The following is a 144,179-nucleotide window of genomic DNA, read 5'->3' on the forward strand; positions in this document are numbered from 1 at the left end:
CTTCAACTTTCTCTAGGTCTTCGGTTTTTGGATTTTTTTTTTTTTGGGGGGGGGGGGGTGGTGCTTTAGGGTTTCTTTGATTTTTAATTTTTTTTTTTTTTTTAATGGCCAGGAATGAGATATATGGTGAAAATCAATTTCCTCTTGTCAAAGTAATTTCTAGCTGGGGATGATAATTTCTTTGTTTGGAGTAGATACAGAACTATTGTCTTGGCTTCCTAAATTGGTACGTCATACCCCATGCTGTCTGCAAGCATCAGTGTGGAGCCATGCACAGTAGATGCTGAATATCCAGAATAACGGTGGTGTGCCTGTCTAACAAAAACTAACTCCTTCTCCTTTTTTTTTATTTTATTTTTTTTTATGGAAGAGAAATAATGAGACAACCACACAGCATTTTAGTCCACATTTCTCTATTTCCTTCTCATAAAAGGTCTCAAAGAAATGCAAAGCACCATTGAAGAGTTCAAAGACATACCTCAGAATGTGACTGCACATTCAAGGCACACTGACATATTCAAGACTGGATAGTTCTATTGGAGGGGGGAAAAAGAAAAGGGAAAGAAAGAAAAAGAGAGAAAAGGAAGAAAAAGGCTCAGCATACAAAACACAATACACAATATCTACTTCTACTGTGTGAAACTCACTGCATTCATTTTGCTCACTGAGCAAACTAGGTCCCAGAGTATAACACACACAATAAATCGAGCCTTTTTTTTTTTTTCCATAGGAGCTGATTTCAAGAGAAGCTAAAAATTACCCAGTGTAAATGATGCAGAGGCTGATGCAGCTGAATTTATAAATTGGCTTGAAAAGTTTGACATGCTGAATTAGATTATACTATATAATGCATCACTAAGTAATTGATATGTACATTACGTGCAAAGAAAGCTCCGCTAACTCATGTGTAACTTTCTTTTTTTTTTCCCATATTATTGTGTAACTTGGCCATTGGCTCATTGTCAGTTGAACAAATTTTCAAAAGGAGATTTAGTCCCTTACAAGCTGAATAAAAATTTTGTTACTTTATGGTACTCTTAAAATAGAATACAGGATAAAGACCCATTTTTTTAAAAGTAAAAAATATATAGGAATACATCAGAGTATTTAAAGCCTCTTTTGTGGCCTTTTTTCCATTTTTAGGGAAGTTTTCCTTACATTTGCTCAAGAAATGTAAAAGTCCAGATGAAAGATGTGCAGTACCAGCACCAGCTGGAGAGGTCATCAGAAATTTAAGGGAATGGGGAATATACCATTTCCCCAGCTAAAACCAAACAATGTAACACAGATTTCTGTCTTCTGGGAGTGCGCTAGAATTTTTATTTTTTTTAAATCATACCAGAAAGAAATTTCAGTTTGATACTGGCTGTTCAGTATATTTACAGTCTTCTACTGATGATCTGCATTTATTTCAAGATGAGAGCATTTCCCTCTGCAATTACTAGCATATCTGCTCTGATCCAATGCTGATTGCAGCACAGGACCTTAAATCTCTGTAATCTGTCTGAAATGTTATTAAATATTAGATTTCACTGTGATTTGTTTTCTTATCACTTTACTTGTAACTTTACTGCCATTCACCACCAAGAGACCTTGAACTGGAAGCTATGGCTTTAATCTCAATTTGTTATACTAAAATGCAAAATTAAAGAAGAATGAAAAAAGTCAAATATTACCAAGGAATGTAATTGATAACACTGTGTCAGTTTTGAGGTTTAATATTATAAACTGAATTTTATGATACTCTACCCTAATAGTGACATATTTAACATTTTAAGACTGGATATAATAATTTTATGGGACAAAATGGGTATTGTTAGAAGGTTATACAGTAGTACTTTATCAAGTCCTTGTATATTAAATACCAAAACACTATGATAAAATAATAGTAAGTCTCACTTCTCCTTGGAGAAGAAAATCTGTCTTTAATGTCTCACTTCTGGTTGAAGACCTGGAGGTCTCTGGTCAGGAAGCAGTGTGGTGCAGTGCGTGCCACCAAAGCTCTGTGCACAGGGATATGGACAGACAGCATTTACAGAGTTCTGGCAGTTTTCATTTGAAAATGCAAACCAGGGACATTTTTATATCCTGACAAATTCTGCTTTGCTTCCAGGAAATCCTAGTTTGGTAGGGGCCCAAATGACATATACCAAAGGGAACAGGCACGAACGTGCTTTCAAACAGTACAGGAGCAGCCAGGAATGGATGATTTTGGTTTTCCTCCCCTGTTTGACCACTCCCCAAAACAGAGGTCCTCTCTTTCACAGCACCAGCCACACTCAAACTTCCTTACATCCAAATCCCTCTAATGTACCTCTGGCATGCTGCTGCTTATGATGCTTGTTGATTTGCATCACATTTTCCTTCCAATCTTCTCTTCCCCTGACCTCCTTCAACCTCCCTCTCAGCCCATCCTTAAACTGTGGAGAACTTGTGATATAAAAAAAAAAAAGAAAAGAAAAGAAAAGAAACATAGAAATCCAAATCTGTGTTTCAAGTGAGCTACCTTGCCAGAATGCGGCAGGATGTCATCATTTGTAACATTGGTTCACATCTGTCATGGTAAAGAAAGGCAATTTTCTGGACAGGGAAAAGGGAATAATTCCCTCTTGCCAAGAGTCTGAAATTCAGACAATGTCCAAATGCAAAATAAAACTAAAAAAAAAATAAATAAATAAAATTTGGCAGAAATATTAGATGTTATGACTGCAGTATGGCAGCAGCTCTGGAGATGAGGTATAGTATGTGAGGGTACAGATGTACAAGGAGGGAGAAAAGCACAGGACTTTCAACCATGGAAATATCCAGATCAGGATACTAATCCAGCAGCTCCTTTCTGCTTTGTCCATCTGAATCACCCAAGCAATGTTCCTCCTTAACAGTCTATCCTTAAAGTGCATATAATGAAATGAGGCCACTGAGACTCATACACGGCTGGCTCTCTCCACTGATTTTAATTCACTAACTAGAAATGCTGCACAAGGTCAGTTTATGTGGAAAAATCTGTATCAGCAGAGACTGACATTGACCCTTCTTTCAGAAGAAAACGATAGGATTTGAAATTGGGGTTTTGTATAGATTGGGAAAAGTGTCCACAGAAAAGAATGGCGACTGCGATTTTATAGACACAGGTAAAGGTTTTGAAGAGCTGTGCCGTGCTTTTGTAAATTACATAAGGCTCTCATGATCCACAAAGTTCAAAACAATTGAATAAAAGAGGTTTGGGGGAGTTTTTGGGAGGGAGGCAGGAAGGCAGGAAGGCAGGCAGGCAGGAAGGCAGGCAGGAAGGAAGGCAGGAAGGAAGGCAGGAAGGAAGGCAGGAAGGAAGGCAGGAAGGAAGGCAGGAAGGAAGGCAGGAAGGAAGGCAGGAAGGCAGGCAGGAAGGAAGGCAGGAAGGAAGGCAGGAAGGAAGGCAGGAAGGCTTATACTTTGGATATCACTAAATATGGAAAGACAATCTAGCTACATTTGATGTTCATGAAAAGGTTAATGCTGGAGTCGGCTGCTCTAGAAAGTTCTGTCCAACAAGCTCAGGTGTCCCTGATGTAGAGCCCCAAGCTCTAATAACACCTTATTGCTTATATTTGTCATCTCTTACTGTGATTCTGATTTAGGGACAGAGCTCTTTGCCCAGTTCATCCTCACAAAATATAGGTCAACAAAGGTCTTGTTAGCTGCTGTATTTTCATGGTTTGCTTTCAGATTCACATCACAGACGAATAAATACCCTGACACTTGCACTGTATTTGTCTCTCTCCTTCTTTGTGTGCATTTATACAAAAAGTGAAACATTCTTCATTTTAGTCCATCAGCAATTCATTATTATTTTTGACTTTATTTTTAATTCTAGAGTATCACAGGCTTGGAAAATGTTAAGAGTAAATTAGGGATGGCTATCTATAGCAGAGAAAGCCTATAAAGCCTTAAAAAATACAAAGGAAAACATTTACCCAAAACAGGATCCAGCTAGATTCTGCCTCCATCCATGGACAGTCCTGGAAAGAAAGGTCATGATTGTCTTCCTTTTGGAAGAGGATCACAAAATAATTTCTGAGATGTTAGTTTCAAACAGACATCAATCACTCTGCCTGCAACATTATCCCTGGGCTCAGTACAGAAGAGAAACATTTATTTAAACAGGCCAGCTGTGTTCAAAGTGAATGAAAATTCCCCTAAAAATACTTTCAAAACAGAAATGAACATCAATTAAAAAAAATAAAATAAAAATCAGGCCATATTTATGAAACAAGAAGAGAAAACCTATCTGATCACACTGCAGAAGTGTGTGCACATTTTGTAGCACAAAGAAAGGAAGTGAAGCTATAGCTAATTTTCTCTGAGTTTTATTTCTTTTTATTTCTTAGAAAAAAACAAGGACACAAAAAATGGTAAATAAAAAGTGGGTTCAAAAACACGCAGGGAGAAGGAAACAAGATGGTTCCACCTTTGGAGATGTCAGTGAACATAAAAAGCTGTGCCAGCAGCGGGACAAGTCTTTACAAATATGAGAAGCCACATTTTGCACCAGGCTGGAGTCCCAGGGGGACTGTCTTTAATGCTTTAACCCAAGCAGGAGCAGCTGGCAATCCCCCAAGGCTTTTGTGCCCAGAGCCAGGAGGGCAGAGCTGGCATGGTAAGAGGTTGGGGCCAGCACCAGGCTGGATTGACTGTCCCAGCATCAGGGCACTGCAGCAAAAGGAAGGGCACTCTGTGTGCTTGCACGCTGTGGGATGCTGTTCTAAAAATTACTCTTCCTGACACATGATTTGGCTTGCTGCTCTATCAGAATAAAAAACCAAAATAACCCCCCAAAACCCAATAAACAAACAAACAAAGAAAACAAATAATAATAAAAAAATTCTAAATCAATCTTCTTGAAAAATTCTGTTTCTGTTCTTTTATCTGGAGATAAAAGCTGAAACACCCAAGAAGTCCAACCCAGAGCCAAAGGACCCCAGCAATAATTAAAGGGAGCATTTTTGTATTATGGCACAATATAGTCATGGTGTTTGGACTTGTCAAAACAAACAAACCATATTCAGGGAAATCTGTGGTACAAAAGAGCTAAACAAATTATGGGGTAGAGGCAAACATGGCCACACCATCAGCATTCAAGACCTGAAGAAAAGAGTGGAAACTTTCAGGGTCTGAATGCGGGAGTGGAAAAGCTAATTGAGCACAAATGAAAGGATCTATTACGGCTGAAAGAATAAGTGAGAGTACAGGCAGGACAATACTCTCATTTATGATTCAAATATCCATGGATAGTGCAGTACAGCTTTAAATACAATTTACAGCCTTGATTACAAATGACTATGTGCATCAACTTGGAAGCAATGCAAAGACTGTGGGCAGGAGAAAGAGCCTGCCTTGTCAGAAAGGAAGGAGAAGGGGATAAGTGACGGCAGCGCTGGGCTGGACACTCAGAAGCAATTGGAATGTGCAGAATTATGAAATAGGGCTTTTAAAAACCTGAAGATGAACTGATTAGTGGGAAAGAAGGCTCACATTTAGAATAACCGAATTGCCCAGTGATAAGATTATAAAGGGAGATTTATGTTAGATAATCACAGTGAGATCAGGGGCAAAGGAGTATCATTCTGTCCCTGTGCCTTCCAAAAGCAAAATATAAATATATGAATGTGGTAAAAATAATAAGTACTGGAAATGAAGAGCAAGGACAGGCTCTTATTTTTATGGAAAGCAGCAGCAGCTTTTTTTCTCAGTCTGCATGAGACCCAAAACTGACCTGAAACCACCCAAGTTGTGAATTACTTTCTACCCAGAAACCGCCTGTATCCTCACGGCCTTTTTTTTTTTTAAAAAAAGCTATATTATATTTTATGAAACAAACATTACTTCTGTTAAATTTCCAAGAGTTCAAAAATTCTAAAAATCTTATGAAAAGCATAAAATTCTTCGGCCTGTGTAGCAACAAAATTAGCACTGGATGGACACTGGCACCAAAGACGGTGAACCCTGAGCTTCCACAGGCTGTATATTTTCATATTCTTTCCATTCCACATCCATTCTGAGCTCCAGCTGTTGTGTACCACGGCAACTAACAAAAGTCAGGAAAATGCCATCAACCCTCCACAGGTCCCACTTTCCCAATTCTCCCAGAGCCTGTCTGAAACCAGAAACCCACTAAAAACCTAATGGTGGAAGTAGACCTCAGTGACAAGGAGACAAGCACAAGCAGAAGCAAACAGCTGGGTGAAGGTGTGGCCTTCACACCTGCAGGAGGACATGAGTACCTGAGAACTCAGCCCTGCTACATTTTCACTAGGATTGGAAAAACAACACAGGCAATTACTTTGCATTTAATTATTCCAATAGGTGGCCCTGAGACCTCGTTTCTTCCTAGTGGAAATCACTCACTCAAAGTGATCTGTGTATCCAGGACTGTCAATCATAGGTAGTGCACCATGTTCTGAGGAGTGAAATCCAAATTTAAAAAGCCTCCATGCCTTGTGCAATATGGAGCAGTCCCTTGACTACACCAAATTAAGGGGTGGCTAAATGAAATTAAGGAGAGCTGTATACATATCCCTGCAACATTCCAAACCATTCCCACTGAACACTTGTCAGAATGAGTTTTCAAAATTTAGAAGTAGTGAGAACAACCAAACATCAGGAACTACCCCTCCTCTCGTAATCAAAAGCCGCAATCTCTGTAATTATGTGCACGGGTGACTGGAACTGTGTAATGAGGAGGAAAGAAAATGAGAGGCTTCTGATGGCTGATTCAAGACAATGGAGCCCTCACCTCTGAGCCCAAAGAGATAAACACAAAAGATAAACCCAAAGTCTCTTCTGTTTCCCTCATTATAACCATTCACTGCAGAGCACAATAATGCTGGGGCAACTGTGTGTATTTTACTTCTTTTGTAAGGGTTGAGGTGGCACCTTTCTTAAGCAAGGCAGTAGCCCAATGAGTAGCCCAACACAGCACCCTTTTCCCACAGTTATTCATTTTTTAAGGATGCTGTTTTTGAAACAGAAAGAGAATGAAACAACATGCACTCCCAGTCTCAGATCGGGAGTGGAAGAAAATAATAGCCACACACTGCAATACAATTAGGTCTGTCTTGGAAAGAAATTATACTGATGTTTTTCTAAGCAATGCCAGGTGGTTTATTCACCAAATAATGAGACACTAAATGGATCTAAAGATTCTTGGTGACTGGTAAATGCTTACCTTGGACTCTCTACTCCTCTCTTCAAGAAATGGTTTGCTTTTCCCAAGAGTTTTCTTAAGTAGCTCTTCAGCTGTGATTAAAAGTAAATAACTGTGGTCTGAAGGTTGGTTAACTTACACTTGTTTAATGATACAGCTCAGGGAACTGCAAGTGCACCTCAGATGCTTCAGTGATTTAGTAAACAGCTTCAGCCATCAGAAGACCTTGTTTTGAAAGTCCATAATTCCCTTCCAGAAAAAAAAAAAAAATATCCCAAACTGTTGTAGTTAACTTTTCTGTACTTGATCACTGCCCAAAATCCTATTAGAAAAAATAAAAAAAAAAAATAAAATAAAAAAATTAGATCTTAGCTTCATTATTTGCAAGAGCAACAAAAACATGGAATCTTTTCCCCGTAGAAGGAAGGAACAAGCTCTGGGAGCAGGAGGTGGCCACATGTGGGGAGCAGCACAGCAAGGACTGGTGGTGTCCACAGCCCAGCACGGAGCACCAAAGGAGCCAGGCTGCCTCCAGAGCTGAGCAAAGAAGGGAGACACCAGATGTCAACAGGCTTGTGCAGCCTCTGGGCTCCGCATCAGCTGTGGAGCAAATCTGTGGATGAAGAAGGACTTGAGTAGACCTGGCTCCAACACTTGCCAATTAAAAGCTGGTGGGGCAGCCAAGGACCTCAGAGCCAACATGGCAGTAACTCCCAGGGTCATCCTGTGCCCCTGGGGCCAGAAAAAGTTCAGCTGGATGATCCCACTGATCACTAGGAAACTCCATGTTCCAACAACAGCTCTGTTCCGTGATACAATCCCCACTGTGCTGCTCCATCTCTGAGAACTAGAGTGTGCTCCGACTCCAAACAAAACTTACCTAGTGACAGGACCACTCCTGTACAGGTACAAAGCAAATTAAATAAACCTGGGGCTGCTAAGGGCAGGCTTAGGTGCAGGCTGCTGACTTTTCCCCCTGCTGCACTGGCAGGGGTGGACACAGCCCTGTTGGGCTGTGGTGGACACCAAGACTGGCAGAAGCACCAGCACCCAACAGGTGACAGCGCTGGGATGTCACTCAGGAAAAAGGCTTTAAAGGAACAAGCCATTTCAGAACTATCAGCAGACAGCAAATAGAGCAGCCAATGGATTTTGCTTCCCTTTCTTTTTGTCAATTTAGGGAGAGAAGCACATTATAAAAACATTAATAATGAAAAAAAATGCTGTGAATAACTCTTCGCTTATGGTTTATCCTCCAAATATTTAGAATTAGTAATGCTTTGACCATCTTTGTCCGAAGATCGCTCCCATTTCAAAAGATGACTGTTCACAGCCAGATTCAGAATTTCGTTTATGTGAATACAAATTGATATTTATGAAGAATCCTACATCTAAAGTACATCTGCTAGAGTAATTTTCTAGAATATTCCACAAAACTCTAAACATACTGAACATTGCAAGGCTTCCCAAGAAGAACTAATTACAATGCCCAAATTAATATTTGAAAAAAAACCTTGAAGCAATGGCTCTGTTCTCATTTAAATATGTGACTACTCTCTTTATAATGTGCAAAGCATTATAACCATTTATATATGTTCCAAGTGATATATTACTGAGTTGAACCTAGATTCCCCTTTTTTTGTTCTGGGTTCATAACCTTGCTGTATTATCTTCCATAACTCTATAGCTTGCTAATGCATAATTCAAGCTTCTCTTATTGACAAAAGGCGGCAGAAAGAATATTTCAATGCTACTTTCCCACGTAGATAGTATTGCTTTCCCTTCAGCTGGTATCATTTCCATACTAAAGCCAAATCTTTTAAAGTACATTAAGTATAATTTTCATAGCTTATTCGCAATTGATTCACTGGGACAACTACATCTGTTTACCTCCATCTTCTGAAACTAGTTTATTTCAAGTTTTTTGTTGGGTTTTATTGTTTTGGGTTCTTTTTTAAGTGGTTTTCTTTCCAAAAGAAGAAACTTCAGTTAAAACATTATGCACTAATGTATGACATCAACTGCACACTAATCTCTTGGTTTAACTAGAGCTTTGCTTTAGCACAAGTGTCACAGTTTCCCCAGATGCAAGTGTGGAATAGAATCATTTTGCCATCATCCTACAAACTCTGTCCTAACCCCTTCCCTGTGTAAAGTAACTGTAAATAGGCAAGTATCATGTTCCCATGAATCTCTGACTGGAGATCAAACTTGTCCTCACCCTCAGCCATGCATCTATGCAAAAATCCCACTGATGTTAATGCAGTTCCTCCAACTACACGCAGGTGGGAAGAAGAAGACATCTTTCTCATTTTCCATGCTGGTGATGGATACAGAGAACTCCAGTGGTTTTCAGTCTCCTCTGAGAAACAGATTGCCTCCTTCCAATGGTACAGAACTGACACGGGCCCACAGATAGAATAATTAAAAACAATTAAATGCTCCAGGAAACAGCTGAATATCAACCTTCCCTCATCATTACCTGTGCGGGTTAAGACTGTCAAGTTCCTGTATCTCCACAGACGCTCAGTCCAACGTCCTCTGATTAGCCAGGCTGCCTACACATGGCACTAGATTGGCCGAATCCAGGAGTGCCAGACCCATCCCCACAGTAGGAAACACCTTTAGAGCACAGGGTGTGTGCCCTGTGCACTGCACCTCGATTGTCCCAGCTGCAACTCGTTTGCCTCACAGGCAGCTTAAAGGCTGTCAAGCAGGTAAGTGCCGTGGTCAGAGGGGGAATTTTCCCCCGAGGCTGGTGCAGCATCACTTCTGCATGGCAGCCCACATGCAGCTTTAGCATCAGGAAATGTCTCTTGCCATTCAGTGCCCAGCAGAGATGGACACCTACCTAAAAGGCCCCTTATATAATGAAGGAAACTGTAATCTTACAAATTATTCTGCCAAAAGTGGCATGAAAAATTATCAGAGGAAGCCCTACAAGGCACCTGGACTCCCTGGAAGCAAATTTACCAAACCAATCTCAGTAATAACAGCATCTAGCTAGGTTTAGAGCTCTGGTGCTTCTCTCTGTGCTACCTCAGCCACTCGTCTGTTTCTTGCAAGTTCAGCTTCCTGAAGCATTGCAATTCTGTCTACAGTCAAAATGATTTCTCTAAACTTAGGAGCTTGTTTATTTTTTTCCTAAAAGCTCTCAAAGACTCATTTTCTGCAAAATACTCAGAAAACACAGCTTGAGAAGCAAAATTCAGGTGGGTTTAATGGTGCCTCCAGCTGTGCCTCATTTTAAAGTCACTGTTTATTCAACAGAATCAATGCAAAGGAGAATTAACTCAAGTTACCAAATACTTTAAATGTCATGGTCTGAAAAATAGTTTAAGAGAGTAACACTGCTGCCACTTGGACTATTCCCCTTCTACTTGCCTCTCTCCTTAAAAGCCATGGGATTTCTCATATCATATGCTGTCAGAGGAGACAAAATGAATATAACGCTGTAGGGAATTCCATGTGTTTCTAACCCTGAAAGCACTTTAAGGTGTGGTGTAGGAAATGGTGTTGTGAAGTAAATCTGCAGCCTTGCCAGCAGCAAGTAAAATAAGGCCCATGTAATTTTTGACACTTGCTCACTGCCTGTCCTTTCAACTGGAATTTCACTAGGGTCTGCCTGCATTTAATTCTAGTACTTTCATTCAACCTAGCTCCGGAAGTTCCTGTGGTTCTCATTCCACCAGAGATGACCCCTGGCCAAATGCGAGGACAGCTTAACCTGCAGAGGATGAACACAGAATTGCAGTGAACCTTTTCAGAAGATACTGCCCAGACTCTCAGTTGTTCAACACATTCAGGCTCACCCAGAGGCCTGAAAAACCTCTCCAGCTAAAGGAGCACAGGGCTTCTGGATCCTGGGCTGCTCCCATTGCATGGCTGGTGCAAAAAAAATCCCAGAACACAGCTGTGCCAAGATACCCTCTTCAATGGCAGGGCTGAGACCAGCCCAAATTCCCTTCAGACCTCTGTCCTGGTGGATGTAGCTCTTGGGATGTGAGAGAGCAGAACTTGCCCATTTATGGCTGTGTGATGGGAAGCAAGGAGGTCAGGGGAGGGAGCCCAAGAAGAGCCATGCACTTGTGTCACTGCTGGGGAAACAGCAAGTACAGGTCCCAAGAGCCACCCAAGTACCAGCCCAGGGCCAGTGGCAGCAGGCAGCCTTGCCCTCTCAAGGCACAAGGATGGTGAGCAATTCCTCCTCCTCAGAGACTGAGGACATGAGCAAATTTCCACATAATTCCACCTTCTTGTTAGCTAATTTCCATAAATCTCTCTTTGTAAAGAGCCCCTAGAACCTGCCACTAGACCTACAGATCTAGAGATAAAAAATGTACTTCATGTTGCATCTACACTAAGCTTCCTCCTGTCCCTCTTAACAATGCAGCCAAACACTCCCTAAAAAAGACACTCTCTACTCTTGTCAGTATTTGAAAAAAAAAAAAAAAAAATCTTTGGAAAGCCCAGTCATTCCCATATCCACAGCAGGCTTTTGCACATTATCAGAAGAAATGGCCACACAGCTGATTTGCCATTTGTCAGGACAAGCAGGTAGGAAACCCCAGCAGAGGGGACAGGACTAGGCAAGCTCCTGATGTGGACTTCTTGTAAAGAGGAAACTCTTCCCAGGTGCTCGTCCCCGCTGCTGCTTTGGAGATGTCACCTCCTCTGTGGTGCAAGCAACCACCCACATCTGTGTTCTCTGAAGGAGGAACACAAGGAAGAAAAATTTGGGAAAGCAAACTGGCTACCATTTTATGTCCATGGTCCTCTGTGGGTGAGGTGACGGCAGTGACCTCCCACCGCTGGCTCCCACAGGGGAGACCAGACCCAGTGTCCCTGCAGCAGCAGAATGACTCTTGTGGAAACTCATGGTAAAAGCAAGAAATGCTTAGGACCTACCTTCGCTGAGGGAAGTCCCTCACAGAAGAACCAGACCTCAGAAACCACTAATGGCTCGTGAATTGTCCCAGGCTAAGCACAACACTGCCCTGTCCCAGAAAAATGCCCCCCTAAAAAAAAACAGAACCAAAAAAACCCGCTGAATTCTGGGAGTAAGATGAAATGGAGGGTCAGTGTCCCTTTTATGTCATATCATAACAAAGAATATTTAGAAGATAAATAAATCATTTTTCTCTGCTTAGAAAATCCTTCTGAGGTTCCTGTGGTGCTTTGGGTTGATGATGATGAGAGATGACATGCACAGCTTTTCACTTACAGAAAAGGAACATGGGTAACTCACATTTTCTAAACTCCTGACAAGTAACTCACCTGATGACACAGGAACAAACAAATCAAGCCATCTGCACCAATCTCACATGAACAACTTAAATTTGAGATACAAAGGATTTCACAAAGAAAAGAGCCAAGTGTCTGAAGCCATTTTAATATTGGACATTTTTTCTTAACAGCTTTAAGCACCTCCAGCTCTTTTATCCAACATACCACAAGGCATCTTAAAACATTCTGTATTATAGAATGCTATCTGAATGTACCCTCTAGCATCCTCAAAGGATTGCTCCAGTTCAGCATCTGCTTAAAACACTGAGCCTTTCTGCCTGTCTTCTTTTCCCCTTTCCTGCTTGGGGCTAATCGGTCCACTTGTTTTTCCAGAAGAGCAGCAATATGCTTCTCAGAATGCCTTAGATACCGAGAGACCCTTCAGTCCTCAACTACTCGTAATTATAGTTCTACCTCTGGTTCACTCATCAATCTAGAAAGCAGAGATCAAGAAAGGCATTCCCTTATTTTCTATCACATCATTCAGCCCAAGAATATTTTTGCAGAATGAGATGATTCATTGAGATTAAATTATGTGCTTATTTTCAGAAATTTCCAATCCATCTTCCCAGAAGCTGTCTGCACATTCCCCCTCTCTTTCATTTGAACAGAAGCCCCCTGCAACAGGCACACAACACTTCTGATTAGGTTTCAGAGTTTGTGCTCCATCTCCAAATTCTTTTTATCTCTCAAAGTGTTGACTCTGCCATTTTTGGCAACTTTTTAACTCAATGGTGATTCTCCTCTGAACTTCTTGCTCCACTCCTGGCCTCTCCTTGGTCCTGTTCTCAGCTTCAGCCTTCCTCAGACTACTTTCCATCTACTTCAGTTTCAGAGGGTCAAAACTTAGCCCCTTACTGACCTTTTCTGGGCTTTCTTATGGCCCTGTGAGCAACATCCACTGCAGTATTGCAACCCACAGAGCTGGGTGTTCACAAACCCCTGGTCTGTGCCTGCTTCCTACTCACAACATACCCCTTCCTCTCTCACTAGCAAAAGCTTCCCTTACTTTGACCAGTAACTGGTGGTCAGTTTGGAAATACTTGCTTATACCAATCCTGTATTGATATATTTGCCTATGCTTTCAATTATCTTGAACTGCTTTACACCACTTGCTGCTCCAGAAACAGTAATTTGTAATAAAATACTGAAGTTTTTTTATGTATCAATGCATAAAATTCCATTTCATTTGCATTACCCTCTAAACAGTGGGACCCGGCTGGTGTTCCTTACCTGTGAGCTCTCACTGAATCCACTTGTGCTTTGTCTCTGAACACTGAACTGCCCTGAAGTATGGGGTTCTCAAACACAGAGAAAGATAAAGGAGACAGCACAAGTGGAGAAGACTCTGCAATTCAGTGCTTTGCACAGAACTGCTGGCTTAAAAATTGTAGCTTGTACAGAGGCTGGGAAATTTGACTTGTCATAAAATGCAACCTTTCCCCCAATAATCCAACGCATTTTATGTAGTAAGAACCTAATGAAAAAGTTACCTCTTGCTTTGTTCCAGGTCTTCTGACAGGTAAGTTTTTCAAGGACAAATCCCCACCTATGACAGTTCTTGGTGGAGCTGCTGAGATACACCTGAGGTAGCCCAGCATGGGAATACAGCAAGGAAGAACAAAACCAAGCACAGGCCTCGTCAGAAACTCCTTGGGCATGAGAAGGAGTGAACAGGGGTGATGCACACCCACTGGAATAACAGGATTTTGTAAGATGGCTCCAAAACTTCATGCATGCTCTGATGCTTCCAGTAGGATAAACGAAGACACCACAAAGCTCCCCAACACATGAGAATGCAGCAACACATTTTTTGGGGGATTACCATGAAACCTGCAGGATATCAGTGCCTGAAAATCCCCCTAGTGAGAGATTTGTATCCTACAGTCAACAGCAAACCACTTTTTGCACCTACCAGCAGATGCTGTGTTTCTAAGGGATAATGCCCAGCTGTTTTCATAAAAGACTGGTCTTCAATAGGACAGAGGCAGCAATTTATGCTAAGGTTTATCAGTAAGGACTTTTAAGAGGTTTTAAAATACAAACCTAAAAACTGTCTTGGCTTTCCAACTGGCTTAGCTTTTTGCAGAATGCATGCATTTATACACAGCATTTCTGACAGAATGAATTTCGTGAATGCAGCATGGTAGCAATGTAGTAGCTGATTAGCCCTATGGAGAAAGTTTCTCCAAGTTGGACTTTCGGTCAGTGTACAACATTCAGGACACAAAAATACTCTGGTGGTCTTTTACTTCAGCCATAATGAAAGAGATCTTCTACACTTTAGCTAAAATAAACCACACACAAACCAGAGAGAGAGGGAAAGAGAGAGAGAGATGGCAGATACACTGAGAATCTGCAGCGTAGATTATCAAACCCTTTATTGTCTAAGTTACATTAGACTTGCAACACCATAAAAACCTGTTAAGAAGAAGAAACAGTAGATTGGTAGAGGTAGTAGAAAGTCCCTGTAACAGTCATAAAAGGGCTTTACAGGAGTGTGTCATGCCAAAAAAACTTATCACGTTGCTTAAAAGAGCTGATCAAAGCCCACTTGACTAAATAAATAAGAACACAACTCATTTTAAATACTATGGTCTAACTAAAATAACAAATCAATACAATACAATGATAAAGGAAAAAAACCAGAAATCGTGGGATTCACTTTCCAAAACAGATGGTCCTTAAGGTTGGTTTTCCCCCACCCACTCTTATTTCTTGTTTAATTAAGTGAAAATCTCACTTCTGTGCTATACACAGCATATAATTATTTAAACTAATTTCCCCTACTGTTGTTCTTCATGAAGCTAAATTATGATTGTAAACTTTGCTGATTAGTACCCTGGTAATGGCAGTGACAGCACTAGCTTCTCTGGCAAGGATTCGGGAAGAAAATTCCAGAAAGAAGGTTCTGGCTCTAAATATTAACTCAAATTTTCTAGTTCAGCTTGCCAAAAAAATACAATTAAAAAAAAAGAGAGAAATTACACTACACTTTTGTGCCATTTTGGGTATAGAAGAGTTTTTAATAACTAGACCACAAACAAATAGGTTAAGCAACTAGCTTTTGTGCATTCCTGAATTGTCACCATTGCTTTCTCTCATGGAAAATATGACTCGGAAAAGCAACAAAACAAAAGGAAAAAATAAAATAAAAAAAAAAGTAAATCAAAAACAAAGAGAAAGCTAGTGCAAACCCAAAATGATAATCGTTAAGAAACACAGCAAAATATTTAATTTTTTCTTTTCTTTTTCTTTTTTTTTTTGGTGTACAATGGAATGTGTCTATGCGACCTCCCTCAAAATAACTTCACAGAACAGTTAATTACAGTCACTTTTAAGTACTTGCACAGACATTCCTAACTACCCCGAGACTTACAGAGAATTCTGGTTTACATCTCGTGTAATAGCATAAGGAAAATCTAGTTTAAAAAAAATAGGTAAGAAAGTTAATTTGCATTGTTGCAAGTGTTGCAAAGTAACAAAACCTGTCAAGTAATTTTAAACAAGTAACAAGTAGTATCCAGCCCAAATTACTGACTAGATCTTTTTAAAAAAGCAACCCCCCACCCACCTGTTAGAACTGTTAGAACAGAAAGATCACGTTTTAAGGTTTTTTCTGCTTTTTTTTTTTTTTTAAACAAATCTTTTGTCAGAAGCCCATTTCTACAAAAACAGCACTATTCCATTACGGTATTAAGTAAACTGTGGTCTCACCTGTATTAAAGGTTAGCATCATTTCTGTACATGTAAAATTATTGCTTTTTTGAAAAATATATTTAGCATGCTAGATGTTTTTTTAACTTCATTTCCTGCCTTTACAAAATGTTACAATTAAAAAAAAAAAAAAACCAACAAAACTAGTAAAGCTTTTGCAAAAATTTTCACAGAACATTTTCTTTCAAGGCAGCAGTAACTTTTGATAATGCATAAAATTATATGTGCAAAATCTGAAACTTTCAGAAATATTACCATCACACATAGTGTCACAGCAATAAGAAAAGAAAATATTTATATCTGTGGAATACATTTTTAATTGCTTACACTGCATGGTTTAACAACCTGTTATGTGCCACAACCCCACCTTGAAAACTTGCAGTTAAAGATTTACTGTAGAAGAGGTATATAAAGCTTTTTTTTTTCTTTTTTTTTTTTTCTCTAACACCACCAGTGATCACCAAGTACAAGACATGACACATTTATATGGACATTAACCTGCCACCACAAAAGAAGTTCCTCATCTCTCCAGAACATCAGTTGGCCTAAGGAGGAGTGGCAGCTGGTCTGCTGAACCAAATGCAGGAGCAGAGAGCACTGACCCCAGGACTGCCTGAATCCGTTCAGTGACACCTTTTCTCTTCTAAACAGACAGATCAGCGGTGTTAGACAGCTGAATGTTTTATTTTTTCCTTTTTATTTCTCATTAAGTGAAGACTTCCTTTGTGACCAGGTTGAAGAAAGTAGCCCTGTTACAAAAAAAAAAAAAAAAGGTCCTGAGAGTAAAACACAGAAGCCTGGTTTTTTTCTTAGTGTTCAACTAGCTTTTGTTTTCCAAAGCAGAATAGAAGCTTTTCTCTGGAAGTGTTTCAATTTCCATATTCACATACTATTAATGGTGAGCAGTCAAGAGCAAGAGCACTAGAAATGCAAGTGGTCCCCAAACTGTAATGAAACAAACCATTGCAGAATGACGGTCTTTCTCTTTAGTCCCTTTAATCCTTCATCAAGCATTGCTTTCTCAGCACCGAATGCCACCTTTTCCCTGCACCCCCCCATTCTTCCTCTCTCTGTTGCTGTTTTTGTGGGTTTTTTTAATTTGCTTTTCAGCATGACAAGCAGTGGCAGTTTCATTAATTAATACTTCTCCAGCCCTCGAATCCACTGCTGTTTTTCAAATGTATCAAATAGTCATTGTGAGCATCAGGGAGGTTTTTGTTACAGTGCTTAACTTCTTCATGCTGTCCAAATCACATAAAGTTTAATTTTTCCAGTGTCTCAAACTTCTCTTGATTAATATAGATGCCTTGTGCCGCCACAGTGCTTGCCAACTCCACTGTTTATTATAAAGGAAATAAGGAACCATGGGACTGATTAGTACGTCAATTTATATATATCTTGTGTAGCATCTTCATTTATTTTAAGATGATTAACAGCGCGGAGGCACCCCCCTCCTGGCAGAGCTCTGCTCCCAGCCTGGCGCAGCGGCTCCGGGTGCGGCGATGGCTGGCAGGGAGATGCTCTGGAGCGCGGGGGGCTGCCGGGGCTCCTCCACCCGGGATCTAGGTTCCCTTCCGGAGATGCAGCGTGTGGGTGACCTCTGCGCTGCCGTGGTCTCTCCCCTGCAAGAAGCACAACACAGGGAAAAGCTCATTCCCCCAGGCATGACCCTCCAGCAAGTTCTGCCGGCCTTCGTTACGCTTTATTAGCATCATGTGCTTGATCATCTTGACCCACCACGTGAGAACACTTTGGGGGCTTTTTTTTTTTCTTTTTTTTTAACATCTCCACCAAGAGCAAAGAGTGTCAGGCCCATATAAAGCCCCTGATGGACTAGAATAAGAAGTAACAGCATCTGGTGGAGCAGTTTAGAGAAGGCTGAGAACAAGGAGGGAAATAAGAGGCTTCCAAAAAGTGGAAATTATGTGCTAGCCAAAAGGGATTCACAACTAGATCAGTGCTTTACAAAGGCTGAAGTTTGAGGTCACAGAGGCAGCTAAATGAAGAAAAACCGAATTCTTGTGCAGGTCTGTCAAACGCTAAGGCGGCTTTTTTTCCCCCCCTTGTCATCTTCCTTTTATTTTCTTAGACAATTTTCATGAATAATTACCACACTGAAAAAAAAAAAAAAATAGCAGGGATATTCTAAAATCAAGTGAAATTAAAGATAACATCATGAATAAGTGGGAGCCTGCAGCTCCCAAGAAAAGCTTTAAAATGACATTTAGAACATCACTGTCGGAACAATGCAGTTTACAATCCTGATCCTAAAACAACATGGCAAGATTAATCTTACATAAATGCATTATCCTTAAGCTAAAGTCTTGATGAAGTGAAACAGACCATTTTAAATTAATGCAACATAAAATACGGCACCCATGTAAAATCCAAGCAAGTTTCAAGCTGTGCCTATGGCAGCCCTCGGAATAGCTAAAGAAAGCCCAGCTCTGCTTGACATAATGTATTAAGTGCATCTCTTTTGTTAATAGATTTAGAAAATTCCTAATTAAACCTGGCCCGAGATTCATGACATTTACCAGTCAAAGTTTGGTTTTAAGTCGGAAAGATTTGCAACAAAATTAAAGAAAAAAAAAGCTGCTGTACAGACAGCAGTATATTTGAAATGTAGGAAACAGTAACTGAATGAGAGACGTGATAAAACTTCCTTAGTTGGATGCTGAATTTCCCGCAGTAAACTAAGAAAGATGCTTTACATTTTTGCGCGGCTGCATCATGCCTGAGAGACACAGCCACAATTCCAGGAGGAGGCATTCATCACTGGAACGCCTCGTATCGAACCGGCTCCACGTACACAAGGGAGCACGGCAGAGCATCGCAGGGCTGGGAGGAGGGAGGGGAGGAAGGGAAGGGAAAGGAAAGGGAGGGAAGGGGAGGGCAGGCACCTTGCCCCACTTTTCCTGGGCAGAAACTGAAAAAAGGGATGTAAGTAGGGGCACTTTTTTGGGATGGACGGCCTGCAAGACGGTGAAAGTGTGCCCACTGTCACAGACCACACAGCACAAGGGATCCAGGAAAAGGACAATCCATTCTCCCCACACTTGCAACAACAGCGCAGAGGGGATGGAGGTAGTGGGTGTCTGGGCCCCTCCCAGGCACATCTGTGCTCCCAGTTTCACTGGCAAACAGAACCTGAGCTTTGTGCGCCAAAACCCACCCCGGGGCTCACCCCGCTGTACTCACACCGTCCCAAGGTATGGTCGGATTTTGAACCAGCTGATAGAGAGTTGGACTGAATTCTTCCTGAAATAAAAATGTTTTCCCTTTTAAAAAGTAGCCTTTCTTCACTTTCAGAGAAAAACAGCAGATCTTTAAGTTAAACCTAAAGCTTCCATGCCAAAAGCTGCTCTCATAGCAACGTCCAGGGCTTTTCCCCAGTTAACAGGAAAAACCCAGTTTGTGTACATATTAATATGCTGGAGACAGGTAAATTGCACAACATTGAAGTAAACTGCAAGGAGCACAGATACCACTGCAGTTTCCTAGCAAGGAGCAAGTGTTGGGACAAGAACTACAGTTCCTAATCCTGTCTCTAATGTTCCTAAAGTAACAGACACACAGTACATGCATATTACTCAGATGCCAGTACAGCAGCCTCCATGGTTCCTTGATTGTTTGCATTATAATCTCCATATGTATGAACGAGACAAATTAGGTTGCCATTTATTTGTTCATTATCTATTATTTTGATTAATGGAATTCTTGTTCTCAGAATAACTATTTAAAAATAACATTTGCAATAATGAGGACTGAACTATTAATCATGATCTTTGGAAGCAACTCTGCAAGCAACTGGGGCAAGACATTTCATATGAACAAATGTCATAAACAGGACTTTTAACAGACAGTACTAGAATTCTGAGTGCAAGAAAACCCAAACCAGCCAAACTCAGAAACCAATAGTTTAAATAACTTTCTATTATAGTTTTTTGCCTTTTCCCCTTCTCTGTAAAGTTGCTTTAGGACAAGCAGAGATATAGTATTGCTGGACTATAAAAACATTACAGGTAACAGATGTCCCCAGCTTTTCCCCCAAGCTCCTTTACAACATTCACATACAGACACGTATATAGCATTTTCTTGATGGTTCTTTCCAGTCTTTCTATCCCCCAAGTTTGAGCTATTTACATTTATGCTATTTCAAGCATTGCATGCTGCAAGAAATATTTCAAAATACTTATAGTGGAGAAAAAAAGGGTTTATGGACCTCTTAATGAAGTGTCACACAGTACCCTTGTCACACAGTAGGTACAGGACCTACTGCACACCTGTCTTTTCAGTGAGTGAGGCCCAAAAACTGTGGTGTCCAGAGCTGCTTCACAAAAAAAAGGCTGATCACTGCCTTTTGACACAGGGAAAGCTTCAGCCAGAGAATTCAGGATACCGACAGTTTGGGTTTTTTCCCTGGGCTGCAGCTTTTAATTGATTTTCTGTAAATAAAAGGCTGTTTTTCTGAAGAGGGCAAAGGCTGGAGTTTTGGGGGTTTTCCTTGTTTCACTCACACAGAAGATGGAGAATTTGGTGTCTCTGGCTCCAGTGCTGCAAATATGGTTCATACATATAGACTCAATTAGAGAGAGCTCTCCTTCATTGCTAACCAGGAAATCGTGCCTTTTGAACACCCAATTTCTTGTCCCTTAAAATTTTTAGAGCTTATTGATTTGACACTGATAGAGAATAAACTATATTCCTGGAGTGGGTCGAGTTTCTATACGGCTTTAAAAACACAGAAGGAGAAGTCAAACGCACGGTGTACGCGTTAGAAACTGCTACCACTGCTGTCACCACCGTGAAAAAGCAGGCTCCAGACTGACTCCTGTACCGCTGGGAATTGGGCTTCTGGCTGCAGCATCAGGCAGTGCCTCTGAAATGACCCCACGCTTTAGGAGAGCCTTGCTTTGAGACACACGTGCTTGCAGGGCCCCTTCTGAAGGGGAGCCAGCTTTTTGTCTTGCCATGTATATGCAACTGGAGTGTGCTCCCCAAATCCATGCCTGCTAAACCGTGTCTCTGGCTGGCTGCTTAAGAGTGTTCCAAATTAAGATACATATTCATTGTGGATAAGCAAGTTTAATTATGTATATACTGGGATATTTAGCATTTATAAAAATATTCAGAATATTCAGTATGTTTAATATGGCAGCTTTTCAAGAGAATCTACATGACTTAGCACAGATTGTATTGACTTGGGGTATGTAATGAGCATTTTTTGTCCTTTAGATAAAGAAGAATAGGAAACATTCCAAAGTCCATGGGAAATTCATTTTATGTAAAAATGCCATTTTGTTGGTTTTTTTTTTTTAAAGCATTCAGGTAGAAATAAGAAACCATAATAAATATTGTTATGAATGAACATCTTATTTCCTACATTTTATTTATATCTCATTGGTGCCAATAACAAGGGACAAAACACAGCCCAATGCTAACAGCACTGTGTGTTCGATCGTTTTTACACACTCCTATAGGTGACCTCCTTTTCAGGGATGCTGAACACCTGCACCTCCTGTTGGTGGTTCACTATCCTAAAATAGGGCTCTTATTTAGACACCTAAATATAGATTTAAGCTGGTTCATTTTTGAAAAACCCTGGCTGTAGACCCTATTTTTAACATGCAGAATTAGAATTATTCTGTGATAAAACTGCTATTCAATGTAGCACTGTTGTGAGCTACCATGCCGGGGGATTTTAAAAGCCCTACCTAACATTATTTCCTAAAGGAAACCTTTAGAGATGATCTTCTGGCTGACTAGAGAAGGGAATGGGGGAACCGTGAAATACTAATGTTAATATTTTTACTCTTTAGCAGACTACTCAGGGGAAGATATTTTACCTGTGAGGTGGAAACATTATGTAAAGTGAATCATTTCCACCTGACATCAAAAAAACCCCCTCTTTCCTTCTCAAACTACCGTACATGATAACCATTGTTTCTTGCTCGGAGCATGTGCATGGCACTTCTGTGACTTTACACCATAAACTCTCATGAATAGATCTGTCCCCAATTAAGAAATGAAATGAAGACATGGAGTGACAACGTTTAAAGTGGGAAATGGTAATGTTAACGGAATGCTGCAGGCACCGTTCTCACCGAGAGCTCATTTCTGCGCTTCTAAAGGCCCCTACAGCTGCCTGTGGAAATGAGAGCGTTCCCTCTGTAACGCCCAGGGACTGTGCAGGTGGAGCCTTCTGGGGCAGCACAACGCCTGCCTGCGACCAGCACAGAACAGCAGACAACTGAATAATCCCATCCGACACAGACGCTGACAAATTGAGACAAAGGCTGGTACTGAGGAGCAAACAAGACAAAAGAAAGGGAACGATCTCCAGCAGAAGTGATCACACTGCTGCATCTTCTGTGGAAGAAATACGGACTGTCACGAGATGAAGCCATTCAAGAAGCTAACCCCTACTCAGTGTTCTGCTGTATTCAGAGATGCTGCAATGTAATCAAATGCTTCAAAGGCAGACTGGCAGACAGAACAAGAGAGAACAAGCTACCTTTGCCATGGATGAAGTTAGTCAATAAATTCTGTCATGACAGGAGTTTGCAAAGACAAGATTTTAAGCTGATTTATTGTGCAGTAATATAACCCAAATGACAAAAAGAGTCCAGATGTGGTCTGAGCTGCCACATTTCTTTCTGAATATAAACAGCCATTCCAGAATTATCTGGAAATGTATTTCCAGCTTTGACCTTATATTGTCTTCTAGAAGAAAGCCCAGATGCCTTCAGAATGTGATCTCAACTACACATAAGAGAAAACCATGAGCATGAAAAGATAAAGGAGTGCTTTAGAAGATGCTTAGGTTTACTAAATATGTGTTACTATGAGAACCAAAGAGTAGCTGAGCAAGCTGGCACAGCTGCAGTGTGTCACTCTGTCACATTGACTGTGTCTGTGTCTCTGTCATTCACTCTGTTACTCAGAGAGATGTTCTTGCACAATTGTATCAGATAAGCATCATAACGGGGACACTGCTGCGGAACTTTGTGGCGACTGTTCCACAAAAGCAAAGGAAACACTGCCCACAACAACAACAACTGAAGTGCTATGCCATCTTGGAACCTCCATGAAAATTGTCGGCCACTCCTATGGCTTGGTGTCAATTCAGATGCTCCTGTGACAGAGGCTGGGTTCTCCATGCAGCCTTTGGGCCAGAAAGATGCGAGGACACAGAGAAGGTGCCAGGAGTCTTCATGAAGGGTGCAACATATGAACTAGGCAGTGTAGTGGTGCCCAGTGAGAATGTTTACTGGACAAGCAAAATCTAATTCCCAAATTTCACAATGCTGAGAGTAGCATGGAGATGCATTCTCTAAGTATGGCTAGAAACATCTTCAGTAGTTTAGCAAGAGGACAGGATAACAGGGGCTGCTATAGTGAAAATTAAACTAAAAACGAGGATGAAAGGAAAAGTGAGTGATGCTGAAGGCAGTTTCACAATGGAAGAGATGCGCCCAAGTGTGCCCTGAAACAAACCTACTAAGCTGCAAATGGAATGGGAAGGTCCAGCCTTCTGGACACTATTCTCCAACGACTTAAGATACACAAAAACAAATTCAGTTTAATGATTTTCTATGTAACAGCTTTGTCATGTATAATTCAGAGCTCTGGGAAGTGTTTGTTAAGACAGGAAACTGTATACTAGAAGCAGGAAAGCACACTAACAGAGTCCATGGAAACAAGTGGATGAGAGCTTTTCAAAGGCCTGATACTGGGCATCAGGGTACAAATACTCTTCGGAAAAATACAGACTAAACGTTAGTTGTCTTGTGTCAGCAGAAAAGGTGTTGATTGTTAAAACAAATTTCCAGGAATTCTTTATGTACTACCTCACTATTATATTGTCAGTGCACATTAGAGTTACCAATCCCACCCAGTCCCCAGTAAGGCAGTAACATGTTTATTTAAACACTATCTACCTGCTTTACAATTCACTAACTCTCTATATATCAGATTCTGATAAAATACTCTAAAAATTTAAGAGCTAAAAATTCAGCAATACCCTTTTTATTTATACATGTTATAAAACAGTCAGAGCTTTACTGATGAGTATCACTGCACAATTTTTTCCCAGCTACCACATTAAAAACCAAACACCCAATTAATTGTAAAACATACTTGTTTTGGGGCATCTGCGGAGGTGGTGTGAACTTCAGTACCTCGGAGTCCATTAGACTCAAATACCACTGTGGGAACAAGGGGGCTTGTTAACAGATGAACATTCAAGCTTCGTTAGTGTGTGTACATTATTTGAGACCATTACAGATTAACCACGTTCAAAAAAAGACACCAGCTACTAGCCTGTGGCCGGAAAATACCAATTTACCGTAACACTTACTGTAAGAGAGTGTGCTAATGGCAGCCTAGGGCCACTGCCCTTTTTAATTCAGACTTCAGCACTGAAGAAAGCAATCACTGACAACATTAATTATCAGTGTATGTGTAAAGGGACCCTCTTCTTGCATTACTTACCATTTGGCTTCTGTCATTTTGCATCAGACTGGCTTATGTATGCATCATTCACACTTCTGAGGAGGAACCTGCTACTCTCACTGTCTCATGCAATGCTCAGGAGGTCTCATGACACTGGTGGCTTCAGCCTCCTCCAGCCTCAACTACAGACCGCATCAGGTTAAAAAAGGCTGGTAGGGATTTCCCATTTTAGGGCTGACCAGTCTGAGGAAAAATCTCGTTTCCCATAAAAATGTTCCTGTCACCAGCAACGACAAGGCAAAACAAAGCCTTATGTTGTGCTGAAAGGGGTACTTTGATTTCAATTTGTGCTGGTGGCAACAGAATTCATTAGCATATTCATTTCTGAGTACCCTACTCTCTAATTAAAATAAAACATTTGCAAACAGACTTATCTTAAATGCATTGCAATTTTATGGATTTCGGGCAGGGATCAGGTAAGCAATATTTGGAGAACAAGATCAATAGTCATAAAAATAAAAAATCTGTCTAATAGATTTAGGTACTGGAATTACTTAGGTTAACACGGTATGTGAAATGTAATTCTTGGCATTTTGTTAGCTGAATCTGGAAAGCAGGCAAGTGGGAAAGGGAGAAAGCAAGAGTGAGTGTGAAAAGATACCTGTGTGGGACCTCTGATGAGTCCTGAGGTGGCTGGGTTGGGTAAAGCATTTTCCACATTCTCTGCAGACACAGTCTCCTTGGCGTGTTTGTGTCCTGAGCATCCCTGTAGTCAGGAGAGAGGGAGGGGAGGTGGGGGGTGGGGTGGGGGGGGAGAGGAGAGAGGAAAGTTGAGAAGAAAACATTATGCCAGAAGAAAACATCATTAGTATGTCTAATGTGTCATTATGTGAGGCTACCTTCAGGCCCTGGATGACAACTGTCAGCCTTCATCTAGGCACTGGCTGACAGGCCAGGCACACACAGGACTGCAAGAATGCATAAATTACATTGAATTAAAAAATGCTCCCCGTGATGTGCCCGCACCAGGACTGGCATGTCAGGTGTGCGCTTTTCAGAGCAGCTGGATCCACTTCTCAGCCATCACCCAGCTTTGTCAAGCAGTACATCAGGCAAATCAAAGTGACTCCAGCGTGGCTGAGACAAGTCACATGGATAATAGGAAGTGAGTAGGACCAGAGCCCGACTGTCCCCCCCAGGCGGCAATACCTTAGAGACAAATGCAGAGCGAGCGGAGCCATCGCAGACTGATCAAACCTTTCGCCCCTGCCTACCTGCCTGCCGGTGCTGCTTTGACCCCGGACCTCTGAGGCACAGACGAAAGACATCTGTGAATGAAAGTGTCATTCCGGACATTTTGAGCTGGTAGCAGCACAGCAGCCTTCCCCCAGCCCTGGGTAAACATGTTTTCTAGGCCATTAGCATTTGTGGAAAACCGCTCAAACCTCTCCTTTTTCTCCAAAGGTCAGTTTACAGCATCTGACTTAAAGGGCTGGTCTTTGTCTTTTTGCTGCTGATCAAAAAAGACACATTTGACTTTTATTGGGCTTTTTTATTATTAAAAAAAAAAATGTTTGAACATCCTCTTTTCTATTTTGGTAGAACACCCTCTTTGAAAGAAGAGAGTTGATGTTTCCATTTGCCACTGGAGTACTTTGGCTTTTAAAGAAATTCTGAGAGGGATGTCAATGGCAGTGAAGTTTCAGCTTTTCATTCATATACTCCCTCCCTAGTTACAGCATTTAGAAAAAAAAAAAAATTGTGACCAAAAAAGTGGCAACAAAAACCTCCACACGACTGAAAAATCTATTGCAGGATGCCACAAAATTCATCCAAAATATGGATGCTGCATCTGAAAATGAATGGAGAAGAAAGAAGACAGCTGCCATCTACTCTGTTGGTATGACACTAAGCATCCTGGGATGGTTTTCACCAGACCACATACTGCAAAAAAATGTCTTGCTGCGAAACAAAAATCTCCCAACACCTCTACTCACAGATTCTTTTCTCCTTTCATAATAGCACCTCCTGCAGATGGCAGCACAGTCTGCATAATGCACCTGAACACTCATTTGCAAAATTAAGTTTCTGACAGTCAAATACAAGATCATGATTTGGGGAAAAATCCAGATCAGGTGTGCACACACCAAAAAAAACCAAAAGCCCACAAACAGACAAGAAAAAAAAACCAAAAAAAAAACCACCCTAAACAAACCAACCCTAACAAAATAAAATTTAAAAAATCATTTAAGTGTTCTAAATATCAGTGAGAACCTTACTGAACTGTAACAGGACAGGTTTGCATTGTAAGGCAGTCAAGATTAAAGCAGGATTTCTGAGCTGTTACGAGCATTTTCCCCCTCACTGCCCAGAACTGCAGCTGCAAGCTGGAAAGCACAGCTGAGAGAAGTGTGTGGAGGAACCAGTCGTGGCCTTGGCAGGGGTGCCATGCTGACTGCTGGACAGGCAGGGACTGGCAGAGCAGCTTTGTGAGGCCCAGGGGAGCTGGGTTCCTCAGACCACGGTTCTGACACCTCTGGAAACACATTTAATCCCTCTATAACCCACATCTCCTTCTGCTGAAGGGGAACACACTTATCTCAGCAGCCATCACCAATCTGATCCAACAGCCTTCATGGAAGCACCACTCCCACCCATGAGGATGCTGTTTGTAAACCAATATATAAACACCAAGGGTGAGTGGGTTAAGACTTCCACCTAACCTCTCCCTAGCACTCAGTTTACAGGAGTTATTCAAAAAGCAGTTGGAAAAAATGGATTGTTTCCGGTGAATTTGCCATTGTTGTATTTCCCAGGTAGCACCATAAGGCTTTTGATAGCTCAGAGCTTTGAGCCAGGGGCGTGCCTGCCACATGGCAAAACTCCGTGCCTGAGTCACCACTCAGGTTATCCTCGAGGTGAACAAAAGGGGGTGGATTACTACAGGTGCTTGAAAAGTAGGGTAAATGAACACCACTGCATGAAATCCACGCTCAAAGCTGCTCTCAAAGCAGCTCCGAAGAAAGAGTGCATCTGCTGCCATAACATACCCTTTCCTAATATAAATTGCATGAATAAAATAAATAATCTATATTAAATATAACAGTAAGATTCTCTCTACAGGCATTTAGGAAGACAGGACAGTGTGAAACAAACCTAGCCTAAGCACAGCAAGCTTCATGTCTGCAGCTGTAACACAAGAGTACATACAACAACTGTCTTCCAAGGACACACTGGAACAAACACAAATGTAGAAGAAAGGATCCCAAAAACAAATGCAGCCAATCAAAAGGAAGCTGAACACTGTACTACCACACACTAAAATAATGTAGCGTGATCCAAAATGACATCATATACCAAAAAACCCCAATGAAGTCTATTGAGAATATTCAACTGAGGGGAAAAAAACATGACAAATAGTATACCTAAGTGGGATTTTTGGATGTCCTTTATGTCATGATTCACCCTACAGTATTAAGTCTAAATGGGATGATGCATACTGACTCAGAGGACTCAGCCTATCTAGAGCCATATGTTATTTCAGATGAAGTTCAATTACCCTCCTCTGTTTGCAGTTGGTAGAATCTCATTCCTTTTGCCTGAAGCAGCTTTTTATTTGAGTGCTGTGAAAACCAGCCATCATGCCAATTGGTTTGGAGAAACATCAGCAACCTGAATTTGTATGTAAAACGAAAGCAAGCTATATTAAAAGAAAAGAGGTTTCAAATTCTGAAAACTTGATTGCTGTAAAACACTTAGAAAGAAGAAGTTTCAAAGTAGAGATGGGCACTAAGTAACTTCCAGTTGCCCTAGGATGACTTTATGATGCTTGTATCCCCAACTGTCTGTTCTGTTTATGCTGGATATTAAGCTCTTCACCTTTAAGACTGGCTCTGAGAGCGAAGGGAGGAAAGAAGAAGTGCACAGTTTGTTTTCAGAAGCCGCACTCAATCCCCCACATTCCTTCTCATGGACTGTGGTGTCTGCAGCATGGACAGACAGCAGGACAGAGCTCTCCTTTGCTTTTAGTTAGTTTTTAGCTAGCTGAGGCAGAGAAGTTCCCCAGACTGTGACTTTTCTTCTTCTTGGAACTGGCCAGCCTGCTCTGGACTGAAAACCCAGAAAACACCAGGAGCTCACGCCTGTGCCCCACCGGGGACCGGGACACGGCACTTTCCAGCCCTGGAGGGACTGGTAAGGGACTGAGTGAGCTGAGTTACACCCCATGGCAAGGACTTTCTGAATTTGCCATCTCTCCAGAACAGCAAGAGGTTTTATTGTTTAATATTATTCATTTTTTACGCTTGTGAATACTTTGCTTGTTAAATAAACAGTTTTTTCCACTTTTGTCCAAGGAAATCTTTTCCCAAAGCAGTAGGGGGAGAGGCCGCTTGAATCTGTTTTCTAGAGGGACCCCTTTGGAAGTTTTCCCACAAATCTGCCCTAGAACAGGACACCAGTTAAAGTGTCTCTAGAAATCACTGCCCAGAAAAAACATTTTGGCTATAAAACACCTTTTTTAAAAAGCAGGTAAATAGACACCTCTTTAAAAACCCTGCCCCTATTTTACTTTGTTCCTAAAGCCATCATGTATTTTCTAGTCCTTGCCTTCACTAAGTCATCTTCTATTTCCTAGGTTTTACTGTTTTTCTCTTATCCCTCCTAACATGGCTGTGAGCTCACTGGACCAGTAAGATTTCTCTTGAGCACGCTGGCACAATGTACTATTAAATAACATCAAGAAGGGCACCCACGTGAAGGCACCCCAAGTTGGGGGTGGAACGATTAACTGGTACTTAGAGCAGAAAGTGGGCAGGGAGAAACTTAAGACAACAATTCACTGGGATGGCCAAAACAAAGCTGGCTGGACAAAAAACCCCTAAGGAACATTGAAACTGTAGTTTTAGAAACTAAGCATGTCTTCTTCTGCCTCTTTAGTAAAACCCAGGAGCCTGATGTTGGTCGCTATCATGATGCAGCCCCTAAGCTCCTGCAAAACAATCTGCTCAATACATAGCAGGTCCCTACACAGCGCCACTTTTGAAGTGACTGACTGAGCAGCACTGACAATGAGATGGCTGAAAGTTGCAACTCACTGATGACTATGTCAGGCAGATTCTGCCTTCCTGTCTCCTCCGAAAGGCCCTTCCACCAAGACCTGATCTAACACTCTGGGCTCCTTCCTTGCCTCAACTTGTACACACCCTCTGGGCACTAGACCACAGCTGTCCTTAAGACTACCAGCTTCCAAGTGCCCTGGATTCACTTTCAAAAGCTCAAATTCACACATGATTTCAACAAAAAAAGAACTCATTATATCAAGTGAGGACACCAGAACACCAGCCTGGAATGTGCGCTCTTTTCATGTGGAGTTGATTTGTACGACTCCTACGAAGAGAAGAAGGGTACAAAAAATAGCATGGTTTACAAGTGGTGAGAGGTGAAACTACGGCTCCAATTCTCCTCACCTACAGACACACACACACATCTCATGTGTAATCAATCAGTGTGATTTTCAGTTTCCACTGAGACAAACTAATTCTGGCAGATCATCAGGAGTATGGTTTCAAATGCAAATACGCAGGTGTAATTTTATTTTTATGGACATTGACCTTTCTTACTCCCCGAACTTTTAAACTGGCTATTTGCACAACTGATTTTTCTGCTTATGTGAATTAGCAGGCACATCTTCAGCTCTACTTCTTTTTAATTATAAGCATATGAGCAGATCAAAAGACTCATTTGAAAAATACCTAGTAGCCTTTGATATGGACAAGGAAGATCTTAAAAGACTTTTGACAAGAAAGACAAAGGACACTGACAAGCGATTATCCCTCTGTGTTGTTGGAAGACTTGTTTGCAGACAAAATTGAACAAAACCTCCGAAATAACATCACAGATAAGCCCCAGAGGATGTTTATTTTGCCTGAAGCAAAAAGATGATGATGTGTGCCAGCACTAGCATATCAGGGGGATCTTCCTGTGACAGCACATCTGTGTAACTCTAGCCTGCTTGAAGCAAGAGGACAAAGGAACAGCAGTACTCCAGGTGGAACCAGATACATTTAACTTGCGACAGAAATGTCACACAGTGCACAAGAGGGGATGCTGCAATGTTAAGAGAGCAGTAAACAAACCTATTCAAGCCTATCCAGCAATGATAAAAACAGTGAACTTGTAATCCTAACTGTTAAAGGCAGAGAGAGAAAAAACTGGGAAACAGCATGTCATGGCTCTGAACAAAGAAGGAACAAACAAGCTACATCCTCAGCTATGGAAAAGCTTGTGAAAATCTTACCTGTGTGATCTAGGACGGGGCTGTTGGCACCACAGGTTTGGTACAGTGAAGCAAGGTCCTTTGGAATGTATGTTTTGAAGATATTTAAAATGTCCAAATGTTTCTCATGCCCATCTGATCCCGGATCCTGTTTGCTGGAGTGTAAAGCCGGAGGAACTCCCACGGTGCCAGGCTGAGGCTGCAGCACCGGACTGGCTCGTGCTACCGCTGTGCAGTTTGCCAATGTCCTCATCTCACTTCCAGCCTTCACGTGAGGCTCCCTCTGAGGCACCGACGGCTCTTCATGTTTAGGGTACTGCTCACTTTTACACAGAGGATGGTACTGCAGCGGGGGGGTGTATCTGGCCTTCACGGAGTCGGATGCACAGTGCTTACCTGGAGAGGCAAAACCAGAACTTCCCTGGGGAACCGCGTACTTTTCCGCTTGCTTGCTGTTGGTGAGCTGCGTGCTAGGCCTGGCTATGACTGTTTGAGTAGGCGTTACGCTTCTGCCATAGGTTCCCATTTGCATAAGTTTGGAATTTGCTTCGTATTTGCTTTTTTGTTGTGCTGCTATGCTGTATTGCTCCTGGGAATGGTTTAACTTGGGCTGTCTGTAGCCATCCAGACCTGACACGCGTGAAGCGCAGTGGCCGAGCGCGTGACTGTCCTTTGACGGATGCGTACTCGAGGACTTTGCAGCCATCCCAACAGAAATAGAGCTGGGTTTGGAACCTGGCAGCGCACTTGGCACTTGAGTACGCGTAAACCTGGCAATGGGCAAAGGCTGGCATTCCTTACCAGCCAGAACAGGAGGGGGGCCAGTGCGCCCACTCCTCGCCAGAAAGACCAGGTTGTTTTTAATACTCTTGAATCCGTTTTGTTGAACCCACGGGGGCACCATCAAGTTACAGCTGATTTTGTGCAAAATTCTTTTGTGCATCCACAGGACTTCAGGGTAGTAGGTCTTGTGACTGCAGAAAGGACACGGGTAGACAATTAAAGCAGCCTGCAAGGATGTATTCAGGTATTTATTGCATGAATTATCCCTAGTTGATTTTTCACTCAAATCGAGTGGAGCTACCTCTAGAGCTTCAGCACCTTTTTCTATCAGAGGATGCTCCCTGTGCAAGTCTAGCAAATTTTCTCTAGCACGACTAGCCTGCACTTCAAGTGACGTTTTCAAGTCCATGACCATGTCTGAAGATGTCTGGCCCATACCCGAAGCAAAGCTAGCAATGCGACTGGAACAAGGAAGCCCTTGGCTGTGATGAAATACTGGCATCTTTATGTCTGCAGAACCTTGGTATTTTGAAAAGGGTTCCTTGATGACACTCTCCAGTGCTGACACCAGAGCAGGAATCTCTGGTTTAGGCTCCCTGGCCTCATTTTCTCTGGCGTTGCGGCCTCCCAGCTTTGGGAGTTCATCCAACTGAGATGTTATCATCAGGGTTTCCTCTTCAGGGAAGTTGCAGTGGTATGGCTTTCCACCTGGATGGGACAAACAGAAAAACATCACTGTCATTTTACACAGAAAGGAGCCCAAAAGACAAAGCAGAATTCAAGATTAGAATAGGACAGCAGGAGAAAAAGGAAACTTTGGTATTACTATGGTAATGATGTGCTACAGACCAAATGTACTCTATGAGCAAGAAAATCTTGAAATAAGACACAACAGTTCAATTTACTTTTAAAGATGACTGTGGAGTCTGGATAAACTCTCTAATACTGCATGTTCATGACATTTTGAAGAAGAAACAATTCACTAACATACCCATGTTAAAATTCTGGGACGGCAAGAAAAATAAACAAATCTGCAACCATTTAATGGTTTAACAAAAGCAAAGATAATGGAGACAGATAAAACTGACCTAGTTAAAGGTCTGTCAGCACTTCCATTACAAGCCCCTATTTTCAAAGGGTTTATAACTCAGCAGTAAAAACTGGCTCCGCACAGAAACCAACCATATAAGCAGGTACAGCATACAGAATAAATTGCCCACTTAAGGGAGACTTTTTGCAGTGGCCAAGTATAAAAGATGAGTTATAGAGGGTGTAAATTTTGAATTTTCCGTCTTTTATTTTAAAGCAGTTATTTTTCTTTTAGTTTCTTTAATTTTTTTTTCTTTTTAACGTATGTTTATGTTTGAGTTAAAACTTCAGGAAAATTTTGTGACTGCTCAATCCATAGGAAGTAAGAATTCAACATTTCAGCCATTTAGATTACAGAGTTCAAAACACACTTTTAATTTTTCTCATTTTCTTTTTCACTTCTCAGCTCTCCAGAGTAAATTTATCCATCTAATATACGTCCTGGAAAGGGAACATACTGGCAATTAAAACTGTTCTGGGTGAAAGAGAAGAGCAGGATTTGTTTTGCTGGGAGCATGCCTGTTCTCCCGATGCTTACCTCTGAGAGCCACTGATGAAGCCAATGAATCCCTTTAAATCAGTTCATAGATCAATTCCACAGAGATTTTCATCACAGCAGTAATGCTTACTGCACTGAATCCATTTAGAATGTAACTGAATTGAATCATCTGACAAACTTTCAGTTTCAATTAACACGCAGTTAATGAGCCACTGCCAGGCAAGTGTAAGGAGACCGTGCTCCATCTAAAACGTCACCAGTCTGAAGTGATCACCACATCCACCGGAGGGGTGAGAAGGGGAAAGGAGTGAACTGCTCTAGAGCTGCATATCCTCCCACATCAGCTCACAACAGCCGGCCCTTCAGAAAATCGAGCGCCGTTCGTTAGCACAGGGCACTGCCACGGGCATTATTCTGCACGGTGCAATGGAAGAACCACGCAGTTGGCTGGAGCTGCTCTGCACATAAAGTCTACTTAGCCTCACCTTCAACTCAAGCAAAAACATTGTTAAGCTTTTGTTTAATTTGAGGTAATTAGTTTAAAAATAACCCATAGGTTTGCAGTCTCACAGGGGTGAATGCTCACTCTGCTAAGATAATTTTCCTTTCAAATTCTCTAAGGGGGTCTATTCAGGGGGAAAAAATTCCCCAGAACCCAGGAACTTGTTTTTCCCATGTTGCAGATGACAAGGTTTTGGGAATGCACATGCCCAGCTCTACTAGCCGAATTTATAGTTTGAAACAAAGACACTGCATACAGCAGTGAAATCTGACACTGCACATCTGTGTTGTTTTCAAAGCATATCTGTCAAAGCTCAAAATACTTGTGCTCTTAAATAAGATTTTAAGGCTTCTCTTTATGATCACAAGGAGTGGCTGCTTTGATCATTGTAGTAAATAATAAAGCAGAGCAAAAACAAATCCTTTGGTTGCAGCAGTACTCTGGAGAGAGAACCGACCTGCTGGCTGTACTGGGCAGAGAAGGGAGGTGGGAGACCACTGCCAGCCCCATTTCAAGGACTACAGAGCTGGGAGGCTCTTGGCCCACCTGTGCAGCTGTGAGGAAGGGGGGCATCAGCAGACACCTGCAACTCCCAGGTTGCTCTGTGTACCACAGACATTCTTGCATACTTTCTTGCTTAGTCAAAATCTATGCACGAAGCCGTTTCAGAAAGGAGGACAAGGTCAGACTGTGAGAGGTGGCACATGTCAGATCTGGGCTCAGTCTTTAGGTCAGGACTTTTCAGTTTAGGTCTGTACTTGGGATGGGGAGGAGGAGGAGGAGAAAGCACAGAGACAGCCCACAGACCCATGTGCCCCCATAAAGCCTGGGACTGCAAATTCTGAGGTGGTTGCAGTCCTTTTTGCCCTATTTCCTAGTGCATCCATCTATGAAAAAGGGATTTTTTTCAGGTGGAAAATGTAACACAGAGCAGGAAAATGATGAAGGCATTTCTGAGGTGTGTAAGCCTGCAGTTACCCCAATGCTGTCAGTGCATTAAATGAAAAGTTGTATGGCTATTAGAAAACACAACCATAAGCTTCTAACACCTCTTCATAGAGTCTTGCTAGATTCAATTCCTCTGATGCCTCACAAGAACAGTAATGAACACATTAGGAATAATTTTAAAGCTTAGATCAGGAGGCTCAATAGCAATATTTGTGCTAATTGCTCAAGCTGTACTAAAAACAAACAAACAAAAACACAAACAAAAAAAACCCCACATCCCTACCCCTCTTTCCCAAGATTAGACAGAAAAAAATTTCACCTGCAGGCCAACTCAGAGTTCTTTATCAGTACAAAGCACAGCCTATACTCTTCCCTAGTCCCATCCTGCCCTCCACCAGGGATCCAACACTGTAGATCTCAACATCTAGATGGCCCCAAGCCATCCTTCCCATCATGGCAGGTGGTCCAGGCTGGGCAGCGAGCAGATAACAAAAGCCAGGTGGAAGACAGGATGCAGGCAAGAACACGAGAACACGGTAAGCATACTCACAAATATAGGTGAAGTCTTTTTAGAAAAATAGATTAAATTTATTTCTGCCTGCTCCCAGCTACTTGCCCCAGCTGAAAAGGGGTACTAATAATCCCTTTAAATCACTGGTATAAAATATTGTTCTAACCAGCCCAGTGCATGCATTACTGTCACCAGAAACTCGAAATTTTATTATGGCCAGGTCAAAGCAAAAAGCCATGAATGAGACTCCTTCTGCTTCATCTCCAGAGACTGTAACTCATACTCCCCATTTGGCTAAGCATGCTCTCACTTTTATCCTATAGTCTCTATCATCTCCTTTTATTTTGTCTCGGTTCCTTTGTTTCTTACCCCAAACAGCTGTTTTTATCTGTTGTACTCTAGAGTGAGGAAGGTCCTTTTACTACAACCCTGAAGCGTTACATTTTTTCTGTATCACAGATACCTGGGCAACAGCTCAAGCAGAGGGATTTTCCAAGGCGCCTAGCTAGGAGGTGGCTGCTGATGCCACCTCAGGACTTCAGTTTGGCTGCAGCTTCAAGCATCAACAGCAACACAGGCCACAGGGAAAGCAAAGCAGGACAGTGCAGAACACACTTAACTATATGAAAAACATGGTCTAGAAACACAAGAATATTCAGGGATTTAAGCAGTTCCTCAGAAATACACCTAATGTCATCAACCACTTACACACACAGATAAAAGCAACTCCCCTTCTCCCCACACATCCCTCTTCTTTCTCCCCCTCACATCCATAAACTCCACTTGTTTTCTTCCTAGCACTGTTTCTCCACAAAATCAAATTTCAGAATGGGCTGCACAGCTGTTTTAATTCATGAGGCTTCCTATAAAGTAAACCAGGCTACAAGGCTGGAGACAATGAAATCGTGATTTCTATTCAGAAGAGCAGAACTGGCTAGAAATTGGCCCCTTTTCTGGCTAGTATTACAGCACTAGGAATCTAAGGAAAAGGAACAGATGTGGTGTGTTTGATTTTCAGTAAACATTTGATAGTGATTTGCACTTTGAGATGAATACTGTGGCTTGACTTGAAAACTGACTGCAAATAAATCATGATAAAAGCAAAGGATAACAAGGGAAGAAGGTGCAATATTGCAAAGACCTGTATTAGGTCCTATTTCACTTGGTATTTTCTTTAATGTTCCAGAAGAGACTCTAGACAGCATGCTAACTTAAATCTCCAGGAAATATCACATTTGGAGGAGCTGCAAAAATAATGGGGACAAGGAAATAATGCACAGGGACTCAGAGAGAACAGAAATGCAGTCTGAAAATAATCAAATGAGATTCATTCTGGGAAGAAAAGCAGGCTAAGACAAGTGAAGGGAAATTATCCAAAAAAATCCATGCAGTGGGAAGGCAAAATCTGGGAAGAAGCAATGCTGAAAATAACTGAGGTTACAATAGACAGTAAGTTATATATGAGTGTACTAGATAAAGTTGTTCAGCTTAGTTTTCAGAAATAAAAGCACACACTATATAAAAAAAAATAAAACTATCCCTCTGAAAAAAACAATGGCCATGCTGGTCATATTGGATTTTGAATATACAAAATATACGAAAAACATATATATATTAATATATATACATCATAATAATGGGCACTATGCAAAAGCCCACAGTAAGCACAATACAATGGGACCCAGCAGGGCAAAAAAGGCAAAAAGCAGTTCTGCAGCAGAAAATCAGGTCTTTTATTCTGTGAAAGGAAGGTTCAACAAAAACAGTCCATGTCCCTAGAATATCTGTGCAGATCTGCATTACAGGTAAGTCAGAAGGAGTTCAGAGAACTGCCACAGAAAAGTAACCCACCAGAAAACAAAGAGTTTCCCCACATGGCTGAGGGAAGACAGAAGGGTGACAGGCCAACGTCTGCAGCCTCCCCAGGAGTTCAAACTCCAGAAGAATTATGTGATCCTGAGCACTGGAGTTTATCAACAACAATCAGATACACTTGCACACAGAAAACCTCATGATTAACAGAAAGAAAAAAAAAAAGATAATATGTATTTGCAGCTTGAGTAATAAATGTCAAGGGAAAAGGCACCACCACACCACTTGGACTGTAAAACCTGTGTGGACAAAAAAATGGAGTATCAACACAAAAATCCATCTTTTTCATGGGGAAGCAGAAAGCATGAGTTACTCTTCCCCTTCGTTCTATCAGCACAGCAAAGCAAAACCCCACAGCCAGTATCCACACACTGTAACTGCTTCACAGACATATGCCAAAAACCTAGCCTTCCTTTCATATTAATTCCAGACACACTTAGCTTAAGAAACGACTCTTGGAGCCTTCAACAGTGAGCCCATGACACTCCTTAGCAGCAGCTTTATCCTCTGAACGTAGCTCAGGCTGTTCCAAGAGACCTGGTATCTGTTTTTCAGAGGATTTGTCTTAGCCGAGCCATGCCCCCTGTTCCAGCTGCCTGTGCATCACGCTTTCATACCACAACACTGTCCACCACTTTCCCTGCTTTCTGATCCAGTTTTGCCACTCAGAGGATCACACGTGGTGGCAACGTGGGCATGAGGTGAGAGACAACTCCCACAAACCCTCTTAGGTTTTCTCACAGCACAAGGCCACGTGCCACAACAGAGATACCGGGAAGAAATAGTTACGCTGTTTCGATAGGTGATGCAGCTTCTTATCTGCAAAGCTCCTTTTGCTTTACACATTATTGGCTGTTTTGAGGGGCTCCTACATGAGGTCCCCAATAATTCAGAGAAAGAGAAGATCAAGGACTAGACTGGAGAACTCAGCACCACAGGATGGGGAAGGTTAGCAGTAAGAAGGTGATACTGAGGGTAGAAAGCACACAATTCAACTAATATCCCTGCTTTCTCTCCGACTAATTTTAGAATCGACGGTGAGTGGTTTTGGCTGAGGTTTGAGGTTTTTAACAGGGCAGAAACCCAGCACAGCTCTTGATGCTGGCTGATACAGATGGCTTGTCAGTCAGACAGCACACCCTGTCCCACAGAGGTTTCCCTTCAGCTACACAATGGGGGGAAGGAGAGTAATGCTGTCCCACACCGCAGGCCAGGAGCACATGGAAAGTAAGACCCAGGTGCCTCAAGAAGTCCTGCCTTCATCTGGTCATGAGCAAGATACTTCTGGTTTGTATTGAGTATTTTTTTCTCTTATATTTATTGTGGCTAGTTGTGGGGGAGTTAGTTTTACACTTCCGTGCAATCAGCTATGCATTTCTAGCAACACTGTACATCCTTAGCAAATAAACCCAGGGCATGGGTTTGTCAATCAGAAGTAGCAGCCCTTTGGTACAGTCTGCACTCACTGTCTCCCCATTTCTGCATCTAAATTTTGAAAGTTCCTAAAATGATTTCCCACTGACTTTTTAAACTCGTGGCAAATAATTTCAAGCAAAGCATCCTGATAGGAGCTCTTTACTTTTGACCAAGTATTTATCGGGGAAGGATGATGACCATGGAAACCCATGATGTCACAAGTAGAGAGATAAGAATAGCTTCCTTGTTCTGGTTTTCTTGGGGTGGGGGGGTAGCAAATGGGCCCAGAGTGGAGAAACAATTATCTGATGAAAAAATTTTAACTTTTTTTAGGTACTGTCCTGGTTTTGACTGGGACAGGGTTAAGTTTTTGCAAAAACTGGGAGGGGGTATGGCCAGGACCCTAATGTTATTTGATACCGCTTCTAGTCATTGCTGGGTGGAGGGGAAAGGGACACTTTCTCACTGCTTAGAGGGGAGAAACCTGGAGACCAGACAAGTGCTGTATTTGTTTGTTACTGGTTTGTTTTGGGTTTTTTTTTCAGTTTAAATAGTTTCTCTTATACCTCTTAAGACTGTTTCTGTTTGGTTTGTTATCTCATTTCTGTTCCCAATAAATTGCTCATCTCAATCTGTGATTTTTGCTTTTTGTGTTTCCAATAGGAGGGGGAGGAGGAAGTGACCAGCAGCAGCATGGTGTCGGTGGGAGTTTCGAATTGGAGAATAATACCCCTAAAGCACAACAGGCACCCTAGAGTAACAAAATTTTACACTTTTTACACCATTTACTTCCCAAACAGTACTACTGCTGTTGCCACAATGATTATATAACTAATCATTGGTGTCTTTAATTCAATTTTTTTTTTTTGACCATGCTATTTTTCAGCTAATTTTCCTTTTTTTTTTTGCTTACCTTTATTCCTGGATCAACAATGTCCTGATTTATTTCAAAGTCCCATTTCCTTCATTTCACTAACTTTACCCTCTGCAATTTCTCACTTTACCTGCAAGTTACTTTTTACCCTTGCTGTCAAATGCATCGTCCTTCCAAACCCAGAGAGTGCAAAGAGCTGAAGGGCCCTGTCCCACTGTTCATCTCCTTTCCCCTGCAGAACTGGGTGACACTGAAGAGGACAAAAACGGGACAGGCCAGCCAAGCCCACCACTTCCAATGCCTCCCAGTCTCCATTTGACTAATCTCCCCAGCATTGTTCAGTAAGACACCAGCTGCTTATGAAAACAAAACCCACAGATCTCTTACCATCCAGACAAGCAAAAAACACGAATCGGTGACCATTAGACTTAATGAAGTTCAGTTCTGGACTGCACATGTTGAGATTTCTGAATTATTTTAGATTATTAGTGTTATTATCATCAGAGATACTGCATTAGTTTTGCATTTCAGAAAGAATCTGAAATGCCACCAAAGTGAGTGGAAAACAGCACAAAAGTTTTAGCTGATTACATCTAAAACTTAACCTTTTAAGATGACTGAAATCTGAGTCTGAGAAAAGTAACAGTACAGCACACAAAAGACGCCTCTCTACAAGGTATTCCCCAGCCCAGTAAAATTACAAGTTCCTCTGCAAAGCAGAAATGCTTTAGAGTTATGTCACACTTCAAGATCACTTTTTTTTTTTTCAAAAGAAAAGGAAGGTCTGAAACCATCCACAGATGCTACAGTTGCAAATGCCAGGAAGGTTATTGGAATTTCAAGCATAATCTAGAGAATAGGCACCAAAGTAACTAAGAAACTAGGCTGTAAAGGGTATCAGATCCAAAATCTCTCGGAGTGAAGTGCACATTGTTAGGTACTGGAAAATCAAGCCTGAAAGTTCACAGTGAACTTCTCTCCAGCTACTTGCCTACAGTGTTTGCTTTTTTGGCTTTGTTGTTATCTAGGGTACTGATGCTACAAGCCTCCCAAAAATCAACTGGTTTAAACAGCAGCCCCATGTGCAAATTACTCCAGTATCCTCTTGCTCACCACCCTCAGCTTCACACCAGCGTGCCATCAGGTGCAAAAAGCTTTGTAGTGAAACACAAACCCTCTCCTAGGGCAGATGCTTTGGGATCTGCTTCCCAGGTACCAATCAGCCCTTCCAGAGGCAACACAGACGTGGGGTATACAGGAGGAAAGCATCCACAGCAGGGCACGTAATGAAGTGAAAGTGCAGATGTGGGAAAAATGGCTGCTGCTGGCGGTGTGCCACAGACACGACATTTTCAGTGCTCATCACCTTTCTCTGTACCTCCTCAGTGGTGTTTTTTTGGTAAGTCATGGTACACAGGAATTCTGGGCAGTGGCAGAGCTAGCTGTGACTTACCAGTCCTTGCACCTGTGTATTTCTCACAGGGGTCTGTGAGTATATTTTCTGCCCAGAAGCAGGCAAAAAGCCCCACAAATCAACGTGTACTTACCTGCAGGTGAAGTTCTAGCTCCTGTCATCATAGCCTATGTGCCCTTTTCACCCTTCATGCATATTGTATCGACCCAAGGGTAGTGAAAACTTCACTGGGGCTTTTAACTACTTGAGAATAAAGTTTGTCTTTTATCTAGAGCTAAGGGCAGGTGACACTGATATGACCAGCTCTACAAAGCAAGGCTGCAACTAATGCATCTGATCCCCATCTTGATGCCACATCCTGCTCACATCCCCAGCACAGCCCCTTCTGGGACTTGGGACTATGTTTCCCAGTCATGGCCCACAAGCCCCTCTTTGCCCTCTGAGCTTCAAGAGCATCTTGATGTCATCCTGTCTCACAGAGAGCTGTTCTAGCTACAGTCTGGATCCTGGAAAAAACTTATCTAAAAATTGTGGGTAAAATAAAGGGCCAGAGGAACACATATACAAAATCAATATAAACACATTTGAAGGGACTGCTTGCCAAAATGAAACTGTACAATTTGGCACTGCCTTAAACGTTGCTGTTCATAACATACTTAAAGAAAATTATGGGATATAAAACCCCATGACTGTTCTGCAAAATTAGGAAGTGATTAGGCCAGATGATACCAATTTGACTCTTAACACAGCTTTCTCGTAATTTCAGAGTTAACAGCAATGCAGTAGAACCAGTCCAAAACCTAGGCAGAATACCTCCAGTATGCTCTGTAGCTGCTGCACATTTCTCTGTGTGTGGCCCTGCCTGTGAAGTGTGGTGCAGGTAGATGGGGGAGAAAGAAAGGGTCTAAGACCATTAACACAGCAGGATACATAATTAAATTTGAGAGGGCTGGATTTGGGCAAGGTCTGTTACTGGTTTTTTGGGCATTGGTTCTTTTCCTTTAATTTAAGGCACAAGAAGAGAAGTGCAATTGGCTTTGATGCATCAAAAGTACTTGCAGAGGAGATGGAAAATTATGACTCGGATTTTTTTTAAGCAAGTGGCAGCCTGCCTGTGCAATCCCTGCAAACATAGACCCGAACAGTTGTAAATCTTCCTGGAGATTTTCCCTTTCATTCCAACAGTCAGATCTGCCACGATGTCTGCTCCACAGCATCTTCTTGACCACCACCTGTTCATCTTCCATCAAGTGCATTAAGGAGGAAGGCTTTCCAGGCCAGGACTGTGGACTGGCAGCCGTCCCATACAGCTTAACATTCCTCATCCAATATTTCACTTCTCCCATCATTTATTAAGCAGGGGTAGCGTACTGCCATACATCATAAAGCCCTTTACTACAGCTACTCAATCTAAAAACAGAGGGTACAGCTGTGCTGTCAGCCAGCATTCTGCAGAAATACCTCAGCTACAGCCGGCAAGCCCAGCGTGGTAACAGAGGCAGCAGTCACAGAAATAAGGAGCTCTGCATGACCTAATTTACCTTGTTTCTCCTGCTGAAGGCCACGCTACCGTAGCTGGTGACTCTGCTAACAGACTTAAGGCAGTCGAGAATCTCTACTGTGCATGTCCATCACATAAAATACAGGAGCACATGACAGAAAGGGAAACTTAGATTGTAAGTATTACACGAATTTAAAGATTCTGTAGTTATACAGAGCTTGGACAGAAAATACACTTTCTTGTGCCTATTGTTTTTCTGTCTTTCAGAGGAAAGAGGACTCTGAATAGAGAATGGAAGAAAATAGGGTTGGACTAGGGAAAGAAGTACACACTATCGAACCCAAAACACAGGCTGGACAGAACTATGATTCCTTGACCACCACTGGAAACTGGATGCCCTTGGTGAGGTGCAGCATTGCTGTATCATAATTAGCACCATTAAGTGGTGCTGCAAGCACATGGCAGGAGAGATGGGGGACCAAGCCCTAAAGTCCTCTCACCACAGAAGGACCTATGCTACTGAAAGATCAAAAGTTGATTTGAACAGCTCTGCTCTGGATGGACCAAAGGGAACCAAGGGTGCCAAGGGGGATGTGATTGTAGGCACAAGGGCAGCCTTTGGCCACTCAGCCAAAGCCACTGACTCAGTAGCCACTGCAGCTGAACTGCACCGAAGGCACCGTACATGTGACACACCCTGCAGCCCAGAGCCAAAAGCATCAAGAGAAGGGGCTGGAGGTGCCAGACACAGCTCTGCTGCAGCTGCCTCTGGCTTGGCACTGGCAGCGCTTGCCTCTACTGACTGCAAAGACAGGGGTATCTGCAGGTTGTTTAGTTGCTAGGAAAGTACCTTTTCCCATTCCTTCCACTGTCCTCCCCTGTGGCAGCAATAACAATGGAAGGCACTTCTGGAAAAGTAAATGGTCATTCAGAACTCCGTGACAGTCTTACGCAGATCACTGAAGACATCAGCCATTTACTGGCAGCTTCTATAATCCCCTTGAAGAGCTGATAGACAAAGCAGGCTGGAACCTAGTACCACCAGCACAGCAGCAGAAAGGGCAGCTGTCTGCAGGCAAAATACGCTCTAAAAGGGATTTGGGGCTTTAGCTTTTTTCCTGACACCATTCCTTTATACAGAGAGGTAAATCTGAGAGCTGACGAGAACACCAGAGTTTTGGGTTCACTTACATTCTTCCTTTTAAAGTCTTACTGTTCTGAAAAATGAGTAAAGGCAAAAAAATAACTTAGGATATCATTTAAAAGATAAAATAAATAAATACCAACATCTATTAAACTCTGGTGGAAGAGACAGAGGAAGTTTTCTGTTTGGGAAAGAAGTCAGATGAAAATCACTCCAGGGTGCATGATGTAACTCAGAAAGGTCAGGAAACATAAAGACATCTTGAAAAAAAGGAGAACCAGCTGTAAATGTGTTTTAATGAATCTTTAAAATAACAGAAACTAATATGCTGAAGTTATGCTAAAGGAGGATGGGGAAGAAAAATCAAATCCATTTGAAAAATGGCAATAGAAACACATAATTTAAAATAAGCTTCAGAGACAATGAAACAGTAAATCTGCACCTGTGAGCCATGATTATTCATATCAGCCCCTCCCTTTAGTAAGAGCTGTGTGAAAATGCTAAAACATTGTTAAATCCGAAACTACTACTGCATGTAGCACATAGGAAGCTTCTCCACTTTCCAATTAGCACCAAGGCTTAAGCTTTAAAAGCGGCAGAAGCAAAAGAAATGCTGAAAAACACTGCCACAGGCTGGCTTAATTTGGAATTTCTCCTTTTCAAAAGGATTAAAAAGTAGAAAACCAAACAACCACATACACACATCCAGAGGAGCAGAAAAGTACTTCGGAATTATGTCCCTCTCCCATCACTCATTTTACTGCATTCCTTACAAGCGAACAGGTAAGTACATTTAAGGGCAACTTAAAAACTTGGTTTGATAGAAAAGAACTTCCACACATGTCCCTACAGCACTCTGCAAACACCACTTTGGGCGAGAGGCTCCGTTAACCTCTCCAGCATCTCTCACCTCCACACTGAGAGCAAGGCCCAGGAAAGATCCATGGGCTTGCCATGGGATTAGCAGAGAGAGATCTTAAAATGTCGATGATAGTTTATTTATGAGGTGTCCTTAAACAGAAAGATGTCTGATGTTTCAGTGCAAAGCTTGTCTGCTCAGGCACGCAGACCTGGCAGGAAGGAAAAGCACCTCACTGGGAACAAGGAACAAGCTGCACCAGCTTCTGGGCAAGGGCTGGGGCTTGGTGTACTTTTGTAGGAAGCAGTACACCTCTCCTCTTGAGGAGTTTAAGTGTTAATTATTCCCCGGTGTTAAGGACTTACAGGGACCTGATTTTTTGGAAGCTCCGGAAGGCCATCTGCTTTCCCAGCAGCACACAATAGGTGAGAACAACTCTACTGGGGAGTGGATGCACTGGGGAGGGATAAGGGGAACTAAGGTAACCAAACCTCCCTCACCCCACTGCCCCAGACATGTATCGATTGCAGGGTCTGTTTTTTATGAGCTTAACACTCCACAGGGAGAAGGAAAAAGAAAAAAGAAAAAAAAAAAAAGCGAAATATTAAGTTACTAATAAAGAAGGAGTTCCTCAGATCTCTGACATCCCTAATCATTTATCCACACTTTTCTGTGTTAATCTTAAGTTAATGTATTCTGTGATAATGACAAACAGCAAGACACAACCCATCCCAACCACAAATGGCCTCTTAAGGCTGTTTCCAGACAAGAAATAAAACTTGTCCACAGAAGAATGGGCTTAAGAAATTAATCTGGTTAATCCAGATTCTTAAATAGTAGAAAATCATACAGAAAAACGGATGTTTGCCCAGATATTTACTACGAATGTGTGTGTGTATGTCTTCCCAGTATCACTACATAAAGAAGCACTTAGTACCACAACTGCGCTGACAAAGATACAGATAAAGCCAACATCACAAAAATAAAAACGTTTTGAAAAATCTTTCTCAAAAAGAGTAATTTTAAATCTATTCACTAAGAGGCATTTAATCCGCAACTTAATCCACCTGCACACCTGACTACACACAAGGACCAGGTGATAACTAGTCTTTATGTACAGATATCGATCACATCGAGCCCATTTCAGCTTTAGCTCCTTAATCAAAAGGAACACACAGCCTCTGAAGGGACTTTAGGTCGTTGTGAGGGAGGTTCCATAGCAAACGGAGCTACCCATCCCTGGGAATTCAGCCACTGCTCTTGGTACTGCTGACACTGATACCTTCACCTGCACACATGTAACACGCTCAGCTGAAATCCCAACCTAGGGGCTTTCAATTCAACAGAATTCAATTCAACAGAATGACTAGGTTGGAAGAGACTACCAGGATCATTGAGTCCAACCCAGCCCTAACACCACAACTAAACCATGGCAACAAGTGCCACATCCAGTCTTTTTTTAAACACATCCAGGGATGGTGACTCCACCACCTCCTCAGACAGATCATTCCAGTACTTTATTATTCTTTCCATGAAAAACTTTTTTTCAAATATCCAACCTATATTTCCCTTGGCGCAGCTTGAGCCTGTGTCCTGTCATTCTGTCAGCTGCTTTCTGGAGAAAGAGACCAACCCCACCTGAGTACACCCACCTTTTAGGGAGTTGTAGAGAGTGATAAGGTCACCTCTGAGTCTCCTTTTCTCCAGGCTAAACAACCCCAGCTCCCTCAGCCCTTCCTCACAGGTCTCATGTTCCAAGCCCCCCACCAGCATTGTTGCCTCCTCTGGACGTGCTCAAGTCCTTCCTAAGGACTACTAAGACTTACTTCCATGTAAGGCTTCCTAAGACTTACTGCCATGTGCAGCATGTTCAGGCTTCTCCTGCCACCAACACCCCCACTGCAGCTCCCCAAAGAGCCCAGGGACATCAATTTGTACAGGACATCACCTTGCAAGAACAGCTCTGGTATTTTCACTGCCACTTAAAGGCGCAGTCATTTCTCCTCCACGCCGATGTCAGTCCCTGGCTCGGCAACAAGCAGGCACCGGGCAGCTGCGGGTTGCTGAGCAGGAGAGCAGGCCGGGCAAGAAGAGGAGGAGGAGGAGGAGGAGAAAGAGGAGGAGGAAGAGGAGGGAGGGACGGGAGGAAGGGACGGGAGGAAGGGACGGGAGGTGGCGGTGCCGGCCGTGGCCGCCAGGTGGCGCCGCCGCCCAGCGGATGGTGTCGGTGCCGCTTCCCAAGGCAGCGCCACCGCCTCCAGCTGGGAGCCGGTCCGGATGCTGCCCGAGCCTCCTGCTCCAAACCCGACCCGCGGCCCAGCAACCCCCACACAAATAAAAACCAAACAAACAAGAACAGGAAAAAAAATTAAGGGGGGGAGGAGGGAAAAAAAAAAAAAAAAAAAAAAAAAAAAAAAAGGAACAAAAATTCCCACCTAAAATCCCCTGCCATCTATAACCAAATTCATACATGTCATTCCACCTCTGTGTATTGGGGACTCAAGTCCTTTGCTGACCAAGGACTCCTGACAGAGCTGCGGGGCAAAGAGAGGCTCCATCAAGCAGCAAATGCTCACTGCAGGACAGAGCTGTGCTGATGTGGTTGATGATGACACCCAACTCACCCTAGGTCAAAGTGTTTGCCACCATCAAGAAAACACAGCTGTGTTGAGTCCAGTAACTTTGAGTGTAATTACAGAAAGACCAAGGGTTTTCTACATAATTAACTGTATTGCATAATTCTTCCTTTATTTTTTTTTTTAATCAAAACTCTCTTTTTTAAATTTTTTTTTAAATTCTCTGGGTTTTTTCTTTTTAGATTTTTAAATAGTTCCTAACACGTTAATATAGATTACTTTACAAGGAAGCACCATGTTTGCAGATGGTAGAAAGGCATCCATTTTAAGGGACACAAAACTTCTAGCAGAGACATTTTTACTTTTGTTCAGTGCCCCTGCAATGTAGAAAAATCCCGGTCAAAACAGGCCAAAGTTAGGGTGGTCAGCAGTAGGATGAGGTAATGCCAACCTCTGTCTTTCTTTACAGAGTGCTGTTCTTGATGCATGGTTATCAGTTAGTCCACATGCTCCTCTCCCCAGGAAAGGATGGTTGGAACTTTCCTAGCGCAGCCACTGGGGAAAATACAGAAACACGGGAATACAAAGACCTCACAAATGCAAAAAACTCTGCCTGCCAAGTGCTAATTGAGAGAACATTCTTGCCAATTAAAAAAGTGCTCTTCTAGTGGGAGAAGCTTCACTTAGAGCTAACAGGAAACTAATAAGCAGTAACTTGCACAAGAAAACAGGTATCCGTGGAGATGGAAGCTGACATTTGCAACCAGGTCAGTTCTAAACTACTCCAGACTGCTGGTTTGTAGGAGGGCAAATTAAGATGTTGCAACAACACATTATTAAATTCAAAATGTTTGGAGAGTGCACGTGAATAAAAACTTCAGATTTTGCCAAATGTAGTGAGGAACAAAGTAAGTACAATTGTTCTGAATTCAGCTTAAGACAAAGACCAGGAGAAGGATAAATGGATCCAACTCTACTCTCAGCAGGGAAAAAAACCAAAACAATTATTTAGAGGAAGGAGTCCTGAAGGCCCAGGTTTTTGGAAGCAATGAAAGGTTTTGGGTACTCCTATTTTATGGCATTAAAACATACTTCATATGCTTTCATTCACAAGGCATAGCTCCCAGAAAACAAGCACATTTCATCATGTTCTGCAGAATGTGAAAACTGTCTGCCACTGGGCACCCAAGTGCACTTGGTTCTCTGGCATTTGCTTCTACTTCCAGCTTATGAAGAAATTAGAGTAAACCACTGACTCTTCCCTGATGCCTCACTTTTCTATTTGACTGTCTGGGAATGGAAAGCAACAGCAGCCAAGAACAGTGAGAGCAGTGAGAACACTCAGTTTAAGGATGTTTTAGCAAAGTTTTGTAAAAAGCAGCCCTTCGGAGGCAAATTCTCAAAAAAAAAAAAATTGTCTTGGTTTAAAGATTTAGGGTTAATTCACGTAATTCTTTCTCAGAATTCCATCTCAGAATGAAAGTTCCCTGAAAAATTTAAGAGCATAAATGAGCACTGAGTTTACCACATAATTTCCAAGGCTCTGTCATAATTTTGTGTATTTATTGATGACATACTGGCTTTCCCAAGCTCACTAATGACAATTCCTCCGTCCTCTTGTCTTTTGTTTTTGCTTCTTGAAGAGCCTTTAAAGTTTCCTTTGTCTATAATTAAGAAGTTCTGCACTATGAGGTACCTCCTTTCATCTTTTTTGGGCTGTGCAAGAAAGCTTCCCATAAGAAGGGTATCCTTGGCCAGGTTTCTAGATAAGCCAGGTCTGTCTTTAGGGTCACAGGTGTGAAAGCTGCCCTTTTTAGCAGCATGCAGAGTTCAGCAGCAAGCACTTTCTGCCAACTATGATGCTGAGTCAACTTTTCAGTCTCCTCCACTAAAGGACTTTACCCCAAGAGTTTCCTCCTTTGCCCTTCCTGTCTGAATCCTCACGGCTATCTTTCTGTATTTTTAGCCTCTGGAAAAGCTCATTACTTTGGTGTAATGCCTTTTACCTTTATTACAACTATAAAGATGTCTTCTGGACTTCTTTTCCCCACACCTATACAGTATCTTCTGAATATATTCTTGTTGCTAGTCATTAGTACTCTTTCTTGTCCTTTTGTCTTGCTCCATTCTCTCCTTCACAAGAAAAAAAAAACTTATCTAGGAGGGTGGATGGTTTTGTAGTTAAAGACAACTAAAGACATTCCAAGCTACAGTTTTTGGGTTTACTACATACTTTAGTCCCATAAACAGCCATGAGAAAGTTGTTCAATCCCTCTGAGATTAAAGTTCTCTATCCTCTGAAGGAAGAGCACTGATGCTCAGAAGTGAGAGTGTCTCTTAGCTCCAACTAACTGAGAAGATTTGTCCTCTACTCGACTCAGCTCTGCATACAGAAGTCTCTGTGTTAATTTCAGTTATGGTTCCTTCATCACCTGCCCTGGCCAGGACAAAGAACTTAATGAGCTGGAACACTTCCAGTTTTGAAGATGTAATGCACTGAAAAACTCACCACCACATCTAGTCCTCATCACTGAGCATTTACATCAGAGTTTGTAAACTCTTATTCCTCCTTTTGGTTATTCCTTCTTTTGACAATAGTTAACTAGTTGCAGTGAAGCTCAAAGTAATTATGTATGGCAAGAAAAGTCCCAGTCATTATGAAAAAAGGGTAAATTTAAAATAAGCAGCCCTTTACATTCTCCTTGCCTTTCTCCTTGTTGAAGCATCTCTGAACCCCACTCTTTAGTTCTTCTCAATTTTCTTTATATTTTCAGTGCATTGTATTTGCACTTAGGCAAGGTCGAAAAACTTCCTTTAGGCAGAAACTCTTCCCCAAGAAATTCATGCTCACTTAACCTAAACATAAAATTCAGACTTCATTTAAACTACTGTGAATTTCATACAACTGAGTTTTACTGGTACTTACACTGTGCTGAATGTTTTCTTGCTGCTTAGTGTTGGACTTAAAAATGAATTATACTTTTACCCTGGAAATGCTCTCAACAGACAAAACATAAAACTTTTAAGACTATAGAGTACTTTCAATATTGTGGTAAAGTACAATCCTCATTTTCAAACAAATCAAGAGTGTAAGTGCCACAGCAGCTCTTCTAAAAATCTCTTCATCTGGTTTACTTAAAAAATGTTATTGCAGTGTCATACTCCTGTATTTACAATGAGAAGTGCCTTTAAAATGGAGCTGAATTTTTTATGCATATCCTATTTTGATTCAAAATTGATCTACTGCTACTGATAGTAAATTTAAGCTGCAAAGCTAAGAACATAAAGCTGTATATTTAATAAAAAATTGTTTCTATGTATTATTATTATGTAGCCTAATTATCCAGGTTACTATCTGAGTCATCTTGTTACTAGGCTGAAAAAAAAACCCAGAAAAACAAAGCAATACTTTGTCTAACATTACTGAATCACAAGAAATGGAATTATTTTCTGAGGAAAACAGTGGTTTTAGTATTTTAATATCACACTGCTACAAACAATACTGTCAAAATAAGCATATTTAGATCTCAGGCTCATTGTAAGTAGCTTTTGTGAAATTTTTCTAACTTTCACTTTATTTTAAAGTATGAGAAACTTTATGTATCTGAATAAGCTCAGATGAAGTTGCCTCCAAATTCTGGGCTGACAGGTTCTATAATCCAAGCTGAAAGGCACAAGGAGGGGGAATGAGGGGTTTTCTCTATCCCTCTGCCAGTCTTCTCAAACTCAAATCCTTGCCAATGTAGTGTTCTCCATTCCACAGGCTCTCTCTGCAAGAGATAGCTGCAGCCTCAAAATGGAGAACCACCACTGAAAAAGTCTCATTTTTTCTTTGAAACTCCCTCTGAGGAGGTTTTCCATTCCCCCCAAAGCCCCTTTTTTACCATGATTTTCTTGTTGCAGGTAGGTGCCATCCTACCTCTTCTAACCAAGCTCCTTCCTGCATCTAAGAGGATCTAAGAAATCCCTCACTTGATGTGGCCTGTCCTCTAAGACATGAAGACTCGGGGTGATAATGGGTCAGTACAGACTAAAGATAGATCAGCTTGCTCTAACAGCTTAATAGCTCCTTACAGGCAGCTGTAGCACTTAATGAGGCAAAAAACAACAACTTCCCTCCTTCAGGTTCTGCTCCCAACTGCTGGGAGTGGCATTTGACAACTTGGCATTTGACAAAAAAAAAATTACAAAACTACAGAACAAAAACAAAACAAAAAACCATGACAAACAAAAAAAGAAAACCCAGACAGAAAGAGAAAAATCATCATTTTATTACTCCTCGCTAAATTAATCTCAGAGCTGACGACAATATCTCCATATCCCAGATGGAAAGCCTGTGTCTATCAGGTGATGCTGGCCAGAGGTAGCATAAATCAAGTCTGCTACTCACTCACTGAACTGGTATCAAGACAGGCTCTCCAGCAAAATGCTAGAAATGGATGCCACCCCCACCACATTTGATGATCAGTTTAAAGGGAAAACAGGAAAGCTGTTGGACTGGCAACTCTTTCCTTTTCCCTTGCTGAACTCCAACACCAGATTAGCAGCCTGGCAGACAGTTACAGGTCTTCACCCATTCTCAACCTACGTGTTCTATCAAGCACTGCCAAGAAAGAGCCCTGACACTACACTGCAGCCTCGGGATACACGGTTTGGAAGAACGCTGAAGCTCGACCTTCTTAATTAGTTAATTCCCCAGAAGGAGTTCATTCCACGAACATCTGCTCTTCCAGGGAATGTCAAGCTTTGCTGGAAGAAGCAAAACCAGTAACAAATCCACAGAATTCATGGGACTGACATTTTTAAATAAAACTTGCATGGCAGTTACTTTAAAGGCCTTGTTATTTAAGCAGCTTCGTCACAACTCATCAGTCTGGGACTCCAGAGGAGAGCCACCATCACTGTGACATCAGTACTCTCCATGAGTATTTTGAGTATTTTTGAGTATTTGAAAAATCTGCACATTTATATTTTGCAGGGAAGAAGCAGTAAAGGAGAGGCTAGTGCAGGTATACCTAAGAAAAAAAGAAAAATGCTAATAATCGCTGGATCGTTGCAGTCATTGAGTTCAAACTTCTTCCCATATTGAAAAGTATGACGATATTTTGGTTCTGATAGGAAATAACCAAAATTTCTTCAGTGCTTCCTTTGTGAGCCAAACAAGTCAGGAACAGAAATGTATGAGCCACTGCCCCAAGTGCTCTAACAGTACTCTGAGGCGCATCAGACTGTGCTGAGCAGTGAAGCATCCCTGAAGCGCTGTAACTTCAGTTAGAACTTGTAATTCAGAAATCTCCCAGTGACCCCATTATCAGCGTAGCATAGAGAAAACAGGGCTGGCCTTGGTATATGAAGGCAATGACTATTCAGGGAGCTTTAATCAGAAGGAATTTAACTGAACAAACAGCCGTGGCTCCCAGAGAAAGGCCGAGTACTTTCAAAAACTGAAAGTAGCTGAGCGTATGCTCTAGAACAATAAGATAGAATTATTATACTAAAACCCTTTAATTAATGCATGCGACAGAAGCTGTGATTTTTAAACCCTAATCTCCCTGTCATTTCAGTTTTTAAGAAATAGTAAGAAGCACCCATCTGCTCAAGCTGCCACACGAGGCCCAAAGTTCTGTTCTCACACCAGTTTTGTGCCGGATGTCTCAATAAATTTACTGCTTATTTACATCAGCCAAAATGGAGAAGAAAGCTGCTGATCTCCTAAGTTTACCCTAGTGCTAAAACAAAATATATTTTGCTGTTACACACAGCATTCTTCCCCGTAAAAGCAGGGGTTTGTCTCCCCCTCCCCCAAAAAAAGAAAACCCATAGGGCATTTCTAAAACCCTGACAGATGTTTAATTACAGAGGCACTAGCAGGCATTATTTTGAGAAGCTCAAACACAGAACGACTGTATCTGACGACCAAATGGCTGAAGTGTCTGTTGTACCATTAGCGAAGCAAAAACTCTGCTAAATCCAGGTTTTGCTAATTCAAACCCCTAATAATTCATATATGCAAGCAAAAAGCTGCCAGTAGCAGAACACATCTGAATAACCATTTAATAGGAGGAATCTATGGTGCGATCTCATGTCACCAGGGGTGTGTTAGGAAATACAGCAAACAGCAGTCAAGAGTTATGTTGTGAAATATCAAACCCAACTCTTACTCTCAGCATCTGAGAACAAAGTACCTTTTGTAATGCAGGTTTCTCCCCCGTTCTGCATTTATTAATTCATTAACTTCATTCATTTAAATAGGTCCTTTAGTCACTGATGTAAATGAACAGGGAACTACAGTACGCCTGTGGGCTGTGTGGTAGGAAGAGAATAGAGATGGCACTGCCTTCTCCACTGTTATTTCCAGCTGTTTCTTACAAATTTCTCACTGATTGCCTGGAAGTTCTCACACTAGGTTCCAATTAAAAAACTTTGTTTGATTCAGACAGAAAATCCTAGCTAGGCCTATTTAAAAATTAAAAAAAAAAACAATAATCCAGTCACACAGACCTTTGACTGAAATTTCTTGGCTATGCCTCTGAATGGAGTGGAATCTGCACCTTCTCTGCTGAGTCAAATTCAGTAGTGAATAATCTTCATCCTTTGTCCACCCTCAGAGCCGAGTGAGGCGTACGCGCCTTGCTGTGCTGTAGAATTGTGTACTGAGCACGCAGCAACATGAAATGTTGTCCTAACAGATTTAAGCATGCCTCAAAGCACATTGTTCTGACAGCGCCTGGGTCTCCGTCATCACTCTCGTAACTATCAATGATTCTGGTTAATTTTACAATCACAAGAGGTACAAGCCTCCATCTGGTTAGTCTACATATTGCTGCAGAGTTGGAATCACACTGATCAACAAAATATGTTGGCTAGTAATGCTCTGTTAAGGTGGACTGGTGAGTGGAGAACAGTCCTACTTTCAGCTACACTGAAGACCCACAGCAAATAGAAGAGAGCAGAGCACGAGGATTGGTATTCCCTGCGGAAAGGTGCCTGACACTCCAGGGCTGCTGGGGGAGGCCAGACAGATCAGGATTCAGGTGTGCCAGCAGGTCTGCCTGGTAACCTAACACACCAGGTACAGTCTCCTGAATGCCTGCAATGCATAAAGCAACAGCTTGCCACAGCTCTTTCCCTGGAATGAAGCTGAAGGGAAGAGATTTCGTGGTTTAATGCCTCTAACTGAAGCAAACTTGAGAGCACAGGTGGCAAGGTTTTCAAATGCTCCTTGTTCCTCTCTTGCTCAAACCCCAAGTACAACAGCACCCTCACCCACAAGGGAATTGTGACATAGCTGCCACTACAGAGCAAGTCACCACCATCCCTGTCATCCCTCACTAAGAAGCCCTGGCTCATAGATCTCAGGGGGTGTCAATGCATGGATCCTCAAACCAAGAGTACCAAAGTTACATCCATGCCAGCAGCCCAAACCAGACACCCACAGGATTTGTCAGCATGGGTGGAGAGGATGGAGATACCGTGGCAAGGCTGCTGTTTGTGTTGTTACAGCCCTTCCTCTACACAAAAGCCAGCTGGAAGTGTCACTTGGCTGGCATTGCATCTGCGCCTGGGGTCCCCTTTCACCAGACCTACAGGGCTCAGGGCAACGCTGCTCTAAGCCTAACACACCTAACACAGACAACTCTGCTGGCAGAACCTGCCACACGGAGTCCATCTAAGTCTCCTGTGAAACAGGTATTTCTTGCTTATCTTCCAATTCTGGGTTATATTTGAATGTTGTCACAAACTAGGACTCCCCTCCATCCCTTCCTGCCTTCCAACACAGAAGCCAGTGTTGATTTCTCCCAAGTCTGACTCAATTGTTTTCTTACCTTCTAAACAGGCCCTTTTATGAACTCCTGGTAAGCAGCATGCTTAAATGCTAAGTTTTTACAGATCTTTACCTACAGCTCTTCTCAAACAAATCTGGAGAAACACAAATTACTGTGCTTATATGTAATGTACTCCACAACCAAAAGAAATTAAAAATTCAAGAGCCTTTTCTCATTCTAGACTTCAGAAAACTTTTCTCCAGTGAGACCCTGAGTAAACTGATTTAAATGCTCTTAAAACTTCAGCTTATTCTTAATGCTAAATTTGCATCTGAGACTCGTCACAGCACAGTATGTGTAATGTAGGATTATACAATGGAACTCCCTTAGGCAGCAGTTAAGAAGCAAAACACCTCAACCCTTATACTGTTTCAACTTTTTTTTTGCATTAACCTACAAGACAAACAGAAGCAGTCCATGAGCAAAGGTCAAGGAACACCTCTTTCTCTGCTTTTGTTGAAAACTCCCCTTCCCATAGCTCTACTCACTTCTACTCACCATCAGGCACAGCACAGAATGTGTTTTATTTCAATCATCTAATACTATTCTAAATATGTACAAGAAGCCTGCTGTGATCCCACTGAAATCTTGGATGATACAACTAGTAATCTCAAAAGGAAGAGAATTAGTCCGAAGAACATAAATAGATAAAAACCAGTAAATTCAGAGCCTTTCCTAACTCTGGACAGCTGGAGTTTTTAAAAACACAGTAGCTTCCATAGCCTAAGCAATGAAAAACAGGTTGCAGAACTCAGCAAGGGGAATTAATAAAAATGACCAAGGGTCATCTGTAGTCTATCAATCACTGTATCGTTTACAGTTCGTATTACAGTAGAAAGGTATGAATGTTGTCAGTGCTATACACTGGCTACTCAGATCCATCATGAATAATTGATAGAGGTCATCCATCTGAGTCCCAGCCTATTAGTCAAAACTCTAAACCTGCTGTTCACCAACAGTAGAGCACTGCAGATGAAGGATAGAGGGGCACTTAAAGGGAACTATTTTCAATGATGCAAACAGTTATAGGAGAATGCAGATGATCTGAAAACAAAAGCTGAATTTTTCTGAGACCTAAGACACTACTTTCTGTGAATCAGCAAAACAGCACTTGAGGTATACCTGTTTTGTACAATTTATTGTCAAGAATAAAATCCATAAGGTAAATCTGAACTTGAGGTTTCAGTCTTAAATCTCTTAAAAGCCTGAGAAGCTTTAAGAGTGTTTGAGTTGAAGGCTGGGAAGTGCATTTGCCTCACACTCCCTTAGATATTTTCCACTGAGCATCTACTATGTCTCAACCTGATAAAGTGACTTTGAACTAAAATAGAAGAATAAAAATCTTCGTGTGATAGACCAAAGTTTTGATGTTACTTGTAAAATGAGTAAATAATAAACCAGGAATATACATAAATACCATATGAATACACTGGTTGTTTGAGGAACTAAGATTTGCATTATGACCTACACTGTATTAACCCTGAAACAGACATTACCCAAGTAACTTACACCATGATGGTATTAATTCTAATGGCAGCAAATGGCAGCACACCTTTCAAATTTGGAGCAAGGTTAATATACCAAATAAGCATCTACTAACTACAAACAGTCCTACTAACTCTTGCCTTGTTTATTAACTTATAATTCACCATGACTGACCTGAAGAATCACCATCCTGACTCTCTCCGTCCATACTGCAGGGTGCAGAACAGATCATAATTTCATTTTAGATTTAAGGTCAAGCTCACTGAGCTGCCTTTGTATGGCTTGTAAGGGCAGAATAATCCTTTACAACAATGATGCCTGAGATATGGAATAGGATTGTCTACAAACACCAGCCTCACTTTTTAATCTTTACAACAGCAGTTCAGCAGTGGCATTTGAAATAACCATGATATAGTTACATCCTGACAAGCAACACCTGAAATGCCTTCCCTATCTTTGCACATCCCAGGAATCAACAAAAAATGGACCATTTTTTCCCATAAATATGAGAGGCAGGTAGCTTCAGCTTTATACAGCTTTCTCTGCAAATTTAGGGGTATCAGCCTACTTTTAATTCCCTTTGCTGAAATACAAGGCTCTGTCTAGACACCAGCCTTAAGGCACTCTCTTTGCATATAAGGCAGGTCAGGGTATACTGGAAGCATAAGGATTGTCAAAAAACCTGTCTGGGCTTTGGCAAAGTGGTAGTACATGTTCTGTAGACAGCACAGTTCTTAGGCTTCTGTCTGACAGAAGCAAAAAAATGCTACAGTATTTTTGACAAACTCAAACTTTCCTTGCCAAAAGCCATCCACTCCCCAACTCAGCCTGTTAAGAAGCCTGAAGAAGACAAATCTCCACCTTTTCTCTCCCAGAGATAAATTTTGTTTGTTTTGACTGAGCTCTGGAGGCTGCATACTTCGGACTTGCAGACTCCAAGATCAGTAATACCTGTCTTATACTTAACTTTTTACAACCTGTCAGTCAACCTTTCCACCAACTCAGTGGAGCCACATTTTGACCAGAAACTAATTAACATCCTGTGCCTGAACACACCAACAGAGCCTCTTCTCTCATGCTTCCTGTATGTCAACAGTAAAACCCAATCCCACTCCCATCTTCACTTTAAAATATTTTTCTCAGACCAAGCTCTTATTCAACAGCTTGTGTGTAGTGGTCAGGCTGTAGATATTTTGCACATGTACAGTCAGTGGTTGCTTTTTCCAGGCAAGTCTGGAATTTGGTTTGAAATACTGGTTTGGAGACAGGGCAGTTGAAGAGACTGAATAGCTTCCACTAAGAAATTTACAGCTGAATTGGCTGAGCGGTTGGGTATGGCGGCAGGGTGAGGTGAAAACAAGACAGAGGGAAACAGATTTGATAGCAAACAAGTAATTTATCACTCACTTAACTCTGTCGCTTCCACATAATTCCTCAGCTAGTTAAAATGCCCATGTGATACTTGACATGGACAGGCAAATACAAACAGCAGCATTTAGTAAATCAGTTATTAAGATTAGTTTTGCCTTACAACAGCAGAGCAAAATACAAGATTTTAAGCTCAAATGAACTTCATAATGTAGGAAAATAACTAACTGCACTTTAAAGAAAGCCTAGTAAAATTACTACACCATCAGAAGGGACTAATTTATTAATTATGTGATGATCATGTATTTCTGCTCTTTTTAGCTAGGCCTGGAGCTGAAATAGGAGCCTTATATGGAAAGAAGCTTTGATGACAGTCATTTACTTGGGAAAGCTTTTCCAGCCTTTTTGTTTCACACAAATTATTTGAATGTTTAAAGTATTGAAATAGTTTCATATCTAGGTATTAATAAAGAGATGTTGTCTCTTCCATCTTTCATATTTTTATTAAGCTTTTAGTTCAAATGTGGCTGCTGGCTTATAAGCAATTCAAAAATAATATATATACAAGCAGGCAGCCATTTTCACAGTCTGGCAAGTAACAGATTTCCATAAATAACAAAGAATACAGGGTCATGATATCAGCTGTTCAGAAATTTTAAAAAGTCAGATTGCTTCTATTTTTGCAGTAACTATTTGCTGGATTATTTTATTTATGGCTTGAAACAGAATCTAGAAATGTTCTCCCTGAACTTTAGACACTATTCTCCTGACTGACTGGCTTTCTCTCTGCTCTTTTTTCACTTCCATGCATCTGTGTCCAGTCTGAGGGCAGGGAATGGCACCGGCTCAGAGGCTGGGCCTGCAAATGTCTGTGAACATCTGAATATGCTCCTCGTACATTTGTACACCCAGACTGAGCAGATATTGGGTTATTTGCTCACATAGGTGGTCAGCTGCCCCGTTACCTGGCTCTTGAGATGCAGCATTAATTGCACTGTACATCAGTTTTAGGTAATTAGACACAGCTGTAAGCTTGAAAATAATAACATGCAGTGGGAAATCCTTCTGCAAGATTTTGGTCATTAACACTTTCACAGCTCTCAGATATACCATTATCTACTCCTTAATTCTCTGTTTTGATCCCTGTTTAAACTTTTCTTTTATTTTTCCCTTGGGGACTTTGCCAAGCTTCCCACTTGAAAATGATTCTGTGACATTGTGACCCTGCCTCCTTCTAATAGAAAAAAATCATATACGTAATTCTGTGAAAATTTAAGCCACGTCCTTAAAAGATACAAGGAAAAAGAGAAAAAAAATATTTTTTAACCAACAGAAGCTGATAAACTACTGCGTTTTTTTTTCTTTTAAATTACATTAAATAATGCATTTCACATACTTCTTCCTCCCTAGAAAAGCTGACCATTTTTCTAGAAAGACAGGAAGCTCCCTCTCTGGGGAAAAAAAAACCCTAAAAACAACAAACACCAAAATTGTCTTGGATCTGCCCAATTAATTGTCTTCCACAAACATAGGTTACAAGCCCTGTTAGTTTAGAACCAAATTTTGACAATCTCATTACCTCATGATTTAGGTAACTTAAAAAAAAAATCATCTATGCTACAGTTATTCACCAAAATGATGAGACTTTTCTTGTTGTTGCTTTTCTGAAAATATAAACAAATTGGGTCTCAGAGATCTTGAAAAAATAGCTTGTTTCATTTTGCTGTATTAGGGGGGCACAAATAGAGAGGGAAGAGATTACACTGCTGATTGTGAAAGCATGAAAACTCAACGGGCACAAAGGCATACAAAGAAATAAATAAAGCAAAAACAAATACGGCAGAATAAAATTAAACGGGTTCATCCAGTCTGACTGCATATCTGGCATCCCAGAACCAGAGTACAGTACTAGTTAAAGACAATGATCAAGCAATTTCTTCTTTGGTTTCACGAGTCCAGAGAGAAGAACACTGTATGAAGAGCAGTGACAACATGGTAACCCCAGAAATTAGAGAAGTGTGTATTGCTTTAATTTTGATTCATGAGCGAGGATTTCTTTTCTTCCTTTTTTTCCCCTAACTGCCACTAACTGTACTTGTGGTGTTCTGCCTCAAAGGAGCACCAAGCTACTGGGGGATTTCCTAAGTGGGATTACCCGTGTTTCTTCAGTTCCTGCTGGCTGCCTACAGTTGCACCTGTGACAACTTAACCAAGTTGGCTGTCAACGACCTGCAACCAAACATGAGGATTTAAGCTCTCTCAGAAACAGAGCACATGAATGAAATGTAACCTCAGGGTGGGATTTCTTCCTTTGGCTGAAATCAGTAAGGACTTCCAAGTCCTAAGAAAGAACAGAAAATCTAAGCTCGCCTAAATACTTCCGCTTTTTTGTCAGGAGTCTTGTTTTTTCCATTCAGCTTTTGCTGAGGTGTAGTCACAGTGCAGAATATAATTAACTCTTGACTAAGAGAAGAATGGGAAAACTGTTTCCCTTCTCTTCTCAGGAAAAGCCTTTTGGGGTGAGAGGGTGAGCATCAAAACAGAACAGCACCGAAGCTTAAAGTAAAGAGAAGCACAATTAAGCTTTCATAAACATCTGTATCACATTTACACACGCGCTCACTTCCAGGGAAGCGACAGACATCAAAACTAATGGAGAACATCCCGACTCTCCAAATGCAGGAAGAATGCTGCAGCTTTCCCAGCCGTGCTCTTGGCACTGTAAAACAAGAGATCAGCAAAGGAGCCTATTTTTTATTGCTTTTATTACTGGTTTTGGCCAGGTAGTGTCACAAAGTTCTTAAACAGAGTTATCCTACTGCACTACAGCAATTATGTACACCAGGACTACTGGAAAACAATAGCTGCAGAATAAGCCTCATCATCCTCTGTATGTTACGCACAGTAATTGGTTTCAGGGTCACAGCTACAACGAGGGCTGTAGCTTAAGGATAAAGAATAAACAGCAGGAGTTAATGGAAGTTCTGTTAATATATAAATGCCCCCCAAAATGGAAACAAAGGCAGAAAATAAAATATTCTGCATAAACAAAACTGATTATGAATCCTACATACAACCTTAGCTCTCAACAAGCTGTTAATTCCATTAAAGAAACAGAGGAAGTACTTTCAAGCCACCATAACAAGAAAGCAGCACATTAAGATTTTGAAGCTAGTTTGACAAACATTGTGCTTGCCACGGGTGCCAATTTATTTGTGTGAAAAATACAGGCAAAGAAATGTGTCTGAAATTACAATATTATTCACAAAATACCATTACTAGGGTATAGGCAACTTTTTTCAAAATACCATGTGTGATTGCTCCACTGAATCTAAACATCTGGGGCAAGTTATCCATCTGGCTTTAGTGCCTTTGAAATTACATGCTACATTTAAGCTAAGAGGTCCAGTCACACCAGTTTTAAGTAATCATGTTTTCATAGTCCAGCCATTTATCATTTTCAATCTTTCATTCAATAACACTTTTGATAAAAATATATTTCATTCTTTTCCCCACACACCAGGAAAGCAGAATAGAGATAGAGGTACAAATGTTTTCTTTCTAAGTATTTCTCCAAATATAACAATTATCTCCTGCCACAGCACTCAGATGAAATGGTACAAAGGAACATCATTATCCTTGTGATTTGCAAGGTGAGACATTAAGAAATGCAACATACCAAACTGGAATCCCTCATTAGTATGTCTCCCTTTCACTCCTCCATCTCTTTTCCATTTCTACTGTTCTCAGGACCTGAAAGAAACTTTACCTGCTTTTCTTTCACCTTCTCTGCTGCTGCACACAACTTCAGACACTGGGACTGCTCACGCAGGGCTGCAGCAGAGGCACTGTGTGACCTCCTTCCCCAGTTCACTCCCACCTCCTAAGGTGAGCAGGATGACACTGAGCACCTTCTTCTTTGATGCTACACTTTTTCTCCATGGTCACTTATTTCCTTCCTTTCAACAGTACTCTGTTCCCAAATGCCAGCTGTGACCACATAGGATGAATTCCCACAGTGTGCCAACCTCCCTGGCACATGCTGCTCCAAGCCTTGGCTATCCTCATGGATAAGGGGATAGTAAGCCAATACTGTGACACCATTTATGCAAACACAGCCTGCTTTTACGTACAGCTTACTCCCTTGTGACATTGATTCTACTTTTTTCCAAGGCTGTTCCTAAGGCTCCCTCCCTACTCCTACATAAACCACCTATGGTTTGCAGCTGACAAGAGCCTGAAATCCAGACCCTTCAAGACAAATTCTTCTATCACTTTCTTCAAGCTCACAAACACATGATGGTTGCATCAAAGGACAGTACCCCCAGCTAGGTCCCATCCATCACCCAGCTCTCGGCTGCACCAGCCTGAGCGCCCGGTTTGCCCACAGCAACACTGGGATACATCAAGAAATGGCACTTTGGCTCACTCCCAGCTGGGACCCTCAGCAGAAAAAATACAGATTGGTTATCCTACAGAGTATATGCTGTGAGGTAATCTTGACACCATGAATCTGATCAAACATGTGCATGTCAGAAAGCAAATCCACAGACAGGTCTGTTACTGCAGAAAACCACACTGCTGGCTTGTGCTTTAGCACAGCTCCCACTCCCCACTATGACAGGCATCTCTGGAGAGCTGTCAGCAGCAGAGGTCTGCTTGGAACTATCAATGAGAGAAGAAGCTGTTTAGATCATTTGGATGCACCTCTAATAGTAACACATCATTTTTTTACCATTTAGATCTATTTATCTATACTTGTTACATAATTCACACAGTTTCTGAATTTTTGTCTTTCCTTTCTCAAACCTTTTTCTGCTTGATGGACTTTTTTATCACATTATGATTTTGGCCCTTTCCAACTTTCCTTTCCTCCCTAGGTATCAGGTTTCTCTCCTTTTGGCTTCTAAAGACCTCAGAGAAAGTTGCAAAACTGGAATTTGAGTAAATACTTTATGAAGAGTACTTTACATGATGCCTTGGTTGAGTGAAGTCAGTATTTCAACTTACTGAATATATTCTAAGATACTTTTTTTTTTTTTTAACACAATCTTGCTCTTTTAGAACTGACCAAGAAAGGTCAGTATAGCATAAAATCTTACTTGGCACATAAAAACTTCATTATGAATTAATAGCACTTTATTTCCATTATAAGCCTTAGTATTAGACATTTGCATGCTGATAACACCTAAGATAAAAAATCCTAATAACTTGCAAAATGATATTATGCTTGAATTATAACTGATGTGTCAAGTCTGTGTGTATTAAACTTCAAAAAGCACAACACTCCCTACTTCCACACAAATAATAGCATTGAGGCTTCCTTGTCAAATATATTTAGCATTACAGTAGCAAGTAAGTGATCCTCACTTATGTGCGCCCATTTTGTTGTCCCAGAACAATCCAAGTAAAGATTAATTTTTTCCTGTTACAACTTCACTTGTCATTCTGTGTTTGGCTATTTTTAAGGCTTCTCCAGGCTTCCGCAGTACTTAAGGTTAAGACATTCCTGGGAAATTGCTGTGCATGTGGATACAGACATGTGCAAGGACAAGAAACTTCTGCAAAGTATTATAAGGGGTTTAGGATTAATATGTTCCATGTGCAGTGTAAACTGTACTTCCTGAATTCTCTTTTAAGGGAAGAGACAGATCCGTTTGCTTTGTAATCTAGTAAAAAAGGGTTTTACTACCTACTGAATAAAGGCCAAATTACGGAAAATTGATCATACCCCTGTTTCAATAGTGCTACACACCTACCAAAACATGCAGAAGGCAAAAAGGAAACACAGCATCTGCTCCACTACCTTGGGGTACAGCAGGCATAGGAAGAGATGAAGTCTTTTATATCCCATTATCATCCTGAGTCATTGCATCCAGTCTTTCACAATCATGACACTGGTGAAAGACCTCTACTGTCAAAACACCCAGAAAATGTTTCACAGAAAGAGAGAGGTGAGGGAAAAATAAAAAAAAAAAAAAAAGGCCCTTTAGACCTGAGGTTCACATTTCCCAAAAAACCCATGTATTTCCCTTGTGGTTATGCTTTTTTCCCCCCGTCAAATATTTAGGTTCTGCTGACAACAGCTTGCCTCAAATACTATTTAAGCAATAAGACATCACAAGACATATGCTACCCTAAGATAACACACACCTCTGAAGTGCTGTTAGGTGTAGCTGATGCCTTCAACTGCCTGATGAATTTGTTATCTCAAAGAAACACAAGGTCTGGGAGTGCCTTATATTACAAACTAACCCTACATTTAGTCTTTAAATAAATAAATAAAATCTGTGATTTTGCATCCTTAAAAAAAAAAATTAAAAAGTAAAAAAAAAAAAAAAAGGAGATCTGACTTGGAGTAAATCCTAACTTCTGTCTCCCAAACACAACTAAACTTTTTAGCTTTATACCTGTTATATGACAAAAACAATAATTTTAATGGGTATTTGTAGTTCTGTTATTTGAAGTAACAGAGATAATGAAGTAATAACTAAGGTTTGAGACTACCAATCTGGAAAACAAAGTTCTGAAAGCAGGAGGGCAGATCTTCCCCCATGGGTCCTGTACAAAGATGAGTATCTCATGCTCTAAATCCATGTTAAGTAAGCACCCGTATCGAAGTTACAATGATCATCAACTGAGCGAGTACTTTTGTCTTTCACATGGACACTTTCTCAATAGAGATTCTGCACTTTAAAAGGATGAAGGGTTGGATTTTTGCCCCTAGCATTGCTAAAGCGTAACTGAATCCATCAACAGAGTATCCACAAAAGACAACTCTGAGACTTACTCCTCCCCTAGCCTTATTCCCTGTAAAGTTTGCATGCTACGGTACATTTCAGGATATGCAATTTACACTGGCATTGATTACAGAAAAGAAAGATTTCCCTATTCTTCTCTAATCTTAAGCCATTAGGTGCCAAGTGGTTCAACAAAGCAGTTAACAATGATTCCAATCTGACTGCTCGTATGCTTAAAATCAAGCCAGCAGTTATAACTGTTGCTGTATCAGGGCCAAAGTATTCTGCAATTTTCCAGTTCAAACCCATGCTGTCTATAAACAAGAAAAACAAATTCACCATGAAAGTAAGTTCCCTACACATTTACAAATCCATTCAGGCATTGAAAATAATGTCTATCTGTCTGTTACAAAATACGGGACAGCAGCAATCACGCACCAAGTACCAGGATCCGAAAGTCTCATTCAGGGCCTAAGGCACTGAAAATTATAATGCAAAACTCAAAAGTTTTCCTCCACAGTTTCAATAAAATTCATTATATGCTTTTCATGTCTCTAAAAAATACAGGCTTGCTGACGATCAATCTTGTAGGCAATCAAAAGAAAACTGAGAGTAAGAAAAGCCATTGATGTTCCCTTCACAAAGGGTTCCCTTAACTGCAGCAAAGTTGCTCTTGATGTTTACTGGTACAACTGGTACCACAGTCAGGCCCTTTCACAGTCAAGTAATCCAGTGCCTGAATGAGACTACTGGGTTAAAACGTAATAAAGTGAAGTCAAGTGAGACCTAGTAAAACTTGTATTTGTAAAACACACCTGCGCTAAACAAATTATCTATCAATGCTAGGCTCAACCACACATTACTTTTATACCCTGTGCAGCTCTGGGACTCCCCCACATTTCAGCTCCTGCAGGACTCAGCCCACCCCATCCACTGTGAGTGCCTAATGCCCTAAAAAAGAAAACCTGACTCGAAATGGAGGGCAAATGGAACCATAATGTTAAGAACAGCAAAAAGATTTAATATTAAAGACATTTATACAAGCCCCTCGTTAGCAGTCATTTACAGATCAGTGGAATCCCACTAAGCACGGTCATGGAACTACCACATTAAAATGCTACCATCACAATTTTCACTGCCTGTAAAGGCAGTCCTCTCTCACTGATCAGGAACTACTTGAAAACAAAAGCACTACACAATGTGATCTTTTGACTATAAATGTCACAAAGCAGTATTTGCAACACTACGGTTTGATGTAATAGAAACATCCAGTACAAAGAATTACCAGAGATGCTAAATTGACTTTTACAAGGCAGCAAGGCCAAGGCAGGTGTCAATAATTGAGGAGTTTGTTGAAACTGAGGTTCTATACAGATGTGTTTCCAAGTGCACATATGCAGACACTTACCATATTTACAGAAGAGCTAAAAGCCTAGTATGAACACTGGAAGCCCCATGCAACTGACTTAAACATAAAGGGGTATTTCTGAATGCACAAACTGAAACCAAGATGGCAAATAGCTTTCCACACTCTAGGAAATATTTTTTTTTTTTAAATACTAGCATATGGTAAGTGTGGAATGCTGACTGACAGCTCAGGAAGGACTAAACAAAGACAACACAAAACAAGCAATCCTTTGAAGCAGCTCCTGGGACAACATTTCCAAAAACAGTGAAAGCAGTAGTATGAAGAAATCATCTTGGACAAAGCTTATCCTCCTATCACCTACCTTTAAGAAACCACACTCACTTCCCTTGCTTCCTAAGAGATAAAATGAAGGCTGGGTAAACCTATCTCTCTCTTAGCATCTTGCACAATTTTTCTTCCAAGCTGAGATGTGTTTTGGTCGCTCGTATTACAGAAGTACAGCTACAATGAACTCCCTAAATAATACTTCTATCTCACTGTGTCACTTGTTATTGCATATGGTAACCTGAAAATAAAGGAACACTAACAATCAAAGCTAAATACAGCACAAGTATCTTTGACATGCACAAAGTTCTTCTGCACTTAACACCATCACTGAATTTTTTACAAGGAGTAAAAGTAGTGCTACAGTTAGTCTAATAACTTCAAAATGCTGCATAAGGAATTGTCTCTGAGCAACAATAAAGGCAACCTCTGTCATGAGGAGTCATTAATCTGCTCAAGTATCCCAAGCTCAGCGAGCAATCCTTAACTCTGACTTGAGCGGACTCTGTGTTATCTGTTCCTCAGCACCACGCCCCATTTTAAGACGAACTTGAACTGATGTTTAATGCTCTTTCTGGCCACTCATCTTACAAGGGACCAAGTAAAACAGACCTTGGTAATGCAGAGCAAAGCATGGTAATCAGGAACACAGTGGAATTTATCTAAGATTCCTGCAGGGCAATCATTGCATGTTCCTTAGTCAGTATGATGTCAGGTTAATGGACAGCATTAAAGGGTACAGGCTGTTTTATACCAAAGCATTGCTACCCTGTTCCAATCAAACACTTCCTGCATCTGGGTTTCTTGAAGCATAGCTCCCACCATCAGCCTAAAATACAGAAGGGGCAAGCAACTTCATGTGTGCGAGGTGCACCTGCCAAGGGAGGTTTTAATCACCTTTTAGATGTCCCAGAGTTTCACTGATCTCACCGAAGTTAAGAATCCAAAGAATTAGTTTAAGTTGCAAAGCTGAAAGGGTTTTATATTCCAACAACCACCCCTCAGCAATGCCCAGATTAACTGGTGTAATCGCAGCATAACACTCTTATCTTCACAGTTCTGAGACACTGTTCCTTCTTGAAACTGCCTTATTTCCTGGAAGCCTGGGGCAATAGTTACCAATTGTCCAGCATTGAAACATTCTACCATTTGTTATATGCTCCTTCAGCAAACTAAACATGCTAAACAACAAACATACTTAAAGACTGCACATATAGAACAAGATATCATTTGGTGTAAAATGTTCCAAGAGCACTGCCTTTAGCAGCACGATACTGTGGGATTTACAGTGAGAGTCTGGCATGTGAAGCATCTGAAGTGTAATTAATCAAGATATGTCGTAAAAATGTTTGATTTTTAACATAGTGGAGAGACCTCCCCTTGCACACAGAGGAACACTTTTTCATGTAAGAACAATGAAGTCCTGGTACTGGATAGTGGCAGTGTTCCATACACTCATGCTGGCACCAGAAAACATGTACTAGAACTAGCTCTGTTCTCTGGAATTACTATACAATTTTATTTTTCTAATTTCACTTGGTTAGCTGTTTTATTCTTACTGTTGCTTTCCTCCCACAAATTACAGCTCTGCTGCTTTACTAAAATATTAAAGCAACTCTAAACAACTTTTACTTTTGAATTATTTTACGTCAAAAGACTTCTGAAAATATTAACTTTTCAATAAAGTTCCAGCTTTTGGACTTGTTATAATTCGTATCTGAGCAAAACAAAGTCCAAATTTATGCTTTATAAAGTTCCCCTACTCTTCTTCCACAGGACCTGCTAATGTTATGTTTCTATTCCACAGGACCTGCTAATGTTATGTTTCTATTCAAGTATTCCAGTTTATATATAGCATTTTCATATAACAGGCTGGGATAAATGGTATGTGTTACATCCCCAAGAATGTATAACCTGCAAACAGTTCACAGGCAGTCATCTTTTCTTCAGTTTACTAAAAAACATCCTAAATCAGTCTCTGGCCGTGCTCTTCTAAGGGTTTTTAAAATGTAACAAACAAAAAGGAAGAGGTTCAGACCTTCTGGTTTTCACATGGAAATCCTCTTGGAGTCACCCACCTGAGCACAGCACACCCTGAGCCTTTACAGTCACAGTGCAAGTCACCCAGCATGCTGGCACTGCCTTGGAGGGTCTGAAGTCCACTGCCACTGCACACCTCTCCTCAGCTCCCTATCCCCCTTGAAACCTCATCATGGGGCTCAGCTCCCTTCACTGAGATCCTGCTTCTCTCTGCCTTCCCCCATTCTCTTTTCTCTCCAGCCTGCACCTCACTCCCACCTCATCCCACTCCTTCATGGTGCTCATGTTCTAAGCAGGTCCCACCACACCACCAGTGATTCCTGACGTAAACCAAACACAGCCACACAGCACTGTTTTGTATTCACTGTTTGAGTTGTTTTATATTCTGCAGTCTTGTGTGCACCTCAGTCAGGCCATGAGCTTCCTGGGCTGAGAGCAGTATTGGTATAGGGCCCAGTACAAGAGTCCTCACTCACAGTCAGTCCCTTCCTGAAGTGGCCAGTGTAGTAGAAACAAAATGTGTCCAAGACAAGAGAATCAGTCTCTACTTAAAGCATTTCAAAAAATCAGATGAGTCCAACAGAAGGGCAAAAAAGACTAAGAGAAGGGAGAGCAGAGGCAGGAGATAAAGGAAAAAATAGGAATGTCTATTCTAAAATAGAATAGACAAGACTGTTTTCACTGGAAGCAGCATTCCAAGGTGATACATCCTCTCCTTTCCATGATATTCTTCCCTGACACTGCCATGCTAGAAGCAGCATTCCTCTCCTTTACTCCTAGATAACTCTCCTTTTCTTTTTTCTTTTCTTTGTTTTCCCCTCCTAGATTAAATTTTAACATTTACTTTGACCCCAGACTGACACTTACATGCAAGAAGAAGTATCACCTTTATAGCACTTCCTCACTGGATGGGCTATCTCAGGTCTGTGCTTTTACTACATACTTGCCAAGTATCAAGAGGTATTTAAATTCTTTTCACTTATTTTCCTCATCTTTCCACCTGCCAACAGCAGCCACAGACTCAAAAATTGTTCTTCCTTCTTCATTTCAGGACAGACATAGAGCCTAATGTAACAAACCTGAACACCTTCACCGCTAAAACCACCATGGAAATTAAGGGGCTCATGCCTTAAAAATACTAACCACCAAATTACTTTGATATATCTAAAACTACATTTTAGGTGAGAGGCTGGAAGATTATAAAAATAGTGTTTTCCTTTCACTTTTATCAACACATATATAATTCCTTTCCACTCTCTCAGTCATATCTTTGGGGTTCTTTTCAGGGAAAAATGAAAATCATGAAAAAAAAAACCAACCTCAATGGACATTCAGGTACAGTTTGGCAAGTAGCTTGAATAATAAATAAAAATGAAGAATCATCTGGGGCAGGAACATCTCAAAAATATTCAAAATCTGGTCTCAACAAAGCAAACGTGCTCTGAGCCACCTCTTCCCACATGGCTGCCACACAAAGCACAAATACTTCATGCATGAGCTCTGCATGACAGGTATCACACAGTACACTAAGTGTAACTCTAGAAAACTTGTTTTCACCCTCCCTCCAACCAGATGAAGTACTCTTTGTAGTCAGCCAATTTACCCCCGGCAGCTGATAAACTGGGTCTGCAACACTACACCCTGGTGCCTGAGAAATCATGATGTTACTCGACATGTTAAGAACAAAGGCATGCCTGCCCTGGAGGCTCTCAACCCCAATTCTTGCTCTTCTCCCAGCGAGCCCTGCCAATACTTCCCTGCTCCTGCCACTCTCAGCCCCCATACCTAAGTGACCATAGAGGTGCCCTGCCAGCTTTGCTGCTGCAAGACACCATGTTTCAACAGCACTCCTCAGATTATGAAGAATTAAATGCACAAAGAAATACTTTCAGCTGAGTCATGGCCACAACATTCAATACTCAGCAATCTCAAGGCCCTTTTCTGACACAGGATAACACAGTAATGCGTCAAAGGGGGAAAGAAAGAGTAAAGATAGGAAAGTGAAAAAAAAAACCCAACGGATATTGTATAACCTTATGAGTAGCACGAGATTTTCCTGATTACAGCCTAAGTAAAAAAAGTGCTGTAGAAATAATTTCAGGAACAGGAACTGAAAGCCCTGCTTGTCTGCCTCCACTGGAGAGGAAGCCTGTCCATGAGGCTGGAGCTCAATTCTTGCTGGAAAATCTTCACCTGGAAGAGTAACTAAAAAAAAGCTGCAGCAAAGGATAGCAAACTAGAGCAGTTCTAGGACAAAATGTGCTTCAAGGCCATACCAGAACACCTCATTTTTGCAGGCACATAAAGGAGGGAAGAATCTGGCCTATATTCCATACACCTTAAGATAATGTTCATAGGGGAAAGGGAAAAAAAACCTTCTTGAGTTACAACAGAATCTGCAAAAAGTAAAATTAATCCTACAGCTTGCTGGACAGGAGGACTCCAGTTCCTTAGTACACAATACCAGGGCACTGCCAATAAACCTGCATACCAAAAAGAGACAATTGGGAAACTTTAGTCTTGAACATTTACCTATGAAAACTCCTTTTAAACACAACAAAACAAGCAAAAAAACCCTTAAACTTTCTTTCAAATTAAAAAAAAAAAATCTATCACTTGTAAAAAATGTTCCCTTCATTGAGAAAGTGATTTGAGTTAAATAACCTCTACTAATAGGCAACATTTCTCCTGCACTGGAACGTTTCTCATTAGCCAATTAAATACTTGATTAGCTCTTCAGCTCTGATGTTAGCAAATATAAAATGCAGCAGCCACCCTCCCAGCCCATCATGGCAAATACATCCCTTTTCCAAAATGTGCCTTTATTCAGGCCCATCAATTTGCTGCTTCTTTACAGTTAAAGCAATGTACCAAAGAAGTCAGTACGCAAAGAAGTGAGTTTCCAGTTGCTGACATCAGTTAAGCGAGTAACTTTAATTCCTACAAGAGCAAAGTGCTGCGTGACTCTAACTCTCCCCTTTCACTCCTGCAACAAAGGCTCAAAGCCTGAGCCGAGGCAAGAAGCAGAACAGGCAAAGATATGCAACTCTTCTTGTTAGAAATAAAACAGGGAAAGCATGTAAGAACAGTTTTCCTGTTTGAACCTCATATGAAGAAGCGTTGTGGTGTTTTCGGCCCATCTCCAGAGGGATGGTTTTCCATCACAGCGGTTCTATCGCAGCACTGTACATTACACTGCTGAAATGTGGCAGCCCCATTTAACTCTAGACAAAGCTGCAATTTTATCACCACACCTTGTGTCAGCTGTGCCCAAGTGCTTCAGGTGGCAGCTGATAGACTTGCACACAAAGTGGGCATGTACCCATAAAGAAATTCAAGTGTTCAAGAATCAAACAGAAGATGGGAAAGCCAAATTCTCCTTCTTTTAAACACGCAGTAATCATACTGCAAGTATTTAAGAATCTGTAAAAATCTAGCTTGTCACTAGACTTTTTGGAGCTGAAAAAGTGAAAAAGCATAAAAAAATTGGTGTTCTTGGATCAAATTGAATATATCCAACACTGCTTCAAAAATTTATGAAAAACACGTAGCAATTCACAATTCTGGAAAATGTTGCTTTGTTGCTGTGGGGTCTGAAGCCAGGAGAAAAGGCAACGTTATATAATATGCTGAAAGAGCAAGGTAATTGAATAAACCCACTCTCTTCCACAATGGTGAAGATTACTTCATCCACGATGGTCTTGAAAATGAGTTTAACTCTATAGATAACTATGTTCTTCACAACAAAAGGAATGAAAATGAGAGGAAACCGTTTTTGTTCACTAAACAGAAAACAAACAAAAAACAGCAGAAGGACTAGTAAGGAAAGAATGGTTAATCTCACATTTCTAAAAGGGTATTACAAACAAAGCACGGTGAACAACAAAAATAAAGGATTTAAAAAAAAAAGATACGAAAGTGCTTAATGGTGTTCTTTTAAATATTTACTTTGCTGCTATTTGGAGAATAATTTGTTCCATTTAGTAGCATTGGGCTCAAAGGACCGCTTTAATCCAGAGAGATTAATTATAGCCTTTGGAGTTATAAACACAATTTGGGAAGTGAAGCGGAGAAGAGGAGAGAGACTCCTCTCACGCTGGCGCTTAACAAGTTGTATGTGCTTTGGGGCTATGCTATGCAGGCTACACCTGTACACTGCAGGCCTAACACTGCACAGGACACCCATAAATTGAGGAAAAAAAGCCTCCAAGATATCCAGGGAAAAGACTACCCTAGCTACAGTGTTGCTATAGGCAACTAAAATACTTCTCAGGTGTCCTTCATCACAATACAAGTTCACCAGCCCATTACAAAAATGTCATCTCGCTTTTATTACCTGCACCAGAAACGGGTTGCCACAATGAGACAAGCAGCTGGCACAGGACCTGTAAAACCTCTCACATGATGTCACGTATTTCTCACTCCGGTCATCACTGTGTCCCAGACCAGGAGACACAGGGACCAGCAACAATTACCAGGGAAGAGCTGGGAGCGATCTTACCTAGCAAGGGGTTGGCTGCTCCCTCCTCCGAGCTTTCCTCAGCCCCCTCCTCTCCCAAGCCAGAGGCGGCCGAGTCCTCCAGGGCGGATGCAGAGCCAGGGGTGCTGGGCCCGCTGACGGACCCCGAGTCCCCTTCCTCACTGCTGGAGCCGTAGCGGTCCGGCTGGGCGGCTGTCCCGCCCTCGCTGCAGCTCCTCCGCTCCTTGCGGTGCACCCGCGAGTGCAGCACCATTTGGTGGTAGGTGCGGAAGATCTTCCCGCATTCAAAGCACTCGGTGGACTTGTTCTGCGCGGCCCGCCGGCTCTGCCGCGAGGCAGGGCGATAGTCCAGATCCCCCGGGGCAAGCGGGCAGCTCTCCCCAGCTGGGACACTGCCAGTTTTCTCCAGGCGCCCACCGGTGCAGCTCTTCTTCTTGGGGTTGCTGGGTGAGTCCTGGTCTCGCTTGCGCTTCTCCTGGTTGACAAGGATATACTCCCTCTTATCCTTGTCGTAAGTCACGTCTGCATCTGCCAGGGCCTCATCCCATCCCACATACTTCACATACTCTGAGGGCTCTACTACTTTTCCTTTGGTGGCCAGCTGCCAAGCTTGGTAGCTACTGACCGGATCCAGCTCAGCTACTCTTTTCCCAGGCTGTCCTCTCGTAACTCTATCCAGCCCTACAGATGGCCGTAGATTGAGACACTGCAAGAAAAACTGCTTGGTTACCGAGGAGCTCAGGCTCCCGTCAGTCAAGCCCTCAGCTTTATTCCCGGTGCTGCCCGGCTGCACACGATAGTGAACAGCATTATGCACTCTCAGGCTTTCCATATTTGTAAACAGATTTCCACACTTGGTGCAAACTTCATATAGAGATAGGCCTGTCACAATTGTCTCCTCTTGTATCACGTCATTGATAGTGGCAATCAGCTCCAAATCATTTTTTGGTTTGTTTTTGCTCCCAGACCTGGGGCCATGAGACTTCATATGGTTTTTGAGAAACCAGGGCTCTTTGAATCTCCTGCCACAAATATGGCACCCGTGATCAAATGACCCCCTGTGCTTTTTCATGTGAGCTTTCAGGAACCAGGTTTGACTAAAGGTCTGACCACAGACTTCACACGGGAACTCGCCTGCATTCAGCTCGCTCTTGCAGTTCTCGGTGTAGGTCTCCCCATTGGGGACCTGAGCTGTTATATGGTCTTTCTCTATGTGGTTTAACAGCGTCTCCTCCCTCAGGGTCATGTAACTGCACAACCTGCACTTGAACGGTTTGTGGACCTGGTGCAGGTGCTGCTCCAGGTCCTTCTTCCTTTCAAATTTGTTTTTGCAGAAGTTGCATTGGTAAGAGGTCAGCTTGCCATCCTCCTCAGCTGGTGCCATCTCTGTGACCTCCTTCTTGCTGCTTCTCAACAAGATCTTGCTGCTATCGACCTGAGCAGTACCGTTCAAGATCTTGTTGCAGGCAGATGTGCTTTTAGTGGGGCTGGTGCACCCACCAAGGCCCTCTGAAACGCCCATCTCCCCCAGCTGTGCCTCTCCCATCTCTGCCTCGTGCCCCTGACTTAAAGTGCCTGTCCTGTGACTGCGGATGTGAATCTTCAGGTTGCCCTTTTGGGAAGCTCTGTGATCGCAGTAAGGGCATTTGTAGGGCTTCTCACCTGTGTGTTTCCTCATGTGCTGTGACAGGGAGCTCTGAAAAGGGAAACTTTTACCGCAGATGCAACAGCTGTGGCACATGGTCTTGTCAGCATCCATGTCGTTCTTGCTTAGCTTGCCAGGGCTGGAGGATCTCCGTAACTCCATTTCTGCCTCTCTGCTACGATCCATCTGTATTACTGCAACAGTGGGTAAGCAGGGCAGGAGGACAAAAGCATGTCCGGCAGCAGAGGAGGGCTGGACCGCGTTTTCAATCATACGGTTCTGCAGAGAGGTGTTTTATTGCTTCATTCTCAGGGTAGCGTTTCTCCTTTCAGCTGCTCCACAGAGTCCACAGCACCGATTTATTTCTGTGTGCTCTGTAAGCGGATGGCATAGATCACCTGAAACGAGAATGAAATCATACAAATGTACAGATTCTTAAATATATTCAAACCTATTCATGTTTTGAATTCAACGGCTTCCATCACTCACTCTGCACTCAGAAGCACACCATATGACAATCTATTGCACCAAAAGGCAGTAGTTTCTCTTTTTGTTGATATACTATGACAAGCATAATTACTAAATAAGTAAAATCCATAAAAGAGCAAATACTCATTTCCATATGCTGACACCAGTGTCTTGAACCAAGCGCAAACTTTAAAAATATTTTTTGTTTCAAAACCAGGCAGAAGTGGCTAAAAATACACCTTAAATGAGGAAAACATTTCTTGTGGGGGTTATTACACTTTAAATCTGTGGCTTTACCATCATGTGTAATTTCATGTAAAATACTTACTTGCCAAAGATAAAAGGCTTTCCTAGAGACTTTAGCAAGTATCGTATTTCTGCTGGCAACTGCATTACTTTGTGTCTCAGACAGCTCGGCTGTGCTTGAAGTGGCAGGCACAGAAAGGCGCAAGGGCTGAGGACGCTCAGTACTTTGATTACAGAACAAACAAGAATGCAGAGCCTGACAAAGCACTCATGAAAACTGAAAGTTATTTCCTGCTGGACAGTGAACCAAAAAAACCCCCCAAGTATAAATTTTAGTCTCACACTAACAAAGCAAAGTGATAATGTAGCTATCAAATTACCTCAAACATGAGTGATTTATGTCAACATGACACACAGGAAATGACACCACCACCCACCTCAATGAAACAGAATTTTAACCAAAAACAAACAAACAAAACAAGAAAAAACTCTGATTAACAGAGCAGATTAATGAAAGTTTAAGTATTTTTTTATCTTTCCATGAATAAATGCACGGGTCAGTATCTTAGTACAAGACGAAACACACCAGCACCTTTTGCACAGCAAAAAACAACGATCAAAATCCACATAGGCTGTTTCTTTTCCAATTACTACACTGTAAAACAAAATCTTCCCCCCCCATCCTCATTAAGGACTACGAACACCACATGACTAAGATCAAAGAACACAGCATTCTCTAATGAAGAGAACTGATCTATTGCCACATTAAGAAAACATCAGCTTCTTAAAATGTAGTTAAAAAAATGCAGAGCACTAACAAAACTATATATTCCCACATCCATCACTTGACATCTATGACTCAACAAAGAGCTACAGATCTACAGCTTCAAATTTTAAGATTTCTCACTGTATTCACCTCTGAATCTCTTCAATACGTAAATAAGCAGTCTAACCACATCACCAGCATGAGCTGAACAAAATGCAAGACTGTCACAATGCTCATCTCAGTCACAGGCTACAGAAGAACTTCATTGCATTTTAATTTAATCTCTTAGCCCTCTTATTTGCTACAAGACATTCATTTCTGGGCTGGATTTTCTGCATATCTAATATCCATTTAGCATCTTAGGAGTCCTCAAACAACATCAAACCCAAACTAGCTTTTCCTCAGAGAGCTGACAATAACATGTAAGGATGAGTTACAAAAGTAATTTCATTTCTTGAATGAAGCATCTTTTTATTATTAAAAAAGAAAAAAAAAAAGAAAAAAGGAAAGATATCTCAAATTCAGAAGTCCATATGAGCAGGACATTTACAAACTACAGACTCTAAAACAGTCTTTGAAATTAGTAATTTAAAATCAAACTGAGGGACAGACTCAGAAGAAATTTCCTGGGTGAATAAAGGATGTCAGACACTGAAGTTGTGGCTGCACCAGAAGATACAAACACGCCAAACAGAATGTACAAGTTTATAATGCCCATCAGTGGATGAAACAACTTAGAGTAACATCTTATTTATCTGACCCGCAATCTAAAACTGCCAAGTAACAACCCATATTGTCTTATAATCAAAGATTTAACCTAGAAGTCATTAAATCATAAAAAGAAATACCAGGTTTTTGTTCAAGTCTAGGATGCTATATGCAAGCAACGTCTTCTGAAATGTTCCACACCATTTCAGAAAAAAAAAAATTACAAAGCTCTGGGAATGAATTTTTTCATGTATTTTATACAATGTTTTCTACAGTCTTAATCTTCTACAGCTTACACCAGTGAGAATACTGTTTCTGCTGGCAGGTTGATTTTTAGACTAACGACTTTTTTTTTTGTTTTAAAATGTACGGCCCATTTTAACTCAACTTTCTGCAGTGTTTCCTGTCTGAAAGTTCAAAAGCGCTTTAAGAGCCAAGCTTAGACAAGAATGCTGTATGCAGCAGTCCAAGCACATGTAGATCCAAAGCTTTGTTTACTTGGCCACAGATTCCCTGGCCTTAGTCTTGACATATTTCACTTTAATTATTTATAGCATTTTCATTAATGAAACTTAGTTATGAAAATGAGGCTATGAAGAAAGCATTACTTATAAGAAGGGTATTAGCCACTCACAGGAGATCCCCCTAGTCCTGCATCAGATTAGGCCTGAGGGGGAAAAATGTCAGACTTAAAACCTACTGAATAATTTTATTAGTCTAAAATACTTAATGGAAGTGCTATTGTCTTCACAAAAATATTCTGAGATTTTTTTTTTCATTTTTATTACTTTACCTGTCTCAATGCACTGCAATATGTGACTTTAAAAGTTGAAATCAAGTATTCCTAGACTTGAATTATTCGGATCCATGCACATGTAAGACTCAAAATTTCAAGTTTGATATTCCACCGACAAAATTCTAGGACGATGAAGGGTGTTCACCCAATCTGAGCTTGCTTTACAGTAAGTGACAGTGGAGGTCAATCTTTGGCTTTGGTGAAATATATAACTAACTCACTTCTCCCTCCTCCTATTATTTGAGCAGCTAATTAGAAGTAATTATTCCAGAGGGGTCTCTTCGCAGAACAGCAAAGCTGGTTCATTGGAAAGTGTTAAATAAAATTACAACTTTGGAAAAAAGCTTCAATTTAGAAGATTGAACTTACAAAATAAGGGGAAAAAACACCTGTAAAGAATCCTAACAATAGAAAATAACATTCTGTCTTAATAATTTTTACCTCAGGATTAATTACTAAACATCAAAGATGGCAGAATGGATAGAATACATCAACTGGTAAATCAAACAACACCAGTTACTCCTTCATTAGGTGTAAAATTTTGCCATGGTTATATTTGTTTCTTTCTGCCTGTGATGGTAAAAATAGTTGTATTTTGAAATAATTCCAAATTTTAAAGTATTCTGAAATAATTCTCTATCATCACCACGCATGGAATGCAGCCACCTCCAGGTACCCTCAGGCTACTGAAAGTGTTTCCCCTCTCAGTAATTTCAGGTGGTAACCAGCAGCTTTTCACTGCTTTGGTCCAAGCTCACCCTGCAGTTCCACAGCACTGGCTCATCACACAGAATCCACAGCAGAGTCACACCCAGCCTGCAGATTCCTCTGTCACAGCACAGAAATCCCCACCAGCAGAGAGGCAAGCCATAAGAAAACATAAGTGAATGTAAGCCATAAAATAATATGTGGTCTTTAAAAATATTTTGTGTGTTTTAATGGCACTGCAGTCTATGCCAAATGCCACCCACCTACTTGAGGGAGCTGTGATACTCTGAGGGGCATAGGAACTAGATTAAGTTTTGTTGAACTAGGAATCAGCAGTTCATATAAGAAGCAGCTGACCACTATCTATGAGGTGTTTACAGCCTTTAAAATATACTTATCATCACTGTTTACATGCAAGTTTGGTATATAAAGCAAGATGGAAGGGAAACATGAACGGAGATCCAAAACCAGGAGGGGTGGTGTGCTGAGAAATAAATGCCTTTGCACAGCCAAATATTTTAGTTATAAGGTTTCTTCCTGAACCATTGCCTCACTAGATTTTTTGCCTTGACCCACATGGGAACAAATACAAACTTTTTTTATTCCCCTGGTGACCCCGAGGGGAAAACAAGCTTTCCTACATGCTTAAAGCAAGTACTTGACAGAATCTACTCTATTTCAAACATTTAGGCATCAAAACTCCTCTGGTTTTTAAAACTAACTTGGCTAGAGTTGCTTCCCTTCAGAAAAGCACATTTGACCAAAGTGACTTGTTCTAACCACAGAGCCCCAGCATCTTTTCCCCCATCATCCAATGGCTTTCCTAGAGGCTATGGTAGCTTGTCCCTGCTGGCAGCTCAGCAGGTACCCTTGCTGCATGGCTGCATCATCCTCACAACTTCTGCAAGACCTCCATTTAGCCTTGCAATGATGCATGCACAGAAGTATGGGGAGAGAGCACTCTATGTAACATAGGAGCACTCTGAAATACATATTACTCTTCTCTTCATCTTCACACTCTGGAAGAGAATCAGGTATTGAGGACCGCCCACAGGGAAAGACAGAGCCTCCTAAGGACCTTTTGTGCCTCTTGGAAAGCAATTAATAAAAACAGAAATTGAAATTAAACAACACAGGAAAATTGTGGGGGGAGAATAAATTAAGAAAAAAAGAATTCAAAAGATACCACACTGGAAAAGGAATTGCAAATTCATTTCTTATATACAAATACGCTGCGCAGTGCAGAGAAACACATACAAAATTATTCCTTTCCAACATAGAACAAGCAAACTACACATTTCTTTCAAATTTCTCCTCAATTAAACATGATTTTAAAAACCACATTGCATGACCCATAGTGGCAAGAAGGGAAAACTCTTCAGTAAGTAATAAATAAGAAAATACAATTTGGGAAGCTACACAGACCTATTCAAACAGCACAGTGTATCTTTTAAAACAAACTGCTTTCAGTCTGGGTGCATTTCAAGTTTCATCTGAAAGATAAAAGCACTGGAGAAATAATCGCTCTTCTAATCTCCAAGAGGTTTGAACGTATACCGCTATCACGCCACCATGTTCCTCTGCCAAGAGCAACAAGGACTTAAAAAAAAATCAAAAAATAAGAAAACCTATGGGAGGCATGATCTTGTGGAAAAATATCTTACTGAAATTCCTTCTAGATGATGAAATGCTAGGACATAGCATGTAAATATCTAGGTGAATTTGAGGAAGTTGTGCTTTTGAAGAACAGCAACCTGGAGAGAGAGGCTCTCTGCCGATTTGAGAAGGCTCAGGTTGCCTCAGAGCCAAACAGGCTTTGCCATTCAGAGCAAAGACACCAGACAAGGACCAAGTGCAGGAAGAAAGGGAACAAAAGACAGAGAACATTTTACAGCTGCCCCACCAGCCTTCGAGCTCACTGAACCGCAGAGACCTTTCTCCCCACTCCGTGCCTCCTCCCTATGCTACAGACTCTGTCCTCCACACACACCAGCCTTGCTCTACCTGCACGCCCTCCTCCTCCTCCTCACTTGGTGAGGGGACACGGCTTCTTCCGAGCAGCCACATCCCACAGGGGTCATCAGCCCATCACCCTGAGTAAAGGCTCAATCCTACCATCCTTATTTACACACCAGTCCTACCCAAATGCCTCTTACAGACCATACCACCAGGCTATGGACCACAGACTACACCAGAGCACAGAAGAAACGAGCTTATCTTTAAACAGTAAGCCTGCACCTGAATTTGCAGGAAATTCTGGCATTCTGCAGCATATAAAGGTAAACGCAGCGTAGTTCTAAATGGATTTTTTGAGAGTAACTTAAACTACCTCAGTAAAAACCTATCCAAAAATCCCAAACCAGTTGCAGAAGACTGGCAAATTTTCCAAATGTATTCAGTTATCAGAAGTAGCAATCTTGACAACAGATCCCCTGAAGTCTGTTGAAGCCTGCCAAAATTGACACACGACTGAAAAAGAAAAATAAAAAGCTTCTGGAAAAACAAACAAGAAATTTCTATTAATCTATTTTCACTCAGGCTTTAAAAAACCTTGGGCAGCATTTTGTAAAACGTTTTTGTTTAATTATTTTCAACCAGCCTTCCCCTGCAGCTGTTGAAGCTCTTGCCATTTGTGAAGTTTGCTGTCTGAACCCTGAGATATTATTTTGAGCTTCTCCAAATACATCATGTGTTTTTGTGTCTTTCTCCCTCCATGAGCTAATGACATTTTGCAGCAGGCTTCCAAGCGGCAGCCAGGAAAGCAGTCAGGCCTTTCCCAACTGATGCTGCACCCTTAGCAGAGGAAGGAATACATGAAATAAAGGTAAAAACACTAATGCTGAGAAAGCTGGAGGCACGCATTTGCAACGAGGTGATCACTCTCAAAATGAAGTCAACAAAACCTCTGTAACCCAGATTTTTTTGTGCGTCCCTCAGGAATCAGTTCAGGAGCAAGGCTGGGTGGGGGGAAATTTTGTTTTCACACTGCTACAGGGTATGTTGAGAAACACAGAGCTGTCACCCACTCAGTACATACTTTGTGTTTTAGTGTACTGTGCTTGTTTGTCTTCTGAGAGACAAAGAAATGTACTTTACTAGTTACACTGTAGTATTCTAAGCAATGAATTGAAATGTATCATTAACATCCAGGACAAGCTTTATCTCGCTACCAAAACAAAGGGACTATTCTTTGAACAAATTGAGGGGGAAAATCCCATAATGACAATGAAGAGTTCCTCTCCCTAAAAACTGTGCTGCACAAGAGTAACAATTACGGGCTTATATTCTACAGACTGAGGTTGAGAATGGCTGCATGAAGCGATGCATTCACTATTGGGAGAGTAAGTACCATTGATGACAAGGCCTTGGGGCTTCTGCTGTTCACAGACCAATCAATAATCCATTATGAACAAACTACATTTCCCCCTAATATGAAGAAATGAATAAAAGGGGAACCACTAACACTAGTACTTTCATGGAAAAAAACCCAACAATGCAGAAATCACAAAATGCCATCACAAGACTTAAAACTACTGATGATGTCTAACACTGACAAAACTACCCACAGTAATCCTTTATTTCACATCAGTTGCTGGAGACCACTACATTAAATTAAAAAAGAAAAAAAAAAAAAAAAAAAACAGCTTCTTTTAATGGCAAGATTTTTTTCAAGGCTACTTATTCTGGCAGCAGGACAAAACAAAAAGCAACATTAATCTTTCAAGGCAAGGAGGAGAAAATGAACTAACTTCACCCGAACATCTACCAGCTTGCTTCAAACTATTTTCTAATGCAACGTAAATAAGAACTTCTAATTAGAAATAACTGTCCAAATGTGACTGGTCAACCATAACAAGACTTTATTGCAGCAGCTGCGTTACCATCCAGACAGGAGGCCCTGAAACTGTTGTTCTCCCATTGTCATTGTCAGATGATACAATACAATCAAGCAAGGATCCATTTAAATAGCACAACCATAGCAAACCTCAGCATCCTGAGTCCGGTTTCTACCCAGATCTCTCAGCACAGCACCAGAAGGCAGAAGAGAAAAGCTCTCCTGAAAAATTACAGATAAATAAATTTAATGAAACAAAAAAATTACTGATTTTTGGATGCATAGCAGTAAATTAGACCCAAAGGGAACACCGAGACTGATGCTACTAATGCATAAGGCAGACTATGTCCTTTTTCTGAAATGTAAAGACTAGTAGTTAAAGTTGACCTCGCAGGGTGGGGGGCTAGCGGGAATGAATGCACAATGTGATTATTGATCAGCCCTAGAAAAGCCGAGAACTGCACCAGTGCAGATGTGATTTTTCTTTTCCTAGGGTCATTAATGATATATATTGGCAAGTCAAAAGCTCTTATTTTGACATGTTGTAACAGTATCATTAATTCTGAAAATAAGCATCAGCTTAGGTTCTAAAAAAAGGGGGAGAAAAAACTTTAAAAACCCAGTAACAACTAAAAAAAACCCACTCCATTTCACTTTAGTGTAACAGTAATGCTTTCCTATTTGGCCACACCCACTAAGGGAGTTACTTTGGTGGCTTATTATTCCCTAAACCTAAAATTTAGAAGTTGAAGAAACATTTACAGTTCTGATAGTTCCAAACAAAAAAAGTAAGTTAGGTACAAGCAAAGTCACCTCAATGCTGTGTATTACCTCCTTATTCAAATTGATGGCATTGATGCTGTCTATTCATGCGTATCTGTGGAGATGTGTATATATATGGGCAGCACAATATTTTCCCAGCATCCAGTAGTGCTTTTATATTTAATGATCTTGTTAGGGTTTCCACTGCAGACTAATTTAGATGGAGTTGTAACATGGCCATTTTAAATCTTCAGTGTGGGGGCTGATTTCTAACTGTATGGGCAGGGTAGTTTTCTGTCAATATGCTCTGTTCCAAGCCCAGTTTCTATCTTACAACAGTAAAAAAATTTAGAAGCATCTATTTTTATTTGCAGTGTCATGGCAAGGACATACTTCATTTTTTTGCAATTTTTACATTATTGTATGGAAGACCAGGGACTGGATCATCAGAAAACTCAGGAGTGCAGTACATGGCACACACAGACACATACCCACCCCTCCTTGCTGCCTCTTGTTTGCCCCATCACACAAACCACATCCTCAGCTGCCGTAAGTGTACACAGGGCCATGAAATCAATTTGTATCAATTCAGAAGCTGTACTGCTAACTGAAACTGGAATGCCTTTGTGCAGCGTACATCAAGACCTGAATGCAAGAAAATCATGAGCACAACTGAAGGTAAAAATTTTAAGTTATTGATTTCCTACCCCAGCAAAAGTTACACGAAGCAACCTTGCCCTAAGTGCCCAAATTCCACTGTCACAACTAACAACTGCACCAGTAAGGAACAAACTTCAGTGCTTTCTTTAGTAGACTCATGCAGTGCTGTAATTTCTCCACAGCAGACCTCAAATGCAAAAAGCTGTATGTTTGATACCAAACAAGTTCACTAGCTACAGCCATGTGGTTCACCAGGCCAACGGAAGGTAAATATTATTCTATGGGCCACTGCTGCAAGGTAAGTTGTGTGAAGAATTAAGAAATTCAAGGTAATAAATTAATTTCACTTATACCTAATATATCCTACTGGTCAAACTGCTATAGTAAAATCATTACCTTATAAACAGAAGTGTTGCCAAGCATTAACCTGTTAACAGACTTAGAACTGCAGCACTGTGCTTTGATTAATTAATGTCTTACTGTAACAAAAACTATTTCTGAAGTAACACCACTGAGTTGTTTGCTTATTTCTTCCCCCTCCACAGTATTATAAAGGAATTGTAAAGCAATGAAACAAAAGCAAAAAAGAGTGCACTGAAAAAAAAAATAAATTGGGGGGAAGGGAGAAGGAGGGGGACAGAAAGGGCAGAGGGGAAAGGGAAAGGGAAAGGAACTGTGCCCTGAAATAGAAGGATGAATAATCATATGCAATAAGCCATAAAAGCATTCTGTTAAACATTACCTTCTGAAATAGCACTTAGAAGCAACACAAAATTTACAAAACACACAGCTGTCAAAAACTCATTTGCAGATGCTGGACTACATTTTTTTTCTCTGTGTGTGTAGAGGTGTGTGTGTGTGTGTGTGTAGAGGTGTGTGTGCGTGTGTGTGTGTGTGTGTAAATGCGTGTGTATATATAAAGTATTTCACTGTAAGCTCTTGTAAAGCACAAAACAGTATGGACAAGCTCTATTTTAGGAAGCTTTCTTAAACTTCTTAAGAACATAAGCAGGTAATTCATTAAGACTTTCAATCACAGTTTTTCCATTCTCTGCAACATTTCTGAATGTCAAGCATGCAGACTATGCCCAGGCCCAGACGAAGACACTGCACACTTCAGAGATCCCTCACCATCCAAGCTGAAGGCTGCTCAAATCACACACAGATTTGTCTCCATTACACCACCAGTCCCAAACTGGCAGAGGACAGTGCTGAGGGCCAATCTGTGGATAGCCAGTGCCGCAGAAATACCTTCATATCACTGTCTTTACACTAAAGTACACAGCACCCCTGAAGATCAGTCCATCCACAAGTGTAATTTGTGATGATGAACTTATCTTAGATGCAGCAGTAAGATGGGTGACTGCTAGCAGTTTAAAAGAAGGATCAAAAGTTCCTAAGTTCACCAGCGGTTTTAAAGATGAGATGTCAGCTGCTGCTTCATTACTCCAACAGCTCATTTTAGAGTTTTTTGCAGTTATCATCATTAAAAGCCATTTCCATTACATATGTAATAAATCCAACTTTGAAATACACTGAATCTTGTACTGCACAGAAAAGCAAATACACACAGCCAGTACAATAAAAGTGGCATAGCGATAAAGTATGACTTGATTCGCACAGTGAAGTAACTACTTTTCTCCTCTTTTCATTCATTTACTTCTTTTAAGAAAAAAGGAAAAAGGGAAAGGAAGAAAGGAACAGTCTTTTATGTCAAATGAATATAAAGCACAAGATGACTTTTTCTAGATTTCAAACCTTTCAGTCAGGAGAAAAGAAACTAAACCTGAAATCACATCTTTCAGCTGTCTTGGTCTGGCTTATTTTGGTATGAAGTGCTGAACTATCTCTGTGGAACATCGCTGCAGTGTATCACCTAAAAGAGACAAACATTCCATCCACTCCTTATAAACAATTTCAAAGCACATTTTACCAACCCTGTCAACTTTGCTCTCATAACAGCGCAATGTAAAAGCATGCTTCAGAATTTGGCAGGTCAGGACATTGTGGAATCACAAGATGAACCCCGATAACTCTGTTCAGAACTACTCCGTACATGCACTTCTCCTCTCCTTGCAATTTAATCAGACTTGGAACCTTTGGGCCAGTCCCTCACCTACAGAGTACAAGGCACTTTCCCAGAACTCCAAAGATACGCAGAAATTTGCCCAAATGCAGAAAAATCATTCTGTGTTAGATCCTTTGTGAAAAACAAGGGCCTGGGTGGACATCAATCTCCAAAACCATTCCTGAGCTCACTGCTGGCCTTTGGTACGGGAAGGTAGAGTCAAGAACAGAAAGAAGTAAAGGAACAAACCCCACCCCTATTTAGATAATCTCATAACTGCCTCACCACTCAAATGCTGAGCAACTACTTCAAAACAAACCAAAACCTCTGAAATTATCACACACAGGATAGTAAGCAAGCAAGTCTGCAAGGAAGAAAGGTCTGTTGCACAGGCTGTTGCCGATATATTTGTTTTTCCATACACTACAACTATAACTGGCAAGACAAATCTATCAGCTGGTAAGAAAAACATTAATTACATACACCAAGAACACTAACCTGTTTGAATCACAAAGTATTAGCTAGACTTTGTTACTGCTTTCAAAGAAATGAGTGTATGTACCACATGCACGGACAAGCACCCTCTCCTCCCACCACTCTTCACAGCAGAGACCTCAACACGCCACCATCACCACACATGCCACTGTGCCTTCCACCACAGCCCACATCCCTGTCCATGCCACTCACACCCACACCTTTTCTATGGCACTGATCTCCTCACTGCTACCCTCCAGCCTGGTTCCACCCCACTGCTGTCACCACCATGCCTCCTACCCCCAGCTATCCACACACGCTGCCTGCCTGTCAGATTCCTTCTGGATCACCTGGGGCCAGCAGCCAGGCTCACACTCCCTTTCTGGCCACTGCCATCCTGCAGATGTACTTTAAAGGCCACATCTTTTCCCCACTCTTCCCCATCTGTCTGCCTGCCCCCCAGCCCTTTCTCAGTTGTCCCCAACACTTCTGCTTCTTCCTGGAGCACTTTCACTTCCTTCTCTCTCCCAAACCTGTTTGGGCCCTTCATGACTAATTCTTCCACTTGAGCTCTCCTTCATTAGTACACCCTCAGTCCCTGCTCAGCGGCTTCTTGCTTGCCAGGACATTCCAGCACACATTCACAGGCTTCCCCCTTACCCCTTCTGTCCTCCTCCCCAGAAGATGCCCACTCTTCAGGCTTTTATATCCTTAGTTACAACAGAACCATCTCCAGTCTCCAAGCCTGTAACTTGTCCCCCTCTGTCTGTTCAGTAACTGCTGCTGTCCCAAAAATCAACAGATGCCAACACCCATGCCAAATGCCTCACATATGAAGTTCAAGCACCATTCTTCTTCTTCAAGGACCTACACAGTTCCACCCTACTCTCTTTTGTGTGGGCAGTGACTCACCCTCCCTAATACATCTTTTATATCAGCGACCTTGTGTTCTGACACTGCATTTAGAACTGGTTTTTCATTATATTTTCATTCATTCTTAAATCATATTTTCCACAAATGACTCAAAATTATTTTCTAAAATTAAATCCATCACTCATTTTTGTATAGTTTCTTCCCCCTAATGCATAATATGTGTACTACATACTGCAATGTTCTAATTGCTATGTATATTCCTCAAGGCAGGAATTTGAGATCTTTTGTATGTGCTCTTTTATGTACTTTTAAACAGTGCCAAATGTTCCAACTTCAGATAACTTCTAGGAGCAAATTATCATTAAAAAGTCAAGATTCACCTTTTCAAAGAGTCTAAGTCCCTCTTTTCATCAGAGGTGCAGACAGAAGTTGACAAACAGCTTCTTTCTCATGAGCTCCAAAAGTAAACTAATCCCTTCTTCTGCCTATGCAGAGTTCATTTCTTAAGTTAACCAGAAGGACTATCAAACAAATGGTAAAGCTAAGCTAGTAAAGAAGCTAACAAGGCATAAATCACATCACTAACCTATAGCCTGCCTTTTTGAAACACACACTTCCTGCCAACGTTATGCATTTACATGTAATAACAAACAAGAAGCGTAATGACAAATAGAATTCAAGTGCTGCACTTATCTCTCAATTTCTTCACAAGCAACTGGAAAAAAAAAGTAGGCTATGCAGAACATCAAATTAAAGGGTAAGATTCTTAGAGGTGATCCTCACTTTAGTGACATATTCTTCTTATAGGAGTTAGTCTCTTTCTACACCTGGAGCTGTATGATTTGAATGCTTTTCAAACTCACTTTCCTCCAGCATGAGAAGGCTGCTTTATATCACACATTTTACCATTCTGCAAATAGATACTCCTTCACCCCTCAGGGCAATGCTGAAGCAAGTAGATTTTCCACCAGAGAAGCACAACATAACTGTGACTCTAACTCCAAGAGCAGAATTTGAGCCACGCTGCTAAACCCTTAAACCTGTTACACAACAAATAAGCATGGATTACAGCGTGGCTGGTTCATTATGGGATGTTTTGTGATGCTATTCCTAACACACAAACGCCATTTGTCTTGGCCACATCCATAAAGACCATTCTCCTATTTTAGGTTATCCATCTTTACCACTGCTTTCACTTCTCTGCATCTCACTCATTTATTACTCATTTACTCCCTATTTAATGTATTTCTACACCGCAGACAGTGCTAAATAATCACGATGCAACACAGTTCTATGTAGCACAGTATTATATTTGCTCTTTATATAAACAACTTCTAGACTACAGTTACCTGACACTTCTTACTATCAAAACAAACCATTTATAACTATGTATTTATTACCTTTAGTACTCCATGGCTACTCCACTTGCAGCACTAAACAAAGAGCATACAAATAAAAAGAAGCAATCTATGCCAGGGAGGTTTGTATTTCAGTAGAAATAGCAAGCATAAATTGCAGAAAATGCCTGACTAAAAGCACATTTTTAGGCAGGTGTAATCTAATTTTGGCAGGTTTACAACAGTCAGCTACAATGTTTGCTAATACTTTAGAGGATTTGGGATTTTATATTTTTTTAAACAGGTTTAGATAAGCACACCTGTATTCACTTCCTTAAGCAATGGGTACATTTACCAAAGCTACTGTTTATAATCTGAAGAGATGATTTCCTCATGAGCAAAAACTTGCCATATATGTAAGAAAAAAAACCAGCCTCACTTTGACCAACAGTAAAAAAACCACAATCTTGAAATAAAAACACAAGCGTTATTACTACCATGTATGTGGTCAAAAGTACACCACCTTATCTATAATCAAGTATTTTGTAAAAATAAGGAAACTTTTTCCTTAAACCCTTGTATCAGGTTTGTATTCAAACAGAACAACTCCTTTCAGTATTATAACTCTGAAAATACAAGTTTACAACTAAAAGCATTGTCCTTCATTCTGTCACAACTCTTTTTTGATAGGCTTTCAAATATCTCCTGAACTTGATTAATTTAAGTGTGCGTGATTCATTTAATTAACATTTCAAATCAAGGTGTTAATTAAATACAATATCCAAAACCAGGTATTGGATAAGACTTGCAGAGAAAGCACAATAAAAATGGTTATTACAGTACTGCCAACTCAGAGCACTAAACCTCATAGGTCAAGCACTCAAACGTCCTGGTGCACTCATCAACTTAGGCAAGGTTTTTGACCATAACTTGGCTGTGGATTCTCTTATTTGTCTTTTGAGCTTTTATAGTACACTCAAGCTTCTTCCAATAACCACAAAGTCAAGGAACTTTCTGTTTTCACAGGCTTGTATCTTCTCTTTTGGAACCACTGGACTGCAGAAGAAGGGGCTTTGGGAAATGACCCCTAGCTTCTCCACTGACAAAACTTCAAGTGGGAAAACCGTAACTGAAGCAAACAGATGTGGTATTCTTTTGCTCTGCTGTTTCACTCATAAAACACTCCTCAGAAGGTTACAACAGCTTACTTATAAACATCTAATGCAGGGTGCCAGAACAATCCCTCCACATAGACATTCAGCGGATGGATGGTCAAAGGCACAGAGTATGCATAGTCTCTACTTACTCCACGGGATTTAGAGGTAATCAAAAAATTAGGCAAAGAAAGATCTGCCAGAATGTTTCTAGTATAACCCTGAATAAAAGTAGAATAGATGGTGACAACATCATTGTAAGACAAGACAGCTCTGAAGGAGGTGACAAACCCCACTGTGTCTCACTAGGTTTGTCATTTGAAAAACTGTGTCTGTCTTGGCTACAGCTAAAGGCAGTTACAGGATCTGCTAACATTGACACCAGTAAGCAGTTGTTTGAGCCCAAATTGTTAGATATCCCATAAAGGAGAAGTCAACAGACCAACCCTCTGAGATACAGCAATAATGCTGGAAAATGAAGTCCAGAATAGCCTCTGTTCTATCCCTTATTCTCTAGTGTATTATCAACTTGGAACTTGTGAAAACAACGTTCCTTCATATGCTTCAGATAACAAACCCCAGGTGCAAAAAAGGGTTGTCTCATGCTGTTACCTAGATGACTGGACCAAGAGAAGCCGGTCCAGCCTCTGAAGGAGTGTTTGGCCATCAACAGGCTCTGTCATTGGTCAACATGATACCTCTTGCACAAGACAACTGCTCTTTGGGAACCCCATCATGGCAGTTGGATACAGCTCATTTAATCTACAACTTCTCTCATCGCGAAGCTTGCAGAAAGACCGCCAGCTTACAAGAGGTTTACACCCACTCATGGCTTCGGTTACAAACTGAAGGTCAAATCCTAACCTGAGTCAGACAAGTGTCCCTCCTGACTTACTGTGATGACTTTAGCACTCACTGCACACTTAAACCCATACAAGAAGGGAGATACCAGCCCTTCAGTTTTTGTTTTAAAGTCCAAGATATTTACCTTCCTTATACATTTAGAATTACTTCCTTTTGCACTGGAATTCTTTTTAAACCCTGCCTAAGCCTATGAGGCGCACATCAGCTGGAAACCAAGACACCCAAAATTTTAAGAAAGTTCCCAGTTTGCCTAGCACACCTCACCACTATCTAACCAATTCACATAAGGCTTAATATTTGCAAACAGACAAACTCCAGAAAGAAAAGCCAATCCAGGCTAAGAAACCAGGAAGACTCAGACACAACCTCTAACTTAGTCACTGAACTACAGACTGGTCAAACTGGGAGAGTACCCCAAGAGGCTTCTGATGCTCCAAGCACTGTCAGAAGAAAGATAGGGGATGGAGCACATGAATCTTCAGCCTGACCCAGTTCAGACCCTCTTACATTCCCATGACTATTAGTAACAAATCCAAAGCCACCTACTGCTGTATGAGAGAAGGGCTGAGGCCTCCGTGCATTCAGTTCTTACAGCCCAGCCACCTCCAGCTGAAGGGTGGGGAGTCACTTTTATGTGGCCGCAGAATTTCAGGGCAAGGCTTATCTTTCACAGCAAGTTGCAAAACAGCTGGTGTTGCAGCCACCCAGAGCACAGCCACCATCTCTGGCACAGTAGTAGGAATATGCCTTGGCAAGGTAAAGAGGACTCCCTTCCCTGCCTTTTTGTGAACATATGCAAGAGGTCAACAGCATCCAAAAGAGTTGACAACAAAACTTTCAAACTGGGAAGGAAAACAGTGCTGATTCCCTGGAACAAAAAAAGCAAAGCTCTAAAAACACACACATCTCCTGCTCTGCTACCTGCTACTGTCCCTGTACCTGTCACTACTTCCCACCGCACAGGCTGTCAGGAACACAGACACCTCTCAACTACAAACCAGACACTGCCACAGCTGCCTGCAAGAGGCTCCAGAGCCATCCTCCTTGTGCCTCCATCGAATGAACTTGAGTGACCAAGTCAGTGCAATTATCTTGCAGCCAAAGGGAAGGAACAAAAATCAAGTTAATAAACTCTGGTAACTTTGTAATGACAGGGGGTTTTTACATCTTAAACCATGACTTATAAAAAAGATGTCAGTAAGATTTAAAGGGCATTCAGTACACAGATTTTTTTGAGTAAAGGGCATGCTACTACGAAGAGAGGACATTATCAGTGTATTTGCACACACGCCAAACTTCTCAGCTTTCACTGCAAAACCAATGGTTTCTGTTTGAAACAGTGAAGCTCATCTGTAGAGATTCTGCAGCTAAGCCTTTGATTTCACTTTCCAGCAACAATACAACCATCGTATTATAAATACCAACAAATGAAATTTTAATTATTTTCTAAGAGTCAGTCGGTAGCTATTAATGAAGGCAAGTTTTTAGGGAAATACTGCCAAAAGAAAGTAATGACCAGATGTGTACCAGTGCAGCAAGGTCTAACTTAACTGAATAACAACTTTAAATCATTTAAAAGAGTTGGACTCATCTATTATCAACCTTCATCCCAACATTTATTTTAAAGTATTTCTGCTAACCCAGAATCTATATAAGCAGTTGACCAAAGTAGTTTAGAAATCAAGAAATATATGTTTTTATCTAAATAAGAGAAAGAGCAGTAATTTTACAGGCTTTCATATTTAAATCTCAAATTCTTCTGAGTAACTTCCATTAATCTCTCTTTACAGCTTTTTCAGAGTTCATAATCCTTCCTGCAGTCTAAAATAAGACAAACTGCAGGGATGTCAGAAAGTTATAGATGCACGCTTTAATTACCCCATATTAATAACGTCTGCCATATACATTAACATTGTAAATGAAAACAACACATGCAGATCCAAAGATGTGCATGCAATAGTTTGTACCCTTGGCCACCACGCCTGTGCGGCAGCAGCTAATTACGGGGGTGAGCTATGCCAATATGGAGCTCGCACTTGTATTGCAAAAAAGAGCAATTCATAGCCCAGCTTAGGTTTAACTGCACAGCATGGGGCTTGGAGAAAAGACTCACATTTTGTACTGAAATTATTAGAGTGGTATTTTTCACAAAACAAGAACTATGTTTCCATATACATCAAATAAACAGAAAGCACAACTGAACCAATACCTCTTGTATCGTGTTGCATTTCCTTGTAAGGGATCTGCAACCCAAAACACTTAAACACCTCTGATAACCCACTGACATGAACATATGAAACTCCAAGGCATAAAAACACAACATATCTTTAGCACAGCACAGAAACATCAAATTTAAAAGCTATTTCATTTGTAAATGCATCCTTATTAGAAGAATGCTTCTTGCTTCATCGGTTCATATTCCCAAGTCTCTGGCCTATTGAGCAAGTAAGTGAAACAACATCTATGCATTTTATAATTAAGGTTTCTCCACATTATAGCTCTTGTTTTGCACTGATGAAAGCACTAAAAGAAGAAATGCAGCTGCTGAGCACCAAAGGCACTCCTCACTTAAAGTACCTTACAGAACAAAGGCTGAAGTCTAAAGTTGGTCACATTCATTCAGCACAATAAAACCCTTCCAGGGGGAGTTGCCACAATCATCAATAATCAATCGTAAGATGTGCAAAAAATCACAGTTTTTCACCCTTTCATTCCAGCATCCACAGGCAGATTTTCTGCTGGTGTTGCACTTATTTTTATCTATAATTATTTGAATCAATTCTCTAAAGAAATGCAACCAACAGCTGAAAAACTACATGTAAGGCTTTAATTATTCTTAGTGTCTTGCCATGAAGTTTGTTCTAACATTTTTCCAGCTGGCCAAGAAAAGCAAACATGTGTCAAGGTCAGAGAGAAATCGTTGGTTCTTGTTTCATCTGAATTCCAGTTCTGGGCAACAACAAAATAAAAAAAAAAAAAATCCAGCAATTTAAAGAGGAAACTGGCTTAATAGTTCTGAATTCATCTTTTCCATGAACGGAGAAACAACATGCAGCCAGTCTGTCTGCTTCTGCTTGTTTCATCAATGAGGGAAAGAAAAAAAATTTAAAAGCCTCAGATTTGGTCTTGCTGAAGCAGAACTGCAAGCAGTGACTGATTTAATAAAGCTAATCTTCAGTAAAGCACATGATATGTAAGTTGCAGACCACAGTAGTACGTAGCCTTCCTAATACTACAGTGTTCGTTTCTAACATGAATTGGAACGTCTTGGACAAAATTTCTAAGCATAATCAAGTGCAAGTGCTGCCAGGTCACCATTCCTTGTCATAAAATTTAGAGTCATTTCAGTGACATTGTAAGTACTCTATGGCTTTATTATGGCTGACTTTGAGCTTAATTGCTGCAATGTTTGTTGTTTTTTTTAAAGAATTGATTTTATCATAATAAATTCCCTTTTGTGACAGACACTGTTCATACTTGGTATCAAAATAACAGAGCATGCACAATTATGAAGACATTTCCTTAAAATTTAAGCTTCTGTAGCAGCGATTAAAAGAATATTTTTTCTAAAACCAGAGCCATCCTTCATTTTAAGAAAAGCAGCACGAGATGAGACCAGTACCCCTACTTCAGAGGGCACAAAGTGATTTAGAAGTAGGCAAGAGCACCCTTCTTTGAAAAATGTTATCTTCTTGACCTCATGCTTTGAGTAGCCCTTTTAAGCCAAAAGTCATATGTCATAACCTCTTTGTTAGCTAGCCTGAGCTGTAATGTTTTACTCTGATAATATCTTCGTATTGTGAGTTCCACAGGTCAAATGTCTTTGAGAGATCAGCTCATTCTGGCACCCAGCCACATGAAGACATTTCACTCAAGCCTCACTCCATTGTGAACAGGCAATACTGGGTTTGAATAGAAGTTTGATGCAGAATATTGGTGAAATAACCTGAGCCTAAAGTAACCTTTCCTCAATGACTAAATTTAATTTGAAACAGATGTTTAGTCAGTTTTACCATACAGTACATTTTATGTACTTGCACGTGCACAGATGCATAATATAGGCGGACAATACAAGAGGCATAAACTGAAATTTTCAAAGGAGCTGAAGAGTTTTAGAAATGGTGTTATGGAGGTTCCTTTGAAAACTTCAGCTATGCTTTCTGTAAAGTCTTCTCATTGGCTTTTTTATGCAAGAGTTAGATAATTTAGTGATAAGTACTCAAGAATGCATAGCTAGAAAGGAAAAAAGGTCTCTAGCACACAGGAGGAAGTGGGGAAAAAAAGAGCAAGGGAGCTTATAAGTTTGTGTTTTTGAGGGAAGTAATTTTTGGTCTACTCTTTAGTGCATGGGAGTTCAGTAGGCTTTAACTGCTACTCTGAAAACGCCCCAATTTGTCTGCAGAGCAAACTAAAAGGTGTCTCAAACAATTAAACTTCCAGGTATTACCCAGAAAAACTACATAAAAGGACACAGTGAATCCTGCTCAAAATTTAGTAACAAGAAGTCATTTATATTGTCTGAAGAAATCTAGGACATCCTGAGCTTCACAGCATGTCCATACTGTATGGAACTATTTCAGGATGTATTTTAAACTGCTCACTCATGAATACACTTTCCTAAAATATGTAGTCTTATAATTTCCATGCTTTCTTGTATACTGCTTGGACAAAATTATCTGTTGCACATTATTCAGTGTCCTAAAGAGGCCTGCATTTGAGAAAGCCTCATCCTCTTCTCACTCCACATAAAACCATTAAACTGCTCCAAATGGTAAAGTCATCATTTTGTAATTATAACTCTAAATTAAGGCTTTTGTGTTGTTAATTCTCCAGGAAAACTTGTACCTATGTTTTACAATGAAAGGAAAAATACCAAAACACATCTTACTAAAGGTTTATGAATGAATCCATTGTATCACTGATGAAACATGTAGAAAGCCAAAATCCATTCTATTTTCACATCAATTTTTTTCCTTCTACATGAAGTGGAAGTTGACCTGAAATGATTTTCCTTTCAGAAACCAAATGCAGACAGTGAGCTGTGCTGTAAATACAGGCTTTTCAGGCATCTTAAATACAAAGTTATTAAGAATAGAACAAAAAGAAATGTAAGCCATTAACAGAAACTTTACACAACCCCCAGTTCTGCAAACTTATGCAACTGAGTAATTTCACACACATAAATAATCTGCTTAAATCCAGTGAGGCTACTCTTATTTTCAAAACCACTCCTACCTTTTGAATGTGAGTAGAGTTATGACACAGTACATTTAACAAAAAACAAAATCAGAGATCTCATAGTGAAACTTGAAAATTTCTTCCAAAAAGACAGTACTTAAAATACATAATCAATTCTACTCATATGCTCCAAGCAAAAATACCTACAAGATTCAGAATTATTTAAAATTAAATCTGAAATTTCCCAAATGAAGTGCAGATATTTTTCAAACACTCCATTGGCTCTGGAGATACTAACTAGGTTACTAATTTAGGTAAAGAATTTTCAGGTCTCGGGTATCTCTACAAACCATCATCTTTAAGTGCTTTACAAGGAAAGGCTGCTTTTCAGAGTGCTTATTATTGCATTTCCCGTTGACTGCAATGGGATTTCCAAGTACTCGGCTCTTCTGAGTAAGGGAATACTTAATAACAGGACACAGGAGTGCAAATTAAGAAATCTATAATTAGGTCATCCAGATTTTACAGTTTTTACCTGAATAACTAATTTGTGCATTGTACTAAAGATGACAAACTACCACACACACAAAAACAAGGGAAAAAAAAAAACAAACTAGAAATTATGACACAGTAAAATACAAAGTACACACCCTTGCTATGAGAGAATGCCAATAAAAGACTGGAGCTTTGATCTTCTTTTCAACAGTCACTCATACAGTGGCAGAAACATCCTTAACCTTCCAAAATATATTCAGCCAAGACTACAAGATGCCAGTGCTTTCTCCATAAGCATTAAACAGAGGATGACTTCACCTGAGAAGTCCTTTAATCCTTCCCGTATTACTTTGTTGTCTAAGCACATAGCAAAAACCCTCCTGCCGTACCTCTCCCTCGATCTGCGGGGAGCATTCTCTACAACTTGGATGCAATAAACTGCAGTTCATTTTTCAAGTGTGAAATCAATATTGTTAAGTGGGAATCTGGGTGGGTTTTCCTCCCCTTGTATGAATGCTTGTAACCATTATTGAATCATTTCTCATCTGCTATCTTCCATAACATCAGTATTTGCTCTTTCAACTTCCACCTTTATTTCTGCTGCATCTCCACTTTCAGAACCTGCTTCCAGACTCATTTTGGAGGCACTTAGTCATAGCAGGGTGGCAAGATCATTTTTTTGGGATGCTCACTTTGTGCTATGTTAAATAAACAAAAAAAAGCACACCAAATATATTAAAAAAAAAAGTCACTTCCCAAAACTTTCATTGAATTTCTTCCTCCTAAACTTTAGGGTTCTAGTGACTCAGCTCCCTAATGAAACTGATTCTGGAAAGCTGTCAGGAAACTATATTTATCTGGTAAGTTATTAAGTGTTGCAAATGTTTATGCTGTAATTTAGAGAAATTATCTGTTACCAATTCTTCAACCGTCTCAATCACTGATTTCCTAACGTTACACACCCATAACCGAAAGACAGATCAATACGCATTTGATAATCACCAAACATAAACTGCCCTTTTATTGTATTGATCAGCAGCTTTTTCTACACGTGCAGCAGTTCGAGGGAGTAACAGGCACTTGGCAGTATCAACACTGCGCTGACAGAAAGAGAAACTGGCTGGCACTCGTGCAGCATTGTGTCAGTAGATACCACGTCCATCAAACACTGACAGTTTGGCAGATCAGACACTCTCTGCCATAATGTCATAATGACTTCAATTTCCCTCTCTGCAGCATCCAAAGGCTGTGATTTTATGAGCTATCCAAGTCTCTTCTCTTCAAGAACAAGACTCTCTTGCTTTTGCAGCCTTGACAGCTTCATATATTTCCTTAAAGTTTCCTAGTAGGCATAACCAGAAAAGTAAGAAACACAAAGCTGTTAACTGATTTCCTCATAATTTATACAAATAACTGAAGTTTTATTTAGCAATTAAAATTTCACTCTCAAAATTCGAACAGCGGCAAGCTTCAGCTACTGAAAAACAAACAGAATCAGAAGAAGGAAACCCCATAAAACCCACTAGGATAGCGACTCTTGCAAGCCCAAGGTCAACAAGGCTGCCTTCACTCCTAACTGAAGAGTAAAATGCCAGCGTCCAACATTCAGGAATGTGCTTCCATGCACCAAGGGGAGGCATCAACAGTTTCAATCAAGGATAGGCAGCAGCACAGAGACTGCCTAGTGCTCACCCCTGTCCAGTGTGGATGGAGGAAAGCCCTGGCAGCAGTGTGTGCTCAGGCACCAGTGGGAGAAAACACACATCACTGCATGAGGTCACCAAGACACCATCAGCAACCAGGAGATACTCAGGTATTTCCTCACAGTTACTCAGATGCTGCAACAGGGGCAGTGACTGTGTCAACAGCTGAACTGAAACTGATGTTTGAATTTTGGCATAAAAATGCTACACATTCCTTAATCTGCACCGGCATTTTTAATTGAACAGGTACTTTTGTTTTCTCTTCCCTTCTAGCTCCCAGCTCCCCCAGGTCTTCTCTGTTGGCCAAGACAATGACTGAAATACTTTACATGATCTTGAAAAGCACAATTTGAATTTTCCTTTAAAACTTAAGTTGAACAAAAAAGTGGAGCAAAACCATTTTTTTTTTAAGAACAGAGAGACTCAGAATTGAGAAATCAAACATGGGTTTCTGCATGTGATTTCTGTTTGCCACAGGAAACATTTTGTTCGTGTAAAGCACAGGCAGCTAAACCTACACTTCTGCTGAAGTACAGGTTGAAAACCTACCCACCTGAAAGCAAAGACAGGGGCAAGGAGGCAGGCTTTCCACCAGAGGACTTCAAAGCACTCCCCAACTCAAACAAAAATGTCTCAATGATTCCATGGAGGTGAGCCAACACCTCCAGGCTATATCCCTGCCCTCATGTCTCCACCTCTTCCACCCCTTCCCCTCCACCAGGGCTCTGCCCTCCACTGCACAGCCACTACCACAAAGACAGACACCATGACATGAGAGACAGGAGCTCTTTCTTATGAGATCTGGCTGCTCAAGAAATCTGAAAAGAAGTCTTGAAAGAAGAAGAGGCCCACACAGCACAAGGCAGACCTTCCATATTGTTCAATCTGCATCAAACAACACCACCTTTGTTGCAATTTGCACCACTGCAGTGGTTACATCCTATGTGCGTGGGAAAAAAATAGCCTGACCTTACCTTCAAATTTTATTTATAAGAAAAATAAATCAACTTTTCATTCACAGTAACAAAAACAATCCTAAAGAAAAGTTTATATAAGCTACCTCTCTTACACCACAAGTGATTGTTATATAAATACAGAGTAATTATACCATAAACCCCCTGCTTTAAGAGACAGATCTCATAAATCTGAAGTAGGATGCAAACCCTTTTTGTTATGCTGTGCAACCACCCCAGATTATTAGATCTGTAAGATCAGGTACTGTATGACCTAGCTCAAACATGCAGATGCCTGCTACACTGCAGGATGCCTCACCTGTCAGTAACCACAGGAAGAATAACTAAGTACATGACAATCAAATCTGACTGCACCCCAGTGACTGCATCCAGTTGGTCTTACCACACTTCAGCATTCTTGCCAATTGCTACATCCCAACCAAATCCCTTCCTCCTCACCCTAGCAAAGTTACATAGGACATCTAGCATGTTAATGATGTTTCTCAGCAGACCTGGTTATCACCTATGTCAGTGTCACAAACACAAAAAAACCCAAAAAACTCCACATGGATTAAACCCAAAACTAAACCCAAAAACCACACCTCTCAATATTGAATCAGCCACTCCATACTGTACTGATGAAAAAAACCACAAAAAAAAAAAACAACCCACCAAACAAACAAAAAAACCCCAAAGTTAAAATACCATTTTGGTTTACCCAAAACTTTTTATACTTGTAATACCATGTCCTCGATATAGAGTGCTCTAAACCCAATGTTTCATATCAAAACTAATCACCTCCTCCCAGATATATCCAATGTTGATATATATTTTTGTTAAATTCATGCCATTTTAATGAGGAAGAATGATTAATTAGAATGAGGAAGAATGATTAAAAATGTTAGTTTTGCTTGAAAAAACCAAACCCTAAGTAATTCTCAGTGACTGCTTTGCAACCTTTCAACCACACACAAGAGAAGAGTTGTCTTTGCAGTGACACCTGCAGTGACTCCCTCTAAGCACATATGCAAGCAGGCAGTGTCAAAACATGCTTCCTAAAGTGATGCCTGAGAGAAGCTTTTGGCCAGAAGACATCCATATAGGAGTTGTAACGTGAAAACTTGCAGAGGGGAGCAGGTAAGTGCTACCCTGCTCAACCACCCCAGCTGTCACAACGGGGCACGTGGAGCAACCAGGCAACAAGATTTCACCTATGCTATGCTAGCACTGCATTTATTAAGCTGTTTTCTATTTATGGAAGTTGGTATTTTAGCCTTCCTAAGCCGTCTTTCACATTCTCCTCTCTGCTTTGAGAAAAACGCACAGGGAACAACCGTTCCTGCCTGCTCCCTCTGTTTCTGACTTAGCACATGTAGCTCTGCCATCCTTCAGATTCCTGGGCAGAAGCATCAGCAGGGGCTGGAGCCCTCGACCTGCAGCAGGGCTATCCTGCATACTGATATTGCATCACATGCCCAACGAGGCCTTTTAACCATCCTCAGGATGACAGCTTCCCTTAGGATAACTTCAGTGGGCTGCCTCAGTATAAATCACACCTGACTTGGGAAGAGTACGAAGTACCTCAACATCTTGAAAAATACAGCCAGTGGGGAGCAGGAAGAAGACACTTTATAGATCTGAAAACTACATCTGAGCATTAAACACTAAATCTAGTGCTTGGGGGCACTGTGGGTCTCTGACACTTCCAGGAGGACACTGAATGCATAAACTTGTGGATGGATTACACACATTACACTGATACATAAACACAGTGGTTTCATGCAGAAGACAAACTGTTTCACCTGACACTTAGCATAAACTACCTGCTTTTACACCCTAGTTAAGAACACTTCAAAAAGAACTGATAGCAAAGCAATTATTTGAGCTCCAAAATTAGGCAATAGTGAATCATTGTCTCTGAAACTAAACCCCAAATTGCAGACTGATCCACATGATCAAATCTTTGCAGTCAGTTCAACAGACTTCCAAGTGGCCACCAGCATCTGCCTATAGGGATCAGCTTGCTAGACCAAGGAGGGGTCTTAAATTACAAGCTTTGTACTCATGACAAGCATGTTGATCAAATAAACAAATAAATAAATAAAGATCCATTTTATTATTGGCAAGTAAAACCTCCTTCCATTTTGAGTTCACTCTAATATTAGTTAAAAAAATATCAAATCAATGGCATCTTTTAATGTTTAACCAAACAGCTACACTTGTCCCTGGTTAAACTCTGCCACACTGGAAAAGAACCAAAGATTAATTTGGTTGAATGAATTTGGCTTTTAACCTAGACAATAAAATTTACTAGTATAAAAGATTAAATCCCAACTGGCAATGTAAGATTGCCTTAGGGTACACTCTGCTTCTTGCCAACACCACATATCCACCTTTAAAGCTTTAAAATACATCTCTGACTTTTGTTTCCACGTGTATAAGCATATGCTGTGCTTATACTACAAAAATCAATGCTGACTTGCAAGGGTTAATAATATGATGTGTGCTAATACATAACCTCAAAACTATAGAGGACTACAGATAACCTACTTCTGGAAGGAGACTAGAAATACTTCCTAACTGGAAATAGGAAAAGGAAAGAAAAAAAGTCTGTTCTTTACCAAGACAAAAGAAGCAGAAATACTGAATGACAACAGGATTCCAAAGTCACTTTATTAAACTGTACTGTTATATTTGGCATTAAGTTCATCATACTACTATTCTAGCAAGCACCTTTTTTAACAATACTTAGCTAGACGTCTTCTGTCATACTTGAGGAACTACAGAAAACAATCTCTGTTTCTAAAGCCATCATCATGACAATATTGCCCTCATTTTCCCATTAACCAGCAAGGCATGTACCATTTTCTGTTAACAACTGACCTGTTGTTTAAATATATTCAGAGCATGCAGGTCTATGTCCTGTATAAACAGAGAACCAAACTGGCCCAGCCTATACCCCTGACCTCTCCATGACAGTAGGTGGAGATGGCAAAGAGTTGAGGAGAATCCAGCCCACAGTGACAGGAAGGAGGCAAGGGGACAGAAGCACATCATGTTGCACTGCTGTAAGTGCAACATCATTATGTCACTAAGTTCCACATTTTTAATTTATGTCATTAAGTCCCACATCATTATGTGCAGCCAAGGAGGCACTTGTACCTACAGGGCTGCAGGTAGTCTGTCTGCCTGACTTTAAACATCAACAACAGACACAAAACCAACATTTTTTTGTTTTCCAAATCTTGGCCAGGTAACACCAACACCTTTCTTTTTTTTTTTTTTTTTTTTTTCTCTTTCTTTGTGAATGTGTGTGTATATGCCCATGCCCAGGCAATGCCAAACTTAGGGTAACTGAGTCATACCATCACCCTCTGGGGCCAGGCTGGGCCACCACTGCTAACACTGGCAGACTCCTACTCACGAGAAAGTGCCTCAAGTCAGCGAGGCTCCTCAGATGAGTAAGAAGTGCTCACTGATGTCAGTGAAGATTACCCAGTGAGGGCTTTGAAGTTGCTATTTTGTAGTGGGGGTGTGTGTGTGCACATGCACAGGAGCAGACATGACTCCCTAAAAGCCATGAATTCATCATCAAGCTACAAGGCAGTATGGCTTACAGAGGAAAGCAGTCAGAAAGTGAGATAATGACCCTAACGCCATGACCTCAAGGTAGAAATAAGGTGGGTGTAGGGAGTACCTACCGATACCATGATTAACATGATTCAGAGAATACAGGGCTGAAATACAGTATTCAAGAGGCACAAAACAGATGCCATGAGCACACCTCCTTCTGACAGCCCAGTTCCCTGTCATCCTGCTCCACTTTCTATGCCACAGCATATATTCAGCACACCTAATGCCAAGCTCTAGTTTAATACATGCTGATGTAAATTTAAACTAACATGACTAAATTAACTGGAGAAACACCACCAAAATGCACAGCAACTGAGTAAAGTTTAGTTAACGCAATGTCCTAAAGTGATGGAACATGGATCATTTTCTGACCACTGTCTAGAAGAAAATTACAATGTCATTTACATGTCCACGCAATGTGGCACAACTTCACTTCCAGTTGCACTCCTCAGGAAATACATAAAAGTAAACTTCATATCTGTGCATATTTACTATGCCACACAGCTCTTACTAATATGCTGAATTACCAAAACCAGAAAGTTGCTGCTGCTGTTTGCAGAAGGAAAGTATCTTTGCAATGAAAGAGAATTCCGTACACAATGCTTTTCCCCAGGGAAGAGAGTTGTATTCACATGATTATATCCATGCTACATGGCATGCTAAACCTTTTCCTCCTTGGTCACTGATCTCTTATGTGACGACTTTTCCCTACTACCCCTCTGTAACGGACACAGAGAGGGGTACTAAGCCATCCTAATATTTTTCAGGTAGCTAGCAGGTTAATTTCTGGAATGACCATGGGATGCAGGCATTGACCACATTTCTAGGCACCTGTGGTGTGATCCAGAACCAGAGCCCCATGGTGGTCTTTTCCTGTGAGCCTGGGGAAGGACCAGTTTCTGCACAGAAACCAGCTGAGTTTGGAGGAGAGCAGAGGACATTTCCGCAGGATCACCACACAGGCAGCCTTCAGCAGCAGGAAGACTCGGGCCAAATTTTTTGCCTTGTATTATGCATACACATTCAAATGCCAGATGAGGATCAAACACCAAAGTTGACACTTCCCCCCACTGTAGTAAAATGCACATTAAATTCATAACTTATTATTGTGAAGAGGACTGTGATAATTAACAGACATTTATTAGCATTTCATTTGACAGCAGATATGCTTTGGAGAACTTTAATGACCCCTTAATGGATCCATACAACCACATGTACAAAGAGGAGATACAATCAAATCCTGGAACTTATTCTTACTGTGTGTTTGTACACATCCCAGAACAACAGCAACAGATCATCACTGCTACTGGGTGCCACCATATGACAACAGCTTATAATTATACTCTCTTGATAAATCATAATCTTCTGTAAGCCTAAACCACTGACTTTGTGTAGATAAAAAGAGATGCCTGCTGTGTTCCCACGCACCTTTACCTGACCATCTTCTTGTGGTTTGATGTAGAGGACAATTGCTAGCATAAGGAACTGATCAGAACAACAGAAGCCTGGAAAAGGGAACTGTTGCAAGTACTCATTTTATCTCCTTTATAATGCTAAAAACATAAAGCTACTATTTCTTTTTAAGAGAGCAGAAACATTATACCCAGCACATTCTTTGCAAAAGTCATCAGAGTTACTGCTACAAGGCTGTAGCAATAAAAGTCATGTCTAGAAAATGTGCTTTCAGGACAGATTCATGACAGCATTCACAGAAAAGACAGGGGATGAACAACAGACTTCCCAAATGCTTTTTCTTTTCTGTTTTTGCTGATTTACATCTTTCACGAACCCAGTTAGTCCTAACAAATTCTATTCATTAACATCAATTTATTTTTTAAGGAATATTGATACCAGTGCTAAAAATTAATCAGTCTTAGGTGGCTGTTCGCATCATGCCTGACATCCTCCCAATCCTTCTGTGCCAACAGCCTGGTTTCTCACCTCACCATAGCTTCATCCTTCTCATGGGCCCCTTGAAACACCTGGATCACTCCCGTTTTCATTCTGCATACAAACTTGCTTCACTTCATATTCCTCCTCCAAAAACTCTCATGCTCAGCATGCCACATCCACCCGCTCATCCCAAGTCTCTGCCACTTTCAAGTTTTGAGTGCTGACACCAGCTCAAGTTCAGAAGTGCGCAACAGCCACGAAAAAGGGACTGCAGAGCAAAGTATGCCTGAGGAACAAGAGGCAGGAAAGGAGTCTACAATAAACAGTGATTTGTGCAGTAGAACCAAGTCTTTAAGTCCCTTCAAGAAACTACACAGAAGAAAAATTCAGTTACCTCACACACGTGCAAACACATATGCTCGGTCAACCACCTCTTCTTCTGTTTAACATCTCTCCACAACCACCACCACTCTAATTTCTCCCAGGGCTCCTTGTGATGAAGCAGGACTGCACATGCTAAGCACCAGACAAAACACCAGGCATCTCCCATATCCTGCTCCTACACAGCTCTGCACACACCCTGTCTCATTCTGGTGCTGCTGCAGGACAGCAGAGACTACCTAGCAGAGCAGTACCACAGGAAACAAATCTCAGTCAGACTCCATTAACGCATCCCAGACAGCGACATCCAGCAACAAATGATGACCGGGGAGCTCTGGCCACCACCTCAGCCTCACCACTCATGAACAAAAGTATCACCAAAGGCCAATGATTCTTTTACTACCTTAACGCAGAAAACTACAGATTCCAGCCCTGGCGATTTCTGATGAAAAAAGACACCCACCTGCAGAAACTCAGCGTTCCTTGGTATAAGGGAAAGCAGTTCTCCACCCACAGCCCCTCCAAACACCCATTTCCTCCTCCTTATTTCTGCATGATCTTGTTACAGTCTTTTTTACTTTAAGGCTGTGTTCAGCTGATCACGCCCTGTTTTTTTCTCCTCCAGCTTTTGCTGTGCCTGCTGCTTGCACCAGCTCTTCATCACTTCTGAGCTAAGAGACCGACACTATTGCCAGACATGGAACAGCTGAGAGATCTTTACAAGTGAACCAGGTCATACTGGCATAGCTCCGCTATCCCCAACACAAGGTGTAATTACCTTACTTGTGGGTGGAATTACACAAGGAGTAATTCTGGTTACCTGGTCTTCAATAAACTTCGATAAACTTCACAGAGCTGCTCTAAGATTCCACAAGAAGTGAGTTGTGCTAGGGAAAATCCATTAGACCCTAACAGCATGGAGGAAAATAGGAGTGGAGAGCATTTTTGTTATTCATCCACAAAATTATTTTACTACATTCACATACTGCTATACCTACATAGATATTTTCTTTTTAAAAGAAGATGCAAGTTCAAAACTTAATTTTGCATATTAGAATGAAAAACTGAGATTTTAGCCCTTCAAATACTGTTATCTTCTTCAAAGTATACAATACAATGAATAAAGCAGAATAAATTGGATGTTTAAGGAAACAAAAATCTGTCTCATGTCTAGCATCTTCTTAGCTGACAGACTCTCAACTCTCATCATCTTGTCCTTTTTCTTACATCTTGAAGAGAGTTTAGTTTAAAAGATAGTGTTCTTCTTCCATGGGGATCACAGGTGACAGAGACTGTACCAAGTGATGAGATTTTTTTCCCCTATTCAGGGGAAGTACCAACTCAGAGGGCAGCACTCCCAATCCCACTGAGGCAGCAGGACAGCTTTAGGCTCCCTACACACTCCAGAGTAACCCACACTGGTGTGCAAACTGAATTGCAGGAGAAAAGATTTGAACCAAAATTCAGACAAATTTCTTGACCCTGTCACTTGCCCTGTCACTGCCCTGACCATCATTCAGCAAGTCCATTATGCTCTCTCTCCCATTCTCCAGGAGCACAAAACTCACAGAAGAGCCACATTAAGCAGGTAACTTATCTGTCTTCCTCTCCAGTCTGGTGATACAAGTCTCGGTCCTTGGATATCCATCTAGAACCTGCAGGAAGCTTGGACAAGCTTTCTGCAAGAACAGAAGAAGAGCTAATCTTTAGAAGGGTAAGGAATTAGCTTGATCTCTTACATCTCAAGGACCCCATTTCCTTCCCTTCTGCCAGCCTGCCCGATCAGCCAGTGCCCATAGGATTCCTTTTAAGCTGTATCTTCACTCCTCAAACCAAGTCAGCATTTCTCTTCTTAAATTTCTTGTTCTCTCCCTTATCTTCTGTCAGAGCCAAGGACATAAAAATAATTAGGGGTCTTTCCACTAATCTTGTGCAGTGCTCCACCTTCTAGCTAAAAAGCTGCAGAAATGTTCACCTGCTATTTCACTGCATTTGACTAATCAAATATTGAAAAGCCAAATAAATGTCACTATGTTATCTCAAGCTGTACATCAGGACAAGGTAGCAAAGAGTGTGAAAGTCACAGCATCTCCTGAACTAGACAGCAGAAGATAAGAGTAATATCTGAAAGGTTTCATCATGGGTGTCATCTTTTCATGAAGACTCAGAGGGGATGCCCTGGTTTGCAACTCTGTACATAGCTCAGAGACATATGTGTGATCTGCAATAAATGAGTGGCAGTTAAAGGATTTTTTTATGCAGAACTTCACACAGTTTGTTTGCAGGTTAGAACAGGACACACAAAAGCCATCAGTCTATTGCACATCATACACATTGTTGAGTAAGAAATGCCCTGGGTTCTGCACTGAGACAGGAGACACAACAGTAGGCAATTCAACAGCAGGCATTTAAAATTTTCTTAGTGGCCTACATGAATTTCAGAGATTCCTGTTTTGTACTGTTTTTAAGACTTCTAACAAGCCAAACCACCCCTTTACAAGAGCCAAGCTACTTAGACATCTATTTCAGAATATAAAAATCTGAGGAGAAAGTCTGCCCACAATCTAGAAACCGCTTCTGAGTTCCAGACACCCTCCTTCTAAGTGCATGAAACTTTGAAGCAAAATATTAGCAATCCTCGCCTTTTGCACTGCTTACTTCTGTGATGGCAACCTATAATCCCTAATCAACCTAGAAAATAAATGACCGATAAACCAATCTGCTTGTAACCCCATTAACAGATTCTGGCTTCAGTATCAACAGGGTAATTTGCTGAGACTATTTTTAATCCCAACTGCTAAACCATTAATCCCACAATTTCCACATAGTATTTCCACCACCCCCCAAATTTACTCAAGGTTACCAACAATTTTGCAACTCATTAAAAAGCAGATAAATAAATAACATTTGCAAATATACACCTCCTGGCACTGGAGAACTGACAGACTCCGATTACTTGGTTGATCCTGTTAAAGCCATTACTTTCTAATTGGAAAGAGTCATTCAGAAGCAAAGCTGTGTGTCTGGCATGTCACTTGACACCTGGTATGTACCGCTCATGATAAGATGAACTCTCCAATATGCTTGCCACAATGAAAAGAAGTGGGTTATTTCATCATACCACTGATAGTCACAGCTCTCTACTAAAATCTGTTCTAATTTAATGGGACCAAGGTTATCAACATAAATTGTCATGTTTTCTCAAACTGGCATTAAAATATTCTCCAACTATCATTATTAATGTCAATATAAATTATGCATTGAAGATCACAGCATTCATTACTGAGGTAAAATTTATCTGGAGGGAAAGGAAAAAAAGAGACAAACAGAGCAAATCTAATTAAAGTAAGTATTTATAGATTTCATACAGCTCTTCTCTTTAGTGATGAAAACATTCCTTTAAAAAAGGTCTTAAAATAAGCATTCACAGAGCCATCAAAAACAGTACCAAGAAAGCATTGTGTTAATCAGCTAAAGGTACAGTTACACACAGGATGTTGCAAAGGGACTGATGTGATAATACATGAGCCTGATGGTTTATCCAAGGATGTATCAACATGGTAGTACAACAATCTGGAGGACAGACCCTTGGTTTCACATAGGCAGCTACACACAGGAGGAAAAGCTGTATTTAGTGTTGGAAGGGTGGTGTTTAATGCTCCTTTCAACTTTCTATAAATTACAACATCAGCCATTCCTAATTGGTATACATTAGTATTCAAACACCACGTTGAAATTAGAAGCTTAGCAGTTTTTCAGTACACTTATAGACACTTCAAACAAACATGCGAATAACCTTGTTGAAATATTTTAGAGTCCCAAGGTTAAAAGAAATTATTTTAAGAGACAGATGGTGAGCAACTGGTACCTCAGTGAGGAGTGACACCGACTTTTGAAACTTCTCACGCAATGTACTGTGTAAGGCTAACTCCTTTTACTGCACACTTTGGGACTTTGCAGTGGAGCCTCATCTGAAACCCCAAAGATGTGCATAGATAGGATGGCACAGGGGAAAGGAAGCCTAAAAATACACCTCCCAAGGAAATCCAAAGGGAAAATAAGGTATCTTATTTCCCTAATTGCACAGTTTAAGTCAGTCCCTAAGTCGTCTGATTCATAGTTTTATCATACTTGTGGCTGCCAATACTGGTACCAGCTCACCAACACAGGTGCCTCACAGTCTACCACAAAGGAAGCCAAAATGCATCCATTAAAATAGACAACTAAACAACCTCTGTGCAAAGACTGGTGGATGAGGGGAGGGGGAGAAAGACTTTGCAAGCACATACTCAACCATCAAAGGAGCAGCTCTAGTTTCAGCCAGCAGAGACTGTAACACCTCGCCCCGCAATCCTTTACAACACACCATGTCACTGGCTATTGTTCATAACTCTTCCCGCAAACCATTTCAACATTCAGAGAACGACTATTTCTTAAGGAAATTATTTCAGAGGGAAAAATATTGCTTACTCATGAACCTGGTATCATTGTAACAATGAGGCAAAACAGCTACAGTCAATTACATTGCACAATCCTAAATGCATCTTTTATCGTACCAGATTTCAGAAAAAGAACATTCTGAAACACTGAAATAAATCAGAGAATAAATGTGACTTGTTGTCAGCTCATACAATATGGGTTAAATGCTACCATATGGTGAGTGCACACACGTTACCCTTTTAAAAACAAAGAACGTGGCTAATTTCATTCCCAAATCTATTTTTAAATAAGTAAACGTGACCATTTTAAAATTAGGCTACAATTGTGACTAGAACACCTCAATTTCCACCAGCTTCTCTCCCTCTTTCTTTACTGAAAACTAACACCACTTCCCTGCTCACCATCTTTTTAAAAAAGAAAAGAAAAAATTATTATTCAGTCAGCTTTATCCCCATAAAAAGCATTTCTATGCCATGTAAAAATAGTGACGAGCCAACTCACCGTTCTTCCTTTATTATACCTGCTGGAAAAGCAAAGCATGCGTGCGTGTGTCTGTCTGTGTGTGTGCAGTGCGTTCAAACTCACCGACATACGATCCGGTTTTCAGCAAACACTCACAACAGGACCTGCCCGACAGACAGAGCTCTCATTTTCTCTGCACCCCCCAGCGTGTACTGAGACATACAGTTTCGGTACACTCCCAACCAAAAAAAGAACAACAACAACAAAAAAAAAAAGAACCAAAGGAAACACGTATGAAACACACACAGGGTAGCTGAAGTGGATGCTGTTGGTTTGAAAATTGTCTGTCTAGCCTCTGTGCTATTTGTTTTTATCATTATACTGTAAATGAAACATGTCAGGAGTCTAAAAATAGCTACAAATTATAATTACATATGCTTTGTAGTTTTTATTTTACTTTGAAAAGAAGATTAAAAGCTAGATCATTTTAGAAACTGGCCTTGAAGATTTAGGGAGCCACAAAATTTTTCTACTTTGCAATTTGAAGTACACTGCTGGAAAGCACTTCCTTTGGGACATAAATATGAAGCCCCAACATGGAGAAGCAAGCTCCCAACACCACACAGTGATACGACAAGAAAGAAAAGGGAGAAGAGAAGACAAAGGAAAAAGTAATTTCTTAGAGATTCTAAGAGTGCCCTGATTACGGATGTAATACTATAAGCTTTAATTAGGAGCTAAGTGCTGTGTGCTAAATTCATTCCCACATCCAGTGCTGTAAATTCAGAGTCACCCAACTAAAGTTACCTTGGGTTTACCACAACAGTACAACAGTAATGCCAGGCCTACAGCTTCTGCAACAGCCCACAATGAAATGTGGATTTTGCTGAACAAGCATTAAGCAACATAATACTCTGCTGATAAAAATTAAGTTCTTTTCCATAAGCAATCACTTAAATGAAAGGTTAGCAAAAATGAATTTTAAGTAGTTGTCAGAAGGTAAGCAGCCTTGAATCCACAGATCAGAGCCTCTGTTCCTCCATGATTTAAAACAGTTTAGACAAGTCTTCAGCAGCCCCTGCCTCAGTGTCCCTGCCATGGACATTCTGTGCAGTGTTAGCCCACAACTTGGGAGTGGTAAATAAACAACTTACCTTACAGCAGATGTGTGCTACTGCTGTGAGACCTGCTAGAATTTATTAGACAATAAATAGTTGGGTAGCAATTTAGGAGATGCAAGTTCTGTCCATCCGCACACTAATTTAATCTCAGAACACACGCTTAAAGCCCTGCATTCATTTGGGGAAGCGCTGTTGCTGTAATGCAGTTTCAGGAACGCAAGGAGAAACTGCTAACACCAAGTGTGTAACAATGTTGATGGGCCTCTGCAGATAACCAAGATGTAAACAACATCAAAAAATGAACAACCAGCATTGAGTAATCGTCACACCAAAAAAAAAAAGAGAGCTTGCTGGCTTCAAATGGCAAAGCAGGTTCAGCAGATCAAGAGACCAAACATTTGCTGACTAACAGTTAGGTAATGAAAGTAAACATTTGTAATGAAGTCATCATCCTAATGAAAGCCATGGCAGTGTTAACTACCTGGACCATTATCCACTCTCAAGTTTTAATGCGGGCTCACTAATATAATATTTACTAGAATTGTTCCTGCTGGAAAAGGAAAGGAAGTTCCATTTACTTTTAACATAGAAATGACAACCAACAACAGTGCTATCTGTTAAGTCGTTCTAACTCCCAAATACTGTACAGAGTTTCTGTGCAGTTACAGTGGGTAACTGAAAAACAGAACTTTGCTTTCGGTGTCTGAGTCAGAACAGCTTTACCCTAGCACTGAAGTGTATAAATATTTGCAGCATGTAAGATGTCTGCTTTGAAAAAGCAATGTTGCTCCAAGTTTCAAATATTTATATTGCAGATATCTAATCAAATAAATGTGACTTTTTTTTTCCCCTTTTTTTTTTTTTTTGCTACACTGTGATTAGGTATCTGGATTAAGTTTATGGCTAGAGGGGAAAAAAAAAATGACCATAATAAGTTTTAGTTGATTAACTGCCAGTGTAAGTAAGGATTTCAGATACACATATAGAAACTGTAATTTCACCCAGAATCACCGTCATGCAACTCCCAGTAGTCAATGGGAGTGGAAAGGGTGCGTATTATGGGGCAGCGGTGGATTCTCACAAAACACGTTAATTTTCAGGATGGCTGTACATGCCCTTATCCAACTAAAGAATATCACATGGTTGTGAAAAACAATAGTAAGTCCATTTCTCCTTTCTGTGCAGAAATCCGATGCCAATTCAGTCTTAAAAGGTATGTATCTACAAATTCATACTTGTGTCTCAAAAACTTAAACAGGCATTTTTCTTGTGAAATTTACAAGCTTGGACAAGTTGCTTCCTGCAAAATGCAATCACTTAGCATTTCAGCTTTCTATTTTGATGACTTTAAGAAACAGTATAGTCAAACCCAAATTTCCAGTTTAAGTACACACATACACACTTCATCACTGGTCTCAACGAAAGCTTATGCACTGGATCATTCTGCATACTGCATGTAATTCCAGAGAAGTCCTGGAAGTTCTTGGCACAAATTGAAGTCTTCACAGAAGTTAGACCTTCCAAAGCCAACTGGTTTTGGATCATACTAAACACAGATACTCTTCATTAGATGGGACCTCAGCATAAAACTCATCAGATCTTACTCACAGAGAACTATAGATAGGTAACTGTTGATAACTATACTTACGGGTAACTATAGACAGATAATACTTATCAGTAATTACAACTATACATATGTATATATGTGTATATATACATACATATATACGTATTAAGAAAAAGATAATAGCTATAGGTAACTAAAGGTAACTGTTGAAGTCACCTGCACATAAAGACCTTAACAAAAAAACCCAAATAAGCACGTTGCCCAAAGTTCTCAAGAGCTGGTGACTACACCATTTCTATCAGTCTTCCAGGCTGCCCCTTCTGGTATAAGCACCCACAGCAGGGTGCATTTTAAAGTTAATGCATTTTTCAGTCAATTAAAACCAACAGCCCAGCTTCTGAAGTTGATCTTTATGATGTTAAGACAGAGACATCCTCCTTTGCTAAAATGAGGATCAATTCAACAGGGAGAGATTCAGAACAACGGCACAATCGTTTTCAACTTCTTCAGTAAACACTTCTTACTGATAATTGCTATTATTAAATCTTGGTGACAGCATGATACTATGACCAATTATAAAATCGTACAATCAACCTATTTTTACAAGTAAATACATTAGTCATTGCCACAAGAAAATTTTAATCTACAAAATGTTGCTCCATTCTAGGCAGATAGAGTTATTCAGGTCACTTGCAAGTAACAGGAGGTAGATTTCACCCTAGTGATTCCAGTAAATCCTTTTCTATGATGCACAGAGAAATAATCGTTTGTCTGGTACAGGAGTTTAGAAGGTTGTGTTAAACTTAGATAGGCACCGTGATAACAAAGATCACTCCTCTCTTTAAACATGTTTTAGATCATTCCTTAGGTCAACGTTATTCTCACTGATGGTTTATTTTTTTTTCTCCTTTCTCTAAGCATTATCTTTGCATATTAACAGTTTGGAGGGAGGGCTGTAATGCCCTATTGTTCACACAGACTCCACAGTACTTATCACTAACTAGGTGTCACTTCAACAGCACTCAAGTTTTATAGGAACTAAAGGCTTGAAAACAAACCCCAGGCAAGAACTTCTAGAGATAGCTAAAAGCCAGTTTACACCAGGAATTAGTAAAGGTGTGCTTGTGCCAGTAACACAGAGCCCCACGCGAAAGACTTTATTATACAGAACTCACTCAAGACAGCTGTGGCAGCTACTCTTGTGAAACTGAAGATGCCTCCTGGAATATCTGCACCTTGATACTAATTACACCACAGGTGCTCCTATGCAACTCCAGCTTCCAGTTTCAACAGGAGGAAAGCTCCAAAAACCACTGTGCCCACCCTACTGAGACAAAGTTGGGATGCTCAGAGTAGCAGATGACCAAGCTGATGATTGTGAGTTTGCTGTGACAGAAGTGAAGGACACTTAGGCAGAGAAACAAAGCAACAACATTCACTGTCAGACAACTCATCCCGGCCAGCTGCTACAGACAAAACTACTGGAGCAAAACTACCAACATACTCTCCACCAAGATGAAACTTTTGCTCCCATCACCAGCACCCCTCCCTGGCACTGCTCCCCCCTCAAAAAACAGCCAACACGTCTTACAATGCAGTTATTTTCAGCCCACTGTCAGCAGCCAGCCTGGGGGACAAGTACATGGGGGCCTCACTAGAGAAGCTCAACATGCACTATTACCCACACCTGCCCATGGGACACAGCTACAAACAGGGGGGACACGAACACACACACGCACCTGCTTCAATGAAGTACTCCACCACCCCGCAACCATGTGAGCTTCACTGTGCTGTGCACACATACCCAGCAGGACATACCAGCACACACATCTGGCTCCCATGCAGCAGTGCAACATACCCCATCCCCGCCCTGCATCTGTGCACACACACTCCTGTCCACCTGCCGCAACACCCCTCAGCCCTGCATGCACCTGCCCTGCATGCAGAATCCAGCTCCCCAGCCCACACATGTACACGCTTCCCCCAGCCCCATCCACATGTCCCTCGTGGCGCTGAGGGCAGACAGCTGAAGGTCACTGCCCTGCCACAGGGTCAGCATCCTTCTGTTTGGTCCAGGACACACAGGGCCTTCAAACACCGCTGGCAAGCAATGGTCAAAAATCAGGACACACAGCACATCTCACAAAACTCGGCTATCATCCCACCCACACACCGTGACTGACCACGGGGACACAAGGGAAAGCTGACAAAAAATTTTGAAAAATACTCTCCCTCCCAAATCAAAATCAACCCGTATTATGCCGCTCAGCTTTTGCTTAAAATTACACTTTTTGGTTTGGTTTTTTTTTTTTTTTTGGGGGGGGGGGAAAGCCAACGAAATACACGGTTGCCAAGTCGAGTTAATGAAAAACCCTTTGGCTGTTAACTCATTTAGTGCAGCAAGCATGAAATAAAGTCCGTGGCATGGGGCCAAAGCACAGCAGCGGCCCTTTGCCGGGCGGGCTTCTGGGACCTTTCCCCGGCCGCCGAAGAGCCGGCCCTGAGCACGGCGCCCACCAACCAGTTTCGGGGAGAGACTCTCCAGAAACCGGCGAATTCGCCTCAAAGTAGAAAAAAATATTAAAATAAGCCCCACAAAAATCAAAATATCGATGGCCCCGCCAGCCCCGAGGAGCTGTGTCATAAAGGCGCTTTTGCACCCACTTCCAAAAAAAAGCCGGATCCCAGCGCTGCGGGACGAACGGCGAGGGGACAGCGGTAACGAGGCCGGCCGGGGGTGCGCTCTGGGCAGGGCCGGGCAGGGCCGGGCAGGGCCGGGCCGGGCAGGGCAGGGCAGGGCAGGGCAGCAGGAAGGCCGCGGGAAGGCGGCGGCACGGCGGCTCCTCGTCCCACCTCGCCGCGCCCCGACACCCCGGGGCCGAGCTGCGCGGGGCCGGGCCGGGCCGGGCGGTGGCGGGGGGCGGGCCCGCGGGCTGGGGCCGCCCCGGCGAGGCGGGGCCGCGGGCGGGCGGGGGCTCGGCTCGGCGGCCGTCCGGCCCCATTCCCCAACCCCCCTCACCGCGGCACCCCCCGCGTCCCTCCCCGCCGAGGAAACTTCTCCGCTCTCTGGGAGAGTTCGGCTCCCCAGCCGGGGAGACAGCGGGGAGCGCCCGGCGATGGGGAGCGAGGGGAGGAGGAAGAGGAGGAGGAGGCGCCGAGAGAGTTGCGCCTCTCCCCAAAAAGGGACTTTGACCCCGCACCGCTCGCCGGCGGACCGCGAATTACGTATTTTTGTCACAGGTCGGATCCTAACGCACGTCGACACAGCGTCTAATTTATGAACTCATCAGCCTAATTTCATTATTTAATCATGCGCCCAGCAATCGTGTTTCCTTAAGAAAGGACTGACCTATTTTTGGCTGGAGATAAACGATCATGTTAACAGATGTTAATCTTGTAATCTGTTTTTCCTGTAAGCACTTCGCATACCCGCGTTTCAGACGTATAAAAGAAAAAATTAAAAAACCTTTCCCAAACGACTTGACGTCACGATTCAGTTCTTATTTAAAAAAATAAAAAAATAAATCTCGCAGTGGTTTCAAAGACATTAAATCTTTTTCACTTTATAAATGCTGATTTGTTCTGCCTCAACTCCCACAGGCTTTTATTTGCATTTCAAATTCCACAGGTTACACCAGTCGCCTTTTCAGAAAATGTACACCAACAATAAGGCAGCAAATGGGGGGGGGGCGGGGGGGGGCGGTGGGGGGGAGGGGAACCCTGCATCTGGATTAGATAAAGAACAGAATTAATGTTTCGAAAATAGTCCGAGCAAAATGATATTTGCACGTCCAGTGCCCGAGCGGCTCCGTATGCTATAGGGGTAATGTAAAGGATAAGCTGTGGGCACACACAATGCGCATTCCCCAGAAGATCCCTGTCTGCTGCTGGGAGCTTATTAACGCTCCTAATAAATGGTGCTGACTCCAAACCGACACTTTTCGGCTTAAAACACAGGGTTTGTCTCCAGCAGCTAATTGCAGAGGTTAGCTGGTTTGAGGGGAAAAACAACGGCCGGCTGTCATGCTCCACACGCCTCCCCACACGTACTGCCACTTTCAGCACCCCACCTTCTTCCCTCATTGCAAAGTTTACCCATCCAAAGTTTCCTCAACTTGCCCAAGTGCTTAATTCGCATTAGGATCGCGACTCGGCGCTATGCTAATGATCACCGAAGATAGTAATGGGGGGAGGGAGGGAGGGACGAGGAGGAGGAAAGCTTTTATAGCACAAAATGTCTGGAACTGCGTTATTTCTATTCTTCTTTTCTATCCCTCCCTTCTCTATCTCTCTCCCATTCCTTCCCTCCTCTCGATTCCCCCCCCCCCATTTTTTTTTTTTTTAACATATACATTAAAATCCCTGCCTCCCTTCCTCCCCCACCCCACCCACATCAAACGGGCTATTTTTCCTCTTCTGGAAATAATCGCTACGGAGACATTGTCCTCCGAGTCCTCCTCGCTGTCTATACGTGAATAATTGTTTTCTCTGCCCGCCCACCCCCAACTTCCTTTGATAAACTGTGTACTTCTCTAACGGGGATCACGCAGCGACCGACTCGCCACGGAACCGAGAGCGACTCGCAAACAAGGGGGGGAAACACACGGACACAGCCCCACATCGGGCATTTCACGCACACGCTGGATCGATGTTAGCGGGGGTGGGGGGAGGAAGGAGGGGGGGAACAACCCACTGCTAATAATTGAAGTGGCTACTCGGGGCTCGACGACCCATCACCCTCCTTCTTCTGCCCAAGCTTTTTACTTTAAAGTGCGGCAATTTGTTCTTTGTCTCTTAATGGATTAATATCGCAATCCGCCCCCCCTCAACGCCCCTGACGGAGCGTACAAAGCCAAAAGGCTGCCGGAGCCCGCAGGGCTCCCCCACCCCCCGGCACCACCACTGCAGCAAACCCGACCTCCTCCTCGCGGAACAGCGCAAAGTTACCATTTTGGAGCTGCTCCGATGACCGGGGGGACAGTCCCCGTACCCGGGGGAAAGCGTGAAGTTGAAGGGGTTTTTTTTCCCCCCCCGAGGGGCACAGCCCGAGGACCCCCCCCGCCCCCCCGGCCATTCCCCCGCCCCGCCGCCCCATCACCTCCTGCGCGGCCGGCGGCGGTAGCGTTCGGGGAAGGGCGCGCCGAGCCGCGCTGAAGGTGAAACCACGCGCCGCATGCGAGCGGCGCCGCGCTGCACATGATCCGCCGAGCGGCTCCACTGGCGCGGGCGGGGGCGGCCCCGCCGGCCCCCGCCGCGCCCCCCGCCCGCGCCCCGCCCCCGCCGCGCCCGCCGCGCCCCGCCCCCCCCGCCGCCGCCCCCGCCGCCGCCGCGCGTCCCCCGGCGGCAGCGCTGCTGTGGCCGGTGCTGAGCCCGCACGCACACGCCGGGGACCATTGTCTGCGCGGGGCAAAGTTGGGGCGCGGGTGCCGCCGCCCCCGGGCGCTGCGGGAGCGCGGGGGGGAGGAAGGCGGGCACCGCGGAGTGGCGCTTCTGCCCACCGCCGCCCCGGTTCCCACGTACCTCCTCTGCTGCGAAAGGTGCGGGCTGGAGTTGCCCCAGATGCATTTCTATGAGAAACTTTTTTTTTTTTTTTTTTTGGCGAATTCCACTGGTAAAATATTTATGGATCTATTGAAATGCGCAGAAACAACAACATTAAAGTCCTCAATCAAGATCAAAGAGGAATACTGTTGAACAGCCACGCTGGGGAAGTTGAAAGACCTCCGAACAAATCAATCTGCCATATGGCTATAGAAAGAAAAAATAAAAAACAAGCAACAAAAAAAGCCCCCCTTAGTCGTCCCCCCCGCCTCCTTCCTATGGCTGAAAAGTTCAATTCTTGTTTTCCTCCCTGTTTGCGAAGCTCGGTTTAATCACGCCAAATCTGTGTGTGCCACAGGCGAGGGGAGTGTGTTTAGTCTATGGCTGGGAAGCCTAATTTAACGCTCGGTACTAGACATCAAGGGTGTGGATGGAGCCTTTTTTTTTTTTTTTTCTTTCTTTCTTTCTTTGTCTCGTAATGTGCGATGACGTACAATTGACACGGAGCACTTTTGACGGAGGGACGGTGTTATCTCGACTCCCCCGGCCGGCAGAACCCCATCGCCCCCGGACACCCCAGCTCTGAGCTCCCCGCCGCAGTCGCCCCCCGCCCCCGGCCCGGCCCTTCCTGGGCGCTCCGGCCCCGCGCCGCCCTCTCTCCGTCTTGCACTTGGGACGCGAACTGCTCCGGCAATGAGAAGAAAACGAAATTGGGGCGGGGGGACGCTTTAAATCCTGCCCTTTCCAGTCGTTATTACAAGAACCCTCGCAATAAAGGGAAGGGGTGGGGGTGGGGGGCAGCGAGCGACAGGGGAAAGTTGGTAATGAAGGATACACGAATCATAAAATGTAAGCTATGTGTGATTAATGATCTGCACTAATTTGTATAGCAGGCGTGTTAAAGGTCATTGACAATTGTTGCTGCTTTCAGCATGAATGCCTGAGTGGGATGTATTTGGGACAATCAAATTTAATTCTAATTTACAGGAAAAAAATAACTAGACGTGCATAGCAGCTGGTCAAAGTATAAAGAGGACGCACTTTAAAAAATGCACATTGCCTATTCTTCAAAAGCAGCTTTGTTACATTAACGTGGTGTCTTTATGTGCCTCAGTAGTAAATAACGCATCTGGAATGTCTGGATTTTGTCCTCTATGCATCAGCATCTTTCCTGCACACTTTTTCAATTGCAGGCCAAATTGGGTTACTCCAGAAGTGCAGCATTTTGTGGGAATTCTGAGTTTACTGGTGCCAGATTTACCTGTGAGTGGACCAACGCAGATGTCACCCCTCTGAGCCTGAAGAATCCACCCCAGGCACACACCTATAACACAGGCGTGTAGATTCTCTAATCACAGTTTATATAGTACTTTAGCATTTCTTTACACAAAGAGTAAGAAATCCATTATAAATCAGCATTCCTGGGCAGTATTTAGAACTACAGTATTAAGTTAACAATTTCCATATGGTGAAAATTGACAAGTCAGAGCAATGAAAGGTGCATGAGACTTCTCAACTCCTCTACCTAAAAATGTGATTTTTATGACCTACTCCTTTTCTCTCAGAGTCTGTACAGATTCTTTTCCTTAGACAGCAAAACATGAGAATACACAATACAGTGCTTGCTCTATTACTTGACAGAGTAATGCTCCAAATACTTGATAATTTCCATATTTGCTTCCATAGGGCCCGGTCTTGTACTCCTTCTTCCTGTAAGGAAATAGGAGGCTACAAGGATGAAAGGACTGGAGAGCCCATCTCAAGCTTAGTACACGAGGGGTATTCCACTTTAATGGAAAGGCAATTAAAAATTCAGAAGATGCAGAGACCTTAAAAACAATCAAGCGGTATATTAATTTCACGGAAAGTCACCAGCAGAGTTCCTCTGTCCATGTAATTTTAAATAGGAGATTTTCTCACATTTCTTCTGCTGAGCCCAGCACTTCTGGGTTTTAAAAGCAAAACTGAAACAGTGTAAGAATTTATAGACTCAAAAGATATGCAGGATATATTTGCATAATATCATCAATGTCATTAGAAATTTCAGGTGGAGATGATGTTCTTAATTTTCAATTTGTTAGTAATGTACCATTTCCATGGGTGACTAATTTGTTTGCAGACAGTTTACTCATTTTATGTTTGCCAGAAATCTTCCAGGAGATGTCCTCCAGTTTCAAATTCTTTAAATCACAGTATTTTGTATGAGAATGTCAGCGATATTAATGGCTCAATACGTGTTTTACTATTTATAGACTTCCATGTATAATAATTCTGGCTAATGAAATACTTGGAGCAGGAAAGCATTTATTTACTTTTGCTATGGTCTAATAAATTATTTGTTCAGCATTTGGGACCAGGCTTTCCCAAGTTAGGGAAAATGGCAGTTTGATGAAATTCTGTGCGATGACTTGTCTGCATAACTTAGCCTTAGGAGTGATTGGTGGAAGTTTAGATAAGAAAAGGTTCCCAAGAAGCACTGTGGTAGAGTAGTGAGGAAAAAGGCCATCCCTGTACAAGCAAGGCTGAAAGCACAGATAAATACTTCAAGACAGGCAAACAAGCCAAGTTTGGATTACATTTCATATATATGTGTGTGCATATGTGTGTGTGTGTGTGTGTGTACATGTCACATACACAAATACAGTCTGTGAAATGTAATCTAGACGAGTCAGTCTCTGTGCTTGCTCAGAGTTACCCAGGTTTTGTGCCAATTAATATTTTAAGTTATTACAAATCTATCTGAAATTCTATTTAAATCTAAGGCAGAGATTTTGCTCTCAAACTCTGTTTTGTCAGAAAAAAGTGCACACAAACTGATGACAAATAATCTTGTATTACTCTTTATGTTCTAAACCAGACTTTTTCTTGGTGTATCTGGAGATACAAAAAACATGTGCAGAAGTTACCAACTGGAAGGCACAGGCAGCTCTATCACCCATCTATATCTGCAGATCACCACACAGGAGCATTCCCAGTAATGTTTTTTAAAAATAATCTCACATTTCTGACTCCAGTTAAAATGGAGTGCCATTCTGACACTGGTGTGCTTCCAGAGATTCTGTGGGTGGCACAAATTTCACTCTGAAACAAAATGGTTTCAATTAATAACAAGCTTATACACTTGGATCAAATACATTGACTTCTGATGTGCACCACAGCAATCTTTCTCTCCTCTCTAATCATGCCTCAGTAGCTGGGCAGTGTCAGGCTGCTTCCAGAGTTTGCAATATGAAAACGTACCCCCACCCATCAAAGTTTTGCGCACCAGCGTACTCTGGGTCTGCATGGACTGAGGTCAAGCTTTTGCACCCTGTTAATTTAGTCAGGCATAAATCTAGCAAATGGATTTGAAAATATTTTTTCCATTTGGAGAGGTGCACATATTTCATGATCTGACGTGTCTATTAATGTGTAACAGCAATAAGCAACTTGGTCATATCTGTTGACAAATTGTACCAGGTGTCAGGATGTGGTCATAACCTCTTTACTTTCTATTCATACCAAGTTGTCCCCTTACTATCAATGTAATTGCATCAATGATAAAAGATGACTGGTGTTTGTTTCCATCATCTAATTTATGGCATGTAATGAGCTTTTCCTTATGGCAGAAATAATCTGGAGACCTTTCTTGAGGAATCGACATTTTTAACGCTAATGTCTTTCATATTTTCCCCTACCGCCAACACAGTTTCTAAGATATAGCCTGATTTTGATTTTTTCTGCTTTGATCCTCTCAAACCCACATTTTTTTTTTTTAAACTGAATTATCCAATATTGCTTTTACAATGACACTGAGGAAGAGAGCAGAAAAAGTTAATATTGCAAATAAGTACAGCCTCAGCGTACACGGCTATTTTAGGTTCATGCTAAATGTACCAACTTTTCCAGCCCTGGCAGTCAGATTTTCTCACCCATATGTAATTTTATAAACTACATCACGGCTTCACAGCAGGTAGGGAGCCCACAAACCTGTTCTTAATTTCAGCTTAACTGAAAGAATCTCAGCAGCAGCTGGTTTCAGAATAGTTGATACAGACTTCCACAGATGTGGCCCATAATAGGTTCAGAAATAAAAAATAACTAGGCCACAAAGTAGAATTAATTTAAAGAAAGACAAATACAATAAGGATGCGACTTTTAAGATTTTTTCTTTTTTCTTTGAGACAGAGATCATTGGGAGGGCATATTTCTGTGGCTTGGGTTTTTCCATTCTGTCTACCAACAGTAATACTGCAGTACGCTGATTTTCTGTCGAGCTGGACCTGACTGTTAGCGGGCTGTGCTCTCCCAAAGCAAAAAAACGGGATATTTCTGAGTTTGTGTTGCCTCCTCTCCCCTCCCCCTTGGCCTTCTTATGTTCCTCCAAGCATAACTGATAGTACTGGAGTGCTTGTGCGCTTTTCTAACTGGACTAGACAAAGACGTACAATAGCTAAAAATGACCTGTGATGTTACAGAGAGTGCGCCGCTTGGTAAAACTGGGGAAATTGGTTGCCAGCTCTAAACAATGTGTTATCAACATTTAACAATTTGTTATCACAAACTTTAAATAAAGGACTACAGAAAAAAAAATAGTTTCACAAATGTTCATTTCTGGAGTTTAGCAAGGGGAAGAATTTAAATGATTTATGGAATGCCATGGCAAATATATCGTTGTACTGTCTTCTGCTGAGTAAAAAATACCTCAAAAGTAAAAGTGGAACAAAACAGTCACTTGTCCTCGCTAACAAAATTTCCCTTGACATTCTGTGCAGTGGTCTACAGTGGTTGAATAATCTAAGTTTATATGGTCTTTCAGCTCAGGCATGCAAGGAAAAAGGAACTTCAAAAAGAGAATATTTTACCTGACGTGTACTATTTTAAGGCTTCAGTAATTAGAGAACTGCAAAGGTCAAAATAGCCATCAATATCACAAGCAACAGAGTAGAAGTAACATGTTTGAGAGGAAGTTAGCTGGTTGGCTGTAACATAATATGCCATAAGCACTCGGATGTGGATCTGCAATGACGAGCAGCAGAAGAAACAGTAAAAGTTAACCAGCATCAGATATTTACTTGGCTGAAAACACACAGGAACTTGCAAATGAGAAATAGAGATGCTTTAGAGACTACATCGCAGAGTTTATTGCCTCACTGCAGAGATGCTGCAACTTACACCAAGATCCGTCCACACAGATCCATTCACAGGCTGGAGTAAAAGTTTGCCAGAGCCTTCTAACCTTTCAGTAAGCCAGACAAAAACTCAGCATTCAGAAGCTCCCAAACCTTTCTTCTACCTTCTGGATCTCATTCAAGTCAGAAATGTGTGTCATTAGCCTAGTTTTAGCGTACTACTGCCCACATCCTAAAGTAAAATCAGGAAATACTAGATTGGGGTGGGTAGCTAAGATCTTGCCGTGTGTCTGCTACTCCTGAAACTGTGTGTGTCAGCCTGTATTTCTGAACTGGCATAATTTTAAAAATGAGTAAAAGTACAATGATTACATCTGAAGCTGCAGTAGTTTGCAACAGTGTAAGTCATAATAAATATGCAGAATTTTGGGGAAAATTATTTTGAGAACAGGAACTCTTCCAAAAACTTCCCACTATTTCTTTCATTGCTGATAGACCATTTTTCTTCCCTGCACAGTTTTATGCCAAATTGGCTACTTTTCTAATTTCCCCATAAATCACACAAATTTCATGATTCTTTTTTTCACATTTGGATCACAAATCAACCAAGTGAATTTGTTCTAGTGAGAGAAAGAGGCTGAAACAAACACTCAGGATCATTAGCATAAAATTATCAGCATAAAATTATCCTGACTTATAACAACAAGTTACAGGCGGCTCCTCATTTGTTGCTTTCATAGGGTTTGAAAGACATAAGTGAGTTAGGGAAGTTGGTCCACTACAGATTTTGTTAGCCATTTGCCTTTTTCCCCCATTAAACTCCAAAGCTAATAAACCCGGAGCATTCAGTAACAAGTAAGGCACTCATGTCAACAAAGACCTTACTTAGAGACAGCAAGGTTTTCAGAAACTTCTGTGGTGAGGATCTGAAGATATTTTAGTCATATGCAGTGCTGCTTCTCTGTTTCCTACAGTATAATCCACTTTGCTTTCCCCCCTCTGTGTTTTAAAACGAGCACAGAAAAGGCTGAGTGTTAAACTACACTATTCAATTGTCTGGTAAGTACACAAATTCTGTTCAAATCAGAACAAACTTTCAAGTAGACAGAAAGGGGTATTTGGATTTCTATTTGGATTTCTATTTTATCCTGGAAACCCTGCTGAACACCAGTGTGGTGGGGAATATAGCCATATCAGACCAACAAAAGGCTCCTAATGTAGTGAAGACCTCCTCCCCCCTCCTCTCCAAGGAAGCCGGCTGGCAGAGCTTTTGCTATCGGAATTGTTTGCAGAATAACCAAACTAAAGCAGCTCCCTATGTGGGTGCCTCATTCAGGAATAAGCAGCACTTTTATTCTAAAACACTTATCTAGCTTCCTGAAGAGAACAAGCTATTTGGAAGATACTTTTTTTGTTTTGAATGTTCTTGTGGAGCAATACCTTATCTGGATTTTTTTTTTCACCCCTTCTATTTACATTTTCATTTGCTTCTCTGACAAAAGCAGAGATGTACTCACTCAATAAAGCAGTTATCACATATGCCAGCAACTCTTAGATTCCTTCTGCTGTTCAAAAGATTCCCAAGAACTGTTTTTATTGCAAAGAATCCCATTAATATCAGTGGTGCAAACATCCTGTTTGCTCCTAGGGGCTTTGTATAATAAAAGGGTTATGCTTTATAAAGTGAAATGCAATAGATCTGCATTTCACATCACTAGTATAATAGTGTTCTTGCAATGCAAGTTATACCACTAGTCATACTTTTATTGCTATGAAGTATGTTGTGGTGTAATACTCCACATATTTTTCCCTAAGACATAAGAACATTTCATGCCAAATCCCTCTATCATCTAAGAAGTCCAGGATCCTATTTATTTTGATGGAAGTTGGAGTAATAAAAATAATAGATTGCAAAATAACTGTGGTAGCAGCGCTGCCAAAAATGCTCACAGAATGATGCTGTTAGTATTGTCCAAGCCAATGTTTTGTCTCTCCAGAGAAGAAGGATGCATGTGAGTGTGCGCTCTCAACTCCGTTTGGTGTCACTAAGGCTGAAGTGTGTGTTGGTTTGTTTGTCTACTTGTCTTACAGAATTGAAGAGAGTTGTGTTCACCATTTGGTACTTAACTCCCTGAAGGCTCCAGCAGGTAGAACTGACACAACACAAGCACCTACATCTGTAGTCCACAGGAGAGACACCATGAGGCACAAGTGGGAAGAAGGGGTCAGTGGGCTGTGAAGAGAGGCCAAGAGCCCTTTGAAAGTGCTCTCCTGCCTTGTAACCCTAATAAATGTTGTGGTAGTTCCAGTGCCAAGTCTGTGAGAGGCCAGCAACTGGAAGCTGGTGTGAGCAGCTGAACATGAACTGCTGCCCTAAGCTGCAGGAACTAAAGAGGGGTGGCTGTTGAGGTCACAGCCAGGAGCTTTGCCATGGGACCTGAACAAAGCCGGTAGTTCTGGCTACCCACTGCCTGGCTCTGCAGCTGCTCCTGCAGCCTTCTGTATTCCCACCTTTGCTTTTTTGGAGAAAGCTACTTGGCAGAGCATTAACGGTACCTCTGCACACCCCTTACTTCATTCACAAGTGCTTCTGGCAAGGAATATATAACTACATTAAATTTATGTTCAAGAGTTTTCTACTAAGTTCATACCATTCTGCTGTAGGGCAGGCGTAGTATCCATAATCTGGTTATTAAAAAAGTGCTGGTGAATTGGATATTTGCATGAATGACCTCATTTTTCACTTGCTCACTAGAACATTTTTAAAAGGAACTATTTGCTTGGTTGGTAGCCAAGTGTTTTCTCCTTGACTACCAAATGTGTTTAGTCCATATTAAGGGTAAAATTCTCTCCAAAGTTCACTGGTAATTTCCAGACCCAACAAGATTTGCACGCAAGAGACTGACAGGAACATTCTTATTTAATAATTTCCCACCATATTTCAAAAAAATGTGGTTTTCCAGATGCTCCTGACTTCCAAATGCAACAAAGTGGAAAATGTCCAAAAAAGGCATTACTTCATCTAATGTCATTTATTTAGCACACATACAATCCTTCTGTCCTTCTGCTTTATCAAAAGCAAGGGGATGTGTGAGTAGTTTGTATAACTTAAATTTCTTATCTAGACTTGCATAAGTGCATTCAGCAGCTTCCTCAGATGTACAGTTAATGGGAAATTCCATGAGTTTTACACTTAAACTTAATCAGAGATATGAATGGAAGAATGTAACCATCAAAGCTATTGCAGAGTCCTTCACTCCCTGACCTTAGGGCCCATAAACCCATGAATAAGTTACATTCATCCATGTATTTGCGCCTTTTTTTCATCACTAATGCAAAATGGGTTTAGAACTCCAGCTATTAATCCAAGCTGAATTTCACTCAAACTGCTCACGAGTGGATACTTAGTCCTTACCAAGGGTTTGTAGGACTCATCCTCTCTTCACCCCCTGCAGCACACGTAAGCAAGGAGAGGGGAAGGTCTGCACCACTGAGCAGAGCTGAAGTGGCTGATCTCAATCCCAGGCAATGACTGGCTGCCTGTGGCTGCATCTGCACCTCCCTGTCAGCAGGGTGATGTGTGCCATGGCCCCCTCTCCCAGGCTATCACTGGAGCTGCCACAGCAGGGGATGCAGGAGTAACACATCTCTGCCCTGCTCCCAAAACACCGCGCTGGGTCTGAGCCCCATCGCAGCTGTATATACTGGGTTTGGGGAGGACACTCCACTCACTGCATAAGCCAGTTTTTCTTCTCTCTGAGCCTCAATTTCCTGTAGCTGCAAAATGGGCCAGTACTTTCAGAGAGCTGTGCTCACTACTGCTGTAATGAAATACCCTGAGACCTTTGCTGACCCTGGCAGAGCAAACTGTGGCACAAGTCGTGCTTGGTACTGTGCTTGGAATTGTGTTTTGGCATTTGTACCTCACACAGCAAGGGTTATATCCATTCAGCAATCTCTGCTGAAAGCAGTTTTGCACCTTCTTTGGGTTGGCTGCGTAACCAGAGTCAGTCACCCAGCTAAAAGAGAATAAATATACTTTGAATAGAATACAGACTCTGTCCCAATTGCACACCAGGGGGAAAAAACAAGGTCTGATGCACATCCAGTGCAGGTTTTCTCACAGTGCTCCAAGATGGTCAATCCAGAAAGTCTAAGAAGGAAGAGCCCACTCAGATAAAGACATCTAAAGATAAAAATATCTCTGTCAACAAAAGCTGAAAATTAATGAAAAGATTCAATGTACCAATTGAATTTTATTTAGAGGATTTTTCAGTGAAAAATTAAATGTTTGTGTTCAGATTTGGGAAGTGAATAGGAAAAAATATCAATATCAATATCAATAAAATAATATCATTAAAAAATAGTCCTCATCCCAGCTCTGGTTGATAAAATTTAAATTTTTTGTTTTTTAGAAAAAAGAGTACCATCCAGACACATCTGTAAGCCAAGTTTTGACCTGATGCAATTTGATACAGGTGAGATATTAAACCCTGAAGACCAAGTTAACAATGGAAAGAGTGGCAGTAAACAGTATTAAAGGGTAGTAGCTGCCATTATACACGTAAGTTACACGCTTTTCACAGCATACTGGGACAGCTGATAAACCCTGAACCTGCCCTGCTGCCTTTCGTTTGCCTGTAGTTTGTTTCCACGAACGACCTTGTGTTTACTGGTTAATTCTGCAACTCACTTCATGGGCAATTAGAACAACTAGAAAATTTTTAATATCAAGAGCATTTTACCTCATTTCTTCATTGTCTTTGTAATTTAAATATCCTGTTGTGTAAGCTCAAAAACAGGAAGTGAGCTATACAAACCCTTACAATAACAGTATTAGGTTGCAGATAAGCCCATGTGCTCAGTGGTGTTGGGTAATTTTTTTTTTTTCCCAAGGTAATACAAGTCCTGCCAATACTGAAAGAAATGCTAGAATGCTTTAACACATTTAAGTTTTTCAAAATGAGCTTCATCTGTTACACACACACACACAAAAAATACTCTCCCAATAACAGGAAATTACTTTGGCCCATTATGCCGGGCTTTAATTATTTATCTTCACTCTGTATTTGTGTTTCTGCCATGAAATCCAAACCTTTTCAGCAGGCAGAGAGATGGTGGTGGGGTAGGTGCCTACCTGTCCTCTCTTTCATTCTTTTCCCTCCAACTCAGCACTGTTTTAATGCAAATCAAACCCTTGGTGCGTACATAGCCAGCACAGATATCCTTACACTTCATGCACCTGGCAGTCAGCTTTCCTGCCCAGGCTGCTGCTGAACTGGATTGTTTCCTCTTTTGGTAATTGCACTTGCCTCTCTGCAATAAAAGACTACAATAACTTCTTACAGATGATAAACACAAGCCTTCTTTTCTAAATATATACCTGGATTTTTAGGCCTAAGGGAGAAAATTCTATTAATGGTAAAATTTAGAATTTCGCAAGTGAATCAAATCATTTTTGCAAGCCAGATACACAATGAGCAAACCGTGTGCAAGCCATGTAACCTACCAGTGCTGCATTTAACAAAAGTGGGACATGATTTCTGCATCTATTCTCCTTTAATAAGATTATGATCCTGACTGTCCTGTTCTGACTGCAGTCGGAGGTAGCGTTGTTGCTGAGTGGCTCACGAGCAGTAGGCTTGTGTGCTTGCATAACTGATCCCGAATTACACACGGTGACTATCTATGGGTGCTAATCTTGAACATGACAAAACATTTGATCTCTCTGTGTATATTTGCACAACTGCATGCAAATACACATGCATACACATTCATATCAAACACACAGCATTAAGTGTAATGAGATTGTTACACATTTGTGTAGGTGCTGTGAAAAGGAAAAATTGCCTGACACTCTACCTTTATTATAAAGCCTGTCTTCACAGACAGCTAAATTTTATCAGTGTAGCCATTTCTGCTGTCATTTTGTGCAACATCTAATTTAGGCCCAAATGCTAATGACAATTTCAGCCAGAAACTGTTTAGCTGTTTCTGAAACAGAAAGTAGGTTGTTTTCCTTACCAATGAACAGTCTGGATTTTCTCTGGGAATTGTTCTAGCACCTTCACAATTTGAAGGCAGAGTCTGAAAAATCTGAAGTCTCCCTACACTAGGGCTTTGCCTTTTGCTATTCTTGTTACACATTTGGCTATGTTATAAGTCTGTGAAAAATCACAGTTTGCACATGCTCCATCACTACCTCTTCAATTGGAGTTGCTAAATTCTAAGATTCTGCTGTAACTGAGGATGCTCAGGTTTCTCACAGCTGGTAGCGCTGACTGAACCACATATGCCACGTCCTCAGTTATAGACTGCGGTGTCCCACTATTCCACGCTCGAATATATTATTCTAGGGTAGATTACATGGGCAAAGCCAAAATCTCACTATACTACAAACTCAGAGCAGTAACGTTGGGATGAGTTCCAACAGCAACTGCCAAGAGGGAGATAAATTAATTTATGTTCATGAAGCGTTCAAATACTGCAGAACTGGTCACCACAGAAAAGCTCACAAGGAATTTAATTATTTCTTTTTGAGTGAAGCATTTGAATAAAGTTATTATGTGGCTGTGCAATTAGAGATGATACCATAAAGCACACATATAAGGGACCGAGTGAACAGACTATGGGAATCCTCACTATTGGAACTTTCAACATTAGTTTGTCTACATGACTTAAGAACAACACAGTAACGAGCCTAGTTCCCTTAATTTATACATCCACATGTCTAAAAGTAGCTTGACTCCAGTTCAAAATAATAAAGTAATGGTGGACAAGGGGTTAACAGTTAATTGCATTTAATAATATAAAAATGGCAGGAATAGCTTATCTGAAGTTATTGGAGACAAAGATTTACTAGACATTATGGACAGCCCATAGCATAGAGCTTTTAGCTATCCTCCCTGGGATATTAAAATCTGTGATACCAGTGAAGTACAGAGTAAGGGGCTTTCTGCAGTTTCCATTCATGTCTCAGCAGGCTTTTAACAGAACAACCAGGGGAAACTGTCTACAATAAACTTCTCTTTGTCTTCACCTCCTCCAGCTTCAGTATGCAAGGAGCTCCATTTTCAGCTATGGAAATGAACCATTTCATTTTTATGAGATCTAATTTCAGTAGCCTACTTTGAATAATAAACAACAATTAACTTTCAGAGCACAGGGAAAGATGTATAAATTTTAAGGCACATCCTGTTTCAAGGACTTCAGGATATAAACTACGTAAGAGCAAGAAATTGTAGAAATAAATGAGAGAGAACAAAGTTGTTCCCAGTCCAGTGAGGCTTTCAGTCTTTCTGTACTCCTGCCCTTGTAATTGTATGCATTGAGCCTGATTCCCTGACTTCATTTGAGACCCCTTGGGAGAAAACTGAAGTAACGTACTGTGGGATCGTGTTCTTCTCCCAACATTTGTTTTTCGGAGGGCCAGTCTACTATGGTGCTTAAAAGCCTCACATGTACTGCACAGAGCTGACATGATTTCTTTTGGTTTTCTGAAAGGGTGAGTATGGTAGAGCTTGTGCAGCGCTGTTTCCTGAGAGCCTATTTAAGCAGGTTTTAGTGTTAACTTCAACTTCTTAACAAGCTTAAGTACAGCATCACATTTGATTTGGTTTTGTAAATGTCTGGAACTTTTCATGTGGAATTAGCAGATCTCAGTCTTCAAGCCTAATGAACTCAAATAAAACTCAGCAGGATGTCCTGTTGGAAACTAATTTTTTTGTAGGAAGACAGCTCTTTGGTCCTCTTTTCTTGCCTTGCATTTGTTGACTTGTCTCAGAAGCTCGTAAACTATCAGCTCTCTTATTGATCTACTCTAGAGTCACTTGAAAACATAATTTTGAAAGCAGCATTTCAGCACCTCTCCTTGTTTGATCTCATTGCTGTGGCACAGTTTTTCAAGCACAAGGCTGAAAATCAATGTTGAGGGTTATTTTATGCTTAATAATACATATTTTTTAAAATCTTTACATCTGTCTAATTTTATTTAAAATGCCTCTCTATATGTTAAATTTTCTGCTTTGTTAAAATCTGTCCAAGGATTCACATCCCTTCATTTTAATTTAGCTACAAATTGATTCCTAAAGTATCACATCTAATAGCCTTTGGGGTTTGATGCGCAAACTATTCTGACGTCTATTCATAGACCTGTATAATGGGACCCACTCCAGTTTATCCCTTGAACTGTCAGGCTCTTTGGGAAATAATAGCTCCTGACAGTTGTAGAGTTAAAATATAGGATTAATGATCAGCTTTTAATGTGCAAATGGGGTATTCAGCTTTCCTCTTACCCATCCTATTTAATGCAAATTCACTGTTGAAACAGGTAGCATGAATTTCTTCTCTCACTAAACATAGATTAATCTATCAGGCTAAGTCCCTGAATCAAAATAGAAATTTAGATACACACTGCAAAGTAAATACAGAGCACTGCATTTGTGCTGATTTATAAGCAAGTATTTTTTTTTTTTTCTGCCAAGTCCACCATTTATTTTTAAGGTTTCAAAACCTCGCTTTCACACAAAAATAAAAATAGCTCTGCATTGCAGCAACCGATTTAACCAGCAGGAAGGACTATGCCTTCCTCTATTAAGTACAGCTGTAGAAAGCCCAATGGACTCTGATTTAATTGTTTCCAACAGTCCAAAACAATCAGCTACCTGCACGTAGTAAAAAGTAAAAAAGACAGGGATTTCTACAGTGAAGTATGGAGGAGATCAGATGCTTTCATTAGGAGATTAATGACGTTTGTGATTCTTGGCCTTAGGAATCATATGGTAATTGCCAGTTGGGACATCCTATTAAAAAGCTGCCTATCTATACAAAATTAGACTATTTGTTTAGAAAATGTTATATACTCATGTAATTGGAAAATGCATTTAAACATAATAAGAATAAGAAGCATTTGTCTGTTATGTTCTGCAGTGAAGGCAGCACTGTGTGTCAGGCAGAGCACAGGGAGGAGATGCTGGATTAAGGTGACACCTAAAGAGAACCTTGCACCTGAGAGTATCAGGGTAACTTAAGTGAAAGTCAGAACACAAAAGATAAAATAAACACTGAGTCATTCTTAAAAACCTTTCATATTTAAGGCAGTCACACACCTGCCCATACATCTCTGATAACCACTAGCTTTCCCAGGCACATGAAACAGAAAGGTGTCCCTCAAGATATAAGACTTAATCCTTGCAGTGCTTGAATGCCTTAAGCTGCCAATAAAGCAAAGTGAAGTCTGTTGCCTGCAATTATTCCTTTGAAAGGAGTCACATCAGAGCAGTACACATATATAAGTACCTTGAGAAGCAAAGGAAGAAGAGCAAGAAGAATTCACGTCACATCGCTTGCATTGCAACTTTTGTGTCTTCTATTATTATTGCTGTTACTTTTGCATACATGCTTTAACACACTAACAAGGTGTTAACATATTATTAACTTTATTTTGGAAATCTGGTTTCAACAGCATCTAAATGGCCTCCAGGATTTTCTTTGTTGTCTTCATAACAGTGTCAATTTACATACTCTCCCCCCACACCCCCACCTCCCATCTCTAAGAATGCAAAGCAATCTATCATTAATGACTCTTGAGAAACATAAGCTAAATTTAAATTAACCTCACAGACATTGTTTATAACATCCTTAGCTACTCTGCTCGCAATTCTTCACTGCCTTCTACCTTCTATTCACAGCTGTGCAAAGCAAGTCAAAGCAGCAGTCAGGCAGCAGTGCTCTGCAGACAGGCTGCATTCGCATTGCTTTGGTGTAAGTTAGGGACAATTCAGCAGAAAATAAGTGGTTGCAGACATTCAGGTAAATATATAGGTATAATAACCATAGCAGGGTGTGCTCACCAGATGGACTAAAGGTATTAGCTAGCCCTCAATGAACTAGAGGATGCTTTAGCTACTTTATGCAATTTCTGAGCCTCGCCAGCAACTTCAGCCTCTAGTGTCCATCCTGTACTATTTTCCCAGTTGTGTAGGAGGCTGGATGGTGGACCTGATTCCCTGGTAACAAAAATCACCCAGGAAGGATAAAATGGACAAATAAATAGAAAATACAAGAATAAATGATGATTTTCCCAGGGATTCAGCTCTCTCTCCCATTTCACTGTAAGGCCAGACAAATCAGTAAGGGCCAAGGCCAAGATGAAGCAATGTCAGGGGACAGAGAAGAGGAGGTTACTGGAAGCCTTCCTGAAAAATTGTTCATCAAATTATACCAGGACAAACCAGAGTATTTTAATTCCTAATCAGGAATCTCCTTTATGTAAGAGGCTACAGCCAAACTCCAGCTTTTTCATTCCTTGTTGCAGCTATGTGTTCCAGTCTTCCCTGGACAGGAAGGGAGTGTTGTTTTCCCAACACAAGGTATTGTGTGTGCTGCAATAGGTACACAGGGAGGCAGTTTGTACTTGGGCTTGGAGCCTTAATTTTCAATGTCTTGGTGTTTTTGGTTTACAATGGTTTCAAAACGCCTTCAAGCTTGCAAAACGGTTGTCATGCCTTGTCGAAGTTAAACCCACAGGTTCTAAATTATATGTCTGTTTTCTTTATTTTGAGAGAATTTTCTCTGGAGACATGTTTTTATATAGAAAGATGGGAGGTTTTTTTAGACTTTCTTCAAAACCCTTTCAGAATTCTTAAATGAATGAACTTAAATGAAAAAAAAATAAATTAAATTAAAAATTATTCCTTGCATTTAACAAGTTTCTCCTATAAAACTGGTTTGTCACTCATGGTTGATTTGATTTCACAGTCATAGCAAGGAAACCTGAATATTTCTTTTTTGACTTGCTCATTGGGCACTTAAAATTAGAGATCAGAAAAAGCGCAGCTTACAAGAAGACAAAAAACTTTTTACTAATCCAGAGAGCAGAGATTAACTGAGCTTAGAATTCAGCTAATGAAGGGGAAAGCCACTAAAAACCAGGACCTGCAATGTATGTCAGAGGGCCAGTTTGGGGGGCTATGGGGAAAAAAGGGCTCCAAAGAATGAGGAGCTCCTGATGGTTCTGTAGACAAATTCATTTGAAATATCCCTGAAAACAGATCCAGCTAGGAATCAGAACTGCCTCCTAGGAACCCCCAGAATTCATCAGGGCATGAAACTCAAAAAAAACCACCTATTAGTCAGAGGAAACTTAATATTTCTCTTCATTCTAAACACAGTTGTTATGGCTTGTATTTGGGGAACAAAAGGGCTTGGGCCCTTCATATTGGGACACCTGTCTGCTAGCACAGGCAGCAGCATGGACTAATACGAACACTAGATCCCAGCCTGTCCTCCTGTTTTTCCCCAGAGCAGCAGATAAAAAAAGAACCATTTCACACACCCACCTAGATCAATGAAGCATTTTTATTTTAACCCCAGCTATTAGCCTAAAACGACGTCAGGATTCAAAACACTTAGAAAACAGGAATCCAAATTTCTGTGGGTAAGGGGAGGACCTGCACCTCATCCTTGTGCAGCTCACCACTGCCCTGATTTCACGTGGCTAAGGGGGCATAATTGAAGGGGATGGACTCTCCTAGCTCACAGTTTTGTCCTGCAGCCATTCAATTGCCCCTCTTTTGTTTTGGCTTGTTTTGTTTGTATTTTCTAACCTTGCATAACTTTAAAATGTCCATGCATAATTTTTTGGACAGTTTCCATTTGGGGCAGAAACCCTTCTTGACAGGTTCAGCAAAAGCTGCAATTTAATGGATGCATTTCAAGTTCTCTAAAAGCAGGGTTCGAAGCTCTCAGACACCAGTTTCAGATTAATTTCTGGAATCACAACACAGCAGAGGAGGTGCAAGCATGTGTTATTTATGTTTGTCTGCAGCTTCACTGCTGTTTGGACATAAATAGGGGGTGAGATTCAATCCCAGTCAGTCCTATCTTATGATGATACAAAGCCCCAAAGGGGGCCCCTGAGGTGGGAAATGTGTTGATAGGAAGATTTGCCACAAGCCAAACCAAGCCTAACCCCGCTGCGGGTGAGCGGGACCTCCTGGGGATGGCAGCAGCCCCCGAGCTGGGCTCGGCTGGACAGGGGACTTAGAGGACGTGCTGACAGTCTGCTCACAGCCATAAACCAAAGCAAAGGCCGGCACTTAGGCCAGAGCAAAGTCTGAAGGGGGAGGAGGACCCAGTGGGAGCTCGATCTGTTCGGGGAGTGGATCCCGCTGGGGCGCGGGGGGCTCGGGAGGGGCCGGTGCCCACTGCGCGGGGATCACGGATAGCAGGAGCCTGCTCCTTGCTCCCGCTGACAGCCGAATAGAACGCGAGGGCAGATATCTATAGAAGTTGTGAGAAACGGGGAGAAACAGGGGGAAACAGATATAATAAAATCATCTGGGAGAGCTCACAGAGCAAATGGATTGTCCCAGGAAAGCGCAGTCCTGTGAAGCTGAAGGGAATCCATTGGCTTGTATTCACGTTTTTTCCTAAAAACTCACGGTATAATATAACACTAGCAACCCACAGAGATGCTGGGAAACAAACAAACAAACAAACAAACAAACAAACAAACTCCTCTGAGGCTTCTCCCTACACCCATCCCCTTTCTTGTTATTTTTTAAATCAGGGAATGGGGCAAAGGGGCAAAAGAGCAATCCTTGTATTTGCCAGCCAGTAAATCTAACTTCAATCCCTAGTGAAACAATGGGACAACCAGTTAAGGGGGAGGAAAGGGGGACAGAAAATGCTGGGGTCATGAGCAATTAAGAAGTTTGGCCAAATCGGACCTTTGCTTTAATATAATTTTGAATAAGTAGAGTTATAGCTGGGTTAAATTTAACTGCCTGGTTTTCTGAATTTTCTTAAAAAGAAATAATGCCAGAGAAACTCAGTTCATCTGGTGGAATCAAAAGATGTAGTGGGAAAAATATGTTTTCTTTTTGCTTGCAACAGCTGTTAAACTTCAGCATGCAAAATCATATAGGAGAAAAAAAATCTTTCCTTAAAATTCCAGTATCACTCTCAGTTCATCTAAACTGTGAAAACGCTCATAATATAATCCCAGTCCCTCCCTAAAAAGCCACCAACCTCCTAATCCACAAGCAGGGGAAAACTAGCCTTGGCATTCTTGATATTGCCAAGACTAAGTGAGGTTGTTTAGATTTCCTCTTCCCTCTGTTCCCTCCTCCTATAAATCAACACATTTTCCAGGTTAATTTATACTCTGTGTATCTGTCTGTGCATGTGTATTTATAAAAGAAAGGGTCACGAGTCCCAGGCTTTTAAAGGAAGGAAGCCTTTTTACATTATGTTTTAAAATTAGCCAGGACTAAACATTGCAATGCAGAAATGCTTGTCTTTCTATTACACAGCCCCTGGCAAGATATCCAGGGAGCTGTTTCGAGACAGTTTAAATTGGTCAAGCTAGTGAGGGTCCTCCCTTTTCCCTGGACTATGCCACATGTTGCTGATGCATGGAAGTGCAGTAGCACTGCTGCTTATCTGACCCCTTATTGAGCCAATTTAAACAAATAGCTTTTCTTTTTTTCTTTTTTTCTTTTTTTCTTTTTTTCTTTTTTTCTTTTTTTCTTTTTTTCTTTTTTTCTTTTTTTCTTTTTTTCTGTGTTACTTTTCTGTTGATTTCAGACTTTAAATTGAGTCACAGAGAGGTCAGGGGAGCACCAGGGCCAGCAAAAGGGCAAGGTCTGGAAATACATCACCAAGTCCAAGGTGAGGATGGTGCAGTGGCACTCACAGAGACGGGGTCGTGGCTCCCCATCAGCGAGCAGCATTTCTTGTACCAGCCAGCTTCACTTTTCCCACTCCCACTGGTTTATTTTTTAAAAGGTAACCTGGATCAAGAAATTTATGCAGCTAAATATTATCCAAAACAGGCTATTTTTCAGCCAGTTCTCTTCCCAGTCCAGCTCTCTGGATATTTGTGCTACCATAGGAGACACTTTTGAAGAGTGCTGCCCTGAAAAACGAATTGCCTGGAAACTGGGGCTGTTTTGTGAGGCAACAGTATCACTCTTCCAGAATCTCGTGTTGAAAATTGTCTGCATTGTGAAAACAAGTCAATTTTAAAATCTGGTCTGTTTGTTTCAGACGTGTCCACTAATGAACTTTTAAGCAAAGCCCTGGGTTTCAGCTCGCTCCCCTCTGCCACCATTCACTGCTGTGTGTTCTCAGCCAACCGTAATTATCAGCCCTAAAGCCAACAAGAATGATGTCATTTTTAATTCATCAAATACCAGGTATCTCAAGGGGATCCTTCACCCGAAATGTAGCAGTTCTGAAACCAGTTTGGGATTTTGGCTTTGGTGGAAAGGTGGTAACTTTGGGATCAAAAGCTTTTGAAAATCTGAAAAGTCATCACGGAATAATGACTTTTTTGACTGTCTCTGCAATAATAGGCTACCACCATGAGTAACAGCTGACATTTCAGACTCTGAGTGACCCCTGGGTGTTTTCAAGGTCTTTTTTTTTTCCCTAACTGGTAAATTTGAATAGCTATGAGATAAAACAAGGTAAAGTATGCCGAGGGCATCAGGTTACCTCTATGCACAGAGCTGTCATTTTAACCTGATCATTTTGCATGCAGACTGCTTTTGTGTGAGGATGCCTGTTGCACAATATTGTTTTTAAGTGAGAGAGCAAAATAGATGAGCTCTCAATATGATGCAGAGAGCACATGTTATTTCTTGCATAGTCTTACTGGATTTATTCTGAGAAGTTACTGAGGCTTCCTGCAAAGATTGTTTAATATCTTTGGTGGAAATAGTCAAGCTTTTATAATAATAGTGATGAAAAAATCATGACTTTCCATATCCAACCAAAGCCTGATTACACTCATTGAAATACAAATGTCAATATTTATTAGCTAATGCTAAAATTACTGCCATCTCATTTTTGCAGTTAGTCAGAAAATCATTATGTATCCCTTTTCAAAAATCATTGACTTTTCCTTAGCACAGAAAACTCTATTATCAGTCTTTATAAAATATTTATGTCTTTCTTTGACATTCTTATAATATCCCTAGGAGAACAATCAGCATTCCTTTTGCTGAAAATAAGACAAACCTCTTCTCTGTAAAAAATAATTAATTAAGAAAATGTAAATGAAATTAAAAAAAAAGTAAGAAACTACAGCTTCTTCATCTAATTTTTCCTCTTACGTTAGGAAAAATCAAAAGCATCTCTGTTTTAACTACTTCATTATAATTATTTGGGCTAAAAAGTGGTCTTGATTTGCAACTGAAGGATGAATTATTATTAATTTCACATATGGAAAGCATACATAAGCATATGGAGAGAATTATTAGGCTAAATGGAGGGGGTTTTCACCAATTCATTGATTTTTTTGTGCCCTTGATTATTTGTGCCACTGTTTCTAAGTTAACAATACACCCTCTCTCTGAGGTCCAGGGCAAGGTTATTTTCAGTGAAGAAATGCTAAATCACCCATATTTTCGTTAGAGGCTGCTGGAGTTCTGTATGATCTGAAGGAAACATCACCCTTCCATGTTGCTGGTCCTACTTTATGCTGATATCCCTTCCGGTAACTGTTCTGGAAATCCTGACTTGTCTCGTCTCCCCGTTCGTGTTCTCACTTTGCTTGGTAATGAGAGGTGATAAAAAGGGATTCTCCCCCACCACTAATATCCCTGCAGGAGCCGTGTATCAGCAATGCCCCTTGTTTACTTAGCAATTCTGTCTTTGTGCAAACTTTTTTACATGCAGTTGGCTTGTTGCATTTTTCTGTATACTTAGCTGTATTGCCATGGCAATAGGAAAAACATGATGATACAGATTTGGAGAGAAAGGAAGGGGAAAAAAGAGATAAACCACCACTGTAATCTCATGGCTAGATGAGGTCAGAATTGGCTAATTTATGAAGTTAAGAGACATGCAATTTGAAAGATCAGAGAGGTTAAAAGGAGTCCTGAAGTGGAAATGTTCCGATTAATAAATGTGTGAAGATGGGGATCTGAATTTCCTTAAATTGGGTCAAATAAGTCAGCCTGCACTCAGATAGGACACATGATCAAAATCATTGGGTGGGATATTTGACTAATGCCTTTTAAAGCAGACATACCATTGAAATCGAGTTTAAGCTTTTGTCTTCGTATTTACACAATGTAAAATTACATATTTATATACACAGATATAAATTTTACATTTTTCAAGCATTATTTTCATATAAAATAGCTAAATAATTGGTGTTTATATAAAAATGTTCATAGAATTAGATTTTTTTTTCAAAATTTCCAAGTATTTCTGTCTTGTTTAAAATTCTTTTGGCTCAAGTGTAATTTCCCCCATCCCATGTACAATTTCAGCATCCCAATGTGTTTCTATTTCAATTCAAGCATCTAGAGAGATGCTGAGCTGCCTCAAATGGACAGAACAGTACAAGAGTTTCACCAGAGAGCCCAAAGTCTAATCTTGCAGGCATTTGCTGGTGTGAATACTTTGAAGCTCAAAAGCATTACTCTGGTGACAATGTTACTGTTACAGAAATTAGATCTTTCCAATGCTTGCACATGTGAATAATTTTATGCATTTGAGCAGTTGTCTTTTGTGAAACTACTGCCTTGTGTCAAGTTAACCATGTGTGGATGTGCTTCCAGTGATGAGGAGGTTCCCAGATGATGATCCTGTGGGTTTATAGGAATTAGCCTTATTGACTACTGCATGGATAAAGCATTGTACATGAGATCATGCCATTAGCAATGTGAGAAATTCCACAAGCAGTATTATGAAATTTAAAGCCAAATTTTGAAGAAAATGCAGATTTGATTTTTAACAGGGGGTTTTAACATGAAAACGTCTCTTTAAAAATTCACTGCAGCAAGATCAGTAAATATAAATAAAACATGTGACGAATATTAATCTTAGTAAAATTGAAGAAGCAAGCTGTCAATGGCTGTCAGACACGATATGAACTGACAGTTGCATGGCTTACAGTCTGACATAGGGATCGTTACCTGTCTGTTCCTCTATCAAAATACCTACAGGGAATAAGAGTTTGCAGATTGCAGGCATGGGTGGGAGTGGGTAAAGGGGAAGAGCAGTTAAAATGGAAGCTTAATGACAGCCGTGAAACATACGTATGCAACATATTCATTAGGATTAATCATCAGTCCGAAGGAATGGCTTACATCATTCATTATCATCAGTACTGGAGAGAAGCTTTAAAACGGCATCTACAGCTTCCAGATCCCACTCCTCCCTCAAATCAAACTCAAACCTGACACACAACCCTTTTCTGGCTGCCACATATACAAAATCTATAGATGAAGCATTAGTTGTTTTCACATATTAAGACAGGAATAGGTCAGATACTAGCAGGAGATCTTCATGTGGAAGGATGTTGCAGGCTTTTCCACCTTCCTCTCTCAGTCAACCTCCCCTGGACAGCCACCCACCCTCCCAGGATGACACAGAAATCCCTTGGGTCCACCTGGAATGACAGGCAGGAGAAATGACTCACAGGCAGCTTCCTCTGTGACTGTGGCCTGCACTCCCAGGAGTCCATCCAGGGAACAGCCACCTTGGTAAAGCTGATTTTTCATGACAACTACAGTGTGAAAGGGTGTTTGGGCTCACAGAGAGCACCAGCCACATTTCCTTCTGGGCTCCCAGGATGGGTCAGGTTTGTATGACCATTTATGTGACATGGGAAGAACCGCTGGGGAGATTTCTTTTCATGATAGTCCCTTTCTTCAAGTTTTATCACCAAGCACCTTCATTCACACCTGCAAGACCCTGCGGAGGTTTGAGCTCAGTGGTCTAAAGACTGACTGCACAGAATCACCAGAAAAGCTCGAAGAAGTGTAAAGCTCAGAGGAACCAGCAGAGATGGTGGGTCAGGCCCACGTTCACAGAATCCTGCCCCACCTTTCTGCACTCATTTGAGGCAAATGTGTGCACAAAGCCATTGGTGTGCAAGCATCTCCCATTACAGCAGCTGGCTGGAGGCCTGGGGTCAGGCTGGCACACCTGGAGGCTGCCCAATGCCACCACGCTCACTTCCTGATGTTTTAAAGAAAGCAGCACTGCATGCAAGAAATGCACTGTGGTTTGTTGAATCCCTAAAGAGCAACTATAAACCAGGATTGGAAGCAAGCTGGGAACCTGTTAGCCTAAGACGTTAGAAAGTGTTCCAGAGAAAGAAAAATTCCGGGTTTTCCCCTTCAGATCTAAAACTGTGCCTTCATATGCTCAGAGGAGAGCATCCCAGAGTCCACAGAATTCCCATCTTCCTAGCCTGGGTGGCTGGGCCAAAAATCACTGGAGTCATAAGAACCTTGTCTGTGGGCTTTTCTTAGGCTGAGTAGCTTTGTCTGCACAAATTCTGACTAAAACAAAACATAGCTGGGTGAACAACGCAAACTTTTTCTATTAAATTTTGCTCAGTATTATAATATGTATCCATTTCACCCATGCTGAAAGCCGTGGCATCCTCTTGTCATAAACATTCATGCAAGAAAATAGTACTAGTATATCTACGGAAAAATTTATGCACATACATACTAATTACTTCCATTTTGAAATGTATTTCTTGTGAGGCTTCAGACAAGGATCCTGATGAAGGTTGCATTCACTCACTCTAGGAGCAGAAATGATACCATGTGACAAATCACCATCAAAAATGCAGCTCTGGTGGCAAGTATTTAATATCAGCTAGAGAGTGAAAAACAGCTCACAGGTAGAATCTTTGCAACATTTATCAAGAATTTTAATAACAAATGCATAAAAAATAATGCAATCTCCTAGCAGTAGCTTGTTAAAACTTGACTGAATCTCAAAATTTCAGCAGAACATTACATTAAAATTTCAACTGCCAAAGAAAAATAAACCAAATTGTTAATGATAATTTATGCAGCAGAATTTCATGCTTTTCAACTTCTTCCACGACCTTAACTATTAGAAAAAAATCCCACTTACAAAGCATATTCCTACAAACTCAGCTGTTATATCACTGAGAGTGAAGAGAATGGATGGAGCACCAGGAAGAATCCTCACTGACCTCATACAGCTTGTTTGGTTGTTGTGTTGGGGTTTTTTATGTAAGAAATACAAAATTGATACACTTGATAATTTCCCTAAAAATTCACAGAAAATTGTAAATGAAGATACATTTATTTACTTTCTCTGGTAAGAAAAATGTTATCAAGATATTTATATCCATTAAACAATATATACTATTTAATATTAATACAGTCCAACTCATAAAGTGCTTATTTTCATACCTTCCTATGATTGGTGTATTGTGTAATGAAGGTTATTTCCAAAGGCATACTAGCTCTCACAAACCAAAGAAATTGCAGAAATTACACAATCCCTTATGTAGATACCTCTTCAAACTGTGGATGAAGTGTATTTCAGTGTGAGTTAGCAGACAGGGATGGAGTACCCATCATAATTCATCACCCTGTCCTTAGCAGATGTTAGAGGATATGGACTTGCTGTTGTTCTGTGTGCAGGTAGAATTCTAGCATAAAAAAAAAAGTCAATATTTCCACTTTCATATCATTGCAACATATCTACTGAATTCTTAGAATATCAAAATATACCTGTGCTTAATTCCCATTTATTTAACAAAATATCTAACCCTTTGGGACAGCAAACACAAAACTTTCCCAAGGTTATAGCCATAATTTATATGGAGATTTCTTCTTCAGTGACAGGCAGTGACCATAGATTTTCCTGTCTCTCCCCACCTCCTTTTCTGGTGTCCGTCATGATGTACACCATGAAAATCTATCTGTCAGTGCCAGGGATTTGACCTGGGGACTGTAAACAAGTCTTAATAATGGCCACTTAGAAAGGCATAGCTAGGAAATGGAAGACATTTTTTTTGGCTGTTTTTCTTGTACATCTTTCAAGCAGCTTTAGGTACAGGACTGTTTTCACTCTCTGTCACACTGCTTGGCTTGGGTTTTTTAAATTAAAAAGAGAGTTTAAATCTCAAATCCTAGTAAGCCTTTAATGACACCTCTCTCTTAACTCTTTCTTTCCCCTTGCTTTGATTACTGCACTAGTCCTTTATCATTAAGAGGAGACCAGACATTCAAAAGTTCTTGTGGAGGAAAAGCCTGCCCAGTGCTGCAATGATGTGCTTTCCAGTGAAGCGAAGTCCATGGGTAAAGGCCACTCAAAATATTCCACCTGCCTCCCCTGGCATTGCACCATGCATGGCAGGGAAGGGCATTTGTGGTCAGGAGACAGAAGGATTGGCTCTGGCAGGTGTCTCACTGCTTAACTCCTGCTCTCCTAAGGGGCGTAAGCACCCTGACCTTAAATCCAGAGTGCAGAGTGAGAGACAAGCAAGGAGTGGGCAGGGAACAAGCACCCCTGAGAACACACAGTGTTGAATGAAGTATTTAGGCAGATAAAGTGAATTCTCCCTTCTAAGAACCTGATCCACAAGGGAAAGACACCAGGATTTGTTAGCTTGTGATCAAGGCTTTATAAACTCCCTTGATAACCATGAAGGTGAGCTCTCATTAAGGCAGAAATCATCCCTTTTACCCAGCAGAAATCTGCTTTTGCACGAGGCTCATTACTCTTGTCCTCGACACACTAAAGCTCAGCCTCTGCTACTGACACACAGCCCTCCAGCACCTACTTGGTGCCATGGGCTGCTGCAGGGTGTGACGTACCAGCGTTTCCCCAAAGCTGTAAAGAGACACCACAGTGCTCCTTCAATGCTCCTTGTCTTACAGGCCTTGCTGACACAGCTGTGCCCAGCATGCTGAATGCTCCCCTCCTAAACCAGATTTTGGACATCCAAATAGAATTAGCCTACATCAACCTCACTGTCTTGCATTGACAGAAGCTTTTTCTTTCAGGGCCAAAATACAGGTTTTGGCATTTAAGTTTTAAAAATTCTCTCCGGGATCTAAAAAAGCCTTTCTTAGTGTGGCACTTTCTAGATGTGTAAGCTAAGTTAAAAATACATCTAGTTCATATTCCTTACTTTTAAATTAACATATGTCACTCTAATGATTTGTCAATTAAATTAACGCAGAGACAAGCATTGTCTTCAAGATTGCATGAAACAATGGAAATGAACCGTGACTAGATGAATAGGATTGAATAAAAAGTGTTTTTAGGTGTATGGACATGCAGTTTTAAATTCAGTATAGAAGAAGAAGGGTCCTTTCCAGCGGGAGATTTTCTATGATATTCCTATGAAAAGGAATGGGCGACTTAGAGACAAAAAAATTGACTGAGACCTTGGTTTAGCCACTGTTATTCATGTGAAAGCAGATCTTGACTTGTGTACAATAAAGACTTGGGAGTAATGACATTCTTCCCCATCTGAGATTGCTGAAAATACCAAATATTAGTTTCCTTTTACTGTGGTCCTCAAATGGATAAAGAGGCAGCTCTGGACCCTACATAGGCAAAGGTAGGAAATGAGTAAGTCGTTGAGTTCCTAGGAAATTAAGCCTAGACTCACTAGGGCTGCTGCCATATTCAAGACCATAATCTTTGTATGAGCAAAGAAAGTTTGATAAAAACACATGCCCACACATTCTTCTCTGCTTCCTTATTTACACATTTAGTATGTGAACCAATAAACCACACATTTTTCATCCACACTATTCATACTGAGCAGAGTCATGACAGATTACTGCAGACTGGTAAAAGCTTTCTGTGGAAAATTTTAACCCATCTGGAGTGTTGAAGATCACCTGATTGTTTCAAGATATTTTTAGTAAGAACGATAGTTGGTCTTTAAATTAAAAATTAAAAATCTCCATCCTTTGCCAGATGCTTTTACTAACTTGTCAAGAACTTCACGTTTTTCCCTGTTGGTGATAATCGGATGGTTTGAGGCT

At 41.2% G+C, this 144,179-nt stretch overlaps 1 protein-coding gene across 4 annotated transcripts; it reads right to left on the reverse strand.

The window, feature by feature from the left end:
- Nucleotides 1-14,830: 14,830 nt before the first annotated feature.
- ZNF516 (zinc finger protein 516) lies at nt 14,831-116,941 on the reverse strand. 4 transcript variants are annotated; one of them, XM_088061135.1, is made up of 7 exons: nt 116,826-116,941; nt 72,559-74,580; nt 30,939-32,408; nt 25,302-25,406; nt 24,326-24,393; nt 19,387-19,444; nt 14,831-17,805 (listed from the first exon to the last, which is right to left on the reverse strand). In XM_088061135.1, the coding sequence occupies exons 2-7, from the start codon at nt 74,453-74,455 to the stop codon at nt 17,558-17,560; spliced, it is 3,846 nt and encodes a 1,281-aa protein (XP_087917261.1). In that variant the 5' UTR covers nt 74,456-74,580; nt 116,826-116,941; the 3' UTR covers nt 14,831-17,557. The 4 variants fall into 4 exon arrangements, with proteins under 4 accessions (XP_087917261.1, XP_014112707.2, XP_087917265.1 ...); XM_014257232.2 differs by lacking the exon at nt 116,826-116,941 and adding an exon at nt 116,675-116,751; XM_088061139.1 differs by lacking the exon at nt 116,826-116,941 and adding an exon at nt 114,392-114,514.
- Between the last annotated feature and the right edge of the window lie 27,238 nt (nt 116,942-144,179).

This window comes from Pseudopodoces humilis, chromosome 1 (genome assembly GCF_049639895.1).
Source record: "Pseudopodoces humilis isolate 2021_Gansu_Grassland_sample_001 chromosome 1, ASM4963989v1, whole genome shotgun sequence".
NCBI lineage: Eukaryota > Metazoa > Chordata > Aves > Passeriformes > Paridae > Pseudopodoces > Pseudopodoces humilis.

What these genes read in the sequence shown, in the direction of transcription:
- ZNF516 (XM_088061135.1), bottom strand. Translation starts at nt 74,455, where the DNA reads ATGATTGAAAACGCGGTCCAGCCCTCCTCTGCTGCCGGACATGCTTTT. An exon ending in AGCAGCCAACCCCTTGCTAG is followed by an intron (nt 32,409 to 72,558) that starts GTAAGATCGCTC and finishes TGTCCCATCCAG; the next exon opens with GTGGAAAGCCATACCACTGC. An exon ending in TCCGACCATACCTTGGGACG is followed by an intron (nt 17,806 to 19,386) that starts GTGTGAGTACAG and finishes TGCTTCTTGCAG; the next exon opens with GGGAGAGACCACGGCAGCGC.